Genomic DNA, 135,381 nt, shown 5'->3' with positions numbered 1-135,381 from the left:
CGCCGCCATATTGATCCTGGGAATTACTTTGAACAGTAAAAACGGACAATGTTTTGTAATCTATAAATAATTACTTTGGATACTTGTTAGTCATACAGGAGCCTATGATGTTGTTATCCTAGCCCATATCATTGATTAGGCTGCATGTGAGCTCCTTCAGTTCCACTTCAGACATAATCTGACAGCATCTGAAAGATCCTGGAACCTTTTTCAGTATTACAGGATTTACTATAATATTTACTGTTGATGGTTTTCACTGGTGCATTCCTTAAAAACATTTAATTAGTGGTTGTTAGTTTTTACAGAACGATCTTTCAAAATACTGTAAAATCTACATTCTGTGCCATTATTATTTAACTGCATCATGATAAAATAGATCTATGGATGCATGTAACTACAACCAGGCTAATTAGGCTTTACTACTTTATATAGGGAAACTTTTTAAACTGCCGGGATATAATAGAAATATCTTATTTTTGGTCACCTTGTCATCTGTGGGAGGAAAGGAGGAGGGTAAGCTGCCTTATATGTATACATTTGTTCCAAGACATTTTATTTGGTGATTTTATTTCTTTTGAATACCTGTCAGACCATATACTGTACTTATTACTTATTTTTGTGTGTGTCTGTTCTTTTTATATCACCTGTGTGCTTCTGTTACTGCACCTGTACTGTTGCAACAAAGCAATTTCCCCACTGAGGGACTAATAAAGGTTTCTTATGTTACCTTTATTATTATTATTATTATTATTATTATTATTATAATTTTCACTTTAAGTGGTATACCTAAAATGATATTTTTAATCATCTACTCATCTCCAATTTTCTGCCAAGTACTGTATAGAATAATGGGACAGGGAGGATGGTGTTGGTTTAAGTTTATGAGACAAGTACATAAATCAACAAGGCAGTGTATAAGCAGTCTAATAAAAAAATTATTTTTCATTCATAGGCGAGGTGGTCTTTTCATCAATACCTGGTGGCAGGCCGGTCTCAGCTCAAAATAGCCAGGGCGATTTTTTTGTCCCAGTCCAGCCCTGGCAATGTCTGTTTTCAAAAGAACGTACCAGTGATGTTAAAAGTGCTGATTTTAAAGCTTGTAAATCGGACTCTAAAAGTCAATATGTGACTTTACCGTTGATGTATCCATCTTTTTATATAAAGTTTTTATAAAGTTGTAAAAGAATGGCTTGATTTGCTGAATCTGGTTGGAGCTGAACATGACGGTGTCATGTCTGAATAAGCGCTATGGTGCTTTTCTGTAATATTTTGTGACACCAATTTGACTAGGATGAAGTCAGAGCTACTGTGACAATAACTTTAACCAAGACTCAAGTCTGAGCTGCTTTAGTCACACTAACCGACAGGGAGAACAGTGGTGGCAGTGGCTGATTTAACATACTGGATGATCACCTGTTGAGTGCAATCTCACAGATCTACGTTAAAAGATTTTCTTTCATTAACAGTACAGTCCAGTCCTTCCTCTTCTATGGTTTTAATTAGTTGCTGCAGTACAACCAGTGTTTCACATATGAACCAAATGAACAAGAGAGAGACAAAGATCAAGTGTTGTAAATTAGTATATGATGTAAATACGGATCATTGTACAGGAGAGTGCTTTTCAGCTTATCTATGTATTATGTAACTCTGTCTGGACTGCAGTTGCAGCTTCTGTTTTTATATTGACTTTGATGTGGTGCATTTTCTCATCTGCTGAACAAAAGTAACTGTGTGGAGAAGGTGCCCACGACTGATCAGACCATAATCTGATTCTTTTCACCTCATTACCCATCATTAAGCATCAGCTTGTACACAAACAGACTATTTAAACCTGGTCTAATGAAGCTGAGGATGCTCTAAGAGGGTGCTTTGAGGCCACAGACCTCTGTGAACCACGTGAAGATGACACTGATGCCATGACCGAGTGTGTGGCAGATTATATCAACTTTTATGAGGACAATGTTATTCACAGTTAGATACTTTCCAAATAACAAGCTCTGGATCACTAGTTGCCTGAAAAAACAAAAACAAAAAAAAAAAAAAAACAAAAAGAAAAAGAAAAAGAAAACTGGGAAACATAAAAAAAAGCCTTCAGGGAGGGAGACAGGGAGTTATGGAAGAAAACACAAAAACAACTTAAAGCAAAGCTTTTGAAGTGCACAGAGGAAAATGTTAGAAAGTCAACTCCAGCAGAACAATGTAAGGGATGGGTGGTCAGGAATGAAATTCAGTAGATCACAGGGCTTCTCAAATCGATGCAGAACAAATATGTTCGATTCTTAAGTGCATTTTCAACATGAGTCAAGAAAAGTTCCTGCATTATGGAAAACATCCTGACTTTTTCCAGTAAAAAAACATTCAACATTTTACAAAATCCAACACAACTCTGAGTCCTGTCATCTGCCAAAAATACTCTGATTACTCTGCAGTTGTGGGGTGTATCTGTGATGGACAAGAAACTAAGTAGAGAGAACTGGTCAGTCAATTTGAGATGAGGCAGAAACAAACCAAAAGAGATAGTTGTAGATTTCAGGAGGAACAAGATTAAGCAAAACACTGTACATCCTGTGAGAAGAGGTGGAGGTGGTGGAGGAATATCAATACCTTGGAGTTCAGTTGGACAACAGACTAGACTGGAAGTGCAACACAGAAGCATCTAGAAAAGGGGACACAGCCGACTCTATAAGCTAAGATCATTCAGGTACCAAGATGCTGCATATCTTCAGTAAGTGTGGAAAGAGTGATCTGCTGCATCTGCAGAAGAATGCTGAACAAGCTGCTGGAGAAAATGGACAAATTATCCACAAAACATCTACACAACACAATGAAGAAACAAATGTTCAGTCAGAGACTTCTTCATCTATGCTGAGAAAGACAGAAAGGTACAAAAGGTCATTACTGCCAGCAGCCATCAAGAGGCTTTTCATGTCATAGAAAAATGAGAAATGACATCACCAGTGTGACGTTAGTAAATGAACATGTCAACATAGGATTTCAAAATATATGTTATTTCACAAAGTATTACCTTAACATTAGCTTCGATGCTGCTACATAATCCTTATCAGCTAACTGGAAGTTATGTTAACATTATAGGTTAACATTGCTCTACACTTCTGTTACATCCATTAATTTACTGGTACTGCTGAGTTATGCTTCATAATAGATGGTTTTTAGACAGTATACAGTATGTGATGTGAAAATCTCCTGCAAGGTTGTGTCACCATCATGCTTGCTGTTTTTTATGTTTTGTATAGGGGCCTTAAGTGGGGCAGACCAGGTTTCCTCATCAAGGCTTCATTTTTAAAGACCTGCAGGAGCAACCAGACCATACCTGATTGGCCTACTTCATGTGTGGTAATTAGATCTGTTCCTGTGCTTTACTTATGAAAAACATTTCCTTAGAGTTGCCAACCTCCCTTCTCGTGTCTCCAATGATTTCCTCTGTCGTTCTACCTGACTTGGCTTCAACTACCCACCTGCCTGCTCGCCCAGGACCGCAACCCACAGCCAGCTACCTCCCCCTCTGTCCAGACTCCCACCTGGATCCAGTAAGATAACCCAGTCATGATTTGTCTTTCTTTCTCTCACTGGAAATCCCATTAATAATCTCCCTCCCCTCCTGAGATTCTCGTATACCTGGATCATCCTTCTGGCTTCCACCTACCTTTATTCAATCAACCTTGTCTTTATTCATCCTCCGTTCTTGCAGCATCTGATCTTGAGTCCTTTTGTCAGATGGCTAGCTGTAACAAGTTGTTCTTAAACTTACTTCATGTCATTCAGACGTTAGCTAGGTGTTACATCATGGTGACATGACCGTTTGTAATTTGAGTATTACAGATTATCATCTCATAATTAAATTTGATGAAAAATAATGAATTTTGAATTCTTACAGGTTCCAATTATTTCTCAAGAGAAAGCTGAAACAAAAAGAGCAAGAGCTGAAGGAGCAGGATACAAGCCAGCAGGTGAAGAAATGTGGTAAAAATGACAAAACAGGCTTTCATCATTTTGATATAAGATTTTTTTTCTTTTTTCAGGCGCATTTTATTTTGGATATAAATTGAGAAACTAATAATACTGTCAGTTATAAGGAGACATTTTTCTGCACCTGTCCCTAGTTTTGTGAATGAGTGTAATTTTCAACAGGGGATTTAAGTGAGAGCTGCTCTGATGGGAATAACTACTACATATTTTGAATAGAAAACTACACATAAACTACTTGTGTCTAATTCACCATGAAGTGTGCTTCCAGTAAATTAAGTTTTCTTAAGTGTTGAGTTGTTCAGGCACATTCTTTCCATTGAGTAATAAAAATTATAACTTTTACAATAGTGTGTATACATGTGATATAGGCTATTTGAATTAAAGAAACTGTTGACGCTGGTATTCTTTATTTTGATTGCAGTTATTTAGGAGAAGTGCAACCACATGGATCTAAACCTAAAAGTGAGGAGGAGCATGATGACCGTTAAGAGACTCCTCAGAAAGGTAAGCAAGGATGTTAATAGCTGAGTGTGTGAATGAGATGATATAAGGGCCACGCCAGTAGAATGACTTGAAGAGATAAGTAGGCGCTGTGAACAGTGGTATGGTGTAAGCTGCCTTTTTCTTATTAGTCGCTCCTCTTAAAATATCTGTTCATGTCCTTACAAGTGAAAACAAGTCATGACTTCTTAATGGAAATTGGAGAATGACTTCTTTTTTTTCTAGTCTGAAACTTGTGTTTAGCCTTAGTGTTTAAGCACATAATGTTTGCAATCACCATAAAGCAGCAAATTCATTCTAAATTTAAAACAAGTCAGCAAGAAAATTGTCTGGAGTGCTTCCTTTCTTTTAGTGTTGAAATTAATCTAAACTCACACACCAGAGACCTGTAGGACGAAGAATGATTAATATTCCCCAGATATCTCTCTGTTACCTGGGTTAACTTACCCAGACATTCAGGATCTGGATAAGCGGTACAACGAAGCTGGTTATCAACTCTGTAATTCAACCCACGGATTTCCCATCTCGATCAGTGCATGTTGATCGTGTCTGCAGCTTCTGACCAAATGCAGACATGGAGAAACCCTGCAGAGCAGCATACTTTACCATTGCCGTCCAGGCCAAAAGCAACACTGTAGCCACAGCAACAGCCAGGAAGGAATGCTGTCAGAAAACTGCCAACTCTGTTACTGCGTAAATTAGTGCAATTATGCAACATTAATTAATTGGACATTATTATACAACATTAATTAATTGGACATTATTATACAACATTAATTAATTGGACATTATAAGCGGACATTAGTCTGATGTTATTTATAACCTCCGGCAAGGCGGTCCGTTTGTCTGAATGTGTGTTTGTTAGCAACATAACTCAGCTTATGGACGGATTCTGGTTAGATTTTTTTGGAAATGTGACCAATGGAATAAGGAACAAGTGATTATATTTTGGAGGGTGATCCGAGTCAATGGGGAGATAGAAATAATTTTGCCATTAGATCTTCTAATTCAAAAATAATGGCCACGATCATTAGATAGAAAAAAAGAAAAGAAAAGAACTAAAATAGCTTGGCAGAGATCTGTGCTCTCAGTGCTTTTAATTTCCCACGTGATCTTTTGAGCTTAATTTTTTAATCAAAAGGATGCATTTATCCCTAAAACTTTCTCTCCTACGACTCCTCTCATGATCCACGAAAGTCGATGGGATCTTCTAAATATTTTCCAAGAGAACTGATTGTTCAGGATGTGGTGCTTTCATTCGGAGCAGGTCAGCTGTTCAGTGTAAGTTACCATGGTGATTGATCCTGGTAAAGAGTGAACCAGCTTTGTTATACAGAAAACCCAGAGTCAACCTCATAGTTACCGGAATAAGATAAACTCCAGCTTCGTAGTACAGGTTTGTTTCATAGAACCATCTCATCAACTCTCTGAAGAAACTGAAAAGGTGAAAAACCAAAGAAAAAGCAGGTAAGCAGACGAAGCATCTGTCAGAGTACCAAATTAGACTGAGTGTTCCAAGTGTTAGGAGTCTATTAACTGTTAGGTTAAAACTTGCCTGTTGCGATCAGTAAAGGACATTGATCTCAACTTTATGCTGCAGCCATAAACGGAGCTTTGAGCCAATTTTATTATAGCAGGGTTGCAAAAACAAATCAGTTAAAGAATGAAAGAAATTAAACATCTCACTCCTGTAATATTTGTGTCACATTTTGCAATATCTCAATACCAATGCAGTCCTCTAGGGTGTGTGTGGGTAGATGCTATATATTGTAAGATTGAACTTTTTAAAGTAAAGGCTAATTTCATAGGCATTTCGTAGGCATCAAGGGAGTGATTCAAGTACAATACACAACTCAAACATTTAAAGGTGATCATATTGAAATATTAAAAAGCTACATCTTTACCTGTAGCTTCAGTGTGCAGGTGTTACAGGTCCGGTCTAGGGTGCAAGCCCATAACAGGTAAATCCTGTTTAAAACAGGAGAAAAGATGAGACAGGTGGCTGTGCTCCTTTAGCTGCAATGAGGAAGTTGCGCAAGAGGAAACAGTCACACTGGGGCAGAGACAAATGAGAAGGAAAGCACCACACTGCCTCCTACTGGCGATACAGTAAATACAGCTTGTCACTGCAGAACCATTCATTCCTTAACATTCATACAAAAATACTATTAATCAGTAAAAATAAAACCACACAGTGTAACCATATATTGTGTGTCACACACTCCCTGACAAGAGAAAATGACTCCCAACATTAGTTAACTTCAATATACTGTCTTATTACATCTTATGAACTAAACTTCCCTTCACTGTTAGTTTACGGTACAAAATAAACATAAGATTTTCTGTCTACTTTATCCTTTACCTAATACACATAAGGTGGAGTGTTACGATGTGAGTGTTGGATAAAGGGCAGTATTTGGTATGGGATGAGGTGTGGATGGACCTGAAAAGGGGCATAGTATGACACAGGGCTAATCCCCGTGCTCCACTCAGATGTGATGTGTGGCACGAAAGCTCTGACTGTATTAACATCTGATGTGGGGTGTTTGGCAAGCTTATATGACTGTTCGCCCAGAGACTCGTAAGTAAACATCTGAGTGGGCTTCCTTGTCCGAGTCGACTTGTGAGTTGGAAACTGTTCATTATTATCACCAGTGGGTTGTAGTGTTGTTGTTTCAGAGTCTATTGGTCCACAATCCCTCTGACCCTAACGGGCCTGTTCATTGTGTGCCAATACTGCTTCAGGAGGTGCATACAGTTCTGCCTGTGCCTCATAAGATAATACAGTCCCAGGGTGAATATCCACAGTCAGGGATAATCTGTCAATTTGTTCAGGAAAAAGGTTTCTTCCTATCTCTTCTGAGGATGTACTTGGTCCAACTTGGTTGAATGTTTGGATAACAGTGTCCTTATGGTTGTTTCTCTGCAGTACGTTAGTTGGTTTATATTTTGTGCTCCTAGGAATCCTTAACCAGTAATGGAGTCCATCATCCTCTGAATCCAAGGATCAGCTGTTGCCTCATGTCTAGTGCAGTTGTAGGCATGAAGGACATGTGGTAAGTGCTCTATCCATCTTTCTTTTTCTTTTTTAAGGTTATGGTTAAATCTCTTTGAATGACCAACTTTACTCAGAAGTTGCAGCGTCTTAGAGTTCATTCTAAAATTCTCTTCCATGGTCATGCTGTAGCTTCTATGGATAACCAAACTTGGGGATGAAATCATCAAAGATTTTCTCTGCAGCCATCTTTCCAGACTTGTTTATGGTTACATAGGCTTGGGGAAATCTTGTAAAATGGTCAACAACGGCCAAAATGTACTCAAATGTACTCACTCTTTTACTTGGCTTTAATTGAAGATAGTCAGTCCACTCAAGCTCAAGGGATGATCTGGTAGAAATGTTTGCCAGTGGTGCTCTGATGTGGGAGGCAGGCTTTTTCATCTTTATGCAGGGGCACATTCTCAAGTTCAAGACTTTCTCATATCCGACATGACCCATGTCGTTGTGAAGGAGTTTAAGGACCTTGGGCTTTTACCGCTTGAATAAAACAAGCTGACATTTTTGACTGTCCTTTAGACGATACCATGTTTAAGCTGGAGTTTCTCCCACTCATACAAAAGTTTTCTTGATGGACCACTGACTTTGTTTCTAATGTTGCTGGATAGGATGTTGGTTGTCTCCTTCAAATTAATAGCTTGACCAATAACAGGATCATTTCACTGAGAATCAGTTGGCTCTGCCTGGTTGAAAGTTGGGAACAGCTCGAGGGGCTGGGAAGATGAGCTGTCTTGGTAAAAGTTCCAAAATGGCGACATAAGCAACAATCTTCATCTTAACAGCATAGGATCTTTTGACAGTTCCTCATTATCTGTTGATATCAAGTGCCAGTCTAGATAGTGTATCAGCATCAGCGTTAGCCCTGCCTAGCCTGTGTCTAATCTCAAATCTGAAGTCAGCTAGTTCACTGACCCATCTGTGGTCAACAGCATTGAGCTTTGCTCATCACATACGTTAATGGATTGTTATCCATGTAGATGACAAAGTGGGGTGCGTAGAACAGATAATCTCAACAGTTTTCAGATACAGCCCACTTTAAAACCAAAAACTCCAGCTTTCCTGAATGGAGGTGATAACTCTGCTCTGCTTGAGAGAGTGTTCTGGATCCGTAGGCAATGAATCACAGTTTCCCTCCTTGGCGCTGGAAGACCACTGCACCAAGCCCTTGTTCTGCAGCATTTGTGTGCAGCACAAAAGGGAGACTACAATCAGGATATGCAAGCACTGGTGGAATAGAAAGGGTGTGTATGAGCTGATCAAGGGCACTCTGATGTTCCTCCGTCCACCATATTGGGGTCTTTGATGATAGTTGTATGCCCTTTGTCTTATTCTTCCTGGTGGATGAGCTGCACTGGTAGTGTTTTTTACATTCAAAGATCATATTTAGGTTTTCCAATCCTTAAGAAGTCTTGGAGGTAGGTTCGATAATAGCTAAGAAAATCTTGGAGTTTGTGTACTTCTCCAACAGTATCAGGAGTCTTGTCTTTTAAGGTCTGGATGGTCTCCAGATCTTTTGGATTAATCCGAACCCCTTCTACTGAGACCAAACGTCCTACATAATGGACCTCCTTCTTGAGCTCACATTTAGTAGGTCTGAGTTTTACACCATACTCTTGTGCTCAATATTTTCCTCAACTGCTAAACATGCTCTTTAAATGTCTTAGCATAACAGAGAATATCAATCAAGTATGGTATGCAGCACTCATCTCTCAAGGAGTAGAGCATCTCCTCCATACTTTTTTTAAATGCTGCCGGAGCATTTGAAAGACTAAAGGGGATTCTCACCCACTCATAAAATCCCCATAGGGTGATAAACGCTGTCATGTGCCATGACCCCTCGGCAATAAAGCCCTGATGATAGGCTTTTCCTTGATCCAATATAGAGAACCAGCTGTACCCGCCAAGTATATCAATAAGATCCTGAATACGTGGCAGTGGGTGCCTGTCTGGGACTGTTTTTTGGTTCAGCAGCCTATAATTGATACACAGCTGCAAACTCCCATCTTTCTTGTGCACACAGACCACTGGAGCTGCATAAGGGGACTTAGATTTTACAACCCCTTAGCAAGCAAGTCCTGAATATATTTCTTGACTTCATTATACAGTGGTTTGGGGGCTGCAACATATGATCTCTGGACAAGAATGTCATTCTTCAAGGTTATGTTCATTTGGCGACTTGTAATGCACCCTATGTCTTTGTCATCACGGGAAAAGGCATTTGACTCCTCAAACTGCATTTTTGTTACCACTGTCTGTTGTTCGTCAGTGAGGTGGCTCACATTGACAGGAGGATGCCAGAGTTTAGATTCAAGTTGGTCTTTTTCACATCCACTGACATGCTCAAATGAACTGACATTATTTACTTCTATGTTGTCAGTTTGAGCTGTCTCCACTATTTTGTCAATAGGCTGAATACTACCTAACACAGTCAAATTGTCTAAAGCAATGTCATGCTGGGTGTTGTTACCTATTGGGATCTTGACATAAGGTTGTTTTGTGTGGTGGACTACAACTAAACCATCACTAATGTCTCTCTGTTCCAGTTTTGATTCAGGATTCTGGACTTTAAACAGTGCCAGAGGTGAGCTGAAATCAGTTGGGACTTTACGTTTAAGGTGTGCGACATCACCATGATGAATGACATTACCTTGGTGCCCCACTCAAATGAGCCATGAACAGGCTCCCGAGTTTGTATAAAATTCACAATTGCCTCAGTTTTTACTTTCTATATGCATGGCATCCATCAATAATTTAGCAGTCACAGTGACAACCTCAAGTCCACCTTCCTGACCAAGAATGAGCTCCTGGATAACATTGAAGCCTAGGATTGGTCTTGGCAGGCTGCCCTTACTGACCAGGAAGGGTACTCTAATGGCAAAATTTGGATTGTCATTGTCAAGTAAGTTAAAAACTAGTTCAGTCCATCCATCATATGGAATGGGTTCACCCTTGGCTGCCATGAGATCCAGCATCCTGTCCCCTGGGAGTTCATTGAGAGGGTGTACCTCTTGTTGAGGCAAGAACTTCTGTTTCCAGCAGCGGTCAAAAATGCTAACTTGAGCACCAGAATCTAGGAGCACTGTCACAGCATACCCATTCAAGTTACACTTTAACAGACACTTTAGCCCAATAAGTTTGGCTACTCTCTGTGATGCAGACACTGGGTCAGTTGGCGAGTGAGAGACAGGGTCATTTACCTGTGCTGGTACTGGTGCAATGGCATTTGTCTGGGACTCGGTATCATTACCAGTCACAGGTGGTCCCCCTGCTGAGACCGGTTAGCGTTTCCCTGCTGCCTAGATCTCTTGAGACACTCCACCGCATGGTGCCCCTCTTCCCCACATGCAAAACAGTGGCTGCAGTTGGTCATGTGATCTGCATTACATTTGCGGCAGCCATATTGTTTTCTTTTTCTTGATTGTCTGTTTGGACACTGATACACACACTGTGGTCTTGACTCATCTGTCAATAGTTTTTCCTTTTTCCTATCTTTTGTCTGAAGGGAGCTAACCACTTGAGTTAGAGCCTGTGCTTGAGCACTCACCTGATGAATACGTTCATCTTTGGCATTGGTGTCACTGCTGGACTTAGCTTTGGTCACATCACTAGAGCTAGCTTGACTACTATGAGCATAAGCCAGTATTGGGTGAGTGGCACAACCTAAGCATCTTTTTCTCTCGCTTTCCTCATTTGTGTTTCTGGTGATTTGTCTTAAAAGCACCTCATCAGTGACAATGGGGTCAGGGGGCAAATGCTTTAGGCCTCTCCTTATGTCTTCATGCTTTTCATTTAAGCCTAGGTAGACTGTACCTGGTTTTAGAACACGTAACACTGCCTGTATTATTTCGCCTTCAGTGTAGTTGTCCCTCAGTCCTCGGTCAATCTGTTTGCTAATACTGCTGTAGCTTATCTCTTCACAGATCAGATAATACTGCTGTAGCATATGTCTTGACAGATCAGTTGTCACTGATCTGTCCACACTGTATCTTGAACTCCTTTCTCTGCAGGAGGGGGAGGTCTTTCAGAGCGATCACTTTCATGGGGTTGGGGTGAGTGTTGGATGGTGTATGCTTGGGGTGACTGCAAAGCAAGTTCAGTGAGTGACTTGCAGTGTTCATTGGCTGGGGACTGAGCACTAGTTAAATGTGAGGTGGGTGGATTGTGAGTCTGTTGCAGATTATGGCATAATTTTTTATAGTCAGAGATTAGCTTGCTGAGCTGTGATTCTAGAGTTTTAGTCTGGAGGGCCATATAAGCTGTCCTGTGTTTTTATCTGTTACTGTATTACTGTCAGAAGCAACAGGTAACAGTTGTGTTGGAACTTCAGCAGTAGACAACGCTTAGTATCACTGTCTAGAGTAGCGTCACTCACTCAAAACCTGATACACTGTCCCTGAAACTCTCTCACTCTGGCAACTGCCAGGCATCCTCGATTCTCTGCCCTTAATTTTGTTGCTCAGTGGTTGAACAGCTGGCCCACAGATTCACACATCAGTGGATTAATGACCCTTCACGACAGGTTGACTCATCAATCCAGGTCGTGCCCCCACAATTCTGTTACAGGTCAGGTCTAGGGTGTGAGCCCATAACACTTAAATCCTGTATAAAACAGAAGAAAAGATGAGACAGGTGGCTGTGCTTCTTTTCAGTGCAGCTTAGCTTAGCTGAATGAGGAAGTTGCGCTAGAGGAAGCAGTCATGCTGGGGCAGAAACAAATGAAAAGCAAAGCACCACACCGCCTCCTACTGGCGATACAGTAAACATAGCTTGTCACTGCAGAACCGTTCATTCCTTAACATTCATACAAAAATACTATTAACCAGTAAAAATAAAACCACACAGTGTGACCACATATTGTTTGCGTCATACAGGCAATGGGTCACTGTAATTAAATCTATACTGCCTTTCATTATTACATACATTACAAAAGCAATTGATTGTGAATGGTCTCAAGTCACAACTAGGCAACTCATCTCTTTACTTACTGGGTCAAGTCAGCCACTGACTGTACAAATTTATGGCCAATACTAAATTCTTCATTGTCTACAGTTTGAGCCACGCTGCAGCTGCAAGACTTCTAGAGTTTTGGCATCGTGCTTCACACTGGCAAAGGAGCATTAGATAAACTGCTGCATGTTTCTGTTCACATCAACAACCTTTCAGCCTCAACACTGCAGTGGCTCTGCATATTTGTTTTAAACAAAGCATGCCTCTGGTCTTGGCCATAAACACAGTTTTGTGTAATCTGTGTTTGGTATGACAACATGAAGGTTGCCCACATGTAACTTCAGAATAGTCACTTTTAAGTTTCCAAAATTAATTGAAAATTATTCGTTATTGTCATCAATCACCATCATAATAGGTAAGTTTTTTTTTAATGTCTGACATTTCTGAGATATTTTCAAAATCAAAGATTATATGGACATTGTTTACTTGAAGGAGCCATGACCACCAGTGGTATGTGTACCACAGTTTAGGAGCTATGGGATTAGAGCATCCACACCACTCAGCTGTGTTATCTTTGGAGATGAAATGAAAACCATTACATTCTGCACAAGCCATGCTCCCAGTGTGAAGCCAGTGTAAACATAAGGGAAGCCGCTCTCCAAAATAATTAGTGAAACAATTGTTAGTCATCAAATTGATTTTATATCAACAATAATACACTTATGACCTGTGTAAGCAATATGACATATACAGCTTACATATGATTATAAAGCCACATACGCCAATTTAACAGTTTGCCAAGACAATTTATTGAATGATCAAATCATATCAAATCAAAGTAATCAAATCCCTTTTTAACACCAAACTCTTTATTTTCATTGGTGTTTCAACCAGTACGAGTTGCTTTTTTTACTCTTGTTTTTTACAGTCAGACAGTTGGAAGTTTTTTTATATTATTTGTGCAGCAAAAATGTGCAATTTTTTTGTTTTTGTACATAAACATAAAAAATAAAGTGTGTCAATGGCATTTTTGAAGTATTTTGACTTTTTTTTTTCCTTCTAAGCACATAAATAACCAGTGTCAGTTTTGATAATGAAAATTACATTAAATTTTAATTACATTAAGAAATCTTGTGAAGATAAACACTGAATAGAAAACATGATTGTTAACCAGATGAGAAGCTTGACAGTTTTACTTTTTCATTAAAGTTTTTATTGAAATTCTCAGTCAGAATATACAGTAGCAGCACAACAGGAAACAGATAATATTTCAATAAAAGAAGTTGTGGCGTAATATCTTCAAGTAATGTAGAGAGAGAATTTTACATTTTTGCATGGAAATTTCAGCACTGAAATAATATAATGTGCAATTGTGCTAAAAACTGCAAACCATGTGCAACAAGAGGAACAATGAGAGCAGATCCAGCAGTCTTCTTTAGCTGCTGCATGCTGTAGAGCTCAATGATGACCCTGGAGAGTCAGTCAGGTGCTGGGAGTGCAGGACCTGTGGACACACACTGTCAGACAGACAAAAACCGTTTACAACAGTGTTCAACTGTTTGCTTTATTTAGCTCCATTTACAAGGACGTCTATATTATTACAGTTTCTGGTTTACAGGCTGATGCCAGATTGACATATTAGCTTGAGTAATTATGTTGTTAAGAACATGTGGTAGGATTATTAGATCATTTAAAACTTTTTCTAAGTTATGTAATATAAATATGAAGTAGTTTCTTTTGCAACATTGTAATACCAATGAATCATTTATGCTCAGAGTTTAAATAAGTAAAGAAATCAGACAAAACAAGTAAAGTAACCCTAACCACCAGTCATAACTTCACTTAACAGCAGGTTAGCTTACCTTTGCAGTGAGACTGTGTTGTGCAGTCCTGCGGAGGAAATGTGAACAGAACCTGCACCCAGCCATTCCTTAAATCTCCATGAGCTTCCAGAGATTTGTAGTTTCTGAACTGTTCATACATGTAAGCACTGATACCATAAATGAGGTAGCTTGTTATGTCCAGCATTGAGGTTGGAGGTAGTAATGTAGCATCAGAGCTCCATTACGTAGCTTTGAGGTTGTAAGGATCTACGTTATTGATTGTTGACAGTTTGGCCAAATACGGACCCCGGGCCTCCTTGATAAGCTTGTCCCTGTATGGTATCCTCTCATCATTCTTCTTTTTATCCATACTGGCAAATGAGTAAAATGAGTTTTAAAACGTAATACTAACTAAAATACTGCTCGTTGTGTTGCTTGTTTATATCCAGGATGCAACCAACATGGCGTGGGGGTCTGACACGGACCGATTCAAAGACTGACATGCTGACATTTATAAAGCTATTCTTGATCAACTCCCAACTCTATTACAGACCTGTATCCTTCAGAAAAGCACTGTATTATCATAGTTCAAGTGACTTCATTCCTTTTATTTTTCACTAATATTTGTACTGAACTGGATGAAAGTATTAATTTTTTTGGGACTTTTTGCTTGGAATCAGCTGTGAAATCACATGAATCTTGTGCAGGGTTTACTAAACTATTTTAAATATATTATAGACATGTTAGAGATTATTCTGACCAGTTTTTTTTCAAAGCTTTTAGATCATTTTTGTATTTTATGATATACATGTGTATATAATTTTCTATATACAGATGAAACCCACAAAAATCAGATTAATCCACAAAACTTAATTTATTTCAGTAATTTAACTTTAAAAGGTAAACTAATACATTAAATAGACCTATTATATGCAAAGTGAGATATTTCAAGCTTTTATTTGTTATAATTTTAATGATTATGGCTTAAGCTTATGAAAACCCAAAAATCAACATCTCATAAAATTAGAATAGTGTGAAAAGTTCATTGTTGTAGCCTCTAAAAGCCACACTCTAATCAGCTAATAAATCCAAAACACATGCAAAGACTCTTAAACATTTAAATGGTCTTAGTCTATTTCAGTAGAATTCACAATCATGGGGAAGGTTGCTGACCTGACAGTTGTGCAGAAAACCATGATTGACAGCCTCCACAAGAAGGAAAAGCCTCAAAAGGTAATTACAAAAGAAGTTGGATGCTCTCAAAGCACATCAATAAAAAGTTGGGTTGAAGGGAAAAGTGTGGAGGACAAAGGTGCACAACCAGCAGGGATGACTGCAGCCTGGAGAAGATCATCAGGAGAATGTCATTCAAAAATGTAGGGGAGCTTCACAAGGAGTGGGCTGAGACTGGAGTTAGTGCTCTGAGAGCCACCACACAGATGGATCCTGGACATGGGCTTCAAAGTAATCTTTTCTGATGAGAGAAAGTTTTGCATCTCATTCGGAAATTAAGATCCCAGAGCCTGGAGGAAGACAATCCAAGACACTTAGAGTGAAACGTGAAATTTCCACAGTGTTGATTTGGAGAGCCATGTCATCTGCTGGTGTTGGTCCACTGGGCTTTATTTAGTTCAGAGTCAAATCTGAAGTATAACTATTTCCTTGTAAATTAAAGGTTTTAAAACAATAGTTATTATAATTCTTCATTTGTTTAAAGATTATGATGCAACTACATGTGTCACTTCAGGTTTGAATGATAAAAGCATGCATACTGAATCAGGTTACGAGTTGATTACCTTAAAACATATTTAGTCAGAAATCATGGACTGATTTGAACAATATTTTTGAGCAGTAAGGCTAGCTCACACGTTTCTTGCTAGAATAACACAGACAAAAGGGTAGTTGGTTGTTCTGGCATTAACTCACAAACAGTCTTCTAAACTCATGAACCATCAAACTCTTCCCACTGGTTAGACATGAAAAGACCCACATGACAGGGATTTTCAGGGCCTTGGAAAATTGGGAGGATACAGAGAACGTTGTGAGGGGATGATGGTAATTGTCTCATTTAGAGACTGATGCCCACAGGTAAGAGTAATTATGGAGGACCATTATTCTCTCCTGTCTGTGGGTGCTTGTGTTTGTATGCCATGGCAGCTAGTCTTTTAGGCGGGTCTCAGCAGCAGATTACAAAGGTGTGGCTGCCGCATGAAATCCAAATGTGACACATGAAAGACAAAAGTGTGGATCAACAGAGGGTGTCTCAGCCCCATTCCGCTACTTTGCCGTCAATCTGACAGATGGCATGGGCCTGTCTGAGGCCCTGGCAATGAGGAGTGCAGTGGCTTCAAAGGGCCTCTGTAATCTGCAGAAACATCACAGGCTGGGAGAAAGTGACTGTCTCCCAGACACACAGCCTACTAAGAGGGCAAGCGAGGCTCTAATGAAAGGCAGATAAAGGGATTGCAGGCACAGACAGCACCTCATGGAAAAAAGAAAGATAGGAAACATCAGGTTGCTTCCTTTTTTTCTTTACTTTGTTTTTTTCTACAGATAAATGGTCTCATCAATCCTTTTGTGTTCCCTGAAAAACAGCATCACATAAAGACTTATTTTCAAAGCCACACTACCCCACTGAGTGTGACTCAATTCAGATTAAACGGTCAGTGCTGAGTATGGGGTACAGTTACAGATGATGGAGGAAGGATGAAGATTGTTGTTTTAATGGTGGAAATTTCACAAGTTGCTCGTGTTTTTGATGCCTTTGATATGACAGTCAGGCCTGGCGCTTGCTGTCGGCTGCAGCATTAATCAGACAAACATGGTTCTGTCACACCTTGCCATATTCATTTATCGCCCAGAAAGGAGCCACATCCCATTATTTGGACTACTCAGTTCTTGCTTTTTAAGTGTCATCTGAGCACACCAGAGGTTCACATCTCTGTCTATGTAGCACTAATGTCTTTCAGCACCAAAATCAAAAGCACCATATGTTCTTTAACTATCTGGGGATGATTGGGTTGACATCAAGCTGTAAAATTCCCATCTACACACTTTTTATCTAAGACACACCATAATATTAAGAGTAATCAGTCTGCATGAAAAAACAAACACTCAAGCAATCCTATACAACAGCAGTGATTATGGATATAAAAGGTCTAATTCCAAATTTTCCACATGCTTCACATGTTGTGATGGAAATATGGACAGCTGGCAAGTCCCTGGAGTAATTCACAAGTTTACAGGGATCAGTAAATGCACCAATCCTCACAAACTTGGACAAGTTCATTGGAGCGAGCCTGGATCAGTCAGAGTGAGATTACTTCAGAGGCGCTCTAAGGATAACCAGGCCACTCTTCATTTCATCACATTGGCCTGTTATAACTGGCAGGCTACTGGATTGTGTAGGCCTCTCAAAGCTGGCCATAGCTCTCAGTTGAAGGTGATAGTAGCAGACCATGCTGTTCATACACTAGTCATATCAAAATGCCAAACCATACCAGGTCTAAGGCACTGAAGTTCAACGTCACACAACTTACAAACTCTCAATTATATAATTAACCAACTTTTATTGTGAGCTTATATCTAGTTATTCAAGAAAACTGTCGTCATTGCACCCTTAGATTTATAGATTTAAATAGCTGGGCAAGCAAAGACAATGCAGCTTAATTAAACTGGTCTTAAGTCACTGAAGTCTATCTAGTTGTTATATCCAGACTCAAGAAACTAACTCCGGCCATTAACCTGCTACTCTTCATGCCTCAGTTTCTATGAAATGCTGCGACTCTTGAAAGTGAAGATATATAAACATGGGATATGTGTAAATGTGACGTGATATTTTTTCTTTCCTTTTTCTTTCTTTTTTTTTTTTTTTATAGTATAATTTTTGTAGTTATGGTCCCAGGTCATCTTAGATTTCCTCCTGTAAATGAACAATAACATGTTTGACAGTCATAACATCTTCATCTAATGGTACAATGAGCAATTCTTATGAATCATACTTCATTATTTCTATAAATACTGTCTGTCCTTGTTCACCAAACAACTATCTATAGGTCAGTAGTTCAAGTATCCTTAGGTAAGATACTGTATCATTGCTCCTGATGCATTCCTTTAAAAGTAAATTGCTTTGGATTAAAGCATATTCTAGATAAATACAAACAGAATATGTTGTTTAATCTTAATATATATATATATATGTATATGTATATATATATATACATATATATTATTTTTTTTCAGTTTAGAAAAAAAGCTTGAGTCAAGCAGAAACTTTTAGTGACACTGGCCCTTGACCAAGTGTGATCCAAGGAAGAACTATCAGTCCACTGGAGACAGAGACAGGGACTCTGTAAGGTGTTAAAATGAACTTTTAACCAGATGAATTGTCCAGTCAGAAAAGAATTGTTTCATTTTTACACCTCAGTCAGATGAATGAATTTTTGGTCAGATCAAGATTGGTGATTTAAAAATTTTGATATTCTGATCAATGGCAAACTTTGTTCTTATTATTTCTCTCTGATTCTTTCTCTGGTGGGGAGATGCAACGAGTTTCCAAAGGGTAGAACCATGGTCAAAGCAAAACTGAATGAGTTTGTGAAGCACAGTTTTGTTGGAGACCTTAGTATGATTAGAATTGTTGAACATTTTGACAAAACCTTTGACAATTATACATTTAACTCAACTAGAACAAATCTCTCTTTAAACTGCATCCACAGCTTCCTGGTCTGTCCCTGACTGAACACAGAGGGAACTGAAATGCAGAGGTTTAATTTCACTTACAGCTTGTTTACAGGTCAGAGTACTTTACTGTATAAGTTTTTAATTGGAAAACAACTTTCTCAATCAACTATTGTCGACTCTATAATTTTTGCGGAGTAGTGGGAAAGCCCACTCGTTAAGAGTCTCATTCTAATAAAATGCTTTGCAGCACGTAAACAGACAACTTCTTTTCATCTATACTGTGGTGTCCAAATGAATAATTATAGTTGAATTTATAATAAAAATTATGTAATTTGATTAAAACAATACTGATTTACAAAACTTGGCTATTGTTACCAGCTACATCCAACTCATCACTATGCCAAGAGGCCCTTTCATTAATGCCCTCATCACATTGAAAAAAATTGTTTCTTTACAGCCACAAAAAAGTATGTGGGTACCTGATATAAATTCTCTGCTGTGTCTAGTTAGCTGCCACCACGTTACTGCCTCTATGTCTTCATAGTCAGTGTTTTTGAGCTAATGTTTCTTCAGTATTCAGCCCAACTTGTTTAAGTTTAGGTACCAAGACTACTCGGTTAGTTTAAGGCTTGAGTGTAAGTTCTTGGACCCAAACATTAATTGATAAATAAATAAGCAATCACTGAGGATCATAGGACATGACTCTATATTCTGTTTAATTTAGAATATATTTTATACAAAATATAAAAAAAGTTACAAAAGAGCTAAAATAAAAAAGGATCTAGGTGAAACAATAGAGTTAAAGTCATCGGTCTCCAATTGAACACTCCACCAGAACCAGCTCAAACATCTGCAGATGAGAGACGTGTCCATAAAGCTCTGGTTTTGTGTGAGGGCAGTATAAAACGTCTGGGTGTCAGCTGCTGTTTCACTTTTAGCTCTACCAGACTTCTCTCCTCCCCACACCCAGCTTGGGGATTCAAAAGTCATTCAAGAGTTGTGTAATTGGCTCGAGTTTAATTAAAGGCCAATTTTAAAAAAAGGGGGCAGACAAAAAGGCAAATTAAAGACACTTGTAAAACTGAAAATGAAATGCTTAACAAGCTCAGCAAAACCATTCAGGGACCTAATTTACATGGCAAACCCTTACAGTAAGCCTGTTTATAATTTGCTCTCACTATAATTGAAATATGCTCTGTAAAGAATTTTGCAGTATGTCATATCTTAGTGCTTGGAAATCATTTTAAACTTGTACGCTTGGTGCTTTAATTTTTGACATAAAGTCTTAAAGTCTCAGGAAAATTGCTTGCTAATGTATGCTAAGGGTTGTCATTTATCCTCAAAGTTATAATTATATTTAATCAAGAGAGAGAGTGAGTAAGAAAGAGAGCAGAAGTTAGCTGAGAAACTGCCTGTTTAGCATTGAATATCCAGTTTTTGCTACAAGCTTCAGCAATAAACCTAAGCTCTTCTGGTCATAAGCAGAATCCCGTATCCCGTACACCAAGAATCTCTCAAGTCATTAAAGAGTGGTGAAAATGTGAAATAAAACCATCAGACCATGAAAAGTGTGCCACATGCACATGCATCCAAAATTACACTACTGAGCTCAAATAAAATTTCGCAATTGGCCAAATGTTTTGCAGAACATATAATATGTGACCTGTCAAAATCAACTTGGCAGATTTATAAGGTGGAATTACGTCCCTTCTCCTCCACCTCCTCCAAACCATTAAATGAATTTAAAAGATCACAACTTTCAGCAAATGATAAAAACATGATTACCATCTACGGTTTGAGGAACTCTTTCTCTGCCAAGCCTTTTGATGAGGCCGCAGCCTTATGCAACAGCTTTAGCAGATGTTGTGGTGTATTGAGCTAAAAAGCAGCTTGCAGACATTTCTGTGCTGTTGAGAGATGGTTTGCAACTTGTGCACTTTGAAACTAAGAAAAGGCTAACTGGGCTCAACGGCAGGAATGGGAGCACTGTTCAGATCTGTTACAATCACCTTGTTCTTTGTTCTCAAAAAAAAACAACAATAAGAATAGAGAAAACAAACCTTTGCATGGCCTCTGCACCCACCACACCCATCCACTAAAACAGTACATATACAGCCCATACACATACATACATGTAAAACTTGTACTCAAAAACTAGGGGAAGAAGAAGGTAGGTGTAAACTCATATATTTACCAGTTTACAGGATTGTATATGCTGCTGATTTTGTTTTGAAAAATAACTCCTGAAATAACTGAATAATCATATTATGCCATGAAACTAATACTAATTTATTCAAATTCACAGCAATGTGAATATTGTTTAACCTTGAGAGGAATATTTACAGCCAGACACACTCAGCAGTGTGGCAGTAAGTTAAATGAAGCAGCAAGTCGAGAGAACTTAAGAACTTTTTCTTTAAATAACGTCACATTTTCCTTGGTATAAAATAAGAAGAAAACGCTAATTCTGGAGCTGCAGCTCCTTCAAAGCAGCCTCTTTTACAGAGAAGCTGGCATGACCCTGTTTCCTTGGGAGTAAAAGATACAGAGAGCTAGAGGGGCTGGGCGAGGAAGAGGAGGGGTAGAGGAAGGAGGATGGGGGGTGGCATAGTGGAAGAGGTGGGGTAACTTCAAAACCCACATCAAAAGGAATAAATAATTGTTTCTGCTGGTTTTGTTGTTGTGATACGGATCGGCGAAGCAGCAAGTGGCGAGCAGGAAGCTTTGATTTGAGGCAGCCTTCCTGGAGTGGGCTCCTTCTGTCGGGAGCTGAGCAGAGAGAAGTGGGACCCACTGATTAAAGTCCTGTTTGTTTTAATCTTCTTTTTTGCCCAAGGGAGACCCACAGAGAGGCAGAGGTCCTGCTGGGGGGTGGGATGATGCTCCCCTCTGGGGACCATTTCCTCCTTCTTTTGCGTCCTGAAGAGAAAGCAATGGTGCAGCAATTTGATACAGGGTGAGGAGAATACTTAAAAGGTCAGCGAACAAATCATGGGTTGTAGATTGGGAGGGCTTTTGCTAACAAGGTAATGGTATATTTTTAGGATGATGACCATTTCTCAAAAAAAAAATAATACCGGATTAGTTTTGGTTGTAATGAGAACACATAAAAATCCCATCACAGATTTTTCATTTCTGCCTTCTATTCTTATTTCTCCCAAAGCTATCATCAGGATTAACCTGTGACCTTCTGTATGTCCTACTACTATGTGCAAATAGTTTTCATCACTACTTGGTCTAAAGAAAGCACAAGCATGATGTTGTTATAAGATGATTTTGGCACAGTTATTGGCAAGCTGTTGCTCACATTTACCTTCAGCAGAGACAGAGCGACGTTAGAGTGTAATAAGTTAGGAGGTCAGTCAATGTTTTAACGTCTGATCCTTACTTTTGACTCTGTTTTGGTTTTTTAACATTTTGAAGGGTGAGAAATGAGTAAAGCTGTGGGCTGTGAGGTGTAATGGTAAAATCATGTATGTGCCAGTATTGTAAAATACTTCTGTATGAGGCTAAATTAAAATTATGAAGAGGCACCTTATTTGGTTGTTTCACTTGGACAACCAATGTGTGCAGTATTGTTAACCCTTTAATGTTTGCACAATGAAAAAAAGCTTTTGAAAAAATGTTTCTTTACATTCTTTTATTTCCTTGGGACAATAATTTTAAGAATAATTTTTTTAACAATTAACTGAGATAACAGTTAATAATATTGGAATTGTAGTCAAATGGTCAAAACTTGAAATGTTTATTCTTGTTATTACATACCTAAACCAAATGGTAGAGACGGCTCAGCCATGTTTACTTTCATCATTTTTTAATCAAATTTATAATATTCACTTAAAAATGTGCTCTAAGTCAACGAAGTTCAAGGGTTAAAAGTATGCAGCAGGCAGAACAGAGGTAAACATGTGCCTACATGAATTAAATTAATAAAAACAAATACTTTGATGTCATTTTTGGTTTTAATTGCAACTAAAAAACAGAACTATTTAGAACCTAATAATAGTACAAGATCAATGATCATTATGATATCTATATATCTAGATATCTAAATTAATTATAAGAACTAATTATAATTAATCTAGAGAGGAACAATTTGCGTTAATCCATTCGACAGGTTCCACCTCAGCGATCGTAACTCTTTGTAATTTTATAGGAAAGCAACCCCAACTATAAAAATCCAGTGCCACCTGAAAAACGTATACATGACACCAACACTGCAGGTGGCAGCCGCAAGTGAGGCCACTCATATAAAAATGGATGCGCACATGCTGTACAGCAGTTAAGATTAAGTGGATCACTACATGAAACATGATAAGTTCGGCAGCAGCTGTGTGGATAAAAGTAAAAAGGCACATGAGGCTGCACAGGAGCCCATGAAGAAGATATGTACTGTATGTTGGTGTGGATAGGAACCCCCTGTTAACACACTGACATGGAAGTGGCATCTTTTATAGGTTTACTTTGACATGGGTCAAAGCTGTCACAGTATAGGAAAGCAGATCAGTGGAGAAGCATGCTGAATGTCAGAGTATATGAGCGCTGCCTGCACATGAAATAAGGACAGTATTTATGTCTAAATGTACGCACATATGCACCCTTAAGCCAAAAGCGTGACAACTTTATAAGATGACCTGAAATATGAGAAGTAGTACAGTTCCACAATGTGGAAAGAACCCCCCGTCAGAGTGTACAGTAGACCAACTGCATTTGAATTCATACATGCAGGAGTTAATCAGTCAGGGTGTGTTGGTCTAGTTATAAGAGGTTAGGTGTCATAAAATTTGGGTTGGACTAGCATATTTAAATGCATTATGAAAGTATTTAGTCTAACAAATGCAGTCATTATTGTGAAGATACATTTTTTACTGTTTATATTGACTGGTAATCATGTGTAAGTTAAAGTCTTTGATGCAGATGCATTGACAAGAGGTTTGGCTGAATTAAGATTACGCCAGACCTGACAGAAATTATCAAAATGAGCTGTTAATGTTAGGCATTAAATTTCATTAGTCTAAATGTCACTCTGCAAATGTGAAATATTCTTTGTCACCGGACCTCTCGCCTTGAATAAACTGAATATTTGCCCTGTGATATAATCTGAGTGCTTCCCACTGATTTGCATCAGCTGATATATGCAACATCAAGCCTTTGATTCTGACAGAAACCCAGCATTGGCAGAAGTGTCATCAGAATTGCTGAAGAGTGAAACAGACTTGCTGAAGCATACGTTGCTCCGAGGCCTTTATGCACTTATTCAAACAAAGTAGTCTCATTGGATCTTATCGACATATGACGAAAGAGAGGAAGGCAGCGTTTTCCATCTCTGACAGTAAACAGACGCTCCGTCCACGGGCCTGTCAGTGTTAGAGACAGAGCTCGTTAAGAGCTGACATCAAACACTTATGGAGACTGATGATTTAAATATTGAATCGACTAGCGGCAGCGCGCAGACAGAGGAGAGCTGGTATGTGCTGACAAGACAGATGTATATTTCAGCAGCCGTTTCCCGCTAAACTGCCTAATGGCCTTGGGGATGAGACAGATGAAAGTCAGACCTGCAGATCTGCTGAGACGTCTGAGCAGTTTGCCGCACTGTAAGTGGCAACGACCTCCAGCACCCTCCCCCTAAACGGTTCTGTGTCCCTGCCCCCTGTCTCACGTATATGCAGCTCCACTCTAGCTAGGATCAGAGGAAAGGTTCCACAAATGGAGGCCCCTCACCAGGCCCCAGGCAACAGGGACACTAACAAGCTCTAATAATCTCCAGCTAGGCCTGTCTCTGCTCTTTTAGCCCATTCACTCACAGCTCAACCTGCCGAACAGGCCTGCCTCTGAGCACTTACTGAACATGAAGCACTGCATGTTCCGTCTCCAGTCTAGCTATGTTCACTTTAGGATCTAGATATGGGTGTATGTGCCAGGACTGAATGGATGTTTCCTTATGAAGTGATTCCCTACAATGTGCACTGATAAATGTATATGTCGAGCATTAAAAAAACAAAAAAAAACAAACAAAAAAAAAAAAAAAATGGAAAAACTCCATGAGCCCTTTCTTCTGGATTGCAGACTTTTTGTTTGCATGTCTGCTCTCCACAGAGGCACCAGATGTGAAGCCCTGGAGGGATTGAAATAACTACTGAATAGTTTTGATCTGATTCTTATCTTGATGGATCCAAATATATCCATCTAAGACCAAAGGAGAAGATTAAAAGCAAAGAAGTGAAAACACTGCTCTTCCACATCACCATGACAAGGGCAAGAGGGCAGGTTGTTTAACTGCATGAATCTTGAGAACTGCAGCCATTGACCAGTTCCAAGAAATTATGTCCAAGCCAGAAATATTTCACACTGTTAAAGTATTTGCTGGCAAGAGATAGTGCATCTCTGGGTGGATTTTATTTTGATCCCAGGACATTAAATGGTTTTAGAACAGCCATAATGGGGCTTAATGGCGCATAATTTTTTAGTTATCTAAATCATCAACAATAAAAGTCAAGTTTGGGTTTCATTGCACAACTCTAAAAAGAAAAAAAAAACTTCTTTTTCCAAAGTTCACAGTAAAATATGCTCATGCATGAAGTGCCAGAGATAAGGTTGCTCAACAAAACCTCTATGTTTAAAAAACATGTTATTACCTATCAGCAAAAATCATTTAATGGAAAAGCAAGAAACTAGTTTCTTTTGCTTTTTCCAGTCCAAAATCATTTTGTTAAGATGGCTAACCATCACCTGAAATCAAGTTTAATCCTTTCAAAGTTGAAGATGGTTGTTGAGTCGAGCGAAAAAAAACGAAGAAAAACATAAATGAAGGGATTAAAAGGGGCAGAGGTTGATCAGAGGTAGCAGGCAGACGCTTTCTGTGAACTTTTTGAGCCATGACGATAAAACAGCATCAGCTAAATAAAAATAATAAATAATTCTGCTTTGACACGTAAAATACTGATTTTGATTATGGAAAATTAAAGTCAATGCAAGATTTGATTTACTTATATCTTATTTTTTCTCATGCATATTTTAACAAGTTTTAAGGTGTTTTAGAACACAATTAAAGGAAAACATCACTTCTTTCTGTGATTCAACTGGGTTGACTAGGCTAGTTCAGAGATGTTGACAGTGCTGTTGTGGTCCTGCTCTTTTGAAGGAAGCCAGTTGCTATCACCAAACAAACCAAATCCAGCCCAAAAGCCATCAACAGGTCCATGTGGATGGAAGCTGGCATGCAATTAGCACTCTGAGTGAGTGCATCAGCAGCACATAGTTTAGATGCTGCTTGAAGTCCACGACTAAAATGAGTTTAGATGTAGTCTCAGGAGCAGGACTGCTTCCAGTCAGACTGTGAAGTCAGACGGAACTGATCTCAGGCAGAGTCTTCAAAAATGTCCTTTACATTGTTAGACAACAGAGTGTAAGAAGATAATAATTTATTCACATGGAGCTTCTTGAACAAAGTGACACAATTTTAAGCTCCTGCCTTGATGTTGTGTTTTGTTTAAAGCTTAGAGGGAAAATAGTCACATAAAGTATCATTAAACACTTTGAAACACATTAAAATGCATTGGAAACCGGAAAAATGTGTCAGATCTTTCACTTGCTTGAAGAATAATGTCCTTTTAAATCTGAATAATGAATAATGACTGTTTACAATGGGCACTATTTTCATTGTACTGTCTGTTACAAGTCAGATCCTCTTGTAGTTGAGCATGCTCTCCTCTGGGAATAATGAGCATGAGACGATCAGACAGCAAAGCCATTTTTGGTCTCTGAAGCTTGTGCCAGAAACACACAACCTAGTTAGACTGGTCCACAACTACCGGGAACAGAAAGTTCCCAACTTTGGCTGTTGTGAGCTGTTGTATTTGCATCAGTCCCTCACCCTGAAACCTTCAAGTGTGTAATTGAGTGGTTACAGAATATTTTCATTAAATCAGAAGTTGCTGTCCAGGCCTGGCGAGCCACCCATCTCTGTTCTGAGCTTAGTAAACTTCAAAGTTCTCTTGAAACTTAGCCCTATTTTTATTTCTGTCAGTCTTGAAGCCCGTGTAATCAACAGAGAACTGACTTGAGGGTCTTTCAGGGTCCGCTTTGAAATAGATCAGTAGCCTTCTCACTTACATCCCTGGGTAGGACAGGTGTGGACACCAAATTTTGCAAAGGACAGTAGATGAAATATGAATCTTCAAAATTTTGATCTGAGCATTGAGAACGGATAAAAGGCACAGTCCAAAGCGCATCTGAAAAAGGAGCTTACATTTTCTATAATACTTTACCGAAGTCAGCCTTTGATCTTTTAATCCTGTGCTCATAAGGTTGTGAGATAAGCAGGCATGACTAACGTCTCCTTCTAATAGTCAAGAAAGAGCAGAGCTCACATAATGAGCTCTTTTACCCCTTTTGATGACAAATTGAACTGAAATTCCACATTTAATGGATCTTCCTTTCAATAGAATTCTGTTTAAAGTCAAGGGAGAGATGGTCGGCCACATTAACACGCTATTTAACACAGTGTGGGTGCTTGGCTTTGTTTTCCGCTCAGCCTTCAAGTTGTCTGTCTGAGCTGTTTTTCTGGTTTCATCCCTCTTATTTTATTTCCAACACTTTCACCTAGATTGAATTGTAGGATTTACACAAATAAGTTGGAACCAAGTCCTGCCACCGATCATCTTGTGTGTCAGAATTGTTACCTCTGCCAAGGTGGAGGTTATGTTTTCAGGGGTGTTGGTTAGTTTGTGTCTGTCTCTTAACAACATAACTCAAAAAGTTATTGATGAATCCTTAAGAAATTTTCAGGAAATCTCTGAAATGGAATAAGGAACAAGTGATTAGATTATGGGGGTGATGCAGATCACCGTCTGGATTCAGGAATTTTTTAAAGGATTCTTTACTATGGGAAGATGGGGATGATTTTGCCCTTTTAGAGCTTCTAAATGAAACAAAATGCCCACAGTCATTGGCAAGAAAAACATCAATGGCTTTGCGGAGGTCTGTGCTCTCTGATTCTGCTTTTAGTTTTATAGATTCCAGCATAACATGTTGAATAAATTTCAAAGATGGTAAGATTTGTTACTATCTTTGCTATTGCTATTTTTGGATTTTGGGTAAACACTGTGAATGCACTGATACAGAAGATACACATATGTTCTCCTGGACAAATTTTCACCTAAAAAGCTTCAACAACTGTGGTTCTCAGTTCCTAAATGAAAGGTGGTGCAAGACAGAGGTAAACAGGCCCCTGTCCCAGCTTTTTTGGAACTCAAAATGAGAAAATCTTTGCCAAAAAAATAGATGTTTATCAGTTTGAACATTAAATATTATGTTCTTGTTGTGTATTCAAGTGAATATAAGTTGAAAATTTTTGTTTTTTGTTTTGTATTTAGTTTTTATTCATATTTAAAGATGCATTACAGAACTTTTGCAGATGTTCTCAGTGACGCACCCCCTATCGACGACGAATTCAGAATCCATCTTGTCTCCTACCTGTACTGTGAGCTTTCTCGAGCCAGTAAAAGACTCTTGACTTATCTCTTGCTCTGTCTTGTTCTCTTTTTTCCCCTCTTTTCCTCAAATTATGTCTTCTTGCATTTTTTTGCGGAATCAGCCAAGCAGTGCGTTAAAAAAAGCTGGTGTATTTATATCCGCTTGCTAGCACATGATGCGTTTTGTAAAACAAAACTCGGCTGCAACATCATGCAGCCACCCAGAAGACAAAGTTGTAAAGTGCAGTTTCTCAGCCTCGGGATGCTGCCGGGCAGCGACAGCTCCTGAAATGCACATAATAAACGTCATTGTGCCATCAAACAAGTTTAAAGTTATGTTAACACATCTTTTACACAGTGTCCCAACTTTATGAAATAACACATTTTGGGTTTAAATGCAAAACTTTACCACGTCTTATGTCACTTTTGCATTAAGCTTCTCTTCTTTTTTTTGGTTGGGTGACACACTGTGACATGAGATAACTAGTAAAGTCAAGTGACCTGCGATGTAACGATATATTTCCAGTTGGGTCCCACATTAAAATGTCTAAAACATTCAACTTTGTATTTATGCTAAAGAACATAAAATCTGTGTTTTGTCATGATGCCCAAACACAATTTAAAAGTACTGTTTGTCAGCAAATACTGTAGCTTCACCATCCGAACCCTTCAACTGCCAAATATGGACTTTATTGTCCACATATGATGTCTGAAATGTGATGTTGTTTTGTTAAATTAATTATTAATATTAATTGTGTTTTTAAAATTAATCATGTTTTAAAAAATTTGGATTTTTTTCAAAACTAGTTGCTGTTTCACATGTTGATTGATTTTTACTAAAGTCTAATACTGCATGTTGCAAAATGTCACTAATAACCAAATGTGTAATTGAAGGTGGGTTGATTTTGATGTGCAGTTTCCAGAAACTTAGATGATCATGGGATTCTAACTGGAGGCTAAGAAATGATCATCCATTAACAATTATAATTATTTTTTAATTTTTCACCCTCAGGTGTAGGATGAGTCAACATTGTTCTCTTTTAGAGAAAAAGACAAACCGTTTTGTCTTTACTTGGCTACAAACTGCCTTATGAATGAGGCATAACACAAGTCATTCTATAAAATGTTTGATTCTACACCTGAACACAGATTTTGATTTATTTGATACGTGAAAGGAAACTGCAGCAGCACATTTGGGCTGTTAATGTTAATGTTACTACATATGGCTTCTTTTGCAGTGTCACCTTTCCATTGCCTCTTGATGCCTTGGTATTTTAAATATAAATGTACAGACAAATTATTTTATACTGATGAAAACTGAGTCAAAGGAAAACGGAGCTTGATTAGCTGTGAGGTGCTAAATGACATCTGTTTAATTACATATAAATATTAAATAACTGGTTGATTTTTCACCATTTTAAAAGCACAAATAGGTGTTGACCTATAAGAATTCGCAGAGACAATTCAGGCCATCTAATAATTTTTAAAGATTAGAGCCCTCTGTGCTGGCTTTGTAAGTGGAGTAATAGTTTCTCTATGGCTCTCCCACGGGCTGTGCTGAACCTTTAATTGGGTGACACTCATCCCTGTTGCTCTGTGTATCTCTGCTTCTCTGTTTCACAAGCAGACAAAGTTATTTAAATCATTCTAATACTTTCATCTCATATTCTCTTTGTCTCATTGTTATGCAACCACAAACTCTGATTTAAAAGGACACAAAGAGGCACAAAGAGTGGAGTTTTTCTGATTTTATGCATTACTTCTCTTCACATAACTTGCATTCTCTCCAGACAATTTACACTCTGCATATGAAGTACTCGTGGAGGGGGGCTAGCAAGGTTGAACAAGGCCAATTTGTTTTAAGGCTTGTCTTTAGGATGAAGCGCACCACAGTGCTATATTCATAGACTGAATTAGCGTTTTTTTACACTTGTGACGGTCGATCTATCGTGTTGCCGTTTTCATCTTTGCTTTTGATGATGGTTAAAGGAGAAGGCAAGCATTGTCCTCTGTGGCCTGCAGGCATGTTTGGAGCTACGCAGAGTTAGTCAATGGAGATTTGGGGGCCGGCTAAATGTCAGGCGCACATGGCCATGCTCACATAACTTAATGAAGGCCACTGTCTGGCTGTTGTGCTTGTCCCCATCCAACTTTGTGTGTCTTTATCCCTCTGTCTCCAGCTTCTCCCTGTCTCAGATGTGCATGCCATCTGGTCTGGCTCCACATCTGTGGATATCCTGTCTACAAAGCCCGGACAGCAGCGCTCTTTGTGCAGCAGTGCTTTGCGTAGCAGCTCTTTACACTCGGAGGCACCTGCTATGGCTTAAATCACTTTACTTATGCAAAAGAGGAAACCCCGTCAATAGTGTCGTCCGTTGGATATTGCTTGTAGTAAAGCACTTGCTGGAATATTGTTTATAGCCTCAGGCTTAGATGCAGTTCAGCTTTGAAATACCAAAGAAGCTCAACAGAGGAAACTCATTCGCAACCTGCACAGCTACAGCACACATAGTCATTACAATGTCGACCTTTTGCCAGAGAGGGAAATGTTACAGAACCCATAGAGGGGGAAACAGACAGTGTCAGAACAGAAATAAACAGTCACTAATTAGTATTTGTCAAATGAGCTAGCACCTGTTTCCTTAGATTTTTTTTTTCTTTTTTTTCTTTTTGCTCCCTTCTTTGATGGTTTCTAACAATGAGGCAAATAAAAATAACTGCTTCCAGCATTTGGTTTTGGCAGCACTTTGCCTCACAGATGCATTCAGAATGGGAGCAATCACAGCAAGTACATGTACCAAGAATGGAAAGCCATGTACTATGGATGCTTCTTACTGAAGCCAGTGAATTGATTTCATTACACAGCTCAAGTAAATCCATGTTTGCTTCTTTGATGTGCCTCTGTGGAAGCGTATTTGTTGAACACAATATATTCCACCACAGACATTTTTAGTATTGAGATTAGGATTTATGTCCTGGTTTAAATGTACATCAAAAGCAAAACACATTGATGAGGATGTTTGAATCTTGAGATGAAAAAAGCCCAGGAGATACTAAATCTAGCTGCCTGAAAAATCTAATCAAAGACCCAGCCGGTAGTCATAGAAACATTTATTTTTTTTATTTATTTCATTGTGGCAGAAAGTTTTTATAAGATGAAAAGCAAAGAAACAGTGAATTTTACCTATAAATCATTAATGAAAACCAACTTTTAATAACTTTATTTAAACAAGTGTATATAAAACATATTTTAATACACATGCAATAAAACAATTTCTGTATAACTGAAAGCAAAAACTGGTGTTTTCTTGTATCTTTCTTTTCTTTTGTATCTTCTGTGTCTTAAGTTGGATCGTAAAATGCTTTGATTATTTACATGGAAATTTATATAGTAAATATTCACTTAAAAATATATATGATTATTAAACTAAAAAAAAATGGTAAAATGAACCATATAAAAACATGGTCTAAACTTGACACAAAACATGATGTTTTAAAACAACCAACTCAAGTATTATGGTATAAAAAATAAAAATTATTAAGCATATAAAAGTAGATTTTACAAGCTAATGTTGGTAAACTTTGCTAGATGTTGGCTGCCTTGCTAGCTGCAGCAGTTAGCTTGTTTGTTACTAACAGAAACAGCTCCATTTCATCCTTAACCCCTGACATCTGGTTCATGCTAGGCACAGACTTTAGATAAAAGGTTGGTATTCCATACACGGTTCTGTTTCCTACTAAAAAGATCTTTCAGTTTGTCCTCTTTATTTTGTTGTTTGTTTCCCCCATGTATTTGCTTTTATCAGTTATCAATGATTTTATCAATATATTGCTAAACCGATAAAGATTAACATAGTCACTGTCACCTTCCCAGCAACCACTGGATTTTTTAGAACAGGGATCTACTGAAGGTTTGTGTGTGTGTGAAACCATGTGCAAACTTGATAGCATGTGCAATATATAAAATATAAATACTCTTCCATGTAAAAGTCATTCTTGTTATGTTTAGATTTCTTTGCTGGAGTTCAACAATATTTTCATTTGCCTCGTCCACTAATACCTATATCTCCATCGCTTCAAATTTCATTCTGTGTTTGTGACCTTCCTTCTCTGCTTCTAAACTCTCTGTGGCTAAACTATAGCGCACGCCACATCCTCATTTGAATACTGCTGTTTGCGCCTGTTATCAATAGTACCAACATTCTTAGTTTGTCACCCACAAACAACACGTGCAATCGATTTGCGTGTGCATGCAATTTTGCACTCTTTAGCATGGATCTTGGTAAATCAGACCCTATGTGTTGAAAAAACAGCTTTGCCTCACCCGAAATGGCAAAATAGCTCAATGCTTTGCAGCTTCACAATCTAGGCTTGAATATTGTGAGGTGACAATATTTTGTAAGCAGTTGTTTTGTACTAGCATTAAATTGTGATGGTAACTATGACCAATGAGCATTAAACTGTGTAGTCCATGATGTGTAGTTTATTACCCATAAATTTTGGCCACAACCATTCGTGAATGGTAGCAAAATAGAAAAGATAGTACTTGTGGAAGTACAGAGAAAGTAAAAGAGCAGTGAAAACAATTTTAAGACAGACTTTTAAAACATTAAACCCTTCCCTTCCCAAGGAAACGGGGACACTAGTTCCAAAAAAAGGACTGTTGCGTTCATATTTCCTGTTCCACATCCAGGGGTTATTGCTTTGTGGACAGCTGTGAGAGAATCAGGGGGGCTTCACAAGCTAGTAATGGAAAAACGCACCGTAGGTTAACGGTAACTGGGTTACTTTATTTAAAGAGTAACACATTAGAGTATTAGTCACTGACAAAAGTAATGGCGCTACAGCAATGTGTTACTACCCAACACTGACCATGACCATGAGTTCCCAGATAACCCACTCTAAACCCTGAACCACTATTGCCTCTGCTTGCAGAACAGTTCACTTCTAGAGCAACTGCTTAGGTGTAAAAATACCAATGATGAAGTCAACAGTTGTGTTGTTAGAAGGAATGTATTTTGATGATTTTCTAACCATGTCTACATCACGTTGTTGTCTGAACCCCATCAGAAAGTAGGAAAAGTGTTTTAGTAAAGTGTTGTTGTGTGGCTGAATTGAACTCATACATTTATCTCCATGTCACATTCAATGACGGAAGATGATCACGTCAGACATTGTGCACGTCTTTGATACAGCCTGCAAAACTAAAATAACATCAACAAGGGAGAAGGAAGACAGAGTAAAAGTGTACTGCAAGTTTTTCTTTATTTTTACCATGCTTGGCTGTTTCCATGCTCCCACACTTTTATTACTATCAGGTACAGTGGACCAGAAATCCACATTTGTGCTAGAAATTCACTCTTTGGACCTTAAAAGGTCATCTAAGAATGTCTCATTTATTGTGTATTTGTAATTACAGTAGATCAGGTTAACAGAAATAATCATTTATGTTTGGCTGGCTGATTATCTGTCATAGTCTATGTAAAATTTTTATCATCTGTTAGAGATCTTATGTGTTTTGTTCTGCTGTTTGGCAGCTTTGTGTAAAGACTTCACAGACATTCATCTTGGTCAAGTCCCATGTCTCTCTCAGCCCCGAGGCCAGAGTGCTGCTCACTCCTCTGAACATGACTCCATGGACACTGCAGCCCAAACATGTCCATGAGATGGAGCTTATTGGTTTTGAAACCGTTTTTCAGATTCTTAAGAGAGTAAAATGTATGAGGCGAGGGGTAATTTAGGGGCTCAAAGTTTAGAGATGTTGTTGACCTTCTTGCCTTTTTTGGTTGCTTTTGAACTGCATGCAAAGATGTAGAAGACAGGACACACCCAATGCTACGTGCCTCTCGGAAATGCTTCAATGTTCTCTACACAACCTTTTTTGGCAGAAAAGTATGGCAATAAGTATACACACACATACATGCACACACTTCAGTGACAGATCAGTCCCTAAATTTCCAGCACTATCATATATATACATATATATATATATATATATATATATATATATATATATATGTATATATATATATATATAAATAGATAGTGTATTAAAGTGAAGGCAGCCTAAGACCATTGTTGTGGTGTAGTCTTACATTTGCATCTCCATCAAAGGTCTGATCACAGCAAGCTGTGTATTCTCTGATAATGCTGTTTCAGACACTGTGGAAACTCACATGGGCCTTTCATATGTGTTATTTATGTAATTATTATGATCATGAGTTGTGGATTGTCAACAGTAGTTTGAAGATGAAGCACTCTGTCAATTAAAATGATCTGCATTTGAAGTCTGCATCATTCACCACTACAGAGACTGCAGTCCCTCTGATGTGCAGACACGAATACAAGGAAATGCATGTGATTAAATATTGTTTCCTATTATTGTTTACTTGAGAATTTCTCTGAAGTTAATTCAGAGTCTTTCACATTGAATCACTTTGAGCTTCACTTCAGAGGGAGAACTTGAAATCAAATGCTTTTGGTTTTCGGCTTTCTCATGGAAAGTTATTTGAGAGATTTATTTCAAACAGTTACTCTTGTCAGGCTGATCTAAAGCGTTGGAATTTCAGAAATGTGTGATTCTCTCCAGAGCCATCATCAAACCAGACTAAACTCAAACTTTCCACAACATGTGTTCAGTCAAACACATGTTGGCCTCTCAGAATTTCTCTCCAGAGTTGATGTGTGCATCTGGTCTTGTTGTGTCTACTCTCTGAGAGTTAGATTTGACAACTCACCTTGGATTTGGCATCTTTTTTGGAGGTCTCAAACATCCTGGCTTCATTTACACCACAAGTATGTCAAATTAAATATATTGCGTCAGTACCATCCAGAATGGCGCATTACCAGGGTCTGATCTGTTGCCAGTGTTGAGAGGAAAACAGTGCTTTAGTGGGAGTTTGGTTTTAGTTCAAACATAACTTTGTTAGGACTGGGAAAGTGGCAAATTTCTTTTATTGATCCATCAATCTGCCTTGCCCTTCTCCCTCTGCAGACTATGTTGGATTTTAAGATCACATAACTTTGTTTCTTTGCTTCTATTAGACAATTTTCTAATATATATCAATATAACACTGAACTGTAAAACCATACTTTTAAAAGTCATGTAAACTAGGAGTGGGAATCTTCAGGCACATCACTATTCGACTACGATTCAGATTGACACAGTGCAAAACAATAACTAAAGCATCTTTTTTCCCTGTGTGACTACTTGACTATTGTAATACTGACTCCATCATAGAACTTGTATTTCATACAATGTTTGGTTTTGGATAAAATAATTGCAGTTGCTGATGTAGTCTCCATGGTCTGATTATGCACTGAAATCCTCTTGTGGTATGCATTTCTGCCTGCATCTATGAATAGTTTTCCTTTTCCCAATGACAGATCTCAAATTAAAATTTTGAAGACCTCTTTCAAAGGTGCATTCACGACAGGGTAGTGTGCTAGACTCAGTACGATTGGACACTCATTTTAGTTGGGGGGTACACTACTCAAACAAATCAGACCTTTTAAATAACATGTTAAGAGTTATTTGGCCAGCTGGCAAAGGTCTCCATGTGCCATGAAAGGGCTGCCCTTTCTGGGGTTGGGCCAAGTCCATCTGACCTTTAGGGCCTAGCATTTTGTTTGGTTGTGTCTGTTTTGGTTTGGTTAAGAGTTACGTTGTTTCATTTCAGTAAGAAAATATGTTTTATGTAAATTCCCTCACGTCTTCCCTTATTCCCTTGTCAGTGCAGGGATGCATGGATAACTTGCAGGATTGTGGCTCTTGAGGACTGACGTTGGCCAGCCCTCATGTAGAGCATTCAGAAGATGGACAGAAGGCTCCGTCTGTAAGTGTGTGTATTCAATGTAGAGCATACATGAGGCTTTGCTGTAATGAGATTCACAAATGTAGAACCCATGCAAGTGTTGAATAATGTCACTCTTTCAGGATCAAGGTTTTATGCTGTAAAATTTGATCAGTGTTCTATTTTCTGTGATTAGTGTTGAATATCTGCTGTGTCTATTTGCAAAGAACGGTACTGGTCAAGAATTAGCAGCACAGGTAGCTACAAAAAGAATGGGTTGTAAAAAAATGTTCAAATACAACATCAGGGCCCTTAAAAGAGGTCAAATGAACTAAATTAAACCAAAGTCATGATGGTAACTTAAAGCAGTGTTTTTAAATTCAGGTTCTCAGGACCCACTGCCCTGCATGTTTTGTTCCTGGTACTCCAACACACCTGATTCAGATCAATAAACTTTCTCATCAAGTTCTTTGCAGCCTGTTAATGAGTCAGGTGTCTTAACCCACAAGAGCCCGACATTACAAATTTGTCACATACAGTTTCTTAGACATTTTCCTTCAATTTATGGTATAAACTTTGCTCAAAATCCTGTTGAACACATTCTGATATTTGTCTTCTGTCCCCTTATAGATACTCAGAAACAGAAAACCATATTATAATATTTTTAATATATCACATGGTAATAAATGGTAGATATCCCTCGCAAAAAGGTTGTTTGTTAAAGGGCCAAATAAATACCTCATATTTAAAAAATTGGACTTTTCTTACCATTTTTTCATGGGTCGGGTCTTAATGGGTTAAAGTGGGTTTACCTCTAAAACATGCAGGGCAGTATTTTTAGAAGAGGACTTTAAACACGTTTTACAAAAATGAATAAGATAATCCTGCATTTTGTTTCAACATGGAGACCCTCTCACCCTGTCACTACATGTATCACCTCCCCAACCCCTCCTTAATACTGGTGTGTGTGTGCCATGTTACGGCTGCACCACGGTTTTGTTCCGACCTCCGTGGTGCAGCAATTTTTACCGGGATCTGCAAGATCACGAAATCACAAAAGGAGGATAAATGTCTCGTCTTCTATGATAACAAAAAAAAAAAAAAAAAAGAAACACTAAGACCCCCTGATCGGTTAAACACGTAATGTTTTCATGGTTCAGCAGCGCAAATCTGCACGGAGGCTTTTATTTTGAAAAATACCGGAAGCTTTTACACTGCTCTTGTGTCTCATTTCCTGTCTGCCCCTACCTGAACTGTGGAATTGACGCATTCTGTATCCGTGAAGCATCAAAAATGGAGTAAATTTAGCAGAGCGCTGCAACAATGCGGTTCTGGGACTCTTCTGATATGTGCTGCAGCGCACTCAGTAGAAACCAAACCATTGACTAAAACGGCCACAAATAGCAGCGGAGGCCGCAGCGCAGCCGTAACGTGCCGCACACACATCTGGTATGAAGGAGAGGTTAGGCTGGGTACACACATAAAGATTATTGGGCTGTTTTTGCCCCTTCCCAACCAAGGACGGCAAACGCCCGATTATCTTACGTCTTATAAGATTTTCCTATGAAATTATAATTTGGTCTGACGTGTGTTACGAGCGAATAAGCTCTTAAACGGGTCGTGGCCGACAATTGGAAATATTAAACATCTTCAATATTTACGACAAAATATTGTGTGGATTGTGATGTGGAACAGAATGCAGTCAATCAGAGAGCAAGCTGTTTGGGGAACAAGGAAGAATATAAGTCCGTGTTCATGCCGTCTCCAGTCTGTTCATTTTTTCAGTTCTGAATTTTTCTGTTAATAGTCACAAGACCCCCATCATTACTTCATAATGTATGTCCTCTGCCATGCTGGGTGTTGTGTTTTCCGGCTGTTGCCATGGGTCTTCTTTGTTTTTCGGGTTGTTGCCATGGTTCTTCTTTGTTTTTTGGGTTGTTGCCATAGTTCTTCTTCTTTGTTTTTTGGGTTGTTGCCATGGTTCTTCTTCTTTGTTTTTCGGGTTGTTGACATGGTTCTTCTTCTTTGTTTTTCGGGTTGTTGCCATGGTTTTTCTTCTTTGTTTTTTGGGTTGTTGCCATGGTTCTTCTTCTTTGTTTTTCGGGTTGTTGCCATGGTTCTTCTTCTTTGTTTTTCGGGTTGTTGCCATGGTTTTTCTTCTTTGTTTTTCGGGTTGTTGCCATGGTTCTTCTTCTTTGTTTTTCGGGTTGTTGCCATGGTTCTTCTTCTTTGTTTTTCGGGTTGTTGCCATGGTTCTTCTTCTTTGTTTTTTGGGTTGTTGCCACGGTTTTTCTTCTTTGTTTTTCGGGTTGTTGCCACGGTTCTTCTTCTTTGTTTTTCGGGTTGTTGCTATGGTTCTCCTTCTACGTTTTTGTTAGGTCACGTTTGGTCAAGTGAGATTTCTGGCTCGGAGGACTTGATTCTAGATCAGCTGTGGGACAGCATCGTTATGTGTGTGTTGCTCTGTGGTGAGATCGGAGCACACCACACACAGTATGATCAAAACTGTTACATAACTGATTGTTTCTCCTCAAGTATGAGGACTCGACCAGTTAAAAAATCTCATCAGATTAAAAGAAAACCTTATATGTGTACCTGGCCTTACTTGCAAAAGCAGAAAAAGAGGAACAGAGTTATAGTAGTGGGAGTAGTGAAGAACTTTGAGGTTTTAGAACACATACTTTGTCAAACATTCTTAAACTTTAGCCAAGTCTGAATTAAAGTGAGCGGACAATCTTCCTTTTCATCTCTCTGAGGCTCTGAAGGAATGGACTGTGTTCTGCCATGGCTGTGAACTTGCACAGCTTAGCACTATGAGAGCCATGAGGGTTTTTTTTTTTTTTCAGACGGTCGTCCTTTTGAATGTATTTTTTCCTCGCTAACCTTTTGAGCTAAATCTTCTTAACATTAAATGAAGTGTTTCACCCTCTTGAAGATTCAGAGCTTTCATGTCACTGTTCGTCTTGAGATGTAAATCCTCTTGGAGATGTGATGACATGACCATGTTGTTCAAGTGTGGTCAGAGCTAAAGTGTGAACATTCAAGCTCTCTATTGTTTGTTAATATTAATATATATATATATATATATATATATATATATATATATATATATATATATATACCAACATTTGTTTGAACCCAAAATATCCAAACCTGTAGGATTGTCTCTTAATTAGAGGAATTTTTGGGCTAATCACCATTTGCTGAAAGCAGGATTGTTATTGGTCATTTATTGCATGGTTTATCTGAAGTCTTTGATTAATGAGCTAATGTTACATTTACTATTTTTAAGTGTTTTATTTAACTGCAGTAAAGAATTTCCTTTTGAGCTTCTCTTTTATATTTAGTTATATGATTTTATTACTGTTTGTACAGATGAAAACTAAATGGTTGGTTAATGTCACGTTATTCTTTCCCTACCTTTGAAATGCAGGACTTGTTTGCCTGCTGTCTACAGCAGAGCTTCTTGTATCTTCACCACCATTTCCACACACACAAAAAAGGTCAGTCAGGTTTTTTTAAACAGGAAAATTATAGAGATTTTTAAAACCTCTCCCAAACACCAGTTTAAAAACAAACAAGTAATGGTAAAACCGGATGTTTAAAGGTTAAAAAAGCAATACAAATACATTAACCGGACTTATTGTCACATTCTCCTGCAGGCATGCAGCTTCAGCTTGCTATGTGATGATACTGATGCTCAGCTTGTAACATATTGCTAGATAATGATACACATGTTGGACATTAATGATTTTGCTAGAAAAAATGAAAAGAAGGAAAAGGCAGATGGTTTCCTTTGTATTTGCTAAACAAGCCCTGCATCAGCACTGGTGCTGAGTACTCCCCCAAAAGCCTATAAAAGCCCACTTAACACCCTCCAGTTCACCATACATAATGTACAGGACAGTGAGGACCAGGCATTCCTGCATTTAGGACTATCCTGGCCAAACTGTGCCAGCGTTTGGCCAGGCGGCCCGAGGAATAAAATGGAATCCCTGTTGCTCTGTGCTTAGTGCTGCTTTTTGTATGTGCCGTACACAGCGCTCCTCCACTGGCAGGTTGGCCAGCGTGAGGGCTCTGGTGCCAAGGGATCTCTAGGCTGTTGTTCTTTTCATCCAAGTTAAGCCACTTGGCTCGCAGCAGAATGGACATAGAGAAGAAAGGACGTGTAGTGAAGCTTGTGGGACATGGCAGGATTCCCCTTAGTGTCTCTTAGGGACCCATTTCCCCTGCATTTTATCCTCACAACCTTGGTCTGATTCACCATGAATTCTTTGGTACCGCTTAATTTACATGTATGCCAACAGGCTTTTAATGTATTTAAAACTTGGATGACGTTCAAAGGATGCTATAATTCCTCTGAAATAGGCCTTTTGAACGCTTTATCTTGTTCTTTCTCTTCTGGCTAATCTTGGAGCCCCTCTGTCTGCCAGAACATTTTTTTCCAATGCCAATTAAGCTTGACATTAGCATAAAACAGCTTTTAAAGTTTTTTTTTCTTTTAGAATGAAACACTCTTGTTAAATGGACACTTATTTACACTCAAGTTGCCTGTTTTTAGACTTTCAGCACTGAGCGACCTTCGTAAACGAAAGGATGCTTGTCTTTGTTTCTTTCGTAATTACATTAACAGATGGAAAAATAAAGGCAAAGAATTTCCTTAATGACAACTCACATTTTTCTTTCTTTCTGCAGATTAGCCGTCTCTGTGGTAAGACATCACACATTCTGCTTTGTGTCCAAATGAAGGTTATGCTATTAATGCAGAACATGTTGGCAGTCTTTCATTTCTCGCAAGAACTGCATAATTTCCGCAGAGAGCTAGGAATCAATTAATTACCATTAGGGCTGAATACCACAGTGCAGTGAAACACACACCAAATGGGTTTTCATTAGCCACAAATGTGCAAATGTGACCCAAAGGAGAAAAATAAATTCTTAGCAGATTTCTTGCATTTTTGAGAGGAAGTTAAAAGGCTTGTTCTCTCAACATATGGAGAGCTGGGACACATTCCACTCCCAGGAAAAAAGTCCCGCTCAGGGCTTTGCTGTGGGGAAACTCAAGCTGTTGTCTTGCTCAGATCTTGTTTTTCAGTGTTGAGAACGGTGGAACCAAATAAACATGCGGCGTCACTTTTGTAACTTTGTGTGGATTATTTAGATGATGACAAATGGCTTCATTAACTGAATACTTTGATGTGAAAAACTTTTTCACAAGACCGTGAAGTGGACAAATAAAGCAAAGAAAGCAGTTTGGGTGAAGAGCTTGAAGTGAAAAACGCTCCCAGCTGAAACTTCATCTTACCTACTTCATGCATCATCAGCATCATGAGCGTTACCAGCAACAATAATTACATGCTTAGAAAATTCTCTATGTTGGTTGGATTTCAAAAATGGATTTATCAGCTCAACTGATTTACCATGACATGCACATGAAAGTGAACTACACAAAAACACTCTTTTCTAACTCAGTTTTTCCATTAATGTTCTTCATTTGATGTTTCATACCATGTTTTAGTAATTTCTGAACACCTCCTTAGCAGTGTTAATCATACTTCGTCATCACATTTACATGAGATAATTTATTAACAAACAGCCATCTGTTCTACTACGTTTCATGGACTTTGTTGCTAAGGTTGCAGTGAAGGTTGTTCTGCTTCATTCATTCAGACTGCATTCATACCTAAACACGTTAAAATGTATTAGAGTAGATACTTTAAGTACTTACAAATCAGCTTTTATATTTGTTTTCTATCTAAATCTTGCAAATTAGAGGGCTTGTCTGACTTGTCAGACTGATAATTTATTAAAAAGAAGGATATTGTTGGTCAGTATTTGTGTTCCTTTGTCTTTTGTTGACTTCAAAGCAGAATCACACATAAATGAAATTATTCACTTGCTCACTCATCCAGTCCTTCCTATATGCTTACTAGGAAATGGGACATGCTTATACCTACAAAGGTGAGCAGAAAATATGAAAGATAATTTGCCCCAAAATCAAAGTGGAAATCTATATGGTTGCACTCCACAGTATTTAGGTGAGCTTGTTCCAGGTTCCTGTTATTGTGCATACTGGTTTATTGGCATTGGTTTAATATGGCACTTGATGGCTGTCGGCCATGGTGACAAGATATCATGGGCTGTTTGTTAAAACAACTAAATTAACATTAAAACAAAAAGGAAATCTTTAGCTGTCATGTGAATAAGCGCACACTAACTGTTACCAAGGTGATCTCCAAATGTTTTTAGAAGCAGTTGCAAATGCAAGTCAATGTGTCCATCCTCTGTTTCCTAAGCTGTTTTTTTCTGACCCTCCCTCTTATTTCACTGTTCATCTTAAAGCTGATCTTGACCAACTGAACTATCTTTTAACTCCTCTATGTTTTGTTGTTGCCTGCCAGCAGACTGTAATGAAGTATTGATCACACCAGCCCTGATGATCATTTTGGAGATTTGATGTTTGCAAGGGGTTTGTACAAAGTGATGCAAAGGCATCGCAATCTTTGCATATTCAAAAGCTGGTGAGTAGTTTAGCACTGGGAGCTGCTGTGTGAAGAAGCTGATTTTGTATAGGCAAAGCATTCTGTAAAGGTCTAACACCAAAGCAGCTCTGCCAGACATGTTTCCACAAAGGGAAATAGGTGCGTAAGCTGAAAAAGACACGGCAGTGACATCAGCCAAGGGGGTGGGGGGGTGGGGGGGACCAATCAATCACCGATGAAGGATGGAAAAACTGCAGTGTGAAGCTGAAGTGCAAAGCTTTTACTCCTCTGGTGCTGCACTCACATGGCTGAAAAAAATTGAAGTAGAGAGCCGTGCTGACAAGGAACAGGTCTCCAAGTAAAGAGGCTTTGAGATCACTTCTGAGGAGTCCGTGAGCATGTCTTTCAACACTCCCTTGTGTTTCTGTCTCGTTATCTGATTCTTTAATCACACTTCTGTTTCTTTGTGATGCTGCTCTGACAGTGCTTTGCCACTGTCACCTCCCAGTTACTGTGGGTTACAACTGTGGAGCCAGTCTGTTTCCCCACATCTGAGAGGAGCAACCAAAATCACAGTAAGAGATACTTAAAGAATAGATAAATGCAAATTAGTAATTTTCTTAAGAAAAGCTAGTGCTGTCCTTATCAGGCAGGGCCTTTTTCCCTTCTCATTGGATACACCCTCTCACACCCCCTCTAAGAAAAAAGAAAGTGCAACCCATTAGCAGAAAGTCACTTTCAGTGAACATCAGCATAAGAAAATGCTTTCAACTCCGCTGGCTGTCAGCAACTCTGGCAGCTTGGAAGAGCTTTAGCTTCGACTGGAATCTTAGCAAAGGAGCTGTGGTCGGCAGTGACAAAATCAGTTTGAACTCTTGCATGGAGGATCTTAAAAAAGAGGTTGTGGATCAAAGAAGCCTAAGTGGGTCAAAATTACCTTGACCATCTGAGAACAGTCACATTTTGAAGGGGGCGGGGGTAATCTGCAATGTAGAGGGTAGATTAACATTTTGCCAAGAAGATTCCTCTCGAAGATGTCAGATCAAAGCAGAGCGAAGCTTTTATTGCTCCTCTTCCGATGTTCCACTCACTCTTTGTGTTAATTTTGTAATTTGACTGCGGTGGTTTACTGTGTGTGTGTAGTAAGATGAAAATATGTTTACCTTTTCAGTGTTTGGAGAAATGTCTTGGGGCCCCCTTTGCTTTTCTTTTCATGTGAAATACAACAAAGTTTCCTCTGTCTGTTTTGGTCATGCTCAATATCACCCCCAGTACATGATGCTCTAAACTTTTCTGAGAGAGAAATGTTTTACTGCACACATAAGAGGGATTAGGAGAAGGAACAGTCTGCCGTCGTTAGGAAGAAATATTGATAAACATAATCAGTAGCACAAGAAGATCACGTTAAAGGCCAAACCAGAGACAGATGGATGCAATACAAAAATATGTGCAAAAAGAATTTAAATATTTCTTTTTTATGTTATTTATTGTCTTAGCCACACTTTTTTCTTCATTTAGTCGCTACAGTTCACAATAAATTGTCGATCCTGCTTCAGCCATGATTAGATACATTTAATATACACATTCAAGAGAATAAATTCAAAGATTTTGGTGATTCCCCGTATTTTTCTGTTGTGCCACAACCGACTTAAAAAAAAGCATTTGTGACTGATGCAGCAACTATATATTGTAGTTGTGTATAGATGAAATGGTTGTTTTAATTGTAACTTATTTGATTTGTGACTAAATATTTGCATCTGATCATACTTTACATCCACAGCCAGCCTTCGTCATTAGCTGGCACTGACAGTCTTTTCCTCCAGCAACACCTAATACACAAATATGTACATTTTTTACTGAGATATGCACGTTTGTTTTGTTTTTTAAGTTCCTTGGATGTGGGAAGACAAAACCTTTTGCTTTGCTAACATCTATTTCACATTAATAGTGACATAGTTCACTTAAGAATGAAATGAGCTAATAAACCTCTACCAGATCCTTGTCTAATATTTTATATCCTGACAAGATAATCTGACTCTTTATTGGCATTTTAATTTTTTCCTACTTTGAAGTGTTTAATCACTATTTCTTATTTGTTGCTAAGTTCAGCACTTTACTCAAACATTATGAGAAAAAACTTGTAACATCTTGTAAAACCTGGTCCATTTTGAAACAGTTATCTTTTAACTCTAGGGTTTATGGAGCTGATATGTGGTGGAGGAATTTCTGTATATTCTGCCTGGTGTTTTAGTCCACCAGCTGGTTGTGTCATTGTGTGGTGCTGTGTTTTAACAACCTGTGCCTGTTGAACACAATTAACCTCGAGATCATGTCTGGAAGTGTTATCTGTACCAGGTAGCTGTCTTTGCCCAGAGTTACGGGGAAGGGAATGGTAAATATTAATGGAAAATCTATCTAAAAGATTCAAGCTGTTCCAGACAAAATTGTTTATCCAAAAGTAACTTATTATTCACATTATACTTGATTATAAAGCTTGAAAATTACGTATGATACTGAGACAAAACATCAACAATAGATAATCACCAACAGCTTTTTTTCTGCTGTTAGAACAGGCACGGCGCCAGGATTTTTTTTCTCCTGGTGCTAATGAGGGACTTGACCAATACGTGGGGGTGCTAAGAAAATAACAGATTTCCATGACTTAGGTAACTTTATACATAGGTTATCGATTTTTTCAATAAAAGTGGCTAAGATACACAGCAATTTAACTGAATTAGCCAAAGAACATTCAGCAAAATAACCAGGCCTACAACGAGCCACAAAGCAACGGCAAAAATGTTTTCACGTGGAAAGGTGCAAGATTCAGCACCAGACAGCGACCATGTGATAAACAAGCAACACATACAGAATGCAACAAACGCATTTATTCTACATGCATAATTATTGAAATCAACTATGCATTGCTTTTATTGCCTCGGATCACAACATAACTTAAGAAATTAAACTGATTGCGAGATAAATTTAACATACTACACAGTGCAGGCGCAACGAGAAGTGCAAACAATTTGTATCTAATGATTCGGACCACAACATGGTAAAAAATGGAGATAATAATACCAAAGCCACAGCGAGAAGTGCAACACTCCGTACCTGTTAATTAGGCACACACAACTCAGCCTAGCGTGAGTTTCAACAAAAAGTTTCCGCCCGCCCTCTGTCCCCTCTTAATCAGTGCACAGAAGAAACATGCAAGCGGAGAATCTGCGCAAACTGTTTTTAAACTAATACATTCCTTTATTATAATATTATATATAAATTCATAATTATATTTTTTATAATCTAATTTCTTGGGGGGGCTTAATGGGGCTACACAGATTTATCACGGGGCTGTAGCACCCCCTAGCCCCGGTGTGGCGCCGTGGATGTGTTAGAACAACCTGAACACCAGCGGTGGTGGTGGGTGTCACTCCCTGTACTGTCCTTTACACTCATGGTGCCAACTTTATTATGCATTGTCTAAATGGGCAGCAGTGGCTCAAGTGGTAGAGTTCCCTCAATCAATCTGTCTTTTTGTCCTTGGTAGAGACACTTCACCCTCCTTGCCTCAGGTGTCGGCATCGCTGGTTTATGATTGTGGAGGAATGTTCGGTGGTGGTCGGTTGGCGTATATTGGCTGCCACGTCTCCATCAGTCTGCCCCAGGGTAGCTGTGGCTACACATGTATGAATAGGTATGAATGAGGAGTGGATGAATAATGGCTGCAATGTAAAGCATTTTGGGTGACTTGAAAAGCGCTATATAAATCTTCTCCATTATGAAGATCCTTGCTCTGCATCATAAAAATACTGCTTTTTATGGTAACACTACATAACTGGTTTAAGTCTTATTTAAAAGATGGACTACTTTGTGTTTACAAGTAACTATACATCTGAGTAAATAAAAACATGTGCAGTTATCCAAGGTTCTGTTTTGGAGCCACTGTTATATCTACATGCACCCACATGTTCAACTTATGAAAATTAAAAAAATAAATTATGCTGATGACACAATTTACATTAGCATCTGAAACGGAGCCTATAGTCTAACCTAAACCCTGATCAAATTAAAGTTTGAATCTACCAGAACTTCCTTCAGTTAAATGAAGAAAACTGAAATAATAGTTTTTGGAGCCAAGGAAGAAAGATTAGAAGTCAGCACTCGGCTTCAAACAGCAGTGCTAAAAACCAACTACAAAGCCAGAAATCTGGGTGTAGTCAAGGACTCAGAGCTGAATTTTAGCAGTCACATTAAGATGGTGTGAAGTCAGCCTGTTATCACTTAAAGAACATGTGGAGGATTAAAGGACTGATGACTCAGCAGGATTTGGAAAAACTTGTCCATGCATTTATTTTTGTAGACTGGACTACTGTAATGCTGTCCTCACAGGTCTCCCTGAAAAGTCCATCAGACAGCTGCAGTTAGTCCAGAACGCTGCTGCTCGAGTCCTCACTAAGACCAAGAAAGTAGCTCATATAACTCTAGTCCTCAGATCTTTACACTGGCTTCCTGTCTGTCAAAGAAGTGACTTCAAAATCCTGCTGTTTGTTTACAAAGACCTGAACGGTTTAGGACCAAACTACATTAAGAACCTTCTGGTTTGTTACAAACCAACCAGATCCCTCAGGTCATCTGGGTCAGATCTACTTTCTATTCTGCTTTTTTTTCTCCTCACATGTGGAACAAACTCCCAGAAAACTGCAGATCTGCTGAAACTCTCAGCAGTTTAAATCATGATTAAAAATGTTTCTATTTCTAAACATTTTTTTTATCAAAACAATAGTCAATACCTCGTTCTATAACTGTTGTTTCTTGCACTTTATCTGTTTCTATTTTTTTATTTATTCTTTTTGCTCTGAATTATTCTATTTTTAATATACTTTTTAATGTTTCTTTTGCACCTTCCTGTAATGGTTTTAAAGTTTTATGGTGAGCATTTTGAATTGTCATGTATGAAATGTGCTATACAAATAAACCTGCCTTGCCTTGCCTTACCCCTGAATAGAGGTGTAAAGTCATGGAAAAAAATGAATTAATTGTCTCTGTGGTAAATATTTAAACATTAGCATGGTCTCTAGCCTCTTTTCCACCATGAGACACAGCATAACTCAGAACTATTTACCCATTTTATTTTTTACATATTCGAGAGTATCAGGTGCTTTTTGGTCCCATGTCCATGTAAGCTGAGGCTATGAAAAGAAAAAATGTAAAAAGCAGTCGACTGTTTGATCAGAGAAAACTGTTACTTGAATCATCATATTTGTTAGTATCATTAAGGTCTCGCCAACATCTCTGAACTCCTTAACTTTCACCATTTCATCATTGTTCTCTGAAGTAAAACGCTGTTTGGTAACAGATCTTTAATTGTGAACCACAAAACTCAAGATTCAAATTTAATCTGAAATCATATTTAGAAACAAACTAAGTGGATTTAAAACTGCTTTTTTTACATGCTGTAATGGATTCTTACACAAATATGGCAACAATCAAAGCTGGAAAACAGAAAATCCCATGTGAGCTAATTGCCTCTTTCTTTACAAAGCTGAAACACTTTTAAAGGAATTTTAAGTAATTTACAGAAAAAGCAAACGTCTCTTTCTGCAACCAAAGGCTATGCTGAAAGCTGACTTCTTCATCTTCATCAAGCTTTGCCACAGGAGAAAGAATACTACCCACCATCAACACAACACTGCCATTTTGTTAATGCATTCATTGAAGCCATTATTGTCACTTTTTCTGTCATCTAGAGCTGGCTTGAGTCGGCTATGCAGCTGTGTGACATTTGAGCAATGAGTGCCCAAACTGCTTAAGTATGTTTCTTTTCCTGAGAAAGTGGTAGAAATATTGAGCCCATGGGGAAAAAAGAAATTAGTACAGTTGCTTTACAACATGCACATTCACTTCTGATATCGGATTCAGGAGAAAATGCACAAACTTAAAAAAAAAAGACAGAAAAAAAGAGACATTTTGGTCTGTATTTCTAATACCGGTGTAGAGGTTGCACCTCTCCACAATGTACCGACCACCATGTATGCATACTGTAATCTAGTCTCCTTAGCGTGTCTCATGCCAATACTCCGCTCATTTTGTATCCAGTGAGGGGGTGTGCTATTTTAAGAATACTTCGTTGAATTTAGCTGCACCATTAAAATACAGCTAGTTGCGTTTAGAGCCACCAGCATAGCATCTTATGATGTTTTCTTTATCTTTTTTTATTTTTGGACTGCTGATCTCATGCCTATTATAATTCAAGCTTGATTAAAAGCTTTATGTTTCTCTCCCTCTTACCTTATTTTTCTTTCTAAAGGTCAAGAGCAATCTTCGCCTCTCACACCACCAGTGTGAATCTTGCTTTGTGTAGTGGAAGCAAAATCACCAGCGAAACATAATCCAGTCTGTCCAGGCACAAAATGTTTGGTATTGAAGCAGTAATGAGCCATGGCAGTTACTCAATGGGAGTTCTGTGTGAGAAAATGGACAAGAGAAGAGGAGCCACAATAGATTAAAATTAGGCACAAACTTGTATTGACGAATCACCCCAGTTCTTGTGCTTTAAGAAAGGAAGGGAGCAAATACCTGCATGCTCCCTTTGTTCTTCACCAACATGAATTTTGTTGTAATACTGTATGCTTTATACAAAGGAGGTCTTATTGATTGGATCTTTTTCTTGCACCAAATATAGTTTGGTGAAACTACATCTTTCCAAGGGACTTACTAAAATCATCTGGGTGCATTAGCAGGCATACTTCTCTTTTAACCTAGGCCGTGCTAATTCCAGCCTGGCCTTTGGTACACGCGAGGCAGCCTTTTAAAGACGGCTCGCTTTTGAAGCCTGCTGGTCGAGCTGTTCAAAGCTGCAGCTGTTTCTGGTGGTGTTTGACAGCTTTAATTGATGTTTATTTTGGCATCGAGTTTCATTCCTTTCATGCAAATATCCTGCTTGCAGTGAAATGGGTCAGGGCAACACTAGGTGGGCACAGTTTGTGTGTTCTAGGATAAGAGCAAAGTGCTTAACAAATTTCCATTTTAGATCACAGAATCTCAACAAGCACAGCACAACAAAAAGCAGCCACCCTGATGTTTAAACATAAAAAACCTTCATAAGTCTTTCCTTGATGAAAAAATTTGTGCTGAACACAATGCAGTACATAATCCTTTTTGTATTGTAAAGTAACCTTTTCTTCAGTTTTTCAGTTGGGAGATAAATAAGCTAAAATGTTCTCTGAGAAAGTATAGTTCCTTTATGTTATATTACCTCCGCCGAGGCAGAGGTCATGTATTCAGCAGCGTTGGTTTGCCTGTTTGTCTGAGCAACATAACTCAAAACGTTATGGATGGATTTTGATGAAGTTTTCAGGAAATCTCAGAAATGAATTAAGGAACAAATTATTAGATTTTGGGGGTGATTTGGATCACCACCTGGATCCAGGATTCTTAACTATGAGGAGATGGGGATAATTTTGCCATTAGAGCTTCTAACTCAAAAATAAAGTCCACAATTATTGGCAAAAAAAATCACAATGTCTGGCGGAGATCTACGCTCTCTTAGTGCTTCTAGGCTTCAAAATATTCCCACGTTTGATGTCTCTGTAACCCCATTGGCTCTGGCTTGCGGGGGTGTTGCTGCCAGCTTCCACACCTGTAGCCTTGCTGAGTGTCGGCCACCTTTCAGATGTTCATGCTTAACGCATGTGTCCACTACCCCGCCTCAACCCCCAACCCACTCCAGCCCCTATCCGGCGATCCTTTTCACTCCACTGGGGCTGACATCACCATGGAGGCACGCGGGGCCTCTTCATCTGCTCCCAATTACAGCCTCGCAAACTCCTCCACGGAAACGACTTCAAACTGTTTTGAAACCAAGAGGAACAACCTGAAACCTTGAGAAAACAAATTGGTGGCAAGGCTCTCCACCAGTGCGTCTGGCAAGGTGTGGATCTGTGTGTGATCATCAAATTAAAGCATTAACAGGGCTTTACGGGTTGAGCAATGCAGCACTTAGGATGTGGAAATAAAAAACTTTCTGGTGCAAGTGAGGTATGAGAAGATGTTATTTCTCATCCATGTACATTGACCATGATGTTGTTTGTTTCCCTTCTCCACTAAATATGTGTAAGACGTATGTCTTATGTCAAGTATAGGAACAAAGAAACAAAAAGGTAAAAAATGAAGGGCAATAAATTACCTAAATAAGTTTTTTTGTCCATGTTCCTGAGACATTTCTCAGTGTTTCAAAAGCAGTTCTTCCTTAACAGATGGAGTTTTTGTACTTAATGCAAAAACATGCCTAATCGTTGATTAAGCTGCTCATACATTTGAAGTTTGGGAATTGTAGTCATCATCCAGCATTAATTAAATACTGTTTAAAAAAAAAAAAAAAAAAAAAAAAAAAACAAGTTTACACTACTTTTCAGTTCGAAGGTTTTACATGGACCTGATTCACATCAAGAGGAGCCAGATGAGGTGGCTCAGGCATCTGCTCAGGATGCCTCCTGGATGGATCCCTGGTGAGGTGCGGCATGCCCTGCTGGGAGGAGACCCCGGGGAAGACCCAGGACATACTGGATGGACTACATCTCTCAGCTGGCCTGGGAACCCCTCGGGATCCCCCGGAGGAGCTGGCAAATGTGGCTGGGGAGAGGGAAGTCTGGACTTCCCTGCTTAGGCAGCTGCCCCCGGAACTCGACCCCGGATAAGCGGAAGAAAATGATGAATGGATAGATTGATATTCACCAATTTAAACGGAAAGATAAGAACAATTTATGAACACATACACGTTTGTGAATCCGATGTAGGGTTTTCGTGAAGAATTTCTTAAGTACAGCTTATGAACTAATTTAAAAAGATTTGTAAGATGATGTAATGCGGCCCATTATCTGCAGCATGGGCCAGTTTTGACAGGCTATAACTCTTGATGACCTTCTGATCATGTTTGGTTTTCCCAAACATTATACCATGCGATGATTGAACAAATCCACTTTAGTGTGTCGAAACGACATTGTTCCAGAAGTCTTGTATTTTATTCAGATACAACTTTGCAAACCTACTGTAACCTGCCATAGTTCTTTATAGAGACAAGAAGCTTTCTTCTGACAATCCTTTCAAACATTTTATATACTTGACATGTATTTAACATGCTAACTAAGGGCTGTCAGATCTGAAATGTAGCTTTTTGAAAAAAAGAAGTCTTTTTTTCAAAAAATATATTAGACATGTCATTCAAAGTCTTTTAAAAGTAAAATCTAAACATTGAGATAAGAGAAGTGGAGTCTTTTTGTCAAATCAAACTCTTGTCAAAGGCAGTTCAGGAAGAGAGAAAACATCTTTTCGGTTGAGTAAAGCAGCCAGTCATTATTTTGCTCTTTTATCTGTAAAGATAATGTGATGACCATTTATGTTAACCCCGTTAGAATCTTTACTACCATCATGCATGGCTTGGTTTATAGTTGCACAGTTTCTCTTTTGATTGTGCCTTGCCAGGTACCACATGCACACACATCTCCAGCAACCATAAAAAATGTGTTGCAGATCTGAAGGCAACTTTTGAATGTGGCTGTTTTCATCAATCATCTCTAATGCAACTGATCAAATCAAGGTTGATTGCAGATTGGGGGTGCAGATTGACCAGTAAATCGAGAGCTTTGCCTTTTGGCTCAGCTCCCTCTTCACCACGACAGACCGATGCAGAGTCCACTCCACTCTCCCGCTCCATCCTTCCCTCACTCGTAAATAAGAGCCTGAGATACGTGAACTCCTCCACTTGGTGCAGGACCTCATTCCCGACCGACATATCCGAGAAAGCACTTCACCCTTTTCTGGCTGAGGACCATGGTCTGATTCTCATCACAGCCACTTTACATTCGGCTGCGAATCGCTCCAGCAGGAGCTGAAGATCACGGCCTGATGAAGCCAACAGAACCACATCATTCGCAAAGAGCAGAGACCCAATCCTGAGGCAACCAAACCGGATCCCCTCAACAACTCGGCTGTACCTAGAAATTCTGTCCAAAAAAGTTATGAACAGACTCAGCCTTGGCGGAGTCCAATCCTAACTGTAAACAAATCTGATTTTACTGCCGACAATGCGGACCAAGCTCTGACACTGGTCATACGAGGACTGGACATCTCATTCAAGGTGGTCCAGCACTCCATACTCCCGGAGTACCCCCCTCAGGAGTCCCTGGGGGACACGGTCAAACGCCTTCTCCAAGTCTATAAAGCACATGTAGACTGGTTTAGCAAACTCCCATGCCCCCTCCTAGACCCTGAAGAGTGTGTAGAGCTGGTCCACTGTTCACGGCTGGGACGAAAACCACACTACTCCTCCTCAATCCAACTATCGGACAGACCCTCCTCTCCAGGACCCCTGAATAGACCTTACCAAGGAGGCTGAGGAGTGTGATCCCCCTGTAGTTGGAGCACACCCTCCGGTCCCCCTTTTTGAAGAGGGGAACCACCACCCCGGTCCGCCAGTCCAGAGGAACTGTCCCTGATGTCCACGCGATGCTGCAGAGGCGTGTCAGCCAAGACAGCCCTACAGCATCCACAGCCTTAAGAAACTCCTGGCAGACCTTATCCACCCCCAGAGCCTTGGCACTGAGGAGCTTTTGAACCACCTTAGCGACTTTAGCCCCAGAGACAGGAGAGCCCACGCCAGGGTCCCCCCTGTCATTATATTATAGTCCAGGGCTATTCAGTTCGGTCCTACGAGGGCCGCAATCCAGCAGGTTTTCCATGTATCCCTGCTTCAACACACCTGACTCAAATTAAATGGATCTAACAGCCAATCAAGTTCTGAACAATGACTAATTAATTTGAGTCAGGTGTGTTGAAGCAGGGATACATGGAAAACCTGCTGGATTGCGGCCCTCGTAGGACTGAATTGAATAGCCCTGTTATAGTCATTATAGATAAATTGCATCCCCATTTGCTATCTCCTGTCCACTCTCCGAATGACACTCTCTGGGAGGCTATGTGCTACTCACACTGATCACTGCAGGAATTTGGTGGAACCAAACAATCTCTGTAAAAACTGCCAAACAGAGTTAGTGACAGTGTTGAAGTTTTGGCGTTTATAAGAGTCACTGTGATATTAAGCATATTTCAAGTAGCTTCCACAGTTTTAACAAGCGATGGTGAATGTCGCTAATATTTAGAATCTCACAGTTTGAGATTGTGCTGTAACCCATATGCTCTGCAGATGTTTCCCTGTGTGCAAAAGAGACAGGGTCGACCCTACTCCATCCACCAGTAGAAAAAAATGGTGAAAACTTATAAGAAATGTATTTATAGTAAGAAATATAATGATTTTACCTGCAGCTAAGTAGCTACATAAGATAGTATTATGATCTGTAATGACATGCCAGTCAAAACACAAGAAAAGTCAACAAAAACAACCACATTGTGAATTCTGTTGCTTTAAAACACAATGCATGCCATCACAACGAGCAGGAGGAGACAGACGTTTGGTTTAGCCTGGGGGGTGGGGGATGGTTCTTGCTTTTTATGATTTCTGTTTCCTTCAATAAATGCATAATAAACACAGTAAACTAGTGTAGCTGTTCATTTTTGAAAACAATCTTGGTACCAAATGAAATGCATCATTAAAAATGATTTTCTTGACAGAAGCTATTGTGAAAAGTCAAGTTTCTACTAGTTTTTTCTGTCATCATCAGGCAACAAAAGGCACAACCTCCAGAAGAATGACACGCCCGGCCTTCATGGACTCTAAACCCCCCTCTCTCTTTACCTTCACAACCACCCCCAACTTCAGAGTCCGTCGTTGGACTGCCAGCCATCCAATGGGTCAGCTTTTCTTTCTCTGGGAACAAGACTTCATTACAGAGAAGAATTGTCTTATTGTGAGGACCCAACTGTCCCCTCTCAGGGGAGAGGGTGGAGCCCTTCAGCATGGACTCTGAGGCATCATGGGGTGACCCGGCTTCAGGGGTCAGTTCACTCTCTGTGTACTCACTCGCTGTTTGGAAAGCATCGCACGTAATGCCTTTCTGAGTAGCGGCCCCCTATTCTCAGTCCTGTGCCCTCTAACAGTCAATTATCAGTACACTAAATATATTTGTACATCTTTTACTATATATTACATTACACATTTATGTAAACTACAAGACATGTTTGTTTTTGTTGCTGAGATTTTGAAAGTTTAAGTTTTGACAAAAAGAGAACTTTTTTTCCACTAGTACCCTGACTTTTAGTTTAATCAAAAAAAATGATATTCCTCTTTCCTGAAAGCCCTCATGTGTAACATTTAGAGGAATGCATTGGCAGCAATGCCACTACTCAACCTTTAATTCCTGTATTTGAATATGACTTTAGGTTCATTTCTCAACATGACCCTAAAGGCATCACCTTTTCTCATGATGAAAGAAAGTATTTGGATGGTCATTTCCTGGCACAGGCAGGATTTGACATCTTTCACGGTAGTTTCTATTGTGTTGGAAAGAAGACAGTTTCTGCACTGTCGAGTCCAGCCGGCTATGCCAACTGTGTATGGAAAATCAAAGCCTTTTACAAAGTGGACAGCAGACGCGTGAACCCTCAGAGGCAGACATCTGTGGGGTGAGTTATGAAGAGTTAGGCTGCTTGGAGAGCAATTTTATCTGCTTTTAGAGGAAGCAGAAGTTTCCTCCTCCATGTACAACTCAACCTGGAGCAATGTCATTTCTACTAAAATGACAGTGATATCTGCTATCCAGGTTTAACTGGTAAAAAATAATTTCAGATATCTAAAATTTCTTAGTGACTGGCTCGAACTGTACAGATTCCTCTTGGATATTTACCCAAGAAGGTGTTTGAACAGGAGTAGCATTGTTGAAGCAATGGACAATTACTGTTGTGGATAAGAAAGGAAGTATATTTCTGTACATTTCACTGACAGCTTTGCCCATTACAGGCTGCGTTAGGGAAAATTCAAAATTCCTCTGAAATGGTTCTAGGCATACAGTCTCAGTGCATATCGAGCAGCTGCTGCTCACTCATATTTTGAGACTGATGGATTCCTAGTATACCAGTACTGATGATAATCATATTACAAGAACAAAATGTTAAAATCTGGCTTTGCTGCTCCATCACAGTGTTCAGCACCTGGCAGCTGCTTGGACTCATGCGGTGTTGTCCTTATGTTGCATTAGGAGGCTTCAGACTGTAAGAAATCATTGAAAGAACTATGTTAACTTATTTGGATGGTGGTTTTGTCATCTTACACCTCGATCATAAAATAGATTTTATCAGAGCAGAGCAGTATCGTCTCAATGGGCCAATTTTCAGTTGCAGTTTCAGACTTGTTTTTGCCTTCTGTCGAAATAAACAGAAAAATATGAATATGAGCAGCTTTACTGAGAATGCAGTTATGTTAATATGTTGTATATGTGAACACAAGTTGGAGAGAGACAAACTAATCTAAAGGGAGGCTGACACAAATAATGCAAACGAAACAAGATTAACAGCCCTGTAGATCAAACTGAAAGACCTTATAAACCTGAACTTACAGAACTGCTCGTCATATCTGCAAATTATTGTTGACATCTGTTTTGAGTAATTCGATGCACTTGAATAACCAGAGTAATCTCTTTATCTTCTTGTTTAGGACGTTACATGTAGCTGAAATGAAAGAAGGGTAACCATACTACAAGATCTATAACGTATACATAATACACTCCCTGGCCAGTTTATTAGGTATGTCTTGCTAGTACTGGGTTGTACCAGAAATGGTTAACTTCTTTGTGGTTTTGGTCAATATTGGTATGACAGCATCACACAGTTGCTGCAGACTTGTCAGCTGCACATCCATGATGAGAATCTCCAAACGTCCCAGAGCTGATCTATTGGACTGAAATCTAGTGACTGTGGAGGCCGTTGGAGTCCAGTAAACTCATTGTCATGTTCTAGAAAGTAGTTAGAGATGATTTGAGCTTTGTTTTTTTTTGTTTTTTTTTACTTATCCTGTCCAGCATCATAGCAAGCAAAATGATAATCTGGTTGCTGTATCGTGCTGAACAAATTTGCTCTGCCAAGGGGAGGCCTATGGGTAAGGCTCCTCTTGATAATGTGATTAATTTATTTATTTATTTACTTTGAATCATGGAATCTATGTAATCTTGCTGGACCTGACCGGAGGGGACAGAAAAAGATGGAAAATAGCAAAAAAAGAGCAAAAGGGAAAGAAGAAAGGAGACAAAAAGATCACAGACAGAAGGAAAATCCACACCATCACCAGACAACAAACTGCTACACCTGTACATGAACACACCAGAAAATTTCCTACAACTTTTACAAAAGCAGAAACACACACACACAGAAAAAAAAAAAAAAAAAAAAAAAAAAAAAAAAATGATTTGAGCTTTGTGACATGGTGCATTATCCTGCTGGAAGTAGCCATCAGAGGATGATACACTGTGGTCATAAAGGGATGGACATGGTCAGCAACTAAGGTAGACTTTCACTAAAAGTAAAAGTTGTACCTGAAGACATCAGTATTAGTAATTACACTAAAATGTCAGCATGAGCTGATGTGCTGCTTCACAACCTCTGTGTAGCTCTGACTGCTACACTTGTTTTAACAGAAGCTTGTTTTTCTTCAATATGTCCCATATCACTCTATTTTCATGTTTTGTTTTGTTTGTTTTTTTTTTTTTTTTTTTTTTTTTGTCCATTCAGTGGATATTCTTAAATATAAGCTACGGTTCCAAACTCCTCTTCTCATTACATTAATAGTAAAAATAACAGAAGTTATTTAGAAGGAATCCTGCTAAGAGCTGAAATCTGACTTAATTCTGCCACCTTTATCTGACCTAATTTTAAGCTGGTACCTATTTTAGTAGGGATATTTACTAAAATAGATCTATAAAAGAAATCAACATGCTATATTTGTTCATTGTATTGTACAGGGGTTCAAACATTTTATGGAGGTAGAGGCCAATCCAGTAAAGAATTAGAGTTGCTTTCATTGCTTTTCTTCTGAATGGCTGCTCTCTCACTGAGCACCTACAGGCAGAACTCTGTGAGCCTGGTTGAGAACCAGCTCAGAATTGTTTTATTGGGGTGAAAAAATAATTTCAAATGCTTGCTTTTACAATGTTGCTTGAGGCGTGCCTGTTTCTGCTGACAACACTCTGCAACTTTTGTCTGGTTTAATGGTTTTACAAGATTTATTTATTTATTTATTTTTTTAAGGGGGGGGGGACAAAAACAAAAAAACACACTCCAAAGTGAAATGCTCTCTGGAGTAGTGCTATATATACAGTTCTACTCTTGTGTAAATCATTAAATGCCTTGTTTTATATATTTTATGTTCATGCATGTGTTAGAAAGGATACATTTTAATGCGTCTGAGGATCTGGAGATCTAAGGAAAGTAAGTTGGAAATTGGAAAGTTTGACTTTGAAGTTTTGATTTGAAGACTTGATTTAAAGTCTTATAAGTCAGTGGGAGAAGTAAAAACTGATTTTTGACTGTTTGAGCTGCATGAAATGTATGTTTCCACAGAGGTCTCTTCTTTGGGTATGGTTTAAGACCAGGACGTGCTTTTCTTATATTATGTCACAGGCTGTTGTTTCAAGAGAGAAAATTAGTCCTGCAAGTTTTTACACATTACTTTGAAGTGATTCCACACATTTTTGTTGCATTTGCAAATTTATGCTGCTGTGGTAGGCAATCTATAGGTGAAAGGTTACATGCATGTGGGCAGGAAGCTCCTCTTCCATGGGGAAAGTGCTGCTTAAAATTTGGGTATTAGCACGCCATTGTTTTCCTGTGTGGACCTCGGCCTAACTTTTCAAGCTGAATGTCCCGAAGATGATATAACACTCAGTGCAATTTGATCGTGGCCTCTGTGATTGAACCCAAGCACAGAGTGCAATTTCAAAGCCTGCTGAAACTATTCAAAACACCAGCAGCTCGTTTAGGGCCCAGAATAATGAATTCCATGGCACTGCACGCCTCTCTGTGTGGGAGACTTGGAGCTTAGCAAAATAAACCCTGTCTGGCTGAGTGGCCCCACTGGTGCTGAACCCTGTGGGGACTAGAGTAGCCTGCATGTCTCACAGGTCACTGGACTGGCTCGGTGTTAATGACAGTCTTATGTAGCTTAAACTCATTGTGATATCCACTAGCAACATCCCACAAATCACATCTCTACTCTGTCACAAAGGATAGGCTACTGTCAGTAAGGGTATTGTTAGTGGCTCAGCTTGAAATGACAAACTGCGTCTACAAAAGGTCCATAGGACTTGTGCTGGTTGAAGCTGATAGCAGAGATCACTAGCCTTCCCTGCGGTGGATGCGACGGGCCGTGTTTTTTTTTTTTTTTTCTCCTCTCTTCATTAACTATTCACATTTGCACCTAATGTGCAGATCACCATCGCCACTCGACATGAGTCCAAGCAGTTCAAAGGCAGTGTTGCTTGGAAGTGTGCGCGCCACCCCAGGAGTCACCGGGCGTTGGATGCCTGCAGAGTGGTGGGTGCTGAGAGCATGGGCGTGTTTGGATCAGGGACTGAATTTTCCTCTGAAGATGAGGAAACGGTTTGTGGCACGCTCCCATGAGAGTGTCTCCTGCTCTTTGAAGCTCCCGTCTTGGTGGCTGCTCTTATCTTTGGGAAGGGATTATTTTATCTCCTCCTGTTCCTTTCTTTTTCTTCTTCCCTTTCTTGCTCTCCATCAGCTCAGGTTTGGTGCAAGGATCTCCTTGGAGATCGTCCCCTTGGCCTTACTCTTTCTTTTCGCTCATTTCTAATTTCCCCCTCGCAGAATGCACCCAGCCATCTATCCACCACCCCCACCTCTTTTCTTTTGCTTCCTCTGTTGCACCCCACTTTCTTTTTCTTTTTCCCCTATATCTCCTCTATTCTATCCTTCCAACACATGACAGACTGTGTAATTAATGAGCATCATAAACCTCTCTTTCTATTAGCTACCCATTAGTAAACCTGGCAAGCCTGTCATTTTGGACAAAAACACACAGCTCCTTCATTTGATCCCCACTTCAAAGGGGGAACCCCACTGTTTTCGGCTCAATACACTAATTGTGTCCTCGTTCTGGATGGGGCTACACCCCCACTGCTTCAAAAAAGCAGCCAGTGCCAAGTGTAGATAGTAAAGAGAAGTACAGAAGCAGAAAGTATTGATTATATGGGCCTAAATTTGGAGAAATCTTTGACGCTGGAAAAATTACCAGTCGTTCGGCGGCAGGACTAAAAGTCTGCACGTGTGTATATCTATGCACCCTCTTCATTGCTTCCTTTACTGTAGACACATTTTGTAAATAAGAAATGTCAGTGGGCTTCAGGCTCTGTTAGTGGTGTTTTATATGCTGCTGTAAAGATAAAACAGAATTTCTAAGTGGGAGGGTAAGGATCCCCCTATTTTACACTACAAACTAATATTGTAAAGTACTGGATCAGCAGCCTGGTCAAGATAACTTTGAGTTTGGAAGTTGTTTGCAACTCATATGTTTGCATATATTATTGTTTTTCTAATTGTGAGTAGTTAAATTGATATTTCTCCCACTGCTTAAATACACATTAAGCAGTAGTAAACAGAATACAGTAGCATTTAATTTGACACCAAACAACACAAATAACCCTGTTTGCTTAGGATTATTTTCAATACAGCTTACTTGCAGCATGCAGGAAAGCAGTTGCATGTCAGGGCTGTTTTTCCCTCCTTACAGACCTGACATATCACACGCTGGGCCACCACAATAGGCTGAGTCACCACCACTGCAGGAATCAACACTGTACTTCGGTCACGATTGTCCCATGCCCCTTACAACATTCACGCCCTTTTGTTCCTCAAGATAAAGGCAACAGTCACATGTTTGAGCTTTTCATGGCCAGCAGCTGCTCTTCTTTCCTTCTGCTTTTTCTACGTACATCTCACATCCCCCTCTTCTTCACCAGGCAGCATTCCCTCCAGCAGGCCCACCAGGCATCAGGCCCCTAACATTGTTATAAACACAGACAAACCATTAGATTCCATTGAATCGCACCATCTGAATTCCCCCCTTTCCTTCTTGATGCTTGTTTCCAGGGAGAAGGCCCTGTTTTAAGGTGGAATGAGCCAGAGCTGGCCACCGAGGTTGGCACTCCCCAAGGCCAATAAGTACCCACATCAATCAGGCAAGTGTCTACAGAATTTAGATTTGTTCAGTTTGTCACCATAGAGGAAGGTCATTAACAGAAATCAAGAACTTATTTTCCTCCGGATTTGAAAAATGCCTCAATAAAAGCCAGATATTTACCTCATTTATTCTCTAATTCAATCATGTGTGAGGCTGAGATAACTCCATCCCAAGATAATGAGGATTAATTGGAGTTTTGGGGGTTCACGTCCTTGAGATGGCTTTAAACCCCCGCCACCTCCGCTCTCACAGGCATCAAAGAAAATGCTTGGAAATAGGGCCTCAAAGCCATCTCTCCGTTGGCCTCTTCAAAGGACAGGAAGTGTGTCAGAGGGACAGGCCCTCTTTCCCAGCAAATTCAGCCGAGTTGCTATAATAACAAGCTCATCTGTGTGTCTGTGGCAGTCTAGTTCAAAGGGGAGCCTGATTCCTCTTGGTACAACATGTGATGATGGAGTCATGATGCGGAAACCACTGTGTCATATGCAACTACAGAGCTGCAGTGAGGGAATGCATCCAGAGTTTAGTTTCATCACTAAAGAGGTGGTGAGAATTGTAAATTTGGGTCTGATTACATTTTTTATTTCAACTTTGTCATCTTTAGATATAATTGCTTACTATCTGTAAGCTTTGGGCATTTTGCCTCTTAACTGGATTTTTTTAAAGACTTCTTCAGCAAATATTTTGTGTGCTAAACTAACACCACACCGTTGTGCTCTCTATGAAGACTCATTTGTGTCAGGAATTTGTGCGTTGTCAGTGTCTTGAAAGTCTCCAATGCATCCCCAGACAGTTAAACTTCCCTGTTCCTTCCAACCTTAAGAGTTCTGTCTTCACTGTGCATAACAGAGCTGGTGCTTTCTCCGTCTCTTTCATAACCTTTGGCTTCGGTACCCAGAGACACTCATCATAGCCATTTAAAATACTGACAGCAAATGTCATTCTGGACTGTTAAAGGGATTCTTGCTGCATTTCTGCTGCAGGAAGCTTTTTACTTTCCTTGCCCCCCTTCAAGTTGACTGCCGTGACCAAGGTTGGAAAAGATTTGCAAGAGAGATGTTTCAGCCCTATAAAAGGTCCTGGTTTGGAAGATCTGTTTTGAAGACCTCAAAGCTTTGGGGTTTTATTCACATTTCTGATTGCTGGAGTATTCCCAGTGCTTTCTGTTTCCGCCATCTCAGGTTCAATCTCCAAAGCAACTCATGAAATCTGTCAACTTCAAGATCTAACACAGTAATAGTTGTAACTGTTTGTAAACACCACATTCAAACTGAAATGAAGGAGGAAACAGAGCTCAGATTGTGATTAGAAACAGTTAAATCAGAGCATTAAAGTGCTGATCTGTTATCTTTTCACAGTAGTTATGCTGTTACAAATAAAACACCCAGAACCTCACAGAAACATGTTAACATGTTTCTCATGTTTCTGTGAGATTTCAACATCGGTATTAATATTTTTCTTTTATTACTATTTGTTTACAGACCAAAGAACAGTCTAATGCAGAACTTATATGGTGCACAAATTCACAAATTTTTATATTATGAACCATTTGAAGTTTGAGTTGTATTAGATGGCAAAGTTTGCTTTTCTTGTAGTTCCTTCTGAGTAACTTAATGTGTAGCTTATGCTTAGTTCGCCCATCAGTACAACAAACTGAGGCCAATATGACCACTAACCAATGTGTATGTCACACAACCCCATGTGAAAAAAAAGAATAACAAACTAAGTGATAGGGCCCACATCAGTAGACTGGCAATGTTTCCTTGTTTTCAGATTCCTTTTTCTTTATTTTCAGTTTCACATTCTGATGAAATTTAGGTGTTAAAATGACTTGGTAAATTTCAGGCAACACAAGGTCGTCCTTTATTCAAAATCCGATTAAGTTTATGATACATCACTTTATAGTTTTAATTCACATAGTCCTTCAAGCTGAATAAACAAGAGGAACAAATTTGGTTCCTCAGTGCTGATTTCAGTTTGCCTTTACAGACACAGTTCAGTTCCATACAATTCATTCATTCCAATTATAATCTGAATAGAACAAATCCATTATGTGATCCACATTAGTATATTTTAATAACTTCTTTATTTTAAAGGGATAATGTTGCACAGTAATGAACATAAGTGTAATGCACAAATGTTCTTTGACAGGTCACAACAATACACATAACAACAAGCTACAAACAATAGAAGGAAAAGTACAGTTCAATCATAGTAAATATTGTATAAAGTGCAAAAGTTAGAAGTGCATATTTCAAGTGCATGAGGCTGGAATGTAATCTTAGAAATACAAAATAAAACACACTCACACTGTAATAAAGCACACAAAGAATCCTGCACATGTGTTTATGTAAAGATGTCCTGCATATGACTAGATATATAACAAGTATAAAACACTCAACATAAAAGCAAGGCAGATGTAAACAACACTGTCCAAAAGTGGTGCGTCTGTGAGGGACCTCAGCCTGCTGTTGTGGTTGCTCTAGTGGTCCTTCCATTGAACAATTTTAGTTTGACATGTTCCTTCAATTGTGTTGGTGCAAATCCATTTTATATCTTGTATATGGAACATGTCTTATAATTCTCAAAAGACAAAAACTTATATTTAATGAGAATATGAGAGCAATGATGTAAGAACTGCTCCTATAAAATATTTTTAGAGCTCTTATAATGCAGAGATTCCACAGGTTTGAGTGCAGTTACGTCTGAAGGTGTCCAGTTTGTTAAACAAAACAAACTGTGTTTATAAAAGACAATTCATTAAAAAATAATTGCAAAACTCAGGAAACTCATGGATTGCATTGAATTTTCTGCAATCCAGGTCTAAAGGGTCTAAACTGAGATGTTATGTTCTGCTCAAAGATTACTGGACTTTACTCTGGAAGAAATGAGTGATTCCGAAAGCAAAAGGATTTGTTTATCAAGCTTGCCAAGTTCTGTCCAGTAAACGTGCTTTGATGCCCTCAGGATGGCGCTGTTTTGCACCCCCGAAGACAACTAGGAATTCTTTAATTCTATAAGATGGCTTAGCTCTACATAATTTTCTGGCATTAAAACTGCTTCTGACTCATTGTGATGGCATATTGGCATCATTATGTTCATATCTGGAAGCGTTGTTGCCCATTGCCATCTCGAAGCTGAGAAACTGCATTTTTTTTAATCACTTTACCTTAACATTTCACTTTCTGGCACCACATCACATGCTAGCAACTGGGTATCACCACATTGGCCATCTTAAAGGTGCACCATGGCTGATTCAGCAAAGAAATCCAAGAGGACATTATTGGAGGATGCTCAGGGACAAAAAATAGAGGAAGGGACAGAACCAGAGATAAGACAGAAGTGAACATTGGATTAATTTTCCTTGCCCAATTGTTATGGGTGCACCTCAGTGAGAAAAGCAGAAGTGGGGCTTTAAAACAAACACTACTGTCACAGTTTGTCTTTACTATCTTCTGATGCTGCTGTCACCCGTTTGCATAAGGCCACATGGGACAACGTGCAGGTGTCAGATGCTGATCTGCTTCCGCTGATGTGCTACTACTTAAATATGCTGCAATTATGAGTTATTTATTTTTATCTATCATATCAGTTGTCTGTTTGTTCTATCAGCTAGGCAAATTGGGAAGGCTGTCAAACTGAACTGTCCATTTTGGATAGATAAAGTTTTTTGAACTGAATCATTATTCAGGCAGATGCCATTTCAAATTTTTCAGTGCAGACCAGATTCAGTGCTATGATGTGAATAGAGATCTGATTGACAGCTAAATTATGTAATTCTGCAAGAAATTATTTGATTAAAATCTCCTCTATTAATAGCCTTACGAGAGAAAGATTTGACATGAGCCTGAGCATAGAAAGTGTTGAAGCATCTGTAGGTTTCTCCTTTTCAGATGGTCCCTGACAAATGCAGCTTTTAATGATGCTGGAAAGATGCCTGACAGAAGTAAGCCGTTTACAGTTAACATCAAACCTGCTGCCAAAGAGCTAATAACATGTCGTAAAAGACTTGTAGGCAGAATACACGATGAGCTTATAGACAGATTGATATGATTCACCATTTCTTTGATAATTTTCTTATTAATCACGGTACATTCAGACAAAGAAACAATTCTTTTTGCAGCTATAAATGAGAACATTGTATCTCTGCTTGGCTGTGTCCATCAAATAGTCTAATATCCCCCCCCCCCCCCTCTTTTTTTTTTTGTTTTTGAAGAACTAGGTAAACTGTTGGAAAATCAGAAAATCAGAATGACTTAATTTCACAACAGTCAAAGGTTGGATGATTTAGCTCAGCATTACTTTAATTTTTTTAACTGAATTTTGTTTAGCAAATGTAAAGATGAAGTGGAGTTTTTACCACATCTTCTTTTCCTCTAGGGTGCTTTCTCTTTGCCAGAAATTAGTTTAAATGGGCTTCTATGAATAGAGTAAATGTACCTTTTTTTGACAGTTTTAGATCAACTCTGAGTAAGAGGGGAAAGTAGTGCATCAAAGAAAACGTAAAGCAGATCAGACGGAGCTTGAGACCTAGTATTTATGGTTGAAAAACTTTGGGTTTCACTGACAACCATAATGTTTGACCTCATATGTGAGTCAGGTCAAGGGCTGTAAAATATTTAGGCAAGATACTATTTAGCAGTGTTGTCACAGGGATTATATAGTCACCAGTTAAAATAATATATAAATATCAAAAGAAAAAAATCAAGCACATACACCCCACACACACACTCACTCTCTCTCTCGCTTTCTCTCTCTCTCTCTCTCTCTCACACACACACACACACACACACACACACAAAATACTTAGATCGTCATTCTTTTTAATTAAACTGAAATTTTTTCATACAACAAGTTCTCTTGTAGCCTGAGGGCTGCCAGTTCAATCCTCGGCCTGTCGAGTTTATGTCAAGGCGTCCGTGAGCAAGACACCCAACCCCAAATTGCTCCTGTGTGTGAATGTGTGTGTGTAAGTGATGTATCATGTACAGAGGTTTAGGTATCATTCCAGGTACAGTAAAGCTCTATATAAATACAGACCATTTACCATTTTACCATCCTGTGGGACTTCCAGATACAGACCGGCAAAGTAGTGGCCAACCAACCGGACGTTGTGATTATGGATAAGCAGCAAAAGAAAGCCATAGTGATTGATGTAGCCAACCCGCATGATGGAAATATCTGGAAAAAGGAATACGAGAAACTGGAGAAATATCAAGGACTCAAGGAAGAACTGGAGAAAGCCTGGAAGATGGAAGGCAACAGTAGTGCCAGTGGTCATTGGAGGACTGGTGGCCGTGTCCCCCACACTGGAGAAGTGGCTCCAACAGATACCTGGAGAAACATCAGTTATTTCCATCCATTACTTTTTACTCCATTACCATTACTGCCTCAATGCGGCATGGCATGGATGTTAACAGCCTGTAGCACTTCTGGGGTGTAATGGAAGACCAGGGTGCTACAATAGTGGCTTTCAACTAGTCTGCATTGCTCGGTCTCATGTGTCTCATCTTTCTCTTGGCAATGTCCCATATATTTTCTATGAGGTTCAGGTCAGGAGAGTTTGCTGGCCAATCAAGCACAGTAATCCCCTGGTGATTAAACCAGGTTTTGGTTCCTTTGGCAATGTGGGCTGGTGCCATGTCCTGCTGGAAAATAAAGTCAGCATCTCCAAAAAGCTTTTCTGCTGAAGGAAGCATGAAGTGCTCTAAAATTTCCTGGTAGACGGCAGCGTTGATTCTGGACTTAATAAAGCACAGTGGACCAAGACCGATGACATGGCTCCCCAAATCAACACAGACTGTGGAAACTTCACACTGTACTTTAAGTGTCTTGGATTGTTGCCTCTCCGTTCTCCCTCCAGACTCTGGGATCTTGATTTCCAAATGAGATGCAAAACTTTCTCTCATCAGAAAAGATCACTTTGGACCACTGCCCAACAGGCCATTCCATTTTTTCTTTAGCCCAGGTAAGATGCTTCTTGTAATGATAAGAAAACATAGTTTTCCTATTTGTCTAATAAAATCTTGAAAGTGAGAGTTGTACGCGACATACGTGTTGATATCAAAGGTCTATATAAAGCCCAATCTGTTCAAGATGAACGCGGTGTGTTATTGAAAGACCCATACAGCAAACATGAAATGGTGTCAGAAGATGGTCTTAAAGAGAGGGTCTGTGTGAAGGATAGCAGATCAGCAAGTTACCTTTATGTTAATGGCATGATGAGCTAACGTGCCTAAGCTAACACCAACGCTTTGTGCAGTGACAGCAGAAAATAACTACAGTGTCAAACCAGCGATGGAGGGATTACACCCACCACCCAATCTTCACCTGACAGGTAACGTGGCTGAAAACTGGAGGAGGTTTAGACAACGTTTTGAACTGAACTTGGCTGCGATTGGAGCTGATGAAAAGAGTAAAAAAAACTAAAGCATTGGTACTTCTGCATGTTATTGGTGAAGAAGCACAGGAAATTTATAATAACTTTACCTTTGATACTGATGGTGATCGCGTGAAGCTTAATAAGATACTGGAAGGTTGAAGCTTACTGCATACCTAAAAGAAATGTGACATTTGAGAGGCACAGATTCTTCATGTGTGCACAGAAGACTGGAGAGACAGTTGATCAATATGTAACTGAACTGAGGAACAGGAGTAAAACTTGTGAGTTTGGAGGGCTCACTGATAAAAGACAGATTAGTCTGCGGGATTCTAAATAATATTCTTCGAGGGAGAATGCTAAAGGTGGATTTATGGTTGTGTGGCGTCTGAGTAACCGGCGTAGGCTCGGCGTAGCTCCGCAGAGGATCGAAACGCACCTCTTCCAGACCTGACGTGCACCCTTGCTTCGCAGACTACTACAGACTACTCCCTTGTGATTGGTCAGTTTGGGATCACATGTTGCCGGATATCTGGATCCTCTCGCTGAATTTGTGTGGTAACCACCGTTTTTAAAAGCAATAACCAGTGGATCAAGTTCATGAGAGACTGTTCGAATTATTTCTTTGTTATCTTCCACAAGCTAGTAAAGACACTGAACCATACTGGACGCCATTGTTGTTTTAAAACAGAAAATATCTACCAAACTGAAGTGAAACATCAAAAGAACTCCAATCTGGTGAGTTTATCGGCTGATACCACCACTGCTGCCACCTTCAGATTAGGAGGAGAAATTGCAACACAACACCAAAACGACACGTACCCCCTATGCTCAAGTGCAAAAGCAAAAGCACAAGCATAAATGCTGCTTAAGAGATCATGATTTGATTTTGGATAAGGCAATAATTCTGTGCAGAGCAGCAGAGATTGTAAAAATGCAAGCTAAAGAACTGAAAGCTGCAATGTGGATGCAGTGAAACAGGAGGTGCATAAAGCAATCAAAAAGAAATAGTGTAGCTGAGGGGAAATTTGGAACAGGATCAGCGATTAATACACCCACTAAAGTGAAAGTGAAAGGATATCCTGGAGCTGCTATATCAGTACAAGGAAAATGCATTGTAAAAGTGACACACAAAGGCCAAGTGCACACACTGTCATTCATTTGTTGTTCCAAAAGATGTCCAGGCCATATTAGGTCTAGCTGCATGTGAGAGACTTAACCTGATAAAAAGAAAGCTTGTCATCAATAGTGAAGGAGATACAGACTAGGGCTGGGCGATTAATCGAATTTTAATTACAATTACGATCTGGGTTTTTAACGATCATAAAAATCACTGCCCTCCTCCAGCCAAGCGACAGGCGACATTCGGGCATGTGAAACGTTGCGCTCTTTCACGCCGATGTGCACACGGGGGCTTGCGACACAACACAGGAAAATAGAAAAATGTTCAATTTTTGTGAGTTGCGACTAAATAATCCACCAGCTCCCATAGACACAAACCGATAACAAACATTATAAACAAACATAGCTTTTTTTTTCTTTACAAAAGACCAGTGAACAATCCAGGATTTAAGTACCTCATCAACACATTGGACAAACAGTATCACTGCCATCTCGACACCATTTTAGTGGAGTGTCTCTTCCTGCCCTATATGATGAGTGTGATGAGGGTGTTGACGTGGCTACAGTCCAATGTTTCGCCACCGCTACGGACCTGTGGTCAAGTCGCACCATAGAGCCGTATATAAATGTCTTGCTACATTTTACTGACGTGAATTTCAGTGTGAAAACGACATGTCTCCAGACTAATTTTTTCCAGATCACACCGGTCAGAACATAGCTGCTGGTCTAAGACAATCAATAGCTACGGGGGCCTGGTGGAAAGAAACTAGTCTGTATTACCCTAGACAACGACACAGACAGGGCAATTAAAAGAGAATACTAAACTTCCCACAAGAGAGGAAATAATGTGACAGTTTGCTAATGACAAATATTTCAGCAAACTAGATGCATCGTCAGGATTTTGGCAACTGAAGCTGGATGAAGAGAGCTCAAAATTATGCTTTAACAGTCCATTTGGCCGTTATAGATTCCTTAGGCTACCCTTTGGCATTGCATCTGCACCTATATCAGTTTTTGTCAGGACAAAGTCATCATTGAAACTGACCATAAACCACTGATTTCACTGCTCAAGAAGCCACTCAATGACTGTCCACTAAGAATACAGAGAATGATGATTCGTCTACAACGTTACACTCTGGATGTGGTGTACACACCTGGTAAGTTAATGTTCACAGCAGACACATTGTCCAGAGCTGTTGACGCAGGAGAGACATTCAGCACAATGAATGAGGAAGATGTGGATGCTTATGTTAAAATAATTACAAGTGCGCTACCAGCTGCAGATGCTAAAATGGAGCTCATTAGATCTGAGACAAACAAGGATGAGACACTTGAAGAACTCAGAGACCATCATGGCAGGTTGGCCTTATTCAAAGCAAGATTGTTCTTTTCACATCAATGAGTATGTGACTACTACTACTTGTTCCCAGAAGTCTGCAGACTGCACACCACATCAGCAAATGCTGTGATAACCGCTCTGAATGCTACTTTCTCTAGACATAGGGTGCCTGATGTAGTTTTTTCAGATGATGAACCACAGTCTTCCTGTGCAAGCTTTAAGAACTTTGCTGAAGAGTGGAACTTTGGTAGATCCCTTGCACAACTTCTGATGGGACGGAGCCTTAGGTCTAATCTGCCCATTCATGAGAACCTTCTGAAGACAAGGGAGGGTGAGGATGTAAAGAGGTTCAAAGAACTACAAAAAGCAAAACAGAAGTTCTACTACGATGTGCCTAAACTGCATGCTGGAGATCAAGAGAGACTCAAAGACCAAACAAATACATGGGTGCAGTGAGCTAGTGTTCTCGATGAGGTTCAACCAAGATCATTTAACATTCAGACAGAGGATGGCACAGTTCTTAGAAGGAACAGGAGGCACCTTCTGAAGGAACCAGCTACTGGATCTAAAGTGACTGAACCTGAAGAACAAGTGACAGTTGACAATCCATCACCTGAAACATCAGGACAAGTGCAAAAACCTGCCCTGAAAAAACAAGACAAGTGAAAGTCCCTCAGATATTCATTGAACAGCTCTGAAATGAGTAAATGTTGAATGGTTAATTTTTTCTCTAGTTTGTTGTAATAGTTGCTGACTGTGATACAAGAAATGGTGACACTGCATTGATCTAAAAGTTAGCCATGTGTTTAAGTTTGGTTGGCGACATGCATTTAAAAATTAGGAAGATGTATTGATAAGAACAAATAGAGATTGTCCTATTTGTCTAAAAAGTCGTGATGAATGTTTTACGTCGGTCGAAAATGAGAGTTGTACCCGACATGTTGATATCAAAGTTCTATATAAGGCCCGATCTGTTCAAGGTAAACGCAGGGTGTTGTTATTGAAGGACCCACACGACACTTCTAACATTCCATTTTGTTCAGGAGTGTTTTGACAAGAGAAATACGACATTTGAAGCCCATGTCCAGGATCCGTTTGTGTGTGGTGTCTCTCGAAGCACATATATAAATATATGTATATATATATATATGAGAAAGAGAGAAAGAAAGACATACAGACAGTCATTCAAACAGCAATGGTCTTGGAAGAAAAAAAATTTATCTAATGCTTGTAATACTGTAGCAATGTTCTTTTAAATCTTACAGCCCCTATTGATAATTTGTGTGATGATTGTGTACCTAAATTTTGATGGCAACCCAAAATAAAGTGTCTTGATTTAGTATTCATACCTGAGGAGCATAAAATTTCAATTTTGAGAGAATATTATTATTATTATTATTATTTATGAACAAATATGCATCTAATTTTCCACTTCATATGTTGAAAGAGTTTTGCTGATAAGGAATCAGTCATCAGTTACAGATTTAATATGGTAAGAATTAATTCAAAATTCATGAGTCAAATTCATGATAAAGTTTCTTCTTACATCGATACTGTTTGAAGCATTAACAAAATATATTTTGGGATAACAGGAACGATAACGGTGCTTTCTGGCACGATGATGCCCACTGTATGTTATAGGCTATTACCATCAAACTGAGATATGGCAGCCTGGCATGAAATGGCACAGGGACGGCTGTCTTCTACTGTATATCTGAAGACATCAAAAGAATCTTATTTTGCTTTCATCTGCTGCCTAACTCCTATAAGACCATTATTCTCATGTCAGATACTTAAAACAGAGAGATGAGCTCCAAGCCCCGTGATTTGATGTTGACCTCAGGAGGCCCATTTCAGGAGATAATTGTTAATGTGGTTTAGTATTAAGTTAAATGTTAAACAAGAGGGAATCCAAATCGTGTTTGGATTCAATTACATGTTTGCACCTTCTGTCATACATGTTCATGATTAAAGATTCTGCTTTATGGTGTTATTTTAGTCAGTATTTGGCCAGGTGGACACCCCCAGAAAAACTTTTTTTTTGTTGTTTCTACATCTCATCCCCGCTCTAAAAAAAAAAGAAAGGAAAAAAAAAAAGAAAAAAAACGTGACAAACTGCACGTTGTCGTTTCAAGTAATTTGAGTCCGAAAACCTGGGACCCCCGCCGCACGAGCCCATGAAAGACCCCCTTAACCCCCTAGATCCCATTCACGTAAACAAACTACAAAATTCCCAGCATTCACGCGGATTTCTTTGCACTCAGCTTCATGAGTAAATCCTTGGTTGAAATGAACGTTTTGTTGACACCCCCACCACTATTTAGCGAGACGCCGAAGCGCGGAAAGCCGAACAAGATGCGTCAAGTTTGAAAGAAAGAAAAGCACTTTGTTCCGGAAATGACCTGATTTGGAGTTTTAAACAGTCGCTCGTGACGGTTAACGCGGGCGGTTAACAGTAAAACATTTAAGAACTGGATGAGTTTAGTTTAAAAAATGTGTAGGGTTTAAGTTAATTAAACTGGAATATGTTAATTTTCTACTCAATACTTCACTGTTTTTCAATTCAATTAGTATTAATTTGAAAGTCATGAAAGGAAGTCGCGCGCTCCATTGTCCTCTCCGTGTGTCTTGTCAGCGGCGGCGCTCCGGATCAAAGGCTCGTTTGGCTTCCCAGTCGCGCGGTCCTGTGCTGAGTGTGTAGTCTGCTCTCGGTCTCTACGGACGCTGCTCTGTCTGGATATCAGCCGGTCTCTTTTTGATTCTCTGGATTATATTCATCTGATGGTTTTCAACTCTAACTCGATGTATAGAAATGGGTAAACTGCACTCGAAACATGGTGAGATTTCTTATTCCCGAGAGAAAATCACATCTTTTAGTTCCGTCAGTGTTGCGATACTTTCTAGTAACACATTAATTGTCTCCTGTCTTTTTGTCCCCCGTAGCCGCTATTTGTAAACCGAGGGAGAGTCCAGAAGGTAAGGACTCTTTCGTCTATTTTCCCCTCTGCTGCGTGATGCATTGAGATATTTACAGATAAATTTTAGGTCAGTTTGTGAACAGCGAAGCAGTTTACTCATTAAAGTAGCAATACAGCGCAAAGTCCCGACTTTTTAAGAAAGGACTCATTTTTGGGGGAAAACATTACTGTTGAGAAAATAGGCTATACTTTGTAGATGCAAATAATAATGCGCTTTATCTGTTTCAGGCGACAGTTTTGTAGTCAATGCCTGTTTGGCGAGGAAAGGAATCGATGACTGGCTCGTGAAACAGAAATACTACTGCACGAGCTCTCACCTCGAGCAACAGGACTGCCACCGAAAGAATAGCTGCGGGTTGACTGGACGGGTGAGTAAGACTGGACTAGTTTAAAACGAAGTGGCACGCTGTTGTTAAACTCGTATTAAAGTGTTATTCTGTTATTTTAGCGTGCTGGCGCGCGCAGGTTCTGTACCGCGGGCTTGGAAAATGCGCTCAATCGTTCATTTAGCACGAGGCTACGTTTAACGTCTCGGTTTTATGTCGTTTCTGTGTTCAAACTTTCTCTATTGATGGATAAGCTTTAGTTGTAGATTATTAGTAGTAAGAAAAGTTACTTATATATTAGTTGGGCATGTTTCTCATAACTGAACAGGTCTGTCTTCTAATCAGTGATGCAAGTTGAGAAATCTTATGTGTTAATAAGTTTTGCTTTTGTTTTATTTAACTGTTAAATAGTAGATGTATTAATGCTGCTTTGGTTGAGCTTGTATACTGCAGGTAACGTTGTTGGCATCAGCCTGTTTAAATGATCAGAGGTTGTTTTTTCCCCCCCTGTAATTTATATAACAATAGATCCAGCCAGAGTTGAAAGCATTGCTGTGTGACAGCCTGGTGACAAGTGTGCATTGTTATAGCCGGGGAGAAATGTTGGAGGTCATGCTTGTTTTGTAATTTGGCAGTGCGGTAAAAACTGTGCTGTTGTTGTCAAGTGGGGAAATCCTTTGGAATTGCTTCAGAGGAGCCTTTAAGCCTCTTTGGTTAGAGATGCCTTCCTCAAAGGCATCATGTTTGAGGAACCAGAGCCCATCAAGAAAAAAAAAAAAGGAAATCAGTTCCTCCACCCACGATTCAGACATTTGCAGCAGAAATCTATCTATTTATTGAACACAGCCCAAAATCCAGGATGTAGGCTTTTGCATTTTGAACACCTACTGTAGTATTCTGTTTTGATGTCATATGGCATTATTATCCCTTTTTGAAAACACTTGACAGTGTATTTGGTTTGTAAACTAGAATCTACATGTCATTAGTGGCATTTAGCGGCTTGATGGCAGAAACACATTTTATTATACCTCTGTCTGTTCCCTGTCTTATTGCGATGAAGCTCAGTGTCTTGTCTCATGCAGCAGTTGAGTAAAGGTCATGGTTTATGATACGTTTTAACTGATGAGCACGCAAGTAAGACACATGGTAGGTGGGACTCTTGGAAAATTGAGCCTCTGGTATGAGGAGTTAACATCATGCTGGTGAGCAGTTAGCAAACATAAAATCTCAGTACATGTTAAGGTGCAAAAATTTGAAGTCAGGTCTAAAGTTTTCAGGTTTTTCTCTGCTACTGCAAGGTGTTTTGTGGTATTACATGTTGGTTATTGATGACAGAGTAGAGGGAGCTCAGCAATTATGGTGTCAAAGCTGCAGGAACTCTCATCATAATCATAACAGGATCATACAGCCGATGCTGTGTGTTCAGGACATGTTTAATGCGTTCTTCTAAGAGAAAAGTCTGATTGTGCATTTCTTTTCCAGAGCGTGTAGTTGCTGCTGCAGCAGTTGAGCCATACTATTGTCATTGTTGCTTATGTGATCTGTAGGGTTTATATGCTTTGGGCAATTTAAGCTTGTAAAACCACATTATTACCATGCAATTATCATAAATTATTACCACAAAAACAAACATTCACTACTTTGTTCCTCAACATTCACATACTCCTTTTCCCAACAGCAGTGGTGTGTGAAACGTTTGGGCCCAGGATGGAGGGGGGAGGGCGCTGCTGAAAGGGTAGGATGTTTTTGAACAATTAAGAGCAAGCGTGGTTCAGCTTGGATAAATAATTCAAAGTCGGGGTGCCTAAGTTTAAAACATTTGTGTAAGAATTATGGTGTAGGATGTGTTGTTAGTTTCTATTCATGTGAATAAATGTTTATGTCAATCTTATAATCAGGCCGATGCAACGGGGTTTACATGTGCTGAAATTTGATGCAGCTTTCTGGAGTTTTCATCAGTCTTAATATGTGTTAGTGTTTCTGTCTTTGTTCACATCAGAGGGTTAGAGGTCCCAGCATTCCAGACTGAATATTCCATGTGTGAAACTCGCCTTCCTTTTAATAAATAATGAAAATCATAAATCTGGAATTTTAAATAGTTATTATATTAAATCTGTTATCCTTAAGATTATATTCACTATATCATATGCTTATTGAGAAGAAGTTTAAAAATTTGACACACCCCACCCCCACCCTCTCTCTCTTTCTTTCTTTCTAATGCTTCAGACTCAAGCTAAGCTCTCACATGAGAGAATTTAAGGTGACTCTTAAGCTTTAAAAGTTGTCTCTCTTGTAAAGAATACCTGGTGAGATAGTTATTTATAGCCGCTGTTCTTTAGGCTCCCCTCCCAGTTAAACTAGGGTCCAGGAGAATGTGGGTTGGGTGTCAACAGTGGGGAGCCCACACTTGAAATTCTTTTGATCCGATCTCAGCCACACTATGTTCACAAAAGGAACAATGCATATTTTAAAAAAGTCATTGTTGTGAAGCGCTGCTCACATTAGTGGCTTGTCGGCATTATTGGTTTAAGATGAAGTCGAGTACACAGATATACGCAAAGGCTTTGTTGATGCACTTGAAGACCATGATGTCTTTATGCAGGCTGTGTACTCATTCATGAGTTCTGTAGTCAGATGCTTGGTGGACAGTGAGTGAGTGGTGTGGGCAGGTGGATCTGTGGGTCTCAACACATGAGATCCAGGTCATGTGAGCCTCAGCGCAATTTCTCCCCAGTGAACAGCATGGTGTCCACACCCACCCATAAATCTAATATGCAATGTGCGGCCTGTAGAAACCTCATCCTGACACAGACATAGATAGGACTGAAGATTTTCACAGCATAAGACTTTGAAGTTCAAGTTGTTGGTAGCTAGTTTAATAGGTCGCTTCCTTTTGGCTTGGCATAGATTGTTGCATGTCAAGATTAACTTTAGAAACACTCTGTTTTAATGACTGTCCTCACACATCATTCCTTCTATTCTAAGTCCCTCCTCCCATCCTCATCCTCTTTTTTTGGTTCTTCCTCTTTCTCACTCCCTATCCCCCATCTGTTTGTTGCATTTACCCCGTGGCCCTGTGTTGCTAGTAGATGACTGCATGTGAAGTGAGCTACTCAGAGAGGTGTTTGTAGTGACACTAATGGCTCCTCCTCTGTGAAGTCCTAGCCTGTGTGGTTGAAAAGACCCCCCCCACATTTAGTCTTCCCAAACTGCTGCACTTACAATTCCAAGGCATAGATTTTTCCTTTTTAACAGAACATCCATGTCTTTGCATGGAGCACACACAAAATGCAAAGGTACATCTGAGGACAGAATGCAACTCAGACGTAGATCACAGCAAAACTGCTGCCCTTAATCCCCCCATCTTACAGTCAGTTGGATGGTCTTTGATTTGTTTTTTTTTTTTCATTCTTTATTAAAGTTTTTTTAAGTAGAATTCTTTTTTGGAAATGGGAATAAAGCTTTTAAACACACTCCCTCTGCCTCCAAGTCTGATTAAAGACATGGCAGGTTTTGCGCCCTCTTCGTTTTTCGCTCTTGCTGTTGTGCTTTTTTTTTTCCTCACAAAGCGAGGGTCCTTTTCTAGAAGCTGAAAGCACCCTTCAAATACAGACTCCTCTTCCACCCTCTCGCTTACTCTCTCTCTTTCTCTCCTCCTCCTTTCTGTCCTCTCGGTGCATTCTCTTTTCCCACTGGCTGGCCTCTTGTGCATGCTGTGTGACGTATGCCCCTCTCCCACCGGGCTCTACCCCCTCTGTGGTCCCAAGGGACCAAGGGCCTGTTGTTGCTCTTTGAAGAGGCTGGGAGAAAAGTTTGGAGCCACACTCTATAAAGAGAAGAAAAGCCCCCAGTCTTTGGGAGGAGGGGTAGCACCTGGCCATAGAGGGGCTCTGTGATTTTTTTTTCTAATGAGAAGATGTGGTGCAAGTCTTGGGCTGACATCAGTGTAGCTGGGGGACTGGGAGGTTCCAGGATGTGGAGGTGGCTTTCATGTCACATCAGGCATTGTATGTCACATAGATCACTTAAAGCTGGAGGAGTTTCTCCGGTGTGACAAAGCACAGAGGATAACTGTCAGTTGTTGTGAAAGGTACCTTCTGGACAGGTTTACTGCAAAAGAGGGATAGTGGTTTAAAGTAGATGAAGAACTTCTGCATGTAGACATTTGATCCGTTCTATCCACTTTTATTGTATTACTACATCTTTTTCTCGTATTTTCCCTATTTATTTTTATTCCAGTTATTATATTTCACATACCAGTGGATACAATAATCCGCTGACACTGGAGGTGTCATCAGAAATAAAATTGTATTTGGCACATTAAAAGTCAGGAATGCCATTGTTTGTACATGTCTGTTCATGCGTGTGCATGCAAGTGTGCAGTATGTCTGGAGTCAGCTGTCCGGATGCACTCCAGAGATCAAAGGCTTCGTTGGGAATGCGCTCTAAATCTCAGGGGATTAGCAGCTGAGATTGTGCTTTGTTTCCCCAAATATATGCTCGGTTTGGAGCAACCGATAGCTGTTGATCAAAGTGTCTCTGGCTGGAGGGTTTTGTTCCACACTTGAGGGTGGCGTTTATTTGACATCTCCCAGAGAATAGAGAGATTTTGAAGATGCTTTGCTGCTTTTTTTGGGCTGGATTTTGATGTGAATATTTTTCTTTTCACATTTGACTAGAGGCATTAAGCTAAGATGAAGAGGAAATTAAGTCTAAAATATGTAGATCAAAAGATAATTGTAAGTTTTGTACAGTCAGTGTGGCAGATCAAAGCCTTTTTGGAGTTAGAGTTCCTTTCACAAGGGGCAAAAAGGCCACTTGCACCCACTAATATCTGTGTTTTGTCCTCAGCGGGAACCGGTACAATATGCATTTATTTCTGGGTCAAGTGATTTGGTATCCATTTGTAGATATTTTTGTCTCCATCTATTTTGGAGTGATGGAAACGTGACATGCAGTTTTATTTATTTTTTTGTCATCTCAACCACAAATTCACTTTGTGTCTGTTCAGTCTTTTGAGCATCATTTAGTAACTACGTGAAGAGATTTGAGTAAAAGTAAGAAAAAGTAACACTGTCAGTGAGAATGTGCTGCTTACTTACCCTGTTTCTGGTGTGTTTGTGAGGTTCAACACGACTCACCAGTTAAACAGACTAGTCTTCAGGTGATGAGAAAGGATAGACGCTCACTTTGGTGTAAAATGATATAGGGTTGCAAAATTTGGAGTGACAGGAAGACAAAACAGTCTTCAGAGTTGGGTATTGGTTTGCAATTATAGTTGTTTTTTTAAGAGCTAGTCTCTACTTTTCACTTCATATAAAAATAAATAAATAAATAAAAAAAAGAAATCTAGAAAACATGAGCACAAGAATTGGTGGTCATAATTCATAGAAAGAGAGGGTTGTGTGTGGGTTTGGGAGAAACTCTCAGTGACATGGGTCTCTGTGGTAGTTCTGTGCTTTCTGTAGGAGCTCAGTGCTCATTTTAATCACCCACTTAAAAGCCTCTGCTGAAGTGGGTGTTTCAGTGTTTAAACCCTAAATAATTCTCTGTTGTTTGTTTATCGGGTTCCCCTGTGGGTTGCGCTGTGGCCTGTGCAGTAAGTGCTCGATAATTTGACTGAGCCCTCGGACTTGCTCTCAAATAGGACAAGATCAACATCTTCATAAAATTGCCATCAAGCTCTTGTGAGAACGTGCACAAGCAAAGAAGTGTGCATGTACATTAGCGTGACACAAAACATGAAGGCCCTCTCAAATATGCATACACACATTACCCATGTGTTTACCCTAGTATGTAATCCATTTGTCACTGCTACCGGAGTCCCAGTGCGGATGCCATCCATTTGTTTTTCTTACAAACTGGATCTCGGGAAATGCCAGTTATGGACTCCATAGTTTCCATGAGCCATACTGGTGTATTTATCCTCCTTGTGTTTGCGTGCTTTGGTGACCGGGGCTCTAAGGCCACCTGAGGTGGAGGGAATGGAGGAAGTGAATTAAGGTAAACAGAGGTTGGAGAGCATTGTGCCTCTCCCTGACGGAGGTTCCAGGGTTTTTTAGCTCTTCCTGTGGCGCCAGGCCTGGAGGAGGTCAGGATTGTCTGTTAGGGGATGTTGTTAGTAGAAGGAAAGCTAAACAGAAGATCGGCCCCGCTGAAAGAAAAGCTGTCCTCCCCTGGTGTGTTTATGCTCCACAGGTGCCACAACCCAAAGCAGACCTCACCCTGTAGATTCTCAATGGAGCGACCAATCCTATTCTCCCTAAAGAGCCATTAGCAACGTATATCAAACTTAACATTACCTTGTCTAAAAACGTACTTATTAAATACAAAAAAAAAAAAAATCTTTAAAAGCATGTTTTGCTAGACTTACTGACGGGTGCGTAACCATAAAGCTTTCTAAAAGCTGTCTGCTTCTGGGTCTGTGTGAGTTGGATTACAAATGTATGCAGTATTTAAAGTGGACTTTTCATTTAGTAAACTTTCATATTTTTTTAAGGCTTATAAAAGTCAAATTTAATAAAATTGTATCCCTCCCCATGATTTTGGGCCTTTCTGTGTGCTGTTAAGACGACAATATCACTTACAGCTCAGGCCAAGCTGTGCGATAAAATCAAGATGAAGTTATTTATTGTTTGCATATACTAAACTCTTGATGGTAGATGGACACATAAAATAACACAACTTTTCCACACATAAGGATTTCTTCTCCCCATCTGTGTAGCAGAACTTTTCATGATGATATTTCTCTGAGCACTGGTTGATGAATTCGGTTGCTGTCTGCGACTGTCTTACCTACTCTGCTGCAAGTTCATTATGGTGAGCAGTGACACAAGCCACTAATTCCAGCCAGCTATGAATAGAAACGTGCTTCTGGCACCACCTCACTTGTATATAGTAGTTGAAGTGTCTATTTCTGCTACTATGTTTACTTGCTAAGTTGAAACACTCTCTGTAATTACAGAGATTTTAAGTCCACAGTTTAAAGGTCAGATGTGAGGATGTTTTGAGGTAGTGGCTTGTGGCTGGCAGGACGTCTGTTCCAAAAGTGTGTGCATGTGTGTGTTTGCACAGGCAGAGAGGAAGAATGTGACCACCTTGGTGTGTAGGTCAGTCCCATCTGGGCAGCGTGCACACGTCTGCGGTTTTCAGAGCTGCTACCAGCCACTGTGAGCTCCTCTGCTGATTGCAGTGACAGGGTTTAGTAATTAGCTCTGAATACATGTTTCTGCCGCTTGTCATTTGGGGCCGTTGTATAATTCTGATGATAACAATCAGACTTTTTCTTTTTTCCTTTCATCTCGAGTTTTGTTTTTGTCTGTATAGTGCTTGGATGAAGCTTAGGCTGCATACATAAGATATCAGTTTGAATTCACAAAACTGGTTTGGTGCATAAAAGCTAAAACCTCTATCAGTTTAGTCTTCCTAACTTTAAATCAATCATGGTAAATTAGATGGTAAATTTTATTCTAAACGAGAAGGTGTCACCCTTATGCTAAGATGTTACCTTTTAAAAACACCCCAAACATATGTAAAAATGTACACTTTCTTTTTTTTTTTTTTTTTTACGCAGCAGAACACTGAGGAAACATCAAGTATCAGTAGGAACATAAGCTTTTTACGAGTGAAATCGTGACAACTTTTGCTACTGACGTGACAATTTAAAGAGCTCATTTGGCTTTGGTAAAAGGCTGGAGTGCCTGTCACTTTCTTTCTGCCCTCAAGGTAGACTTCCTGACTTAAAACCTTGTTCCTCCCACACTTTGCTGCTCTTGAGACTGGCGTCTGAAGCCACCCAGACGACTAAAGGACTGTCTCTCCTTGCAGAGAGCTTTGACTAATTACTAAGTCCTTCTAGACACACTAGCAGCAAAGCACACTGACTGTTGCACTTATGCATGTAAGTAAAGAAGAAGGCATTTTACCAAACATTTACCTTGGCTATATAATCTAACAGTTTTTTCTTTTGCAATAATGATTGACACATGCAAACACTGTAAGGAAGGACAATTTTCTACAGCAAACTAATTTCCCTCAAATAGTAGTTTCCTTTGGAAATGCAAATTCTTAAACTGGAATTAATTGGCTGGTGGAGAACATGCAATGATTTACTTACTCATTTTATTTACTCAAATGCAGTCATCTCTGCTAAAGAAGACTCAATCACGGTGATGAACATTAGAGCCTTACTAATAAAGGGCACATTTGCCAGCCAATATTTAAATTTATTTTCAGTGTAAATGTTATTCGACTCTGACTTTTATCATTAATTTGTTTATAAGATAATGCAGACAAAAATGCGTTAGATAATTTCAAACCAGAGTGGTTCCAAAAACAGGGTTTACAATACTTTTAAGACTGTCTGCAGCACATGTAGCAAAGTAAGTATTAAAGCTTAATCATTTGTGTACAATAACCTTCTCACAGCTTTTATTTCCTTTAGATGGTCACTACCTTTAGATGGATTTTGTGGACTGAAATATGTCTTAAAGCCATCAGTATAATCTGTATTCCTGTATCTGCCAGCCTTTAATTATGATTATTGTCATTAATAATTCCTTTCTCGTGTATACTGATGAATAGACGACAGTTTACGCAATTTTAACAGTCATGTGACTGTACTTGGGGTTGCCCACAACGTGGTAAAAAGACAGCCAGCTCAATGGCTGTGGACTGTTTGCTCAGCTTGAAAACCCAGAAAACTAGTTTAAAATGGTCAAAAACAGTTCCAGAAAAAAGTTGGGGTTTTGAGCCAAATGGATTTCTGTAATTAAAAGGTTTATACCTAGAACCCAAGCTCAGAAATGTGGATGTGCTGTGAACAGTATGTCAAAATATGAGTCAAAATCATTATTGAGTAATATTAAGACAAACTAGAAGCACTCAGAGAGTGCAGACCTCCACCAAGTCAATGTAATTTTTTTTTTGCTGGTGATTATGAGTATTATTCTTAAGTTAGAAGCACCAATGGCAAAATTATCCCTGTTTTCCCGTTGTCAAGAATTCTTTGAAAAATTCCTGGATCCAAACGGTGATCCGGATTACCCCCAAAATCTAATCACTCTTTCCTTATTCAATTTCTGACATTTCCTTAAAATTGAATCAAAATCTGTCCATAAATTTTTGAGTTATGTTGCAAGGAGACAGACAAACCAGCCTCCGCCGAATACGTGATCTCCGTCTTGGCCGAGGCACCTATAGACTTGATGGACTACTTATCACTTCCTTTTTGTAGTCTATGCAAATGCTATTCATTACAACCTACTCTGCAAGTGGAATTGGCACAAAAAGTAGCTCCAAATATGAACTTTATTATTGATATTTTGACAAATCAGGTTCACAAGTCAAGCATTTTCCCATCGTTATAAATCAAGTGGGCTGTTGGGCAAAAAAACACGATAACAAAACATGACAAAGATTTGCAACTAAATATTCCAACTCATTTATAACATGAGCAGTACAGCACATTTTCTACTATAATTTCATCCAATACTTACAGTTTTCACTTCAAAAGTTTAAATTGGAGTTGATGTTTGTTTGTTTTGCCTTGATTTGCACATTGATTGTTGACAGTCATATTGAATATTTTGCCACTCAATCCGATGTGGCTGGTTGGAACAGTAATGCTGGTGCGTTCCCTCTATACAGTTGTATTTATAGCTACAAAGCTTTAGCAATCTATTCCTTTTTTAGAATTCATATCTAACAATTTTCTTGTTGTATGTTTTCCTCAACCTGTTTTAGATAAAGTAAGATAAAACCTCTGATGAGGATTAATGTTTTTGTAATTGCAACCACACTCAATTATGGATTTCTCAAAATGTCTAGAGGGATGGCCATATGGTTGAGCTTTTTTTCTGTTGCACATTATACCTTGAGGGCAGCCAAGTTGAGTCTCCTGAGTCTCCTAAAATATTTGGTGGGAGGTAATGCCTGCAAAGAAAAACAACAACAACAACAAAAAAAAAAAACTTCAGAAGACCCATGCTGTGCCGCGCCTCACCATGTAATGGAAGAGCATCATTACGCTCTTGATCCTGACACCTTGTGTCCTCCCCCTCCACCTCTCTGGTAAGATGCAGCTTTGATAAACAGTGTGATAAAGGTTTGTTTATAGGATTAGATTTGTGTCAAAAATATAAAAAAAGACACTATATCCAACAAAAATTAAGAATTTGATAGAAAAAATGAAGAAAAAGTAGTTTCAAAAGTAAAATATACTATCTGCCAGAGATGTTCACAAGTCCTTTTTTGCATGTCCAAATCAAGTCTAAAGTCTTTGAGTGGCAAAGTCAAGGCGCAAGTCACTAGTTTTAATGGGTAACCTGCCAAGTAACGCCTGCCGTCTGGTCTGCTTAGAAGACTGCATTATAATATCTAAGGAATTTCAAATCCATACTCACTGTTTATCAACCAGCATTTAATAACAGCACATCTTTAGCTTAAACTGCCAAATGCTTTGTCTCTCTTGAAATAACTGTGTAATATAAGTAAAAGAAATATATATATTAAATCAAATAAAAAAACTCATATTTTAATATATTTACATCTAATACTTGCAGGTCCAAAAAAATACTCCTTACATTACTAAATCAGTATCCTCTCTACTTTTCTTATAAATAGACCCAGAAAAACGGCATTGTTTACAGTGGGCCTGATCCCAGTTTTGTCCCAGTTTAATTTCATCATGACAAAGTCAGCAGTTTATGGAAAACATTATTTCAGCACAAAGGTAGAAACAAGCTAATGTTTATAACGCTGTGACTCTAAGCTAGTTGCTAACGTAGATGCTAACATTAAGCTTTAATATTACAGTGACTAACATCTCCAGGTGTGTTTAAGGGTGGAGATGGTGGATCCAGCAAGCTGGATTTTAATACCATAGACGTTACAGTTGCAGTCATAGGAACCTAACATTACCCCCTTCACAACAGCAAGCCCTGTCCTTTCAACTTTATACTTCCTGATTGCAGTGAGTTTTACTTTTGAAACTACATGCTTTTTTCACTCTTATTTTCTTTCAAATTCATAACTGTTGTTTGATATTCTGAATGTCTTTCTTAATCTTTTTGGCACAAATCTTATCCCATATTTATTGATGTGGTTACATATATTTTTAAAAGCTAATAAAGAGCTGTTACCTTGAGTAACAGGTAGGGCTTACTGCCCAAGGGGCTGACTGAGTTGTAAAAGCTTATCGTTGCAGGTGTAAAAGTTTTGTAAATGGGTCATTAAAGTGTTGGCCAACTTCACACATGGAACACAAAAAAAGTGAGAGGGGGAGGGAGATTACTTCAGATCAGCATGTTTCTGAAGCATAGAGATGAGGGCTGTAAATCTCTGCTAATATTCCACTGAGCCTTTCAGGAGGCAGCCTTTGATGTGGGTGAGGTAATGTGACCAGCAGTGTTTGCAATGTTAATCTGACGCGGAGAAATGACTGTTGGCTGTGTGCTATCACCTAAAGGAGATGCATCCAGTTCCAGCTAATCCAAACAAAAGAAAACAAAAAAAGATTTCAGATAGAAAACAGCTGGTGTGTTTGTGCCTCTGCAATATCTTTTCCAGCAATAACCCAGAAGGAATTTACACATAAATATAATTTGACTTAATATACAAAACATTGCACAAAAAATAAGTAAAACCTCCACATATTGTCCTCTGTGTGCAGCCTCACTTATGTGTGTGTGTGTGTGTGTGTGTGTGTGTGTCTGTGCATGACCTGTGTCGTGAACTTGAGTTAACAGGATAAACCCTCCAGCATTTGCAGCCTCCTCAGATCCTTTCAGGTTTGCGTGTTGCTGACCATGCACACTTTAATCATAGAGCTGCTTCCTCAAACCTGCCCGGTGATGGATCCTAACTCCATGGCTATAATTTCCTTCCTGGGGTGCAGGAAGAGAGGCGGGTGTGCCGTGACTGAAGGGTGTCAGGCCTGGGGCCGCCAAGTCTGCAGGGAAGGTGTCTGCCTTTGAAGCTTGAGATCTCAAATTATATGTTAGCGCTCATTAGGAGGCAGAGATTAAGGACATTTAATTGTCATAATAATTATGTAGTTTGTCATCAGTTCAATTTGAGTATTCCACTTTATTTGGACGGGGGTAAAAAACAAGGCTGAAAAACAGGTTGGATCTCATGGGAAAAAAACAAGAAAAATCTGGATTCAAAGATTTGGTTTTGGTTTTGTAACTATTTTTTCTGATTGAGCCTCTTGTCGTGTTTCACACACTGAACTAGTGATAATATTGTTCAGCTGCACAGTATTTGCCTCAAAAATACAATATGCCAGATGTACTGCAAGGTGCTTCCCATTAAAGCATCCACCACACAGTGTAACGGGTGGATGTAAGAGGATCAACATCAAAAGGTTTAGTGTGCATGACCTCTGGAAAGGCATTGAGTTTCTTATCTAAGGTATAAAATTGCATTGTAAAACACAGAAGATATGATTTCCTCTTGGCAGTTTAAATTGCTCATGAGATGGAGTGTTTCATTTGTTAGACTGTGTTTGTGTGTGTGTGTAAAATTCTGACATTTTTTTGACATTTTACCCAAGCATCTGTTCTGCAGATCTGGAGGAGCAGATTCAACAGAGTGCCTGAGTAGATGATGTGATGAGGAGCCAGATAGTTCCTTTGAAAGAATGAAAAAAGAAAAACAGATTTATCTTGTTTTGCTGGAGAGAAGTGCAGAGAGATTTCACTTGCTACGGCTCTTAGCGTGAAGGTGTTGTCTGAAAATTGTCCCTATCTCCCTTTCCTCTGTAAATGGGGCTGTCTCACGTCAGCTTTGCTATGCTATATGATTATCTGAGATCTTTATTTTATGTGTGGAAACTGATCCTCTTTGAAGCCTCACTCAGAGGCAGTGCAGCGCTTCACTACCTCACATCAACACCCTCTATCTTGGCTCCATCTTGGGGCATCATGTTTTACTGCTATGTGGTGCTTTGAATGAGGCTGTTTAATGTTGCTGTAAGGTTAAGACTACTCCAGCTTAAAGAACTGGAGGAGAAGCCTGGGGCCAGGTCTAAACTACTGCTTGATGATAACCGGCAGTTCAGTTTTTCTCCTTTTACAGCCCCACCAAGCCTTCCACACACTGCAGGATATGCATCGCTCCAGATTCCAAGAGCTGTGCTGCTCAGCCCTTTGAAATTTCCTCTGCTGTATCTCAGTTTACTTTTTGGGATGATGGAAAGGAGGGTTGGGTAGGGGTGGGTATTTCCTCTCCCGAGGAGTTCTGCAAGTAACACTACACCTATAAGCTAATTTGCAGCTTTAAAACTAACAAGTTTTTTTTTTTGTTTTTGTTTTAGGTTTTTGGTTTTCAGTATTGGGCTTGTGTGTGTGTATGTGTGCACTGGAGCATTTGAAAATTCCCATGCTGTACACAGCTGCTTTCTCCGTTAAAGATTCATAAACTTGAGCTAATGGCTAATATCCAGGTCAGACAGAATCACTCAAAATCATTTAATCAACCAAGCACTCTAGATTTATAGGATTAAAGGAAAAGAACACTATATCAAATTTTTGCTGTATTAAAAAATACTTGCTGCAGTAAAACTAACATTTTCATTACACAGTATCTCACAGAAGTGAGTACACCCCTCACATTTTTAGTATATCTTTTTATGGGGCAACGCTATAAAAATTCAACTTTGACATACAGAATATCAAAGTTTCTATAGTTAGAAATTCTGTATATTCAAGTTTCATTTCTATAGTGTTGTCCCATGAAAAGATGTACTAAAATATGTAGTACATATTTTATGTACTCACTTCTGTGAGATAATGTATGTCACAAAAATGTTATTGCATGTGTCACGGCTATTAAGTTCATGGCAAAAGTGAGGGTAATCACCTTTTTCTTTCTGTAGTTATCTGTTTCTCTCTCTTCAGTGCTGGGTGGTTTTATGTGAACGTCGGCCATCTTTCATTTGAGAGACCAAGGGGAAGCAGTTGTAGCTGGAGAAGCACATTCAGTCACAATGCCTGTCCGACCCATTTGGTTAATGAGCTGTTCATGTGTGTCACTCCCCTCTTTTTGTGGGTACTGCCACTCTGAACGTCGCAGTCCTGAAGGTGTTTTCTTGCACCGTGTGGACAGCAGAGCAGGAGGCACCCGGCCGCAGTCTTAATGAGATTTTTCCTGAGTTTGGATGGAGTGCCAGTAGTGCTGCCATTGCTCTTGAGGCCTGCCTCCACTGAGCCCTGGCGCACGATCAGGGGAAGCTGTCGTCAGCTGCATAAATTCTCAGCCTGTGTGGTGGGTCATGGAGGCAGACAGCATAGAAACTAAGAGGCCTTGCGGGACTTTCCCACAGTCACACACAAGTACATGTTACTTGCACTTTAATGTACCCTTTTGCTTCAATCTCAGACTCAGATAAAAAACTTGGCCCAATGGTTCATGTCTGCAGTGGCAAAATAAGGATGATGCTAGAGGCAACTTTCTGTCTCAACTCAAGTTGGTTCTTTGCCAGCATGGAATCATCGTTTTTCTCACTTTCTCTTCTGCCTTAGCAGGGAGAATAAGATGAAAGCATCAAGATATGCTAAGTGAAATGACTGCTTTTTATCTGGCGTAGGCTAGCTAAACAGAGGACTGTTTTCTAGGGCATAACACTGCTTTAGTTCACAATGCACTAAACTGATGATTTTATTATTTATGTCTCAATTAGCATGTGAAAATGTTAAAGTTCATGACAGTCGAATCAAAAAAATACTGAACATGTTTGGTTTGTTTGGAAAGGTTCCCAAGATAAAGCCTCTTCCCTCTAAAAAGAGCATGGCAGCATGAATATGAAAGAAAATACCACATCTCTGAAAAAATTGAGACGAAAACAGAGCATTTGACAGCAATGACAGATGGAAAGCAGCACTTTTGATGAAAACCCAACACAGCATATCAGCTCAAACACTTCATACTAACTGTCAAGCTCGGTGGTGGTTGGCTGATGATATGGGCATGTTCTGCAGTCATGGGACCAGGACACCCTGTAAAAGTTGAAAAGAATCAAGGCGTTGCATTTAGAATCAAAGTCAAGACCTCAACCTGACTGAAAACGGTAACATTGAGTTAGCCAAGCCTTATCTGCAAACCCTAGTGATACTAAACATAGCCATAGAGTGGGGCAAAATTGCTCCACAATCATGTGAGATTTGAAAATGTGGTTAAAAGACAATTAACAGTTATTGTTGCTAAAAGTGTCTCTGCAGGTCAGTGAATCATGGCATGCACATTACTTCTGCACTTTGGCTTAATTTTGTAAAATGAATAATGACACGGTGTAATATGTCACTTTTATCTGAGATTGTACTTAACAGATTTCAGGAACTGGTACGGATCACTTGAGTTTTAATAATGTTCTGAAATGTAAAACAATACAATGGTAGTATTTATTAAATGTAAATATGAAGGAGGAGGTTTGTAATTCTGTCAACTGTGTCTGGACTTAACACTTAAACATTCATTGTTCTGGCTTCTGATGATGGAAATGCTCATACAGGCAAACTCTGTTAAGGATGTTTGCGCTGTTCTTTAATATCTATTTGTGAGACTAATGCTTCTTTCATTACTCACTGTTGGTTTATTTTTTTTATAAGTTTACTATAGTTAAAAGGCTGGTGATGAAGGAGCAGTGCTTGCTGTAGAGCTGATATAGTCATTACAGCACACATTACACAGGGTATTAAAGTGTGCATAATTCTTAAAGAAATAAACATCAAAGATTTTAGTGCAAATATTGTTCTTAAATATGCTCATCTGTCTTGAGTACATCCATATTCATAAAGTTCACCATTGATGAGGTTTGCCAAATAGTTGGAGGAGCCAAACAAAACAGGCCTTCAGCCTGGCGAGCAATGTAGATGGGATGTTGTAATGGCGCCGGCACACTATGTTCTGTGTTGTAGTTGAGCAATAAATCACTGTCTGTGAAGGGAATTGAACAACTTTAAAACACACATGGGTCACGCAATCCCTTGTCCTAAAAGCCTAGAAGAAGCGCTAAAGGTCTTGGCTGCTATTGAAAGCAAAATGCTTCATGCTTTGGTTACTACAGAACATTTAACATCATGTCTGGAAAATTGTTTTAGCTGGTCCCAAGTGGAGCAGAAACATGCTTGTTTGTGCCCTGAACACTACACCTCAGGCCAAAGTGTCTCTCTGCTGAGGCTTTCGTAAAACGTACTGTTTCTCAAGCCAACACAAAAAGCAAGAAAAAAAAGAGCAAACCCGTTTTCTAGCTGTCCTTAACTCTTTTACATGCCTCTGTATATAGTATTTTATCACTTTCCATTCTGATAGCAGGCTGTGGTGAAAGCATGAGTCCTGGGTGTGGGGGTTGAAGGGTTCTTCTTTAAGTGCTCTCTTACAGTGATCTCTGACCCCTGCATTAGTGAGAGTCCCATCGTAGCCAGTCGCACTGCTTGATGGAATTTGACACAATTTTCCCTGACAGCTGTGTGACTAGAGATGTTGCAGTATACTAATACTGATAATGACTATAAAACAAAAGATAAACATTCACTGTATTAACATAATGCTTACACACTTTTCACCTACTTATTCTCATATTTTGAGTATGTTTCATATACAAAAACAGATGGTAAACACACAGTAAACAAAGTTGGAGACGGATTTATTGGCTTATTATTGTCTTTTCAAAGGTTTTCATAGATATTGCCATAACCTCAATCACCATAAGCATGTCGTGGAAATAAGATACAGGGTTTTCCACAGAATGCTAAAGTCGCTCTACTCATGACTTTAGAGGAAAATCATCTCCATTATGGTTTTGGGTGAAACCAGGCTGAGCTTTTTCATTTCAAGTCAAACTGAATTAAAAATGCATTACTTTCCGTGGCTTAGTGAATTGATTTACTTTTTCCTATCTTCATCTTTAATATTTGATGAAAGAATTTTAGGTAGAATTTACCACCTGTTCAAAATTCTTTCATAGCACTTGATTTCCAGCTTGCTAATCTTTGTTAAATTTCAGTTTGGTAAATAAATAAAAAAAATCTTTCCATGTAGAAGTGACATAATGAAATCCAAATGAAGATTTTTTAATTACATTATCTTGCTTTTTAAGTCAAGAATAATCAATAGAGAATTGTTATTTCTGTAGATAAAAGCTTCTTTTTTTCTAGAATTAAACATGAAAAATGGTTCATTGTTTTTGTGACCAACTGGCTGGTGGGAAAGCAGGAAACTTAGAAGCAAAGGGCTTATTTTTAGAAGTCTTGTGGTATCTGGATGATCTGATCAATAACTGACAAAGCCAGAAACTAGTGAGCTTTGCTTTAATGTAAAGTGGTTTTATTATAATGTGACATTACTACAAGTAACAAGAAAAATTCACTTCCAAGAAAAAAAACTTTTTACTTTTTCTTTTGTTTAAGCTCCCTTGCATATTTATGTCTATGTCGTTAGTGGTCAGAAACTTTTCCTCTAAAAGGAAATGCATGTATGTGTGTGCGTGCCTGTGTGTGTGTGTGAGTGTGTGTGTCGTGTTCACATAAAGTGAAAAACATGGAATAATTTTTCTCAACACTGACCAAAGCGAATCCCAATGTAACCCCATCTTCCTAATAATACGACTCTCATCCATCAACACAGACAACAACCAATTAGGACATTCCTCTCCCCCTTCTTTCTCATGTTTCTGGCTAACCCTTCAATAACTTTGGATCATTCATCAAAAAACTGAAAACACATTCAAGATCCTGTGTGCAAAAATGTATCCTTTCTTTCTTTCTTTCTTTCTTTATTTCTTTATTTATTTATTTCTTTATTTATTTCTTTCTTTATTTCTTTCTATCTCTCTCTCTCTCTCTCTCTCTCTCTCTCTCTCTCTCTCTCTCTCTCTCTCTCTCTCTCTCTTTCTTCCTCCCTCCCTCCCTCCTTCCATCTTCTAGGAATCAAGCACTGGTTATTGCAGTGATTTTATCTTTGTGGGCTGTGGAATCCGTGTGACCACAGTCTGTTTTCCACTCTGATCTTTCTAAGTAGGTCATCGACCATCGCGTCCTCATGCCAGTTTGTGTGATTTTGGTGACACTTGAGCAGAAGAAAGTGGGCCTATAATTACACTTAATACAAGTTTATTATATAATAATGCAGTGTAGTAAGTAACATGGCTCCAGATGAACGTTGATTACCTCACAGTTCCTAAAGTTACCTGCCAATCAGAATTTCCACAGCCAAGATTTTTCAGGGAAAGTTTATCACATCATAATTTTAACCAAATATATTAATCAGACATCTTACTTTAAATGTTTTTTATTGATCTGTTTTTTTCATGTAAATGCCAAACAACAACATTCTCTAAAAGTTCTGTTTTCCATCATGTGACACAGTAACTTTTGCTCTTAACACATTTGAAATAAACAGCTTGAAGCTTCAGCTTAATAGATAATTTACAAATTTACATAAATTTTTAAATTGTCTCACCTCCTCTTTTGTCGGTGACATTTTCCCTACATCCTTTCTTCTCTTGTAACCATCCTATTCACAACCTCTGTAACATTTTTGTTCTACATGTCACTTATTTTCTTTAAATTTTCCTTATTCACTAGCTGCACTTTGTTCAGACAATTGCACATAAATAGATTACGGTTCATGGGAAATGTACTGGAAAAAAAAAACAAAAAAAAACAAAATGATTGACTTTATTTATCACCTGTCAAACTGGCAAATAAATGTTTATTAATACCAGCCAAAATAATTTTAACTTGCCTTTGGCAGGTTGGCAGGTGTTAATTTAGAGCCCTTGTACAGGTTAGCACCAGATTACTTTTATGTATTATAACAGAGACGGTGAACAAGCTGTGATGACTGCCTCAGTTTCGTCCCTTTCTTTAAAACTGACTGAACAACTTGGGTTTAGCATACAATCCCAAAACATCCACCAGTTAATGGGACAGTATGACAATGGCCATTTGAAGAGGGCAAATTATTTTAATGAGGGAAATTTGGCTTTTATTTTCTTTTTTTTTTTTTTATCTTATTACAGGAAAATGTTTAAGGTAGAAAAGTTAATGACTAAAATTCGTTCTTTGGAGAGTTAAAAGTCATGGGGCTGCTCAAATCTGAAGTAAATATAGCTGGATTGTGTGGCTGGCAAGGTTATTGCTAATTTGGTGTTATTAAGGCATTTACGTAAGGAAGACCACCTTCTCTTCACGCTGTTTTATCTCAGATTTGGAAATCCTGAAGAGCCAATAAAAATGTTAATTCTTAACTAGCATCCGCCAAAACCTCTGTTCTCTCACCATGCTGAGTAACTTTAAAATAAGATTCTAATCATTATTAGATCATTATGTCGAGTCATGTGTTATGGAGTTTGCTGTAAATCTTCAGATTATTCAAGTTATCCTTGTTGACATTTAGTTGGTTGTGTAAGCAGAAATGCTGATTAAACAGATGAGGTAACTTTACTTGGTATTGTTAGGACTGATGATGGAAATGGCAATCTTTAGTCACAGTTCAGTTTGGTTATCATTCAGTAGGCTGTCATCCAATTTTAAAACATTTATTGTTTTTTTCTGTTTTGTTTTGTCATCATATGACTGGTACTTTTTTATAACCAAAGATTTGTATTAATCCATAAGTAATTTACTTCTTATATGTTTTATTTATAAAACAAATGAGGTCAAGGTCACTAGACTAGAAGTCTACATTTGCCAACATATTTCCCAGCAGTGAAGAAGAGCCAGCATGAGGAAAAAAAGTGAACCAGTAGCAGTATAGTGGTTGTAAATGAATACAGACATCAGGATATTCTAAATCACCAACAAAAATGCCAGAATTTTAACCCAACTTTCTCTTACATGCAACTAGTTAAATAATCGCTCATGCACTGCACCTGTGTGGAGCATGTGAGACACTACCTGTCAATCATCTGTGATAAAGAAGAAAGATACGGTGACCTAGGATTCTGTGGTAATGTGTCTTTATTGGGCTTTTTCTGTTTTTACAAGGAAATGGTTGATAATTTCTGGAAGTTATCATTGTTATTTTATTAGTAAATAAACAAAAGCTTTAATTGGCTAAACAATGGTTAGATTGACTGACTAATAGGAAAAATAATCAACGGGCAGCAGATGTGTTTATCATCATTTACGCATTAAAAACTTTAGGTTATTTACATAACCCCGGCTCTCTGAGTAATATGAGCGAGATGTCTCACTATGGGATGCAAGCCTCTCTGCAGCCCTCAGAAGTATTAATCTCATTACGCCAACCCTGATTGGCTGATGAACGTGTGAATGTATCCGTCCGCATCATGTAGTGCCATCTGCCTTAAATAGCTCATGCGGACGGACCAACTCATTCAAGATAAGCACCTCTTCTCACTTGCCCCAGCAAGAAGGGTTGTCTGGTGAGACATCTCGCTCATATTACTCAGAGAACCGGGGTTATGTAAATAACCTAAAGTTCTCTTTCATAATATTCCGCTCGATGTCTCACTATGGGATGTGGTAGCTCCCGAATTGCCAGACAAGCTTATCTAGCGTCCACCAACCCACCGGGAAAAGAACTCCGATCCGGTCAGGACAGCAAAGCTGCGCGTGCCACGCACGGAGCGGAGACGTCCAGCATATAGAAACGGACAAAGGTGAGAGGCGAGGACCAACTCGCCACTGCACAGATGTCCTGAACAGAGACCCCTCTGAATAGGGCCCAGGAGGCGGCCATGCCCCAAGTCGAATGTGCCCGCAGGCCCCCAGGAGGCTGCAAACCCTGACCCGTATAGGCCAAAGCAATCGCCTCCACCACCCAGTGTGACAGGCGCTGCTTTGTGACAGGTTTTCCCTTATGAGGACCAGACCAGGAGACGAACAACTGATCGCTCCGCCTGAAACCCCCAGTTCTATCCGTGTAACCGCGCACCGCGCGTACTGGACACAAGGCATGTGACCGCGAGTCCCCTGACGAGGCAGGGAAAGCCACAAGATCAATAGGAGAACATGAGCCCACCACCTTAGGCACAAAAGCCGGGTTGGGCCTCAAAACCATCCTCACACCGCCCGGGAAAAACTGGGCGCATGTCGGATGCACCGAAAGCGCATGGATGTCACTGACTCGCTTAGCTGACGCCAGAGCCAGCAACAACACCGCCTTGAGGGAGACGTGTTTTAAATCTGCCCCCTCCAGTGGCTCAAAGGGAGGGCCCTTAAGCCCCTCCAGAACCACAGCCAGATCCCACGGTGGTACCAGCGGTCTGGACACAGGAAGGAGCCTGCGTGCGCCCTTCATAAAGCGGCAGACCAATGGATGCTGACTCGCCGTGTGCTTCTCAAACCCCACGTGACAGGCAGCAATAGCTGCCAAATACACTTTTACCGTGGAGAAGGCTTTCTTCTTGTCAATCAGGTCCTGCAAGAATGACAAAATCACCCCCACCGGGCACTGAAGAGGAACGTGGCCGTGTCTATTGCACCACTCCACGAAGACCCCCCACTTAGAACCATACAGAGATCTAGTGGAGGGGGCTCGAGCACTCTGTATAGTGGAAATCACCCGCGGTGGGAGTCCCACAGCTGACAGACTGAGCCACTCAGGGGCCAAGCCCACAGTGCCAGGCGTTCTGGGTGTGGGTGGAAGACCGTCCCCCTCCCCTGAAGTAACAGGTCCCTGCGTAGCGGGAGTTGCCAAGGCTGAGCACGCAGCAACTGATATATCTCCGCCAGCCAATGCATGGCAGGCCAAAGCGGAGCTATCAATATCAGTGTGTGGCCATATTCCCTCACTCTGGCCAGAGTGAGGGGTATCAACGCCAGGGGAGGGAATGCATAAAGGAGCCCGGGTGGCCAAACGTGCGCTAGTGCGTCTACGCCCAGAGGAGCATCCATGCTGCGCAGAGAATAAAACAGAGCGCAGTGTGCATTTTCTCTTGATGCGAACAGATCCACTGTGGCCCGACCGCAACGGGTCCAAATCTGTCCCACCACCTCTGGGTGCAGAGTCCATTCCCCGTATACAGGCGCGCCTCTGGACAGCAGGTCCGCGCCCGTATTCAGGACTCCCTGGACGTGCGTTGCCCTCAGAGAGAGGAGGCGATCGCTGCTCCAGAGGATCAGTCTGCGTGCAAGCATGTGTAACTGGCGGGAGTGCAAACCCCCTTGACGGTTGATGTACGCCACCGTCGTTGTATTGTCCGTTCTTACCAGGACATGATGGCCCACGAGAGACGGAAGGAAATGCTTCAGGGAGAGAAAAACCGCCGAAAGCTCCAGAAAGTTTATGTGGGACCGCTGGAGACCGACGCTCCATCGGCCCCTCACAGTTCGGCCCTCGTGGATCCCACCCCAGCCCGTCAGGCTCGCATCCGTAGTGACCACCTTCCTGGACAGGATGGAGCCCATAGGGACTCCCTGCGTCAGAAAGGCCGGGATCCGCCAGTGACGCAGTGTCCTGGCACACGCAGCAGTGATCCGCACCCTGCGTGCGCCATGACGGGCGGGGTCCAGGCCGCATGAGGCCACCCAAAGCTGAAAATCCCTCATGTGGAGGCGACCGAGCCGGACAACGAGAATGGCAGACGCCATCAGTCCGAGCAATCGAAGACACAGCCTGAATTGGACCGATTTTCCCGGACGAAAAAATCCGAGACATGTCCTGAAAACCCTCACGCGGTCCGCCGAGAGGCGCGCTGTGAAAGACAGCGAGTCCAGAGACAGGCCCAGAAAAATTATGCTTTGCGCTGGGGACAGCATGCTTTTTTCTGTGTTTATCACAAAACCCAGATCGGACAGGTGCTCCACGAGAACATGCGTGTGCGCCCTGGCCTCCTGCTCCGACTGTGCCAGCAGCAGCCAGTCGTCCAGGTATGTGGCCAAGCGGATGCCCTGGCGCCTCAGCGGAGCTATTGCCGCTTCCGTGCACCGCACGAACACCCGCGGACTCAGAGAGAGACCGAAAGGAAGCACTCGGTACTCGTAGCAAATCCCCTGGAAAGCGAACCTCAGGAATTTTCTGTGGGGAGGGTAGATAGGGATGTGGAAATACGCGTCCTTCAGGTCGACAGAAGTGAACCAATCGTTCTGTCGCACAAGACGCAACAGGGATGCGTGTGTGAGCATCCTGAATTTGTATTTCCGGAGATATCTGTTCAGAGCACGAAGATCCAGGATAGGGCGAATCCCGTTCCCCCCCCGTTTGGGGACCAGAAAATACCTGGAGTAAAACCCGCTCTGACACTGTGCAGGAGGTACAACACAAATCGCTCCCTTGTTTAACAAGGAGCTGATTTCCCCCTGTAAAACGTGGGCTGACTCCCCTCGAGCCTGGGAATGCAAAATGCCGGCGAAACGAGGGGGAACGGTGGCGAACTGCAACCTGTATCCCCTCGAAATCGTCCTTAACACCCAGGGTGGGGCTGCGAGTGCGGCCCACCCTGGGTGTTGCAGCCCGTCCACCATAGGAGGCTCTATCAGTGATGCGGTAGCGCCCTCTCTCGCCGAAACAGCGAAATGGTTCCGGGACTGCGCCGTGCATCCACGTCCGAGATGACAGCGCAGCGATGGGTGTACTGCTGCCGCTGTCCCGGGAGGGGCAACCGCCTGCCACCGGGAAGCGGCAGGTGCCGCCACCGCGCTGTTCATGATTTTGGCTTTTTTTATTAGCTGCGCCCTCGGCCTTTGGCCTGGATGCTGCAGCGCAACACATTTTAATTTTTTCAAACATAATGTGTGTGTGCGTGCTTGTGGACGTTTGAGAGGGGCAACCTCCAAAACCTCTGCTGACAAATGTCCGTTCCTCTCCCCATGCTCTGGCACGGTCCGTGGCAGCTGGGAGACGGGGGCGGGAGATATCCCCGGGAGCACGCTTGGAAGCCAAACAGGTGGAGCTAGAGAACGAGGAACGTCTAGCTGCACTGGCAAGATGCGGGGCTGTCAGGCCGCCCGTTTCTTCTTCCTGGCCTGGAAGTTAGCAGCTTGCGCGGGCGGAGCCGGCGGGGCTGCAACAGAGGGCGAGGGCTTCTTAGACCAGCCGGCCTGACCGGTGGAGGGCGGGCTGGGGACTTGGCTGTTTGGGTATTTTGAAACGTGAAACCTGAGAAACAGCCGGCGTGAAGGTTTTGCGCTGCACAGGCGGAGAGGGAGTAGGAGGTTTCCGAGGGAGGCAGAGCTGGAGAGCCTCATCCTCCTTCTTCTTGGCTTCACAACGCCGTTGCATCGAAGCCAATGCAGAGCCAAAAATCCCCTCCGGGACAATGGGCATGTCCAGCATGTCATCCTTCTCCCTGTCCGACAGGTTGGCGAGGTTCAGCCACCGCGCCCGTTCCTGCAGCACCATAGTTCCCAACGCTCTGCCCGTGGCCTGAACCGCACAGCGTTGGACGCGGAGACATAGGTCGGTGATGACCGGAATCTCCTCCCACGTTGCTGGGTCCTGTGTGTGTCCAAAATCCTCGCACAATTCGGCTTGGTAAGCAGTGAGCAGGGAGAGGACATTAAGCGCCCGGGCCGAAAGCGCCGCTGCCTTATAAGCCTTCTCAGTCAGGGCCGACTGAAAATGGTCAGATTTAGACGGCAGGCTGGGACTCCTGGAGGACACTGCAGACAGCCGGGGGTGGAGGTGGGCTGCAACAAGCGGCTCCATTGGAGGCATGCGGAGCAAGCCCAGGCTCTCCATCGCCTCACAATCGAGGGACGAGGCCCCAGGAATTGGGCTCCTGCTGCTGTAAGGACGGTCCTTCCATGAACGTGTCACTTCATCCAGCAGCTCTGGGAAGACGGGGAGAAGTTGCTTCGTAGCACTTTTGGCCAAGGGCAATCTCTTCCCTTCGTAGCGGGATCTGGTGGTCTCAGCTACGACTGCGGGCCAGGGGACGGCCAGTCGGGCGGCCGCGCGTTTACACACGTCGAGTATGTCCGAGCTGGGGAGGGGAGAAGCTGGTGTGCCACTCTCGTCTCCATCCCGAGAAGCAACGGAGGCCGCATGCTGTGCAGCATGGGTAGGAGTGATGAAGACGTCGTCCTCCTCTTCATCCTCGGAAATGAGGAAGTTTGAGGCGACATCTTCGTCTTCCCCGTAGTCCAAATCCAGGACGTCTTCCTCCGGCGGGGAATCCGCGGCTACGTACCACCACCGCGGCAGCTCCCTTCTCCTCCTCTTCGACCTCAGCACCGGCGGAGGGGAGATAGGGGTCCTGCCCAGACAGGCTAACCTGGCGGGCTAGCCGTCTGCGGAGACTCTTCGTGGTGAACACCGAGCAGTGCTGACACGAACCGGGAACATTGATAGCCAGTCGGGCATGTTCCAGCCCCAGACAACTCGAGCAGACCTGGTGTGGGTCTCTGCTCGATATCTTGTTCCCGCAACGACAGGGACGAGCCCCAGAGTCTCCGAGCCCTCTGGTGTGAGGGGTTTTAGCCTCCATTCCTCGCGAGTTGGTGTGCAGGCAGGGAGTAGAGGCAGCTAGCTGGTGTGCTAACTGTGGGGAGACCCAGAAATTAGCTGGTGTGCTAATACTCGGTGCTCGAGACGCCGTGGTGGGGCGACAAGGATAGTGCGACCGAACCGTGGAGGGGCAAGGAAGCACTGTGGTCTGGTGTGACCAAAGAGCCAAGAGTCCAAGCTAGGTAGCGCTCGGCGACCGAAGCCGAAGGATCAGCCTGTGAGCAGTTAAGCTAGCCTGCCGTGGACGCGAGATATGCTCCGAGTGAGAAGAGGTTTTTGAATGAGTTGGTCCGTCCGCATGAGCTATTTAAGGCAGATGGCACTACATGATGCGGACGGATACATTCACACGTTCATCAGCCAATCAGGGTTGGCGTAATGAGATTAATGCTTCTGTGGGCTGCAGAGAGGCTTGCATCCCATAGTGAGACATCGAGCGGAATATTATGAAAGAGAACATAGTTCTTCATACTTGTAAAGTTTCCAAAATGTTTCAGTTCAACCTCAGAGTACAGCAGGTTGGTACGATGCTCAGCCATCTTGTTTGTACTACATAGACTGTTTGGGCGCATCACTTTCTCATTTCCAGATTTATTTCTTTTGTGTTCAGTGTTTCTTTATCATTTAAAATGTAAACTTTATTTTCTACTTTTCTTAATTAATTGAGAATATTTTAAAACATCTTTTTGATGCATCTGAGATTTGATCATTTTCTTTGAGTGAATTTATTAAAGGTTTTGGGAAGTTACATGTTTAGGAGTCTGGTCACTGATACCAACAAGGTGCTTTACAAACAATAGTAACCAATGCCTCCTTGTCACACACAGCAAGATGCAACTATGTTGCATGTTGACCTCTGATAAGAGTTTAAGGAAATGTCATTGTGTGAATGTGTGTTGGCCTTCTCACAGCACAAAACCAACAACTTAATCAGGTTCCTGCTTGATAATTAAGGACCATCAATTTGCTGAGGCCACCCACAAAACTGCACAGTGACCAGTTTAACCCACTGGTACTAGACATCTCATGGTGGTACATGATAAATAAAAGTGTATTTAACTTTGTTTCCCTTCCAAGTATCTACGTATGTTATACACCATTGAAAAGCTAACATTCTTTAGATGTGAATGATAAAGACCATTCAAGGCTACAATCATAACTATAGATTCAGTTACTATTTATTTCAGACCAGTCACAAATGAATTGATCGTTGAAGCCATACTGTATTCCAGTAGCAGATGATAATGCAACAAAAGCATTCCTGTTACACCAGCAATGGTCCAGTACAATAGTTCCTCAACTGGTTTTTAGTCCATAAAAGCCAGTTTTTAGGCAAAAATTGGAGGACTTAAAGGGGTTAAACTTAAAAAGGGAGGAACCTACCATCTGCACTTTTACCTCCCTGGATTACAGGGCAATTCACTTACGCTTTAACACACTCTAGGGGTATTGCACGAAACCAGAATAAGAAATCCAGGATAATTAAGCAAGCCCAGCTTGACCTAGCTTGCGCGGCCTATCCTGGCTTAATTGGTTGCACGTTTGCTGAGCCAGGATGAGAAGGTGCGGCTAGGTTAAGCCAGGTGAAGATAGTTGGGATAAGTGCGTGTGCACAGCATACTGAAGCAGACCTCGCGATCGCTCACAGAATCACCGATGGGGAAATGGATAAAAGTCGCGCGTCCTACGTCATGGCCACTGAACAACAGCTCCTGACGGAGTTCTCTGACGAAGTTAAGGATATTATAAGGAAAAAGGCAATACCAATGCCATAAGTAAAGAACGCGAGAGCCTTGGCAGACAATAGCCGACCGGCTCAATGCGTAAGTAGTCAAAAACTGTACAATTAATAAACAGTGCTCCAATGGAACTGTCATAATTAGGCTACAATTACAGGAGTTACTTTTCAAATCCACTAACTGTTGTATACTTTAAGAGTGACAAGCAGGTGCATGTTACTCAGGAAATGTAGAGTATGATTAGGTGCAAACAATTATCCACAATGTGTCATTTAATCTATTTTCCTCATGTAACGTTTTTATCTATTTTATCTTTCTGTCCTTCATAAAGGACAAACCTGTCTGGCCATAAAAGGACCTGGCAGCAAGAAAAAATTAAATATAAGAACATTTTGTAGGCTGGTAAGTGACTCCAAAGTAGATAACCGGGAACAAATGCGGTGAATAGATGAGGTGTCTGCTGACATGTTCAATGTCTGTATGATTGTAGCAGTTAAAAAAAAGGCCTATAGAACTGGCACAGGGGGCGGCCCACCAAGCCAGGATGTGACTCCAGCAGAGGAACTGGCACTCCATTTAAATAAAGGGAGGCCAGTGATGGAGGGGATCCAGGGAGGGACAATAACTGACTCTGTCCCAGCCACAGAAACTGTCCGCTTCATACAAGGTACATCACGTACTGCAATTCTACTGCACATGGAACACAATCAAATATAATATAGTGTCTGACTTTGGATAACCTTGCAGTGTCTGGGAACACAATTACACTTTTGGAGCCACCAGAAGATGATCCGGTTAGTACAGTGTCTCGAAATCACAGGCTTGGTATGTTCTGTGAAATCTTAATCCAAGTCCTCTTCGCTGCATGTATACGGCAGGGGGAAGGCACATCTGCAACTGCAGAATGCACGTCTGCAGATGAGGAGACTGTGTCAGTGGAGTCCAGAAGGCTTGAGGCATGTCAATTTTATGGGACTGGCCTGCTTATTTATTCCATGAAGGATATGAAGTCAGTGATGTGGTGCTAATAGAAAATGTGTAGCAGGACCCGGATGCTGCACAGTCTCTTAAGCGGCCTGGTAACATTGTGAGTATTGGCTAAAGTACATCTACATTATGCACAAATCCTGCTGTGCTAATTGACATTTCCTTTACAGACTTCACAAACTGTCAGAACGCTTTATTCAGGGCACCTGGAGAGAGAGAGAGAGAGAGATAGAGCTGGCAGATGTTAAAAGCTGACTCAAAAAGAGCAAGCTCCAAGGAATGGAGCTGGATCTTGAGATTAAACGCCGGACACTCAGAAAACTGGACCTGGAAATCCAGTAACCGAAAATCTGTATCTCTCAATGACATAGTCATCTCCAAAGGCCAGGGGATGTGAGCTGTCCCTGAAGACTCGTTCACGTCTGAATGCTCTTCTGAGGATGCGGACTTCCTCGTCCAGCACATCCTCCGAAAAAGGGCAAGTCATTATGAAGAGGGAACAGGTGAAGGGGAGTTGGACCTATATATTCTACATTGCCCTTGTCACGGATTTCTTTGAATACACCTTTGAAACCTCATCCGCTGTGTTTTGTAATCTCAATTAATGCAATAAAACACATATTTATAAAACCTCTGACAGCAATTTGACGAGCAGTCTTCATTAGCATAGCAATATAACACTTGGCCTGAGTAATAATACTACAACTCGAATCCATATAAAAAGGCTGTTGCGATTACAAACAGATTTCGATTAAATGTACAGTGACTGTATATGTAATATTTTAATACTGGATGATTAAAATGACGCGCCATACTTAGGAAGACCATGGACATGCTGTAAAACACATTAATTCCTCATAGAATTGACGTTGGACATGCAGGTGACTCGCTAGGATTAATCTTCCGGCAGTTAGCCTGGTCTGGAGCAGGCTAGCTGCAGCGGATAAATCACCACAGTAACTTGGCCGGGTTTAGTTTGAGCTGCTTTCATGCAACTGACTTAGGGCTAAATTCAGCCAGGATAACCAACATATCCCGGCTTAATCCCTTATCTTGGTTTCGTGCAATACCCCTTCTGACACATACACACCACAAACACACCAGCATGTATATAATAAATACACATGCTTTGTACACAGACATCCAAGAACACAGTTTATGTAGTTAGCTGTCACTTATCAAGGTTTGTCATCAGCAGTGATAAGTCTGTTATTTTCCATCTTTGCAAATTGTTTGTCTTTTATTATCATTGTTAGATAAATGATGATCACAAATGATTCCACAGCATTAGCTGCTAATAAATAAAATAAAATAAACAGACAAATCTGCCGTACAGTTATCCTTATCAGTCCAGCAGTAATGTTTGGACTTTGGTTTACTTTTATTTAGTTGATATAATAATATTATTATTATTATTATTATTATTATTATTATTATTATTATTATTATTATTTTAAGAACTGCCCAGTAGAATAAATCTACGGAAGCAAAACAAGACAGTGCAAACAGACTAATGTTAAATCTGTATTAATTTAGTATAAACAATTTTGTATTAATTTGTTTTATATGTCATGGACCTCATCATTCATCAGCTTTCTTGCTCTCTAAATGTTCAGTTTCTTCATCTACCTTTGGAAAAAATCCTCATCATTTAACAAATAAACTTGATTTGATGGCTGAGAGACTGTTTGCATGCAGTGGAAAACTCACTGGTAGGTCTTTGCCTGTATGAGTATGTCACACCATATGTGTGTTTATGTGTTTGTCAACCTGTGAGTAATGGTTTTTCAGCCAAATGAATGTAATGCCACATGGATACCTGAGCCAGAAATTTTCCACAGCAAAGCTCGAGGATTGCATGTCCCTCCAGTCTCTGTGGTATGCACCGACAGGCAGAGCTGTTAGGAGAGGGGTCCCCACATGAAAAGGGCCAGGATAAAAACAGGACCCTCAGAGTATCCCTGCAATGACAATCCACCACTGAAATAGTCATACTGCCAACCTGCTTTCCCAGAATTCCCTGCATACCCATCTGTAGTGATTTAAAGGCTTTTTTACAGCCTAAAGTTTAACTGCAGTCTTGTGCTCAGTCCTGCAATTACCTTCCTCTTAAACTTTCCACCACTGTTTAAGCTCAGCAGACAGTTGTCAAACTTTATTCGTATGTAGGTACATAAAAACTGTAATTTAAAATGCAGGCATGTCATTCTCTGTTGGAAAGCCTTGCCTTGGATATGAACAGTGAAAGATTTTTGCTTTTATGTGACAAAAATATAAAGGCTTCTTCTTTTATATGACTGGAAACAGTAAAATATGTCTTTTTTTTTCTTGTCTTCTCTGTGCAGGACTCCATGACTGATGCCTGTGCTGAGGGGATTGGGGATGAACACTATCGTTTAGAAGGTAAGCCTTCTGCTCTTGGTTGTCATGTAGAAAACCATCTCTGTTCACTAGTTTTGTGCTTTTTCCCCTATGAAGTTACATGATCTAGTGAAAACCTGCATAAACTCTGCATGGAATTGCCTACTTCAATACCTGTGTGGCTCTTTGATACAGTTTTTAATGTGTTCCCTCCTGCTCCACACCCATTCTCTAAGCCCCAGCTATGTGCTGATGAGGTCCCCTTCTTACCCTCCTCCCTGCCCCTCCACCTCCTTCGTCTCTCATCTGCCCCTCCCCAGTGTGCTCTGCAAAGTGCTTCCATCCCTACATGTTTTTCCCTGATGTGATGTGATCCTGGATTAAGAGCTCTGGGAGGAGAAAGTCTCTCCCGCCCATCTAAAGACAGAGTTAGACGTGAGGTGCAGGCAGATATTTAGACTTGAATGAGACCAGCCCAGAAATTGGAGGCACAGAAAAATAAAAAATCACATATCTAAGTTCTGCTTTACTTTACCCTAACAGATACGATAGATGTGAGGTAATGTGACTATTAGATGGAGTTAGAAGCGATTTGTTGTCATCAGGCTGAACTCAAATCTGTGCCAAACTTGTCCTCCCCTAAAGACAGATGTTTTTAATTAGTGTGTGTTGCTATGTTCATACATGATAAACAGGAAACGTGCAAGATCTCTTGCTTAAATAAAAGATTCTGCAGATAATGTGCACATATTCCCGACCTCTCAAAAACACTGTTCTTCATCTTTATTGCACCACGAGTAAAAGTAGGTGTTTGGATCCATAAATTGTCACAGGACCAGAATTTTAGTGGGATAAATTTGTGTTGGAGCTTGAATTTAAGAAGTTTATCTTTTTGTGTGGCACACTAGCATCTTTTAATCAGAACAATTTTGACATTTCAGTTGTTTTATGTTTTAAATTTTATCTGACACTGAGACATTGTTCACCTCTTCTTACAGATTAGGACTCATTATCACATGTGCATGAACTGCGTTCAGTTTAGTGATCGCACAAAGTGGAGTAAGTTTATTTTAAAAATGAGTGCAAAAACAAGAACAGGTGCAATAGAACAACCAGTGCACTTGAAAGAGTTCTTTTTTCTAAGTATAAGAAGCACGTCCAATAAAAGTTTTGTGGGATTAAAAAAAGAACTTAACTGCAAAAACTGCAAAGAAAGGAAGAGGAGCGCAATGATGAAAGAGTCCTAGGGATGCTTTACATCAGAGGAGTAGCTTGCACTGGCTTTTTATGATGCCTTTTTAACCTTTTGATAACCAGAGAAGAAAGGTTTCTTCATCAGGTCCATGGTTCAATTGCAAGCGTATTAATTCATCACACATCAGCAACCCAGAGAGTTCAGGTCACAGAATAACAGTTTTAAAGTATTTAACTGCATCAGTGATGATGGAAGAGAAAGAATTGCCATCCCGTTTTAGCCATCTTGGGTAAGCCCAATCATTTGAATATTTTGCTGTGATTGCTCACAGTATGTAGCAACTCGACCTGCTGGTGTTTCTGTGTGTACAGAAAATGTATTCTTGCACGTGTGCAGTTGGCTTATTGGAACGGGCCTGGCATAGAGGGTGCCAGCCGCGGCTGCACTCGTCTTGCCCCTTGGATCTGATGTGCAGCCAATCCCCCCCGTGGCAGCTTCGCTCATAAAGAGACGGCTTATGTCTGTGATGGGGAGGGGGTCAGAGAGGGAGGGGGGTGATAGCAGATTACTGTTACTCCTCCTGGAATTTCATTAGCTCTGAGATAAGTATCTCGCCACCATATTGAGCCTGCTACCGAACAGATTTGCCCTCGCACACAATGTTCCCTTTGAGAACCTCAGATGATCAAACAGCAGGACCTCGAATGCTGCTCCTCTCCAAAAAGTTGGTAAAAGCTCCCTAGGATGAAGCCTTTCATTTCTGGCATTTTCCTCTGCCCAGGGATGAGACAGGTCTGCTTTGATCTGCGTTGGATCAGGAGGAAAGAAATTGGGCTGTTGTGTCTGCTCTGTTGGCGAGCAAACAAACAGTGTGTCAGATTTGACTTGGCTTAATTAATTAGTGATTCTGTTTTACAGCTGGTCTGATCCTCTTCCAAAAGGTTTGAGAATGGAACTTCAAAGTGTGGCGGGGGGACAGCGGAGCAGGAGACGGCGGGGAGAGGGGTGTGGTCTGTGTGTCTTTATAGGTGTGTGCAGCCGGCGTGAAATGTAATTGGATTGGGTGGACGAGGTTAAGGTTGAGCAAAGCAGTGACTGAGGAAAAGGCTAAATCAAGCTTCTGGAAGATGAAGCAAGAATGTGAGTGGTTAACTGGAACTCAGAGGGGCTTGTAAAGAAGGCGACATGTACGCCTTTCCAAGTCTCAGTTAAATGTTGCGTGTATCTGCGGCTTCAAGTTTCAAACAAGTGCTGGATTTCAAAGCACCGGAGGACATCCGGTAGCTCTGGATCGCATTTGCAAAGCCCAACAGTGAAACTGAAACACTGAAGCAGACAGTGACAGTCGGGCTATTTCCGTCCACTAGGGTGGGCAACCGTGTAATACAGAGTAATCTAAAAATACACCACCTTTAACTGTGACCTCAGACATGTTGGAGCAATTCCTTGCAACAAACAGAAAAATTAAAATATTACTTCACAAATTTACTTCATACAATGTTAATTATTAAGATATTATTAGTAATGTGTGCTTTTATTTTTAGTTATTGTTTCCCATAGCATACATATAACCAGTGGAAATACAGGCAAACTTTGTGTATAGTTGTCTGTTCACACACACAATTCATTAAATTTAAAATAAACTTTATTAATCCCAAAACTAGCTGCTCATGCACGCCATAAAAACCTTAACACACTAAATAAATAAAACAAAAAAAGAAAAACACAATCACTAAAATCAATAAATAGATTTAAAATGTCACCTAGGAGAAGCACTTTACTTTCTTGTTGACTTCTTCTTTTTCATTCGGCTTTAAAAACATGCCTGCAGTAGTGCCGTGATGTTTGGCTTTGCTCCTAAACCCATGCCGGTCAGTGATCTGTGGTTAGAAAAATGTCAAGCTCTGACAGCTTTCATTAAAACTTTGTCACCTCGTTGAGCCTTGTGTGGTAAACTCTGCACACGCTGCAGCGTGGTGGAATGAGAGAAAATCTGCACACGTGAGTCTGGCTGTCACGTCACCTGGTAAAGTTCATGTGACAGATGAGTGCTCCCTTTGGACTGTCTGACTGCTCCGTAAATGTAGATGATATGTACTAATGATGAGCTCTGCTGCACTGAGCCGGAGCTGAGGACCTGGGGCCCCACTATAGACCTTCTGATGTTGACTTGCAATTTTAATTCAACCATTTACATTTGCATACCCATTGCCAAATTCTGTCATGTTTTAGGCATATTATGTCATTCAGTTTCATGTCTGACATCCTCTATCGTGTGTAAAACACTGAGCTGAGAGCTTTAAACCATTAGGATGTGTGCGCTTTTGCCAGTGGAGAATCTGAGATCACAGTTTCAGCCCTTTTTCAAGAAGATTGATGTTTATATTTAACTTGTTACCTAACATTAAATATTCATTGACAGGCTCCAAAATGAAGTAAAACAAGTGTATTATCAGTGATGACAGGTGCACCTTAAAAGACAGAAGAGTCATATTTTTGGATTTTTGTTTCAGCTTGACTCCACAGTACCTTGGATCTACTTCCTCTGATCAACATAAAAACTTTGAACTGTGAGAACCAACCAGCTTTGAGTGTGATCATAAGTACTGTAAACCACAAGTTCAGTGCATGTGAGCAGCCCAGCAAAGTTTAAGTAATGACTTCCGATTTGCAGTTAGTTATTTTTTGTATTTATTAGTAATGCAAAGTCCATCAAACGCTGTGCTGCCTGGGAACTATACTAAACTACTAGTTACAATCATATGAATATAAAACCACGATTTTGCAATACAAGCAGGCAGAGAAAAAGTGAGAAGTTTGAATTTCTTTACTACTGGGAGCACTTACCTGAAGGTGTAACACATCTTAATTTCAGCTGCCAAACTCGGAAGCATGAGCTCACACGAAACACTAGAAGGCGACGATGTATCCTCAGGTTATGAGTGCACCCGGCGTTTCCACCCTCAGGCTTTCTCTTTTATCTTTGTGCATGTGTGTTTAAGTCTGTGTACATGTGTGCCATTGCAGTGGCTTTACCTCCAGAGAAGACAGACAGCTGCTGTGTGGAGGAGAAGATGCAGGAGAGGGACAGCCAATCTCCCGCAGGGCCACAGAAACAGCTCCAGTTTGAAGTGAGTGTCAACACAGAGCAGGACCTTCATTACTTCCCCCCTCTGAATGAAACTGGGGCAATGGCAGGACAGCCCCCCCCACACACACTCACATTCACAATGTGTGAAACTGAATTTGGTGCTGTGCTGTTTCAGGAACTGGAGTGTGCTGTGTCTGTAGAGGAGGACAACAGACAGGAGTGGACTTTCACCCTCTACGATTTTGACAACAACGGAAAAGTTACAAGAGAGGTAATCATCTTCTGCTCAAATCAGCTCCGCTTAATCTGGAAAGATAACCCCTGATTAATGAATGACCATAGATATTAATAAACATGATAAACAGACAGGAAACATCTACCAATGCTCCACTTTAACCATATTAATACATATACCACAATATCAAAGAAACATATTTTTAACTGACTACAGCTTATTCAAAACAACATTCCTCCCCTTAACTTGGAAAAGCTCAATCACATCCCTCTCACTTATTGAGTTATCAGCACATCCAATTAAAGTAAGGACTAGGGAAGCCTCTAACTCAGCCTTGCTCCCTAAGAACCAAAGCCAGCACAGTCTGTGTATCCGCTCCTGCGAGGCACCTTGTGGTTTGTGTCTGCCTGGTACTGATCTGAGAGAACATCCAGAAAAGCCTTTGTTTTTTTGAGAACAACTTGAAACATCGCAAAGAGACTGGATCTGTCCTCTGTGTGGCTGGCTGTGCAGTTTTTTGGCATAGCCTGTGGCTCCATGGCTCATGAGACGGCAAGCAGGGGCTTAGAGGGGGGAAGGAAAAGCTTTCTTCTTCTGCAACTCTGTTATTAATCCCTTCACACACACAAAAAAAGAGAAGGAAAACTGAAACGACATAGGATGATTTGATATTATTTCTCTTTATTTATTTCTGAACAGTTCATTTATGTCTGAGACCAGTGTGTGAAACAAGTCTGAAGAATTCATAATAGTGCTTTTTATAAGTCAGAGTGGTACATTGAGTAGAAATCACACTGTTGGATATTTTATGTGGCAAAAACTTCATTCTCTGCAGTTCTGTTATAATTAAACATCAAAGCAGTGCTGCTTCCTAATATAAAACAAAAATATATATATAAGTTCCTGCGTTATCTTACTAGGTGGAAACACTTACAAGAAACAACACTATTTCTTGTGCAAATAAAGAAGTCTAAACATAGCTGCTTACCTCATTCTGATGCTGACATCTTTTAACTTTCTACACTGTTTTCTTTCCCTTAGTTTTATACTTTTTGTTTCTTGGAGAGCACTTGTTTTTAACGTCTTCCCTTGCTTTAAAATTTAAGTTTTTGTTATTACAAATCTAAGCTTTATGACTCAGTACGGTTTAAAATTTACATGCCTGTACACACACACACACACACACATATAAAGGCGTGCACTGATGTCATTTTAGCCACTGAAGAGACATTTGCAAATTAAAGTCATAACTTGTCTTCTCTCTGATCCTCACTTCACTTGGAGAGCTAAAAGGTCTCATTGTTCATTTTTGTCATATAAGTTTTCTTGTTTATTGTGCATGGTTTTGATACACAGTGCTTAAAGTTCCTCCCAAGTTTCACAGAGTGAAATAATGAGAACAGACCTCTGTGATCTGTCATGTTTATCTGGTTTAGCTTGGAGTTACCCACTCACTCCACTGCTCTCTACTGCTGAGTCTGATATCAGTTAGTACTGATTACCTCTTAAAACACATGGTTACTACAAGTGTCTGGCCTGACAGCTAATGGTATCACACACAGAAGACAGAGTTTAGACTGCCAAACACCAGACTGAAAAAGATATAATAAGCCAGCAATTTCATCCTCCAGTACCACTGTCTGACAATGGTCCTGATTCATTTGTTATGCAAAATCTCTTCAGATTGTAACAGTCCTCCAGGTTTTTTAAATTAATTTTCAAAGCAAAGCAAACAGCAATTCCAAAGTCTTTCCACTCCGGAGATACAGTGAATGTTGCACATTTTGACCATCGAGTTGAATGGAGATAAAGATGGGGAGGCTGGATAATTGTATGGGATAATTGAGCTGGAAGCGTGATGTAGAAATCCGAACCACTCAGTCGATGAGATATTTTCTCAAACAAACTACAAGGGTTGTGTTTTTTTATTGGCTTTGACTTTTGAATTTCCTTATTTTTCCTTGTGTCATCTTTAACATCATCGCTCCCCTGCAGGACATCACCAGCCTGCTCCACACCATCTACGAGGTTGTAGATGCCTCGGTCAACCATTCTCCCGGAAGCAGCAAGACGCTGAGGGTCAAGCTGTCTGTGGCTCCTGACTCCAGCCAGCGGTGGAGGAGTTGTACGCAGGGTGCAGCAGGTAAAGCTCACATCAGCACAGCATGCAGCAGTGGCGGAGAAGAGGGGGTACTGTGAGCTTCCCCATGCGTCGCCTGCTGTCAGCCACCTCAGGGATATGTTTGTTATCACGCAGAAAAGTGGCTGCTTCAGGCCTGTCAGCTTTGTTTTATGTAGTCTCGGCATCGCTCTATCTCTCCCACTCAATAGGGTTCAGTTTTAATGATGAGGGGGGTGTCAGAGCGAAGAGAGGCCCCCCCTGACCCTTTTTCTCAGTATCTTTAAATATTCTAAAAGAAACCTTATGAGATGTGCCGAGCCCTTTTGATAACCACAGCCATTTTCCTTTTCTCCAACATTCTCTTTTTTCCCCTCTTCTCCTTCTTCTTTTTGTCGCCCCCCCCCCCCCCCCCCCCCCCCCCCCCCCCCTCACTTTTTCAGAGCTGCTGGGAAAATATAGCAACTTAACTTTTCCCACTGATGACTTGGTAAACAAGTTGTCTGGGAAAAATATTTTTTAAAAGTATATATTCTTGTATGTTTGTGTCCTTTTGTTTAAGCTATAAATATCTGTGGAGATTTAGTCAGCAGGCTTTGAAAACATTGCCTTCATGCTAATTTCAAACCGCATCAGATCTCACATCCTTAATAAACTATTTCTAAAGTCTGCATGTTTTTTTTTTTTTATTTTATTCCATGTCTTATAAGAGGCTGGGAGTTGAAAATAGAATAAATGAAGCACTGTTGTTTTTTTCTTGTCTATAGATCTTCAAAGTGAAACCCTAAAACAAAGGTTGCTTTCTTCTGGGCCTTGTGTGACTGTTGTTGTGTGTGTGGCTGCTCTGTGTTGCGCTCTGTTATAATGGCCTACTGTCTTTCACACTCATGCAGATATGCCACACCCCCGAGAGAAAAATGACAAGTGCATCGAAGACCCCAAGAGTACAGACAAGAAGTCTCGTGCACTCCTCAGGTAAACTTAGCTTCCCCGTTCACTTCCTATCTTTTTTTGTTTTGAAAGCAAACTTCTGATTTTAACATCCACTTTTTAACAATTCCTCTTCCTCTGCCCGATCTCAAGCAACACTAGTTTACTTTCTCCAAACTGCGACCTAATGAGAGGTGCCGCTCGTGTCCACAGGCGCCACCACAGTGACCACCACACCCAGCCTGGCTGCCAGCGCCACTGTGTGGATGAGAACCTGGAACGCAGGAACCACTACTTGGACCTGGCAGGCATTGAAAACTACACTTCCCGCTTTGGAGCTGGTGAGTGGACCGGAGCCAGGCGGTGGTGGATAGAGGGGAGGGAGGAGGGCAGACTGTGGCCCTTTGAAGCTGCATCCAGGGTCCCTCATTATTGCAGCACCTGTTTAGAGCCATTAGGTGGAACTACCAGCCCACTGCATTTCCTTGCCAGTACAAACATCTGGGCTCAGGCAAGCACAATACATCATGTGTTCAAGGCTAGACCCCATCAACAGAACGGCTGCTGTGAAGTGAAATATTAGGCCTAATAAGCTGCAGCCTTGATCTTCTGGTCAGTGGTGACATGTGAGTATTTTAATGTTGGTTTTGGTTGGAAAGTGCTAACACAGATCTCCTCTGTCATGTTGTGTTAAAGGTTATCTGAAAGGGGAGACATTGGGAAATGAAGACGCTAGAAAGTAGAACTTCAGGAGAGTGCTGTTTGTATTGTAATCTGGATGCCAGGGTTTATTAGCCTTTTAATAATAATAATAATAATTATAATAATCATAATTTTCCCATATGGATTGGCCACCAGAGTCCTGATCTTAACTCCACTGAGATTCTTTGGGATGTGCCAAAATAAATGTTGACATTGCAGAAGTTTATCAAAATCATGCTATAAATGAATGTGCGCCATTATCAAATCTAAAAGATTTGATATTGTAATGATAAATTATAATGTATGACTTTTTATTTTGATGGGCAGTGTGTTTTTCACGTGTTTTGAGTGCTCATCTAAAAAACGGTAACATTGTTGACAATTAGTTTGCTTGCATTTGTCTTAAATAATTTTCATCGTCCCTCTCTTTCTGACAGCACCTTCTGCAGAACCAACTAAAGCAGAGGCTCAGATCCGTTCATCCAACCAGGGTCGTTCTCGCTCTCATGAGCCAGAAAATGGCCATTCCCACTCCCACCACCGCCGTTTGCAGACAGTAGTGGACACTGCTGTTTCAGATAGCCTCCACCCAGCCCGGCCGAGAGGCCAAGACTCAGGTAGACATGCCATCCGCTCGCCGAAAACCCACAGCCGCACACCACAAGCGCAGAACAGCGGCAGGGTGATGAGGAGCCGAGGCGTGCCCCCACCCCCAGCACTACCCAGCCAGACACCCCCTCATCAGTCCACAGCCCCTTACCGCAAGCACAAACAGCGCTCCAAGGATAGCCGCTATCGGGCTTTAAGCGCTCTTGCATCTCCAGGACCAGTGGTGGAGAAAGAACAGGTGAGAGACCTCCCCAGCGTGCTGCTCTATGAGGGGGGACTTGCACAAGTGGTGCAGCGTCATGAGCATCACCATCACCATGAACACCATCACCACTACCACCACTTTTACCAGTCTTGAATTTCAACCCTGCCTGGGACAGCTCAGTACGCTGAAAGCCCCACAAAACCCCAACCAGGCCAGCAAGACACTGACTGCAGAGTTTCCTTCTTAAACACTGTGTGGTTCGGCCTGCAGGGGCACGGAAGTGGACACTGGACATGTCCCAGTGTTGAAATGTTTTTAATCAGTGTTATAGAGCTTGGTCAGGCATACAAAAGCATGTGTAAGCAGCAGGACAGAGATTCAGGGCCACAGTGCAGCGGTACAGGGATGAGGACCACAGCGAGGCTCCAGTGGAGGCACAGAGGGACCGGTTTTACAAAAAGCCTAGCCGTTTTCCAGCCTCCCGGCTCTGTGATTCTCTACCTGATGAACTTTACACCACCAAACCAGCACCACAACCTTTCCCAGACCACTAAGTCAAAGGAAAAGGAGGGACAAGAGGAAGAAGGACTGATATCAAGAAGGAAATATATGAAGGAATATAAGTGATAGGAGAGCAGGATGTATTGTGGATTTGTCCAAATTGTTGTGTCAATGTGTGAATGTTGCAAGAACGTGTGTTTGTGTGTGTGTTTCTGAGTGTCACGACACTGGTGTCTGTTGAAAACCACTTGAAGTGCACTCGTGGATGAGTGAGTATTTAAAACTGACTGTCAGGTGAGGTTTTTTAAAGATGAAATTTAAGATTTAAGCATGTGATACCCTGTACGCAAAAATGGGAAGGAAAATGTTGAAATGTTATGATAAATCCCAAATCTGCTGCTACCTCTAATTTCAGCCTAATTGTTGATGTAATGGCGACTTTAATTAAGCATTCAGCAGTTTATTTTTTTTTAAAGAAGAGAAATCGTGGCTTAGTTTTGAGTTTTGAAATGTGGAAATCTTACATTTATTAACTAACATGTGCTGTACATAAGGTATATAATGTTATCAGTTTTATGGGCTTTATTGATAACGTGATATCTTTGTTTTCGCTATCAGAAGCCATCATGTTTGATTTTCTTCTCAGCTGCATTTTTATTCAGACCTCTAGGAGCTTCACTAGAAATGTATGTTTCTGTAAGTGACCCTGACCTATACCCTCTTTTATTCTCTGTTTAAACTTTTTCTTCTAACTTTAATTATGTATGACTGAATGACTACAATCCCAGCTTTCAACAGTGCTACTTAGTGGCTTCATCACAGTTAAGCAGTAGCAGAAAACTGCAGTAACAAAAACAAAAGGCTAATTTGAAAAATATACCCGCTAAAGCTGCTGTTGCTCCTATTGGTGACAAAACTGGAGTTAGTGGGATAATAACAGCGGAGCAATAGAGTGCGCCTCTTGTGGTTCAGGCCTTTTCAAAAATTTGCATAAATATAAACCCTCTTACTTTACATTTGGACAATTAGAAGCTGGTGTATTTATTCATCAAAGATGGAGTTAGCCATTTCAGTAGACTGTTTTTGTTTTCCTTTTTAATGCAGGAAATATGCAGAATAAGCACTGTTCTGCAGTGATCTCTTTGAACTCTCATGTTAATGTTCTCCATGAGTTGCAGCAGCTTAGTCACCCTGGCCCATGGTCACACAGCTGCTCCCTGTTTCCATGGCATCCTCCTGTCCCCCAGCTGTCAGCAGGTCTTTCAGCGTGCCGCCATGTGGCCTCAGCGCTCAGCCAGCAAGGCTCAGTTTGTGATGCGGAGGGGCGAGGGTTCTTTCAGCTGTCTCATTCCTCTGGTGCTGGATAACACTGAGCTCGGCCCACAGTCTCCACTACACCCATAACTCACTGCTGCTGTCCTGCCAGCACCAGAGACTGTCTGGTCATCCTGTCCCCAAGCACACTTCACTGTCACCCGGGTTACTTGTGACCTGTCAAAAGCAGTGGAATAATCAGAAAGCATTGGTAAGCTCACATGTTCACTTTCAGCACCTCACGGTGTCACATTGACAAAAAACTGCTCTTGTGCTGTTCCAGGTTTCTGTGAGGGTTTAAGTGTCCAGCTCAAGGGCAGCCATGACAGGGAAAGGGCGCCGTCATCATGTGAATTGTGCAAACCAGATCCCAGGGCCCAGAATTGTTCAAACTACATCATGCGCGTCATGCTGCACTGTTGGGCATGTTTGTGATGATCAGGAATGCAGTGCATGCCAGTCTTGTCTTCTCACAGCTGCAGGTCCTTTAGCAAAGGCACCAGTGAGACTGGTCATCTCACCAGACCTAGTGGACCCAATCACAGCTGCGTCCCAAGCCCTGGCTTCCTCACCTCCCAAGATCTTTGCTGTACAACATTTTCCTGCTACTGAAGTGCTTATTATTGTGACTTCTTGGTCAGTCGTTTTACCTCATCTGAAGTCTTAAAATATAAACAATGTGGAGGTTGTCGTCTTGTTGTGTTAACAGACTGCAAGTGGGTAACTTTTTGTCCTGCAGGGTGGTCTGATTTGACACAGCAAAGAATTTGGTTGAGTCAGACCTAAGGTCAGGTGGCAGTTTGCAAATTCTTGTTCTCCCAAAAGAGCTTTACTTAACACAGACAACTCCATATTGGATCTTATCGCCCTGCTATATTTATAGGCTCACCTGAACACCCCTCACATTAAATTTGACAAAGGGCACCTCAACAGCATTTGTTAGGGTTAGCAAAGCAGTTCATTTTTTTCACACATTTTTATAAAAACTCTTTTTCTAACCCTCATTCTCCAAGTCAGTGCTGTCATTATCCTTTCTGCCACCCTACAGGTAGAGATCTGTTTTTTTGTGTAGAAGAAAAATTCTCTTTCAGATTTGTTGTCTCTTTGTTTAACTCAGTATCAGTCAAAGTCAACCAGGATTTTTCTTTCCTCTGTTGTCATCTGTTTGTCAGGTTAATACATGTGCATGAGTGCAACATTTTATTTCAAATCAGTAATGCTTCTGGCAATTTTTGAGTCATGTCACTCAAACTGCTTTAAAATAACTATTTTAAACTTTTATTAAGAATTGCCCATCAACTCTATCACAATATTTAAAACACCACTTTCTTTGTCAGGTCTGTGTGTCACATGTACAATATATTGTGGACTACAGAAAAACTGAAGCAACATCATGTAGAAAGAATGTCTCTTTTAGGATTTAAAAAAAGTTCTTGTACCTGGCTTTTGCCAGGCTGGTCCCACTCAGCACGGGGGAATAATAATGTGTCTCTCCGCTTACACAGACATGCGTTCACTCGCTGTTGTAAACTTTTTTTAACCCTTGTTCTCTGTTCAGCCATCCCACTTCCTCTTAATGTTCCTTTTTCATGACTTTGTTTAGTTTTTGTATAGGCGAATCTTTCGTGACGTCAGTGTTTACCTTTTGCCGCATTGCATCACGGTATTGGGTGGCAAGAAGCTGCATACCTGCAAGCCTCACTGGTACACGCAGCTGTTGAAAGTCCTATCCTGACCGCTGTTTCTACTTTAAACATTAAAGCTGCTACATGACTGCATGTTTCTCCTAGACTGGATTTGAAAGAAAAATTTTGTAAGATGTTATGATCGTTTTTCACGATAGACCAAACGCCATTTAAATTATAGTTAACAGGACCAATAAAATTGAAAAAACAGTCATTAGATTTAAAATGAAAAATTCAAAGGCACTGATAAATAAAGCCTTACCCGGCTTTGCAGTCGCAGTGACATGTGATTATTTCACCGTTTTCTTGGGCGATCACCCACGGAAGATGCGAATCACGCTGTGACTCTGCTTGGCCGGGTCTGACCTCCGCTTTGAGCACGACCACTGATTTTTGTTTCACCGAAAAGATTGGCCCAACCTTTCTTGAAACAAAATAGTTATAAGCTTCGAGGCTTTTAAAAGCTTTTAACTTCTCGTGGGTGAAGGGTCCAGGGCTTTCAACTAAATAAGAATAAATATCTCCCCAGCACATCTGTGGCCAAGATGCAGGTGAGTCAGACCAGTATTTTTCGTCATCCCAGACTTCATATGGGCTTTGTATTTGTTCGATTTTGTCTGCAACACAAATTTTTAGTTTCTCTCTAAAACTCCTCTGGTCTTCGGAGCTTAGCGTACTTATATAATTTGGATTTCGCCCGCTTACTTTCTTGTTTATGCTAGCAGGTTCCGCCATCTCAACAGGTCTTCTTGCCACCCAACCACACGCGCATGCGCAAAAAGATGTAAACAAAGATTCGCCTATTAGATTGTATTTGATTATTTGCTTTATTTATTGGATAGCAGATCTGTGCCAAGGGAAAATACCCTTTTATTAAAAATATGAACTTATAAACTAACTGACTTCTGTACTCATTATGTTATTTAAGTGGACTAATGACACATAGTGCATGTATCAGTGATCATATTTTCAGGACCATCTGCAAAAATTATTATTCTTCATTAATTTAATTACTCTTTAATAGTTAGTTGAATGCCCCCCCCCCTACAATGTTCAGAAAGTGGAAGTCAAACAGAGATGGACTAATCGTGGAACAAAGTTGTAAAAACTAACAAGAAAAATTTCACAAGTAATTTAATGACTATTATAGTTTTAAGATCTCATCATTTTGAAACAATAATTGCTGCTTTCTGTTAATCAGCAGGTGGTGTTTTTGAGCAGCCAAAGAATCAAAACGTTTAGTCACAAGGTGGAGATTTCTCATCTGAAATGTCTTTCATTATAAATCGATTAAGTAAAAATGTTCTAAGTTGCCAAAGAATAATAAAAAGGAAAAGAATGGCACTAAGAGTGATTGCGAGGAAATCACCTGTTTAAAAAAAAAAAAAAAAAAACGGCCCTTGAGTGAGTTCGTTAAGAACTCTTCATCTCGCGAGCAGTGAACAGAACGGGATGTTCGAAATGTGACGCAATAAAGGATTAAAGGATCCTGTGACGCAGGATATCTCCAGAGCATAATATACTCCCAGGGATTGTACCAACGTTTTACTTTTCAGAAGACTTGCTGTACAAACACACCAAATAATTTTAAAGACAAAGAAGAAAAACGACAATGGAAAATACCATGCAGATCACAGAGTTCCATTTGATTCCAATAGTGGAGAAGCATTTCGACAAAGTTCCAGCAGCCAATTGGGCCTTTCTAGCGACAGGAAAAATCGATGCAGAAATGGAAGCCGTTATTGCAAATATCATATCAGATATTATTCAAACTGTATCGGCCATACTTTTAAAAGTCGCACTTCCAATGATTGAAGAGAATGTTAAACAAAGTACACGTTTAGCTGAGCCAGTGTCCATCAAGCCAGAACTTGGCGATTCCATCACCAAAAGTTTTTCCACAGTCTTAAATGTAACACATGAAAATACTGAAGACGGCCGAGAACTAACTAAATTGGCTGAAAAGGAAATAGAAGAGAAAGTGAGCTCAATTCTTCAAGAAACATGCAAGTCGCCTGTTCTTCCACCAAGACCTGTCGTTTATGTTAGCGGCATTATAAAAAATTTCCAACGTTTAAGACGCATGGTTTTTCATGCTGGTAGATATCTGATAAATTGCTATTCAAAGCTTTGTTACTCCTGTTTAAAACTACACATCGTGAAAAGTGATTCTGACTCAACTCCATCACCTCACATCAGCAATTCTCCTAAACCTGAAAAAATACATGAAGGTAACCTCCAAGATAGATTGTCACAAACTGAGGAAACTACACGCAGATCTACACCCATCCGGACATCTCTTTCAGCAATGTCTGCAGCTGCTGACATTTTTTTAACAGTATTAAAAAACCTTGAAAGTCTTCTGTCTGTTTGTGTAGTAAGAACGTATGTAAGTAACATTATGGAGAAATGGTCAGAAACCAAAAAAACTAGAAATGTCCCTTCACCCACCCGACGCTCTTCTTCCACACAGAGCACGGCTGCTGAAATTATCAACACAATACTGGAAAAAGTGGAAAGCGGTGAGTCTGTTCCAGCAGTAACAAAGTGTGTAGGTGAAATGTTAGAGAGATGGTCACAAACCGAAGAAACTGCAAATGTCCCTTCACCCTTCCGGTGCCCTTCTTCCCCACAGAGCGCAGCTGCTAAAATTGTCAGCATAATATTGGAAAAAGTGGGACTCATTGAGCCTTTTGAAGAAATAACAGAGTATGTAAGTGACATGTTAGAGAGAAGGTCAGAAACCGAGGAAATTGTAAATGTCCCTTCATCCATCCACCCCTCTTTTTCAGCACGATGTACAGCTGCTCAAATTGTCTTAGCAGTATTGAAAAAAAGGAAAAGCCTTGAGTCTCTTCGTAGAGTAACAAAGTATGTAAGTGTCATAATAGAGAGATGGTCACAAACCGAGAAAACTGTGCATGTGCAACCAACCTCTCTTTCAGCACAGAGTGCAGCTAAAGAAATTAACAATACAATATTGGAAAACGCGGAAAACCTTGACTCTGTTAAAGCATTAACAAAGTGTGTAAGTGACATCTTAGAGAGATGGTCACAAACCGAGGAAACTGCAGATGCCTCTTCATCCATCCAGCGCTCTCCTTCCAAACAGAGCGTAGCTGCTGAAATCGTCGACGCAATGTTAGAAAACGTGCAAAGCCTTGAGTCTACAACCCCTGCTGGATTATGCCATGTCTCGTCTAAAGCTCGCTTAAATTTAGCACTTGTAGCGAAAAAAATCCAAAACTTTTTCACTCTTTCCTGCTGTCAACATTTGGAAAACAAAGAAATCAAATCAATAAACAACGCCTGCTTCCCGAGATTTGTGAAAAAACATTTTGACAACATGAAGGAGGAGCAGAAGAAATTATTTGAGACTGGAGATGAAACATTCGTTTTGAGTGTCAAACGGTCCCAACGTGAAGAAAAAATAGAAGAATGTCTTTTACCAGGATCTGTCCCAAATAGTCCCGAGCCAGGACCCCCATATTCACCCGTGACAAGTAATACAAAATTTGTCACTGTAACAAAACTGGATCCCTGTCAACTGAGTTTTGACAGGTTTGCATGTGATTTTAACACCTTCATATCCAACATCAAGGTGTCACAAAAACCAGAAGACTTCTTTAGAAAATTAGAGAACACTAAATGTTGTGAAGAGGTTCAGAAATTCTGTAAAGAATTAACAGATAAAATGTATGACCACCTCATGACTGGGAAATCTTATAAGATCCCACTTGTACCACTGGGAAAAAATCTTTCAGATACAATCATTTCAAACATGAGAAAGATTTTAGATGAAACTCAGAGGAAGTTTTCCCCTGAAGTTTTATACTCTATGACAGAAGATGCAGTTGGAAAATTCTTGCAGCAAGTTTTCCTTTGGAAACTCGGGGAACCATCAGAAGAAACGATTCAAAGTAAAGTTTTAGGTGCCCTCACAGATATTGAAAATCTGTTTCTAAAAGGGGTTATGTCACTAAATGACATGAAACCTGGATCAAAGTCCTCTAAAGGGTCAAATACTTATACCGAAAGTGAACCCAGAATTAGTGATGGTGAGGATCACAGTGGAAAAGATTTAGCAAAAACTGACTGTCAGAGTTTAGCTGATGTGACAAAGAGTGACAAGAAGGTTTCAGCTGAGAACACTTCCATTTTCAATATTAATTCATCCTCCAGTCTCAAAAAAAGTAAAAGTCCTTTAGCATCTAGAGACTCAATCACGTCTTCAGAAACCCATAATTTGAAAGATAGCCTTATTATTGCGCTCCTGATGTGCCTTGTGTCAAAACACAAAGACAAGGACAAAACTTCAAAATTTGACATCGAACAAATAAAGCAAAAGCTTTCAAATGTTACAAGTGCTCACACTGCCAACAGAGACGTTATTGTTAGGAATGAAAACATTGCAGAGCTTAGTAAGGTTTTAGTGAAAGACATTCAGAAAACATTTCACACAACAGAACACTTATTGGAAGCAGCAACATTAGAAGATGAACGTTTTGACGACGCTCTTTTAGAATCTCTCACATACCAACTATTAGTCAAAAAGAAACCAAAAGAGAAGAGCAAAGTAGTAAGGATTTTTTCTATGATTCGAAATGAACTTGCGAGAGGCTTCGCAATTTTAGCAATACTTTTGAAAGGCGAAGTTGTAATTGCATAATTACTGAAATAATAAACAACCTGACTAACTCAAAGCAAAACAAGGCAAGGCAGTTTATTTGTACAGCACATTTCATGTACGGGACAATTCAAAGTGCTTAACATAAAACAAAGGCATTACAGATATTTAGTAAAAGGCATCAGCAAATAAAATAAAAATAATAAATTACATTAAAACGATTAAAAGTAAGTTAAGTTAAAATGTAAACATGCAGATTTATGCACAAAAAACAAAGAAACAAAAAAAAAAAAAATCCACAAGCATACACAAAAAACCAACACAAAACTTACAAAAATAATTAAATGAATAAATAAACAATAAAAAATCTAACAAATAACAAACAACCCCCCAAAATTAAATTAATTAAAAAACCAACAAAACAAAACAATAAACATCCCCAATAAACACCCAAACAAAAACAAATTTAAAAAATTAAAAAACTAACAGAACTAACAAAAATAAGAAAAAAATCAATAAAAAATATAACAAAAAACAAACTAAGCCCCCCCCCCCAAAAAAAATGAACAAGAAACTTAAAAACAAAAAACAAAAAACAAACAAAAACAATGAAAAAGCTAACAATAAATAACACCCCCGACCCCTCCCCCAAAAATAAACTAAATAAAAACTAACAAAAATAAGAAAAAATGTAACAAAAAAACAGGACAAAAACTAACAAAAAACACCCAAACATAAACAAATTTAAAAAATTTAAAAACTAACAGAACTAACAAAAATAAGAAAAAAAAATCAATAAAAAATATAACAAAAAACAAATAAAAAAATAAACTAACCCCCCCCCCAAAAAAATGAACAAGAAACTTAAAAAAAAAACAGAAAACAAACAAACAAACAAAAACAATGAAAAATCTAACAATAAATATCCCCCCCCCCCGACCCCTCCCCCAAAAATAAACTAAATAAAAACTAACAAAAATAAGAAAAAATGTAACAAAAAAACAGGACAAAAACTAACAAAAAACACCCAAACATAAATAATAATAATCATAATAATAATAACAAAATTATAAGCCCGTATGGGGACAAAGAAGAAAAAAAAATACAATCCTGATAACCCGTGCCCACGAGAAACTATCTGGTGCTCACAAGAAACCGAATGTCCTTTGCGCACAAAAGTCCATTCGGTAACACTTTACAATACTGGACGCAAAATTTGCTTTGTTACTAGGGAACACCTTGGGGGCGAATCAGTAAGTAATGGGTAGTTAACCAGTACTTACTGGTGACCACAAAGACCAGGTTTATTAGGGAACTACTGGTTAATTATTTGCTTCATTACTAGCGAACGCCTTACAGGCGAATCAGGAAGTAATAAGTAGTTAACCAGTACTTACTGGTACCCACAAAAACCAGACTTATTAGGGAGCTACTGGTTAATTACTTGCTTTGTTACTAGCGAACGCCTTACTGGCGAATCAGGAAGTAATAAGTAGTTAACCAGTACTTACTGGTACCCACAAAAACCAGGCTTATTAAGGAATAAAAGAGAAATTCTTCATGTGAGTACTGGATTACTCTGACTCGTTGAGTGAACAGCTCATTTAGTCAAAAACCTGTTTCCTGGTGGTTTTAGAAGCCTTTGTAAGGATGAAAAGCAGTTTTATTTATTTATTCTTGTACTGCTGTGTCATCTTACCTTTACTTGTTCATCACTTACTAAGTAATAAGTCATTACTTAATCATTGACTGGTCATTATCTATTATACTGTTTACCTTCATAAAAAAGTCAAACATAATACCAAGTACTTACTGAGGAACGAAGCATTAACTACTCAGTACCTGATCAGTACCTACTACTTTTGTGGACATTATTGTAAAGTCAAACATCATACCAAGTACTTACTGAGGAACGCATCACTAACTAATCAGTACCTGACCAGTACCTACTACTTTTGTGGACATTATTGTAAAGTCAAACATCATACCAAGTACTTACTGAGGAACGAAGCATTAACTAATCATTACCTGACCAGTACTACTACCAGTACTACTAATCATTGACTGGTCATTATCTATTATACTGTTTACCTTCATAAAAAAGTCAAACATAATACCAAGTACTTACTGAGGAACGAAGCATTAACTACTCAGTACCTGATCAGTACCTACTACTTTTGTGGACATTATTGTAAAGTCAAACATCATACCAAGTACTTACTGAGGAACGCTAGGCATAACAGGCATGAGAAGGCGGCCCATTCTGAGGCTAGTCAGAAAACAGTCCTTGTGGCACTTGATCCCAGTCATAAGGTGTTATGATTGCCAAGGGACCACTATCATCTCAGATCAATGAAGGGTTTATATGACGGCACTGGCTAATAGTGGATATGTTCACTATTCAGTAAACCATAGCCGGTCATTTGTAAACGCAGAAACAGGTGCCCATACAAAGAACATTGACTGTGAGTGGTCTACCTACAAATCCCAGGTCTGGAGACTGCCTGGCAATCGAACAGAGAACACCTTGAAGAAACAGCTTGCCTCAATAGAGTGGACACATTGGGTGGCCAAATCTCACAAGAATGGTGCACTTGGACATATGCTTCACGAGATATGCAAACAGTACAAAGTTTAAAATATATGGAAACGATAGTTTCCATTTATTGGGGGAAATGCTTGCATGTGTGTGTGTGTCTAACTTTAAGGTACATTTTGTGTAATAAATACTGTCTCTTCTGCAGTTGTTATCAATTTTGAATGGTTTGCACATGTTAGATAGCTATATGCATTAAGCCTAAAGAGATCAAACTGTTATTTTCAATATAGAAAAAATGCCACAAAACTAGTAGGTACTGTTCAGGTAATGATTAGTTAATGCTTCGTTCCTCAGTAAGTACTTGGTATGATGTTTGACTTTACAATAATGTCCACAAAAGTAGTAGGTACTGGTCAGGTAATGATTAGTTAATGCTTCGTTCCTCAGTAAGTACTTGGTATGATGTTTGACTTTACAATAATGTCCACAAAAGTAGTAGGTACTGGTCAGGTAATGATTAGTTAATGCTTCGTTCCTCAGTAAGTACTTGGTATGATGTTTGACTTTACAATAATGTCCACAAAAGTAGTAGGTACTGGTCAGGTACTGATTAGTTAGTGATGCGTTCCTCAGTAAGTACTTGGTATTAGGTTTGACTTTACAATAATGTCCACAAAAGTAGTAGGTACTGGTCAGGTAATGATTAGTTAGTGATGCGTTCCTCAGTAAGTACTTGGTATGATGTTTGACTTTACAATAATGTCCACAAAAGTAGTAGGTACTGATCAGGTACTGAGCAGTTAATGCTTCGTTCCTCAGTAAGTACTTGGTATGATGTTTGACTTTACAATAATGTCCACAAAAGTAGTAGGTACTGATCAGGTACTGAGCAGTTAATGCTTCGTTCCTCAGTAAGTACTTGGTATGATGTTTGACTTTACAATAATGTCCACAAAAGTAGTAGGTACTGATCAGGTACTGAGTAGTTAATGCTTCGTTCCTCAGTAAGTACTTGGTATTATGTTTGACTTTTTTATGAAGGTAAACAGTATAATAGATAATGACCAGTCAATGATTAAGTAATGACTTATTACTTAGTAAGTGATGAACAAGTAAAGGTAAGATGACACAGCAGTACAAGAATAAATAAATAAAACTGCTTTTCATCCTTACAAAGGCTTCTAAAACCACCAGGAAACAGGTTTTTGACTAAATGAGCTGTTCACTCAACGAGTCAGAGTAATCCAGTACTCACATGAAGAATTTCTCTTTTATTCCTTAATAAACCTGGTTTTTGTGGGTACCAGTAAGTACTGGTTAACTACTTATTACTTCCTGATTCGCCAGTAAGGCGTTCGCTAGTAACAAAGCAAGTAATTAACCAGTAGCTCCCTAATAAGTCTGGTTTTTGTGGGTACCAGTAATTACTGGTTAACTACCCATTACTTCCTGATTCGCCAGTAAGGCGTTCGCTAGTAACGAAGCAAATAATTAACCAGTAGTTCCCTAATAAGTCTGGTACCAGTAAGTACTGGTTAACTACTTATTACTTCCTGATTCGCCTGTAAGGCGTTCGCTAGTAATGAAGCAAATAATTAACCAGTAGTTCCCTAATAAACCTGGTCTTTGTGGTCACCAGTAAGTACTGGTTAACTACCCATTACTGACTGATTCGCCCCCAAGGTGTTCCCTAGTAACGAAGCAAATTTTGCGTCCAGTATTGTAAAGTGTTACCCATTCATTACAGTGACGTATAGAAATGACAATACATGATTTAACTGAGCTGTATTTTAATCTTGGACTTGCCTACAAAGATATTGCAACTTTACTCGCCCAGTGCCACCGTTATGTTATCTTGGAAAGACACTTAAAACGAGTGTTGAAGTCATGTGGTCTGTTTCGGCGCAGGGGATACACCAGCCTTGATCAGGTTACTACTTTCATTCAGGAACAGCTGCAAACATCTGGCCAACTCCATGGGTATCGGTGGATGCATACAAAGTGTGTCAAAAATGGATTACATGTAAGGAAAGAAGACGTCCGTCTGATTCTACAAGAACTTGACCCAAGAGGTGTTGAACTCAGAAGAACGAGACGTCTCCATCGCGCAGCTACTTTGCTAAGGGACCTAATTATATTTGGCATTTGGATTCCTATGACAAATTAAAGCCATTTGGAATCTGTATTAACGGCTGCATTGACAGATTTTCACGATGGCTCTGCTATTGAAAGCTACATTGAAGGCGCCAGCACATCCAGTCAGAGAATAGGAAGCTGGTGGGGTTTCCTGAGAAAGGAATCAATGGAATTCTATATATCTCTGTTTGTTGATCTGAAGGACCGTGGTTTGTTCGATGGTGCATATTTGGACAGAAATCTGACTCAGTTTTGCTTCATGAGCATCATCCAGGTAAGCAATGAATATTTTAGTATAACAATATGGTATTTGGAGATTGAAGTTAATGCATAGCCGAGTTGATGTTTTTGAGACAAACTGGGAAAAAATAAATAGGACTAAAATTTTGTTCAAGTAATTTCTATGAAAATCAACTGATAATAGGCCTTTTGTCATATAAACAGTTAATGCTGTAAGGGGCTGAGTTATGACGAGGGCAAAACTGCTGCGCTATTTAACATTTGCTGCGCAGTTTTGCTCTGGTTATGTTTCTACGATTAGCGCCTGATCTATTAAGACTGCTCCTGTTATCATTTGCGGAGCAAACAGCAGTATTTAAATGAGGATTTAGCGGCGCTGTTTGCTCTGTCATGTAAGGTTCTGGAGAGCAAGGAAACCGCAAACGCAAAATTAACTTTTATCCGATAGAAGTTGAGACAAATAAAGGAGACAAATAAAAATATTGCGGAAGTCGAGGAAAAAAATCTAAATGTCACCAGAAATGCTGCAATATAGTTTCATATTCAAGTTCAATTTATTTATAAGGCACACTAACAACAACCTTTAGGAACCAAGGTATTGTACATATAAAAACATGCAAGGAACAAATAAGAAATAATAAAGGTTTAAAAGCTATAAAGAAATAATAATAATAATAATAATAATAATAATAATAATAATAATAATAATAAAAGACAGGCATGATAAAGTCTTTAAACTTATCCAGCAATTCTAATATTGCAACGCTGGATCGTCTCCACAATCCTCTTCTCTGGCATTCTAAATATATTAATATAATAGAAAAAAATGCATTATCTTAGTCGCCTTTCATGGTGTCTGTGCCTCCTCCTTAAAATTATTACTGCAGCCATTGCGCGTATACTGTTGTGCCAATTAGCACCTGCTTTTCAGAAACGCTATTTTTAGAGCAAACATAAACACCGCAAACTATTTGCGGGCTACATGAATCCCACTGCTGCGCAAACCAGATTTATTTGCATAGTCTCCTCCCACTAATGTGCACTTTCTGGCCGGAACGCCCATAATGCATATGCAGTAGCTTCAGAAACGCAAAGTGGAGAGCGGCGCAGTTTTGCGGCGCAGGATAACTGACGCAGTTCCATGTTTGCGGCTTTGATAGATAAGCTTGGGCCGATTTTAGCGGAGCAAAGCCGTCTGCACCTGTTTTAGTACACGCAAAGCGTTAATAGATCAGGGCCTAAGTCTTTTGTTTTGTTCATTAAAGACTATATTTTATTTCAAGCCCTCTTTTTTTTTTTTTTTTTTTTTTTTTTTACTTAAAACCTAAATAAGGATGCTTTGCTGTACTGCATACATTAGTTGACTTGTTTTCTTATGTTTTGCAAGGACGAGTTGGACGAAACCATCTGTGTCTGGGATTCACATGTCATTCGACCATCAAAGAATGACAGAGTACCAAGTGGTTGACCCAGAGTAATGTACATGTTTCCAGAGCTCTACTCTACCGATGACTGCATTTCCTCTGTGAACAGAGCTGACATACAGCTGTGTCTTACTAACTGCACATCTCAACCAACAGTACCATGTGACACAGACATCTATGACCTCTGCAGTCTTCTGATGGTGGAGTCAGAGTTACAAAATCCATGTGATGCCTATCAAGAATTGGATTTGTACCTGCATTTGAGGAGTGCAATTACATCTTTTCTGTAATCTGAGAATGCAAGATCTGAGCAACACATTACACAATTCTTATCAAGTTCAGCAGGTTGTGTCATCAAACACTATCTTGTTTTATTGTTTAAGATTTCCTAGCATATATCATCACCAAGTCATTATTTGTAAACAAAACATATTAATTTTCCAAAGTACATGACAATGAATAAGTTACATATATGAAAATAGATTTGTTTTGGACAAAGAGTAAATTTGGTCAAAATGACTTTTTCATTAATTTTGTATTTCTTTCTGATCGATACTGAACCTAAACACAGAGTATAAAATGCAGAGTACTTATACTCTAACAAATGTAAGATAAAACCAATGTGGATAGTTTTGTTTTGGATATACACATTACACTGGTATACTCCATTTAATGTTAATTTTCAAAGTTTGACATTATTGGACCTGCATTTTAAGTATGTCTGCAACTTAAGTTTTATATAAACTCTGAAAAAACATCACATGGAAGGACTGATTTCTCACTTTACCACAGTGACAGCACTATGTGCTATGTGACAAGATTGTATGAACAATTAAATTATTATTGGACAGGCAAAGTTATATTTTACCTTTCTTTGGACCTGTATTTGAGGACTGAAACTGAAGTATAAGTTCCTTGTATAAGTAATTTGCCCTGTAGAGTTATTGCTGTTACAGTTTGTTTAAATATCAATCACAAGCCATTTTATGAACAATAAAATATAATTTTATTGGAACAAAATTTTGCTTGATACTTTCTTACAATGTTTCCCATATGAGACTTGGTAAAGACAGCTACTGGGAAGGTATTCAAAATGGTGTTTGTCAACTTTCATTATTTCAGTACACAGTAACTTCTTAATAGATTTTCATAACAATATCATTGAATATTTGGAAATATTACATACCAGTGAAAGAGGTAAGACATGACAACAGATCTTTTACTGATAAGAAAGATTAAACTGAACGTTACTTTTGGACTCAAGTACAGTTTCAAAATCAGTTTGCTAACAAATTAACAAGAAAAGACCATCACTCAGTTCTTTTGATAACGACATTCCAAATATCTTTACCAAAGTCTTTTTCAGCAGTGTTTGTTTATCACTGCGTGCATATACCAAGAATAAAGAAAAAAAATTCAAGTTTTGTGATTTTAGTGCAAATTAGAAAAAGATACAAAGAACAGACATTTTTTTAAACCTGGATAAATAAAGAAAAATATTATCTACACTGCTGTACTTTATAAAAGTGTAAAACAAGTTTCACTGTGAGACATCTATTAAATAAAACTTTTAAAAGAAAATAAAACGGCAACAAATGCATTTTTCTGATAAATTCAAAGCTTTAGAATGGAATTTGTGTCAGACACAGAATGTAAGACCAAAAATGTAACAGGAGGGAAAATATGTAAGATCCAATTGATCTATTACAAAATATCCATGGTAAAGCAGTCGCCTGACAGGATGTTGTCCAGTTCTGTACGAAACTCTGGGTATGAACTATAGATACATGGTAACTCAAGAACTGCTCCACATGTGTGTGCCACTGACCTCCGACTGAAACCAGATAGCCTATTAAAGGTTACTTCAATTTTGTCTTTGCAGAGTACTGTGGACCCTGTGCAGAAGCGTAAGAATCTCTCTAGTTTTCTTCTGTCAGTGCTTCTCACATACCTCAGCAGATGGTTAAGGGCTGACTGCTCTGGATTCAGGCTTTCACTTGTTGGCTTTATCATTTGGGCCACGTTTTTGTTAGTTGGCCTCTTAGACTCATAAAGTGTCATTATACTATCTTTGTTGGTGAGTGATGGCACAGCATTGTGAATAGTGGAGTGAAAACAGTCTATTACAAACTTTGGCTCTTGGAGAAGAACTTTATGTGCCATTGTTAAAAGGGAAGCCTGTAAATTGTCTTTTGAGGGCAGGCAGTGTGACCCCATTCTTGAAAGAAGCTCAAGTAAGTCTTCTTTAGCAGGTTCATCCATGTTGCCTCGCAGAGCTTTCTCAACGGCCACCTGCTCAGGTCCTGATATAAATCTGCTAAATGACATCATTAAAAGTTCCTCATCGACTGACCTGACTCCTTGACAACATGCGAGAACAAAAGCTGGTGACAGTCGGATTGGTATGATGTTGTGGTCTAAATACCCTTTTAACCAAACTCTTCCAACAGCTTGCCACTGCTGCTCAGTAAAGTCTGGTCGTAGTCTGGGAACCCGTTCATCCTCCCCCTCACACTGTTCTAGGAAATGTTCCCAGAAAGCAGAGTACACTTCTCTTGACACACCATCACTATCAACAGCTTTTTCATTTTTTAACTCCATCTTTAACTCAACATTCAGCACTTCTGGTTCCATGAAGCTATCAATGACATCGTGAACTACATTGATTCGTCTGACTGTAACACAGCGGATCTCCTTGACAGATTGGGTTGGGGAGGCTGGGTTAGTGTTTGATGATACAGGTCCTGCATTTAGTGTTGAATGCTGAAAATTTAGTAAACAAAGTAATTAATTGTCATTATTAATCAAATCATTAGAAGAAAAAAGTCAACAAACTAATAATAAAAAAATAAATATTTTTATAGTCAGTTTGATAGAACAAATTGACAGAACAGGATTTAAGATTTGAAATCTGCGATTGCTCTAAATTGGACATTTTAAAATGTCACCATATGTCACATATGCTGTTGAAAATGTGTAAAATGATTTTTTTTAAAGGACATCAATTTTTTTAAATAAAAAAACTTAAATAAATTGAACAAAAAAACAAAAAACTAAACAAAATACACCAACATTATACCTGATGTGTGTTGATGTTATCTGGGTTCCAGGGTAGGGTGGAGTCAAGACTATCTCCATCTTGACTTGAAACAGGCCCAAACTGTACTTCAAAGTCTTCAAGAGATTCATTGATAGCCTGGGCAAGATGGGAATCGGACTCATTATTAAACTGTTCTTCATCTTCAGGTTCATGCCAGCTTGTGGGTTGATGTGAATCATTCCCAGCATCATCAGAGGATGGTGAATGCAGGATCTCTGTGCAGCTCGTGTCAGAGGGAAGTCTTAAGTGCTTGCTTGATTCGCCCACCTGTTGAATTTTAATAAAAGGATTACATTAGCTTTGTTTATCTTTGTTAGCTTTGTTAAATGTAGCCTTCAGCTCAAACCATGTTTCCAACTACCATAGGCTTAGATGCAGTTTAAACTTTGTTGTTACCAATGTATGCTGTCTGGGGCAAAAACCTAGTCCTCCCCAAACTGCTGCTGTGAATAACTTCAAAAAAATATGTGCCTTTTCCTGCAGTCTAAACATTCACATCTATCTAAAGTTTTTTTGCTCTGGTCCAAATGAATTTTATAATAACTCTGACAACACTTTTGAGTTTTTCAGAGTTGAATCAAAGTATTCAAACACAATCAAACTTCAAAGGAACTGTACTGAGACCAACTACTCCAACAGGTCTATGTAGAGGTAATTTAATCTACAACCGAGTTTGGTAATTGTGTTCATAAAATGACCAAACAGTACAAACAAAAGAAAATAGCCACAAGGGATCTCTGAATCTTCAGGGTCCGGTGCCATGCCTTTGTTTAATCAAAGAATTTTATTTGTGTATCATGGCGATTATTCACAATAAGGGAATGAAGATTAGCTAGCACTTGCTTGTATTTGCAAACATTGTGGTTTCTAGGTTATGGTTGTACACAACCACACAATGGCATATACAGTATGTATCACAGACTGGGTTGTTAATATTGTATTGTATTAGCAACCCAGTCTCACTCTAAATCGTGTAATACCTACGTTTGTCCACAGGGCAAAACGTAGCCATTTCACAAAAAGGGCTCTGAAATTGTAGCATGGTTACGTTTCCTTTTCTTAGTCATTTCTATGGGCGTACTTTGGCAAGGCAAGGCAAGGCAAGGCAGTTTATTTGTATAGCACATTTCATGTACAGGACAATTCAAAGTGCTTTACATAAAACAAAGACATTACAGATATTTAGAATAGTAAAAGGGATCAACACATAATCACAATAAAATAATAAATTACATTAAAATGATTAAAAGCAAGATAAGTTAAAAAAAAAAAAAAGTTACCGTGCAGATTTCATGCATAGGCGCATGAGAAAAGAAATGTTTTTAACCTGGATTTAAAAATGTCTACAGTTGGGGAAAGTTTAATCTCCACTGGCAGTTTGTTCCATTTGTTTGCAGTATAACAGCTAAATGCTGCTTCTCCATGTTTAGTCTGGACTCTGGTCTGGACTAGTTGACCAGAGTCTTTGGACCTAAGAGCTTTGCTAGGTTTATATTCTCTGAACATATCACAGATGTATTCTGGGCCTAAACCATTCTGGGATTTGTAAACAAGCAGAAGGGTTTTAAAATCTATTCTGTGACGGACTGGAAGCCAGTGTAAAGATTTCAAAACTGGTGTGATGTGTTCAGATCTCTTAGTCCTGGTTAAAACTCTAGCAGCAGCGTTTTGAATGAGCTGCAGATGTTTAATGCTCTTTTTAGGAAGTCCTGTTAAAAGACCATTACAGTAATCCAGTCTATTGGAGATGAATGCATGGATGAGTTTCTCTTGGTCTTTCTGGGAAACTAAACTTTTAATTCTGTTGATGTTTCTGAGCTGGTAAAAAGCTGTCTTAGTGACAGCTTTGATGTGGCTGCTGAAAGTCAGATCTGAGTCTATCAACACTCCCAGGTTACGAACTTGGTTGGTGATTTTAAGAGCCCGAGTCTCCAGGTGTTTGCCAATGCTGACCCTCTTCTCTTTGCTACCAAACAGAATAATCTCAGTTTTGTCTTCATTTAATTGTAGAAAATTCTCCCTCATCCAGGTGTTTATTTGCTTCAGACACTGACACATTAAGTCTATTGGACTGCAGTCACCTGGTGACAGAAACACATAAAGTTGTGTATCATCTGCATAACTTTGATAACTAATGCTATAGTTCTGTAATATTTGACCCAAAGGGAGCATATACAAGTTGAACAGAAGAGGCCCAAGGACTGACCCCTGGGGGACTCCACAAGTCATGGCCACTCGCTCGGATTCATAGCTGCCGATCGTAACAAAATAACTCCGGCCTTCTAAATATGACCTGAACCAGTTAAGGACCGCTCCAGAAAGTCCAACCCAGTTTTCCAGCCTGTGCAATAGGATTCTGTGATCTACAGTATCAAACGCAGCACTGAGATCCAACAGAACCAGGACTGATACTTGACCAGAATCGGTATTCAACCTAATGTCATTTAACACTTTGACCAGAGCTGTTTCAGTACTGTGATGAGGTCGGAAGCCAGACTGAAATTTATCTAGATTTCCACTTTCATTTAAAAAGTCATTAAGCTGGTGAAATACAACTTTTTCAATAATCTTGGAAATAAAAGAGAGGTTAGAGACAGGTCTGTAGTTGTTCATTATAGAGGCATCTAGAATCCTTTTCTTTAGGAGTGGCTTAATAGCAGCTATCTTTAGTGACTTGGGAAAAATGCCTGATGCCAGTGAGCTGTTAACTATCAGTAGGAGATCACTTTCTACTGAGGTGAAAACTGTTTTTAAAAAGTCGGATGGTATCATGTCCAGAGTGCATGTTGTTGATTTCAAATGCCAAACTGTTTCTTGTAGGACTTTTAAATTCACCATTTTAAATTGCGACATGACAGCAGAATTGTTTCCGGGTTTTAGGCACAGACTAATTTTCTTGTTTGACTGTGTGGAATTAATATTTTGCCTAATTGTTTTAATTTTTTGGCTAAAAAAGTTTGCAAATTGGTTGCATTTCTCAGCGGAAAGGAGCTCTGGGCTTATCTGTATAGGAGGATTAGTAAGTTTTTCAATCATAGCAAACAGAGTGCGAGAATTGTTGACATTCCTGTTAATCATTTCAGATAAATGCAGCTCTCTGACCTTGCACAGCTCATTGTTATAGTTACGCAGGCTTTGTTTGTACAGCTCATAGTGAATTTGAAGTTTATTTTTCCGCCATTTCCGCTCAGTTTTTCTGCATTCTCTTTTTAGGCTGGTAACCACAGTGGTGTTTCTCCATGGTGTTTTCTGTTTGCTCAAGTTGCTCTTGATTCTTATCAGTGCAACAGCATCCATTACATTCAAGATTTTCAGATTGAAATGATCCAGGAGTCCATCAACTGACTCTGCACTGGTTGTTGGTAACATAGCTATGGCCTCCACAAACTTAGCACTTGTTCTTTCATTAATGTACCTCTTCCTAACGGAGAAGCAGGTTGGTTGAACATTCTGAGTGATCAGTAAATCAAACAAAATACAAAAATGGTCAGACAAGGCCAAGTCAGTGACAGCTACAGAAAAAATTTCCACACCCTTTGAAATAACCAGGTCCAGAATGTGACCTCGAATGTGGGTCGGTTCTTTTACATGTTGCCACAAACCAAACATGTCCAATATGGAACAAAATTCCTTGACATTACCATCCGTCATGTTATCTATGTGAATGTTAAAATCCCCAGTTAAGATGAAATGGTTAAAATCAGTAGAGATAACCGACAATAATTCTGAAAATTCATCAATAAAATTTGCACAATGTCCTGGACGTCTGTAGATGATTAGAAATAGGATTTTAGGAATGCCCCTTAAAATAAAACTAAGATATTCAAAAGAAGTAAAATCACCAAATGAAATTTCTTTACACTGGAATGAATCTTTAAATAAGGCAGCTTCTCCTCCCCCTTTCCTCCCGTTTCGACATTTATTCATAAAACTAAAATGGGGGGGTGCTGTTTCATTAAGAACTGTAGCACTTGTGTCTGCTGTTAACCATGTTTCTGTCAGAAAAAGAAAATCTAAACTGTGAGAAATGATGAAGTCATTAACTAACGGTGACTTGTTGGACAGAGATCTAACATTAAGTACAGCTAGCTTTATGAAGTTTACACTGGTCTCTGTTGTATTCTGAGTTATACAAGGTACAGTTAACAGATTAGATCGATTCACCCCACAAGCTGATCGTGTTCGATTCCTTATTTTACTAACTAACACAGGAATCCTACTGGGTCCAGGCTTGATCTCAGAACAGCTGTCAGTAGTAGCAAAACTACAGCAAGGACCCTGAACGCATCATGGCATGTTATCTTTGTTGTGAAAATTCTGAATTTTAAGTCACGTGACTGCCGAGTTCTACCCGGCGTGAACTAAAAACATGGCGGACAGCCCTTCTAATTTTGTTGGATAATGCTATATTTCAAGATCGATTGTGGCTTTAGCCTCGTTTTGATAGCTTTTCTAGCGACAAATGAACACTTTTTTTCATAGTATCCATTCGGTTTATTTACACAATTAGTAGTTTTTTCGTTTCGATGTACAATCCTTCAACGAAATTGTAGGAATACTACGTTTCGGATTGTTGCTACGGTGGTTGCTACGGACGCTATTAACAACAACATTAACAACAAACCGGAAGAAATGTAAATGGTGCGTCACGGACTGAGTTCCTCTTCAACCTGGTTACTGCTTATTTTATTTTTTATTGTGTATCTTTTAGTAACTCAATTGAAAATATGCTTGTGGCACTTTATGTGTGATATGTGTTCTGTACCTTTGTTTGCACTGATAGAATAATTAAAAATTAAATAAAACTAATAGAAAATACTGGATTTTATTTAGGGACTTAAGCAATACTTTATGAAATAACAACATTCTAAAATCCAAAAAGTCGTCAGAACCACTGAACTATGTGTGCTGTATAACAGTTATTCAAAATAACTTACAATTCTTACTGTTTGATCCCTGTTGCTTGTTCATGTGCCATTCATGTATGTCTCTTAGTGTACAGAGCAACATTTATTGAAGTTGCTTTTTAAGTGATTTGTTCATTTTATTAGGCTATTATTATTATTATTATTATTATTATTATTATTATTATTATTTTATTCCTTTAAATTCTAAAGTATTTATATACCTCAGGCCTCGTGTTTAAAAACCGTGTAATGGAATTGTAAATAACGTTATTTGATAAAAGGTTTCCATGATTTA

General features: G+C 39.9%; 1 protein-coding gene across 5 annotated transcripts; it reads left to right on the top strand.

Annotated features, from left to right (window-relative positions):
* The first annotated feature begins 72,233 nt into the window (after nucleotides 1-72,233).
* On the top strand, nucleotides 72,234-116,320 carry nkd1 (NKD inhibitor of WNT signaling pathway 1). Of its 5 annotated transcripts, XR_006008673.1 has the most exons (12): nucleotides 72,234-72,557; nucleotides 72,664-72,696; nucleotides 72,927-73,066; nucleotides 74,703-74,759; nucleotides 103,512-103,569; nucleotides 107,750-107,853; nucleotides 107,989-108,084; nucleotides 110,044-110,191; nucleotides 111,061-111,142; nucleotides 111,251-111,438; nucleotides 112,237-114,639; nucleotides 114,712-116,320. XR_006008673.1 is itself a non-coding variant. In XM_041971977.1 (11 exons), the coding sequence occupies exons 1-11, from the start codon at nucleotides 72,533-72,535 to the stop codon at nucleotides 112,764-112,766; spliced, it is 1,401 nt and encodes a 466-aa protein (XP_041827911.1). In that variant the 5' UTR covers nucleotides 72,234-72,532; the 3' UTR covers nucleotides 112,767-116,320. The 5 variants fall into 5 exon arrangements, 4 of the variants coding, with proteins under 4 accessions (XP_041827911.1, XP_041827723.1, XP_041827991.1 ...); XM_041971977.1 differs by having other exon boundaries at nucleotides 111,311-111,438; nucleotides 112,237-116,320; XM_041971789.1 differs by having other exon boundaries at nucleotides 112,237-116,320.
* Nucleotides 116,321-135,381: the final 19,061 nt, after the last annotated feature.

This window comes from Melanotaenia boesemani, chromosome 1 (assembly GCF_017639745.1).
Source record: "Melanotaenia boesemani isolate fMelBoe1 chromosome 1, fMelBoe1.pri, whole genome shotgun sequence".
Classification (NCBI taxonomy): Eukaryota; Metazoa; Chordata; class Actinopteri; order Atheriniformes; family Melanotaeniidae; genus Melanotaenia; species Melanotaenia boesemani.
Note: the sequence above shows the minus strand (reverse complement) of the source record. Positions and strands in the feature narration are given on the sequence as shown.

What these genes read in the sequence shown, in the direction of transcription:
- nkd1 (XM_041971789.1), top strand. Translation starts at nt 72,533, where the DNA reads ATGGGTAAACTGCACTCGAAACATG. An exon ending in GCTGCGGGTTGACTGGACGG is followed by an intron (nt 73,067 to 74,702) that starts GTGAGTAAGACT and finishes TTTTCCCAACAG; the next exon opens with CAGTGGTGTGTGAAACGTTT. An exon ending in TTGTACGCAGGGTGCAGCAG is followed by an intron (nt 110,192 to 111,060) that starts GTAAAGCTCACA and finishes ACACTCATGCAG; the next exon opens with ATATGCCACACCCCCGAGAG.